Source organism: Vipera berus (assembly GCF_964194415.1).
Source record: "Vipera berus genome assembly, chromosome: 1".
NCBI classification, from domain to species: Eukaryota; Metazoa; Chordata; class Lepidosauria; order Squamata; family Viperidae; genus Vipera; species Vipera berus.
The window spans coordinates 85,057,737-85,171,327 of record NC_138202.1 but is presented as its reverse complement, the minus strand read 5'-3'; the positions used below and the strand labels follow the sequence as shown (position 1 = coordinate 85,171,327).

At 38.3% G+C, this 113,591-nt stretch overlaps 2 protein-coding genes across 2 annotated transcripts; one reads left to right on the top strand and one right to left on the bottom strand.

Moving 5' to 3' along the window:
- Nucleotides 1-36,534: 36,534 nt before the first annotated feature.
- On the bottom strand, nt 36,535-60,651 carry APIP (APAF1 interacting protein). The gene is made up of 7 exons (XM_081334126.1): nt 60,535-60,651; nt 54,909-55,009; nt 49,828-49,876; nt 46,704-46,821; nt 44,112-44,247; nt 38,978-39,145; nt 36,535-38,293 (listed from the first exon to the last, which is right to left on the bottom strand). Exons 1-7 carry the CDS (start codon nt 60,592-60,594, stop codon nt 38,191-38,193), a joined length of 735 nt encoding a protein of 244 aa, XP_081190252.1. The 5' UTR covers nt 60,595-60,651; the 3' UTR covers nt 36,535-38,190.
- A 1,273-nt stretch (nt 60,652-61,924) lies between these two features.
- On the top strand, nt 61,925-103,876 carry PDHX (pyruvate dehydrogenase complex component X). Its single transcript, XM_081314768.1, has 11 exons — nt 61,925-62,084; nt 67,408-67,491; nt 70,440-70,540; nt 77,529-77,731; nt 80,215-80,313; nt 86,934-87,117; nt 87,534-87,681; nt 93,292-93,350; nt 95,613-95,771; nt 99,235-99,299; nt 103,455-103,876. Exons 1-11 carry the CDS (start codon nt 61,943-61,945, stop codon nt 103,717-103,719), a joined length of 1,509 nt encoding a protein of 502 aa, XP_081170894.1. The 5' UTR covers nt 61,925-61,942; the 3' UTR covers nt 103,720-103,876.
- The last annotated feature ends 9,715 nt before the right edge of the window (nt 103,877-113,591 follow it).

Below are 113,591 nucleotides of genomic sequence, written 5' to 3'. Positions count from 1 at the left end.
AAAATATTGCTGCTTCTTAGGGATTAAGATCATTATTTCAATATGAACCCTGTGGACATAAAAGGCCAGAGGTAAAGACAATCTATTCATGGCACCCTGGAGATTTAGAAATGAACACAACTATTACTCCAATTCTCTACTTTTTTCATTCTACTTGATGTAAAGAAGCAAAGAAAGGTGAATAAAAGGTTATGCTTCACCTGAGCAAAACATATCCACTGTGAACACTTTCAACAAAAATAGCAAAGTTACTGAGCCACAGAAACACCTAATTCCTAATTCCTGCTAACATACACCTGAGGCAGAAGGGCTGGTAGCAGAAGAATACTTCCTGCTGGTTTGAGGAAAAGGGATCAGCACAGTGACAGCCTCTAGCCCACCTTGACCGCACAGTTGACCTCAAGGGATCAAACAGGGCCCATATCTGCTTAATATCTGGATGAAGGAAATTCTAAGGCTGTATTTAAATAAGACAAGTTAGAAAACATTTCAGAAGGCAGTGGCCAACATTCCATATTGTGGCCAAGAAAATTATATGGACATGTCCATGAAATTACTAGAAGACAAATTCAGCTTAGAAGAGATTTTGACTTCGTGAAAAATGTGCAGTCAATTAATTGATACACCCAGTTAAATTTATGATCTGCATTCATCTACATATATACATATAGCCTGCTTTATTTTGCTATATTGAAACTACTGCCTCCTGGGGTAAAAACAGATGCCAAAATTCTTCATCAGAGATTTGAAAAATCAGTTTTTTAAACATTTGCCTGGGCTTCCTTACACTAAGTCTATTTCTATTTTATAAATAGAAAAGTATTTACATAGAAGTGCTTACAAGAAACGGCAATATTTTAATACCTCTTTCGTTGGATCCAATAAGTTCAAAATTATATTAATTCTATAGCTTAGAGCGGATCTCTCTGTCTTTTTCTCTGTTTTTATTTATTTATTTTATTTTATTTTAATTGCATTTATATCCCGCCCTTCTCCGAAGACTCAGGGTGGCTTACAAGCTTAGCAGTAGCCTTCATTCTATGTATATGCCTGCTTATTAGGGCTTTCACACACACCCCAAGCAGCATTATTACAAAGTCAGCTTATTGCCCCCAACAATCTGGGTCCTCATTTTACCTACCTCGGAAGGATGGAAGGCTGAGTCAACCTTGAGCCTGGTGGGACTCGAACCTGCACTAATTGCAGGCAGCTGGTGTTACTTAAGGAGGCATTAGCCCACTGCTCCACCAAGGCTCATCATTTTAACCATAGAAAACCAGATGTAGCTGTAAATCTGCCTTGAATTGACTAATAAATTATGATTTTATTTATCTGGGAGTATTTTTATAACAAAACAGTTCATGCAAATGAAAATCAAACAAGCAAGTGATCATTCATCTTGTCATAAAGCAGGTTTGTAATAATCACCCATTATAATTTCTTTAAAAAAACCATTTTGTATTCATTTTCCTATTTCCTAACTTTTGACAACCTGGGAAACCTCTGAATATTTATTGATCTAATCTAATTTATGTCATGCATATTCATAGTCTAACATAGAAGAGACCATCCTGAACAGCACTGGAAGATTTTTCACAACAGAATCTTTCTCAGGAGAAAAAGTTCACTTGAGGAGTGATTTGTCTGCCTGTGTGAACCAATTCTAGCAACTCTAGTTGAAGAAGCAATTTGACACCATGACTGTCTTTCCTGCCATATCCTCAGGCACTTTGGGTTTATTCCATTTTCTCATTATGAAAATCTATGTGACAAAAAAACAACAACTATTGTCAAAAGTTTCATTTACGAAGATCTGACAAGGGCAACACTTGGATGTTTATTTTACCAGTATGAATAGGGATAGTTGGCATTTCTACAAAAAATGTAGAAAAAATATCACTCTATCTTAGAGGAATACAAACACACACACACACACACACACACACACACACACACACAGACACACAAATTCTTGGCTTGCTAAGCAGTTGGTGTGTGTGTTCCTTCTCCAGTTTTTTTCCTATTTATTTTCAGCCTGAAAACTCCCAAAGCAGTGCTGAAAAATGAAAATAAATCAACATTTTCATTTAATCGAAATTAAAATGGAGCAATGAAACCTGCGCAGTTGAAAATGCAGACTAAAACTTCAACAACTCAAAAACAAACAGATAAAAAAAATTGAACTGGAATTGTCAAATGACCACCTGAATGCATGGATGAACTTTAGAGAACAGGAGTCTGGTTAATGTAAACTATATCACAATGTCTGCAACATAAAATTTATTCCCAGGCAAGCTCGGTGACCCTTTGTGGTTACCCTTTCACTTATTCGATTATTATTTATCTCTCTCTCAAATCAAAGTGATTGAAGCAAGACCTTCTGTTCTATGTACCAAGTGTACCAATGGGTGTTACCCCAAAACAATCAGTACTTTTCTTAAATGTCGTTTTCCTGGCATTTGGAGAAGATTGCTTTATGCCTCCTTTTGGGGCTAGAATGAGTTCCTGCATGAATTAATCAGCTGCTTGAGTACATTGAATTATATGTGTTCATATTGAGGTTGTATACTTTCAAATGATTGTATGTTACACATACACATACAGAGAGAGAGGGAGAAAGAGGGAGAAAGAGAGGGAAAGTGGAAACCTCTATACAATGGTCTTTTTAGGTATGGTACAGTGAGATAACTCATAATTTCATAGGTACCACCAATTAATGAATTACTGGAGCGGTACCATGCAAAGTACCCCTTGTCTCCCATCAAACTCCACATCCCACCAGATTTTATTTCATTATTTTTGGATGACGATGATGATGATGAAACATCTAACCTAGAGCAAAGCAAAGTGCCAGTCCTCTAGCATAATTTGTATTCCCAGAGCATCTACCCACAGTGGGAACTTCTTTAATGCCGAAAGGAAAGGAGAGAGGCACAAATCGCTGTCTGTACCATTGCATGTTTGTCACAAGTGGGAGTGTTGAGCACAAGGTCTGAAAAGATGAAGCCGCATTTCCTCAGATCTCAGTCCTGGTGGGAGAGCAGGGAGATCCAACCTTTTTCCCAACCCAAGGACAATGGAAAGTGAGGACATGGCTCTCTTTTAATTTTAAAATCTTATTTAAAATGTAAAAATGGAAGTAAATTCAAATGGCAGGATGTAGCATTTAGTGGTCTTTTGGAGTGTATGAAAAATGCTCTCCCTCTCCCTCTCTCTCTCTCTCTCTCTCTCTCTCTCTCTCTCTCTGTCTGTGTGCGTGCCTTTGACTCCTGGCAATGGCCTAGACATGTCCCTGCAGTTTTCTTGATTTTAAAAGATTTTAAAAACCATCCAGTCAGAACTAAAGAAGCTTCTTGGATGAGAAGCGAAATGCCTTCAAAGAAAAACAAGTCCAGCTGCTGCTTGAAAAAGCACCTTTGGGAAAACCATGACCTGGATGGCTGATAATCTCCATAGACATCTAGCTATGTACTTTGGGATGAACACCCTTCGAATGGTGCAGGAATATGAATGGATCTCCAGAAAGATTGCAAACTACAGGAATCCTTCGGACTTCAGTTTGAGATGCAAACAACACAGACTCATCCCCAACAGCCTGTGCCTGTGTTCAACAGCAAAGGGACCCAGGGCAGAAAACAGCCTTCAGAAAGCACAGCTCCACAACACAATCCTTTCAGCAGTTCCAAGAAGGCTCCACACCCAATTACACTACCCAGGGGAGTGTTGTGTATGTAGGATGCTTAGCTGGCACAGCCAACCTAACATCACTGACATCACTCAGGTGATGTGATTGGTAAACCTGTCTGGCGGGAAACACACTACACTGGGTTGGGTGTTACGTGGCCGGCGGGAAAATAGAGCAATCGGGTTGGTCAGCTGGTCGGGCATCAGTAGTATATAAGGGATTGACGAAGGTAGGACTGGGCTTCCATTATGTGATCAATAAAAGGAACAGTTCGTATACCCTGTCTCATTCTTGTGTCTACGTGGTCGCCCACGCTACAACAGCGGTGACGAAGGTGGGATTCCGTGAAGCGCTGTGAGCCAAATGCCAGGAAAGCGGCTGAAGTGAAATCCGCAAAGAGTAGAGAGGGTGCAAAGAGCGGAGGAGCAGCAGCGCAAAGCGGGAGATTTTTAAAAAAACAGCAAAGAAGACAACAGAATGGCGAATCTTGGCGTGGTGAGAGAATTCGACATGCATCACCCAGAAGAGTGGGAAGCCCATGTGGGACAAGTGGAGGGATACTTGATGGTCAATAACATCACGGAGGACCAAAAGAAAGCGGCTGCATTACTATCCCTCAGCGGACCGGCAGTCTATAAGGTAGCCCGATCATTGTGTCACCCGACTGCAGTTGCATCCATCGCTTACGCTGACTTAACAAAAAAATTGAGCCAGCATTTTACACCTAATTGTTCTGAATTATACTGGAGAAGGAAATTTGTGTGATGGAATCAACTACTGGGCAAATCCCTGACAGATTTCGTAGCAGCTGTGCGAGAAGCCGCTTGCAGATGTACATTCCCAGACCTGGAGAACAGGATCCGAGACAGAATAGTCTTCGGACTTAGGGATGAGCATTTACAAAACAGAGTAATCGCGAAGCCTACCAGAACTCTGCTGCAGATCATGGAGGAATTAATGACGCACGAGGACACCGAGTTGCGAGAACCCCCCCCCCCGGAATAGCAATGCTGAGAGAGGTTCAATACATCAACAAAGCATTGTGGAAGGCAGGGTGGGAGAGCTGGATTTTGAAGCTGAGATCGATGAAATAACACAGAAGTTCGAGAGGACACCGATTCGTAATGATCTCCGTGACAACGCAGGAAGACAAAGGAGACCATCAACAACAATAGCGAGACCACCGAGGGACGGAAACAACAGTCACCGAGACGCGAGCAAAACTGCGGAAGCTGCGGGGGACCCCACTCTAGACCGTCGTACAAATTCTGCAGTGCCAAGTGTTGCACATGTGGCAAGATGGGTCACATCCAGTCCATCTGCCAGAGCCGAGTCCGTGACAGCCTCCACGACTTAGAAGCATGGGCCCCAGGTAACTCAAAAACTCTGCGTCGCGGCACCGAGCCCCTTAGACCCCAGGCACTAACTTTTAACCGGGAAAGAAGGGTAGCATCTGGGGTCCGCTATTCCATTCATCAATTATTAGGCCCAAAAATCAGAATCGAGGTCCTCTTGCAGGGAATTACCTGCAAGATGGAGATCGACTCGGGGGCTGCAGTCTCCATAATTTCTTGGGAGACATTATCTGCAATTGTAAAAAAAAGCGGCCACCGGATCCACCTTAAACCCACTCCCATTCAGTTAACAGATTTCCAACGGGCACCGATCAAATTAATGGGCACAGCCACAATAGAAGTGTGTTATAAAAATTTTAAAGGCCCGTTGAAACTACTGGTAACTGAGGGTAGAAGAGCTAGTTTAATTGAGCTTAACTGGTTTGGGGCACTAGGAATTTGGTTAGGAGGAATAAATTCAATTTAGTCTAGGGATCTCGAATCAGTCTGCAAAAAATTTGCAGACGTATTCGATGGGACATTGGGAAAATACACGGGGGGCCCCATTAAATTTAATTTAAATCCTGCGGTCTTACCCATTAGGATTAAGGCCAGGAGAGTTCCATTTGCTCTCAAACACAAAATTGAGAGCGAACTGGAAAAGTTAGTAGGCCAAGGGGTGTTAGAACCGGTGGAGGGAGGGCCCTGGAAAACCCCCATTGTCACCCTCCTCAAGCCCAACGGGGAGATAAGGATTTGCGCAGACTATAAAGCAACTCTAAATAAAGCTTTAAATCCGCATGCTTACCCGGTTCCGACGGTGAAGCATGTTCTCTCTGCTGTGCAGTCCGGTGCCATCTTTGCTAAGTTAGATCTAACGCAAGTCTACCAGCAGTTGCCGGTGACTATGGAAACTGAGCACGCTCAAACTATTGTTACCCACAAGGGGGCATTCAAGGTGAACAGACTGCAATTTGGCATCTCAGCAGCCCCAGGCATCTTTCAAGAAGTGATGGAGAGAACATTAAAAGGTATTCCTGGGGTGTGCCCCTATTTTGATTATGTATTAATTGCTGGGGAGGATGAGGAAAATTTAGCTAGCAGGTTAGGAGCTGTCTTGGAGAGATTTAGAGCAGCTGGCCTTAAACTTAAAAGGGAGAAATGTTCTATAGGGGTAACATCCACGGAGTTCTTGGGCTACAAGATTGATGCTCAAGGCATACACCCTACTGAATCAAAAATTAAGGCAATCAAAATGGCTCCTGCTTCAAAGAATAAGGCAGAGTTACAAGCCTTCTTGGGATTAATTATTTTTTATCACACATTCCTACCACATAAGGCTGCTATCGCCGAACCCCTACACAGGCTTTTAGACAAAAAAAAAACACCTTGAACGTGGAATAAGGTTCACAACAATAGTTTTGAGAACCTTAAACAGTTACTATCCAGTAGTTCCACAGTAACACATTTCATTGAAAACAAACCCATCTGCCTAGCCTATGATGCATCCCCATATGGGGTGGGAGCTGTAATAAGCCATATGGAAGCAAATGGGACACAGAAACCCATTGCTTATTATTCCAGAATGTTGTCTAGGGCAGAGAGGAACTATGCCCAAATTAATAAAGAGGCCTTAGCAATAGTTGCGGGCGTTAAAAAATTCCATGATTATTTGCATGGAAGAGAGTTTACCATTTTCATGGACCACAAACCCTTGCTGGGACTTTTCACAACAGACAGACAAACACCTCAAATCATGTCCCCAAGGATGCTAAGATGGTCAATATTCCTTTCTGCCTATACATTCAAAATGATTTACAGGCCAGGGAAGGAGATGGGACATGCTGACGCATTAAGTAGGCTGCCTTTACCTTCAAATGACCCGGATCCTGCCCCAGCCAGTCAAGTCTTAGCCATACAAGAACTCCCTGAATGTCCTCTCACGGCAAGGGACATTGCAGCGGGCACAGTGAGGGATGCAGTGCTCAGCAGAGTGGCACTGTGGGTACAATCTGGCTGGCAAGGAAAAAACCGAGGCCCACAGTTTCAGCCTTACTTTGTGAGGAGGAACGAGATGTCCTCCCACAAAGGATATCTGTTATGGGGAAATAGAGTGGTAATACCAGAAAAATTCAGAAACAAGGTCTTGAGGGACTTACATGAAGATCACCCAGGAATTGTGCGTATGAAAGCATTGGCAAGGAGTTACCAATGGTGGCCAGGTCTGGATAAAGCTATTGAGGAACAAGTGGCGGGTTGCTACCAATGCCAAAGATCCAGACCTGAACAACCGCATGCTCCTGTGCACAGGTGGGAGACAACTCACAACCCGTGGTCTAGGGTTCATATAGATTATGCGGGACCCTTCCAGGGACAAATATTCTTAGTAGTTGTGGACAGCTATTCTAGATGGTTAGAGATAGTGCCTGTAAAAAGTATGACGTCTGCAAAGACCATACAGGTGCTGAGGGGGCTCTTTGCCACACATGGGTTACCTGATGTAATTGTTTCTGATAATGGCCCTCAATTCACATCTACTGAATTCCAGGATTTTATCAGGGCCAACTCGATTAGACACGCAACATCGGCACCTTTTCATGGATTGGCAGAGAGAATGGTAAGATCAACGAAAAACGCACTGCAACGAATTATAGCGGGCGACTGGCATCAGAGACTGGCACAATTTCCATTGGCCCAATACACAACACTGAGGACACAGACAAACCCCCAATTCGCCTCAACAACTCTCTAAAATAATCCAAATGACCAACTGTCTGCAACGAATATAAATCTTTCCATTCCCCACCATCCAGTCAGAGATGAAGAAGCTTCTTGGATGAGAAGCAAAACATCTTCAAAGAAAAAAAACAAGATAGTCCACTTGCTTCTTGAAAAAGCACCTTGGGGACATTTTAAAAGTGGTTTGCCCTTGCCTTCTTCTTTAGCCTAGGTGAGAATGACTGGCCCAAAGTCACCCAGCTGGCTTCCTGCCTTGGTTGGGATTAGAACTCATGATTTCCTATACCTTAACCACTACATCAACCTGTCTCTCATACCTGTCTACAACTCTGTAAATAAAATACATCTTTCCCCAGCTGCAGCTGCAAAGGGTAGCCATGCAACTATGGGGAAGTACACAGTTGATTTAAGGAACTGTAAGTGTTATTCGAGTGTTTAAGGGACTACACAGCCCTGGTAAAGTGTGTCCGGGAAGTTTAGCGTGAGTAAAGGGGAGTGACTTCACCAGTCTGCTTGTGAATAAACAAATATTTTGTAACTATCTGTTTCAGAGTTCCAAGTGGGCCTAATGCCCCTGAAAGATGAAATACTATTTGTCTGAAGCTCTTACTTACCTTGTCTTTCTCGCTATGATGATGACTTAATTTGTAACCGTCCACTTTTGCATTAACTGACTTACTAAGTTGCTGAATGAACCATACAATACCTTTAAGTAGAACATAGTGGATGGACCTTAGGCAGCCTTCAAAAGCTAAAGCTTAATGTGGCAATTGCTTCACTAGCTCACTTTTGCAATGTCATTCTAAGACAAAGCAAATGAGAGAGCAATTTGCCATTAATTCATCTTTTGGTCTTCAACAAAGCAGTGGGCTTTTGCTTTCCCATAATCAGTGAAATAAAGGAGACAAGCAAAGGAGGATGGCAACCAGTCTTATGTGATAATAATCAGGCAGGAAAAAAGAATTTTGTGATCTTATCCAGTAAGGTATGAGTTTGGTAAGAGTCTGAGAAAGTTCACTACCAAAGTTAACTATGTGCATTGTTCTTAATCCTGATGTTAGCCAACCAGTTGCATTTGCAATTTATGCAGGCAGTTATATAAATAGAATAAATAATAAATTAATAAGTTAGCTGGCTAATGGTTTAGCATGGTGCTGCATTTCACATTGTATTAATCAATTGAGTGAACTAAAGTTTTGTGGTAAATTATAATGTAGTTCATTTATTGGGGCATATCATACTACGGTATATAAATGCTGCAGTTACATCTTAATAGCCTGCATGTATTGTGTTGTGTAAACAGTGTGTATATTGGCTTTCTGTCTAGTGTTCAGAAACTTTAGATGGTATAGAATGCCACAGATTCCTGTGGGAATATGTTGCAAGGGAGTTCCTAAGCTGTGATTGCAATGGAGCTGCTTACAAGTAATTAGTTTTACTTTAATCTGAGATTCACTTTTAATGGCTAATCTTTCTCTGATGAACACCGAAACTTTGAGGAGCATAGTTTCCCAGCATAACTAATACAGATCCTACAATATGGCCACATCTCTTTATTCTGTTTTTCTTATTGCAACTTGTCAGTCACATTCATTGCTATCGTTAAGAAACACAGCAACTTGTTTTGAACCAGGAAGAATACTGGATGATTACACACCTATATGCATGGCCAAATTCTTACTTTCAGAGAAGATTTTGTGGCTTGTTATATTATCAGAATGACTAGGAGGGCTGACTATCATAATTCATAAAATATTTTAAGACCTCTAGAGATGCTAAAATGGAAAGCTCTACTTAGTATAAAAGTGTCTCTCTATATATTCTATATTACAATAGATACTAAATCAACCTAAACCATCAATTTGCTCCCTAACACAAGAAAAATAGAAATGTGTATAGATTGCGAATAACCTCTAACACCAACTCTAACTTTCTAAGGCCCCATCCTCCTGTTTAGAACAGAAAGTCTGAAGACACTTTATGTTTGTTTAAGCATGATACTGAGGAAAGGTAGGGTCTATGACAATTCACCATGGCCAACTTGCCATGGCCAACTCACCATGTCCAACTCGCCATGGCCAACCTGCCATGGCCAACTCGCCATGGCCAACTTGTCACAGGACAACTTACTGAGAGACAAGAGTTACATTAATATCAAAGAAACGGTGGAATAGAATCATTAAAGAAAGGATGCAAAAGGAGGGACAGAATAAAATGTGAATGGCAAAATTATTTTTTATTTAGTTTAAAATAATTTGATAGAATTGTTAAATTGCCCTGCAGCGAGTTGACATTCACATGCCATTCTGTCCTTCCTTGTCCTGTGGTGAGTTGACTGTGCCAAGTTGTCCAGCGGCAAGTTGGCCATGATAAGTTGGCTGCGGTGAATTAGCCGTGGCAAGTTGGCCACGGTGAGTTGGTTGTAGCAAATTGGTTATGGCAAGTTGTCCCATTCTGGGAAAAGTAAGATGGATTTCCAAAGCATCATTTGGCCCTGGATAACTTTACTGTTCCACATAGTATTTTGTTGATGCTTGTGATATTTTAAAACAAGATAATTTTCATTAGTACAGAGAGTTTTAAGGAGGCAGATAGGATTGGGTGAAAGCTGCTGAAAGCAACCAGATGGACTACAAGAGGCATGAGGAAGAGAACGTTCTCCTGCTATATAGTATTTGTGGCATGATAGAAGGGTGGGGATATCTTTGGGGGAATAAAGAGCAATTGGAAAATTGAATCTTGCAGGTAGGAATTTTGATAAGAAAGAGAAAGTTTTAAAGTTACTTCTAATTGAAGGAAAAAAATTATGTTGTTTTCACATTCAAGCCATAGACTCATTCATTTCTCCTCTTCATTCTGGTTCTTAGACCAATTACTTATTTCATAATGTTTCCTCATTGCTTGAAAATTTCTAGAAGGCTAACTACACTATGCTTACATAGGTCTCTTGTTCACACTTGAAACTATCATAAGGGGTTCAAAAGGTTGTAGTTAAGGTAATAAAAAGTTTTTTATTTTTATTTTTATTTTTTTATTTTTATTTTTTTATTTTTTATATATATATATATATATTATTTTTATTTTTTATTATTATGAAAAGCTATGGGGAAAAATTCAAAAAGAATTGGAGAGTTGGGAAAAATTGCAATTGTCTTTACTGGGAAGAATTGCAGCAGTGAAAATGAATGTCTTGCCTAAATTTCTATTTTTATTTCAAATGATACCTATTCTTAAAAAAGATTCAAATTTGGAGGAATGGCAACGGGGTATCAATAAATTTGTATGGGCAGGGAAAAGGCCACGAGTTAAACTTAAGATTATGCAGGATACGCGTGAAAGAGGTGGTCTTAAAATGCCCAACTTTAAATTATATTATGAAGCTGCTGCGTTGTCAGTGATAAGTGATTGGATTAATTTGACACAAGGGAGATTATTAAATCTTGAGGGCCACGACTTGTTATTTGGCTGGCATGCATATTTATTGTATGATAAGAAGGTAGATAATGTGTTTAAAGTGCATATTTTAAGACAGGCATTGCTGAGAGTTTGGAAAAAGTATAGACATAAGTTAAACTACAAGATACCTTTGTGGGCAATTCCAAAACATGCAATAGAAAACATAAATGTTGGCTTCAAACATGATGTGACTACGTACAAGGAGATCTTAAGTTTGGAGAGGAACATATGGTGTTTGAAGCCGTATAATCTTTTACGAGATGAGAAGATTGTTCAAACTTGGTTTCAATATGGTCAATTACGGGCCAGGTGGAAAGAAGACCAGAAAATTGGTTTCTCAATGACTGATGAAAATTTGGTAAAGCAAATTAGAAATCAGGGTCCAGCACATATCAAACGGATATATCTTGCATTGATAGAAATTGACTCAGAAACAGAACTTGTTAAAGATTGTATGATAAAGTGGGCTCAGAATATTCAAGAAGTTATCACAATGGACACTTGGGAAAAGATTTGGGTGAGGAACGTAAAATTTACACAAGCTCAAAACTTAAGAGAGAACTTTTACAAAATGTTTTATAGGTGGCATTTAGATCCTAAAAAGCTTGCAAGTATGTATCCGAACTACCAGCCTAAATGTTGGAGGTGTGGTGGTGAAGATGCAACGTATTTTCATATATGGTGGACCTGTAAAAAGGTTAAGGCTTTTTGGATTAAAATCTGGTGGAATATGCAGAAGATATTTAAGCAAAGGATAAAGTTCTGTCCGCAATTGTTCTTATTGGGCATAATTACAGATACTACTGTTGTGGACACCAAGTTGATGTTGAACTTAATTACAGCAGCAAGACTTTTAGTAGGTCAATATTGGAAGAAGGAGGAACTCTGGACTATAGAAGAATGGACTTTAAAAGTTTCTGACCTGGCGGAAATGGCAAAGATTTCGGCTTATTTGAAAGATCATTCGCAACAACGTTATATTATGGAGTGGAAAAAGTGGATTAATTATATCCAGAACAAATATGGGACTAAAAAGTTTCACTTAGCATTTGAATAAGTTTTTTTCTTTTTTTTATGTGATATTAGTATTGCTTGTAGTCATTTCATATGAGCTAGAGTGCGATAGACTTAATAGTTTATTGTTGTTAGCATATGGTTGTTTATGATTGTTTTTTGCTTTTATACCTTGTATTTAGCTCTGGGAAGTCAGGGAGGGGGGAGGGTGGAAGGGGGGGGAGGGTTAGGGAGGGTTAGGAAGGGGTGGGCGGAGGGAGGGGGGGAGGGATTGTTAAAGATAAAATGTATTGTAAAACTTTTCAATAAAAAAAGGTAATACAAAGTTTACAATTAACAAGCATGGTGTGTAAAAAGTCGGTCCTGGCATCTCCTGGTAGACCCAGAAAGAGCCACTCAGATAAATGGTAGTAGGATATAGGTCAATAATCTGATTCTGCTATGAAAGCTTCTTAGGTCACAGAGTCACAGAGCTAGGAAGCATTTTAGTAAAAAAATAGATTTTGTATGAGACAGAATATGAAGCAGGAATAAAGGGGATAAGAGAAATGGACAAAATGTCAGTGGCCAAGCAAGTAGATGTAAGCACTCATAAAAGTATTGTTAAATCAACAAAACACTTTAGTGAGGAAGGCCAGAATAATCATCATCAAAAGAGAGAAATAAATTAAAGCTTGGTGCTTTGGGCCACATTATTATTATTGTCTTTCGCAAAGGATTGTACCCAGATGGGTGGAGAATTTAATATACTTGTCAATTACATTTGACAGGCAATTATATAATCTTCCTAATCTTATGCTTGTTTGTCCCCATGTCTGGCCTATTTATTTCAAGGAACTTCATTTGCAAATATGTTTGGTAGATGGGAATAAGGCTTGACTGACAAGCATGGTGGGAAAAGAAAAAAAGAATAACCAAGTTCAATTATCTCAAATAAAAAGGCAATAGAACCAGTATTTATCCTCTTAAAGTATTTTGCATTTCTGTTGAAGTAGCATCCAGGAACCAAAATCAGACATAAGGTTTATTGCAAAAAGCAGGCTTTATTAATCTTCAGGCTTCCACAAATAAATAGACATACATTCTGGATTTACTTTCACTCCTTTGGTTGCCAAGGAAGATCAGTAGAGTGGAAGATTCTACATTTTGGTCTAAGAGGCCTTGGTTTGTATAGTAAGAAGAAAGAAATTCTAGAAATATAACTGGCAGTGAGGAAACATGATCACATATCAGTCAATGTAGAATAGTGTGGAGGAAGACCATGGAAAGCCATGATTCATGATTATAAAAGGAATGTCTTGTTTGTGATGAAGATCAAAAAGGTAAGCTAAACATTTAAAAGTGTATCACGTTCAAAATAAGACTCACTATTTTTAAAATGCCATTTACTAAATATATTGAGAATATATGTCTTCAGCTGATTTTGCTTTCCAGTTGTTAAGAAAATAACGAGCATGGGAGAAAACAAAACAAACATTCCAGATTAGTTAATTAGTTAATTAACAGTGCTTGGAATAAAGAAAGGCACAGAAACACAAATTCCTATTTGCACTGTTCCATGCTTGTGAAATCAGAATCAGAATCAGAATCAAGCTGGAAGGGACCTTGGAGGTCTTCTAGTCCATCCCCGTTAAGCAGATCCTATACCATTTCAGACAAGTGGCTGTCCAGTCTCTTCTTAAAAACCTTCAGTGATGAAGCACCCACAATGTCTGAAGGCAAGCTATTTCACTGGTTGATTGTCCTCACTGTTAGGAAGTTTCTCCTTAATTCCAGGTTGCTTCTCTCCTTGATTAGTCTCCATACATTTATACCAGTGTTTGGGGGGAAAGATGTGGAAAATTGAATATGCTATTTCCTCTGTCAATCATGCTGGAAGCAAGGAAACTACTTATGATAAACAGATCTCTCCTTTTCCAATATATGAACAATGGAAACAGGATATGGCATGCATTTGATTGTTTGTTTAGCATGCAATTTAAAATGTAAAAATCCAATGTGTAGTTCTATTTTAAAATTCATACGGCTAGTCACAAATTTAATAATACCTAGAATAATTATTTAAATTAATGGCACTGCATTTGATTATCTCTAGATCAGGGGTGTCAAACTCAATTTCACTGAGGGCCGCATCAGCATTGCGGTTGCCCTCAGGGGGCCGGGTGAGTGTGGCCAGGGTGGGTGTGGCCTACTGGGTGGGCGTGGCTGGAGTGGGTGTGGCCTACGGAATGGGCATGGCCAGCTCTACGTAGTTCATGTCAAGGGTGCCTATGGGGGCCTGGGCAGGAGTGGGACAGATCTGAGGGTCTCTGGCAGAAGGGGGTGGGACCAGGGTAAGTGCCAAGGCATGGTCCACTGGAAGAGCCTCAGTGTTCCTTTCAGGCCATGCAGGGGGGAGGCTGGACGGTGGCGTGGAGGTCAAACACCTAGCCTGACCCTCAAGCACCCACGGCACTAAGCCCAGCCCCACTTCCCCAAGGGGGTGCCCAGCTGTACTTACCTCCTCCTCAAGGCTGCTGTTGCTGTGCTTGTTCTCCTTAGCCAGGTTGCTCATGAGGGGTATGATGTCAAAGTCAGAGGGAGGCCCACTCCCTCTCCGTGTGAGGAGACCTGGCTTTGTATCCAAAGCTTCCTTAGCAATAGGATGGGAGACCCCCACCAGGATAGGCCAAGAGCAGGGGGCAAGGGGATGGTGAAAGAGCAGCAGGGCAGGACTAAGGCAGTACTTCCCTCAGACCGTCCCTCCTTCCTTCGTTCCTTCATTCCTTCCTTCCTTCCTAAGAGTGGTGGGAAAATATTTGAGATGAGGGAGGGAGAAAAACAAGCAAGAAATGCAGCTGGGGAAGTGTCATCCTTCGTGAAGAATGAAAAAATGCACCATCGCCTGGAAGTGGCCAGCACATGGCCCTCACCTACTTCACATATCTGGCTTGGTGGGGGAGGGGATGCCATGAGCAGCATGAGTCAATGTTACCTGCACAACACTGCCCAGCCCCTAGCCTGCCTGAAGTAGCCAGGGCCATGTGCTGGCCACTTCCAGGCAATGGTGCATTTCTTCATTCCTCACAAAGGGTGATACCTCCCCAGTGTGCACCCAGGGGGCGGTGCCGATGCAGCAGGGGCTGGTCCCTTGCTGCTTCCAGACGGCCTTGTGGAGCTAAGACTGAATGCGTTTCAGCATAGATGGCCACCATGAAATTGTACATTGGCTCCCGGCTGGCCTGGGGCTGGGGTCAAGGCAGCGGGGGCCGTTCCCTCACTGTTTCCAGGATGGCTTCGCGGGCCACATGAAACCACTTTGCGGGCCGGATCTGGCCCCCGGGCCTTGTGTTTGACATGTCTGCTCTAGATAGTAATGAGAGGCCAGCTGGTGCAGTGGTTAAAGTCACTGGAATAGAAGCTGGAAAACTAATGGTTCTAACCCTGCCTTAGACCTAAAAGTTGAATGACTTTGGGCTAGTCATACTTTTTCAGGTCTAAGAAGAAAGCCGTGGCAAATGACTTCTGAAAACATTGCCAACAAAATTGTATGGACGTGTTCATATAGTTGCCAGAAGACTTGAAACACACACACATATCCATGTAAATATGAATGAGCTCTCACCCCTTGGAGGTAGTTCACACAAGAATCCCAAAGCATGAATACTAACCTTACTGTTATTATAACAGAATCTAGCAAGTCTGAAATCACATCTTTCCTTGTTGGCCTTTACTTTCCAGGGAACTAGGGGCATTCCCTTCTGAGATGCTTTCTGTGGGCTGAGATCTCTGTTATCTGACCATTACCCTGGCTGTGGTTCCTCCACCTCATGTCCTCAAAGGTTATTGGGAGACCATTATATGAACATACTGAGTCATCCATCTACACATGCCCTTCTATCCATTGATTGCGTGCTTCAGTTCCTAGCAAAAATCACTAGAATTTCACTCTTGCCATAGTAGTTCATTCAAGAAAGAGTTTCTTTCCTGGGAAATTATCCATGTAGCTGAGCTATATAAGAAGATGAAGTCTTCCAGGTAATGTTCAGTCAGGATGGGCATATGCCCTGTTTTCAGTTTGGGAAAGGTTTCCCTAAACCAGGGGTAGGTAACCTTGGCTCTTTTATGACTCGTGGACTTCAACTCCCAGAATTCCTTTTTTCCTCCAAGTTTTTTATTGATTTTCCAATATTACATTTACATATTTGAAAAGCAACGTGGTGACTGGGTACAGCAATTCTATTACATTTAAATATCATCAATACAAATCTCAGTGTATTACAACAACTAATTCGCTCTCTTTACTGGCTCAGGAATTCTGGGAGTTGAAGTCCATGAGTCATAAAAGAGCCAAGGTTGCCTACCCCTGCCCTAAACAATTATCAGAAGGACATTTCTAGTGCAAAAATTCCTAAGAAGTAGTTTATCGTTTTCTATGTACGTAAAAAGAACATTTTGTCTTGAGTAATTGACTTTTAAACTAATAAGTATCTGCAGTGTAGATGTTTCATCTTTTTGTAGCTATATTATGCTAGTGATTTTTTTAACTGCTCCCCCCAGCATCCAGAATAAAAGTTTTGCTGTTCGATTCATGAGTCTTAACAATCGAGCAATTAGATACCAATGAACTGTACAGTTTTGATACTAAAACAGTTCCACTTTGAATCACAATTCAAAAATTAGTACTTGATCATAGTGAAGGTCAAACTGACTTCCTGAAATTTACATAGTATGAGTCACTGTTCCCACAGTTGTGATTTCAAAGTAAGTCTGGTTTAATATATCATGCCAAAAATGTTTCCTATTGTATATTATTTCTATTTATATTGAAATGTCAGCATCCTAGCTAAAGAAACCACTTCATTCACATTTTTTTCCTGTTATGAAAAAAAATCATGAATGAAGTGGTTTCTTTCTTCTTTCTTTTCTTTCTTTTTTTTCTTTTAGGAAAAAAATCCCTCAGCTGTGTGATATCAGTTCTATAAAGTTACTAAATTATCTGTAATGTGTTTTGAAAAAGAATTTTGCTAAATCACTAAAGATAATGTCTTCTGAAGTGGCCAACTAGATGAAGATAAGGAGGAGGATATATATCCTGCCTTAATTATCTGTCATTTCCTTTCATAGTCTTAGTTGTAGGATCCCTTGAGGTGAGTAGTAGCAATAATGATCAGTAATGGTACTGAAAAAGTTATGATATGGATGTCATAAATGTAGCAGGGTGGAAACACAATTTCAATCTTTCTGTTGCTAAGAATGTAAGAAACCACAAACATAGACTACAAATCCTCCATAGACATAGACTACAGAAGTGGAATAAAGAGATCATTGATGCTACCTGGTAGAAAGATGGTGAATTTTGAGCAGGCTGTCCCCATCTGGTTCATTTTTTCCAGGCAGTAGAATTTGATTTACAGTCTGTAGTGTAGATGTACAGACTTCCTTGAATTTGAAATTGCAAATGGGGGTGTGTGATATCTTGATTTTGATTGCATCTCCAGTACATTTCACATTGTAAAAGGGTGAAATCTGAGTATCCTTTTCAGCAGGAGTATAATCTAAACTTAATATACAATGTGTGTTTATTTTTTAACAAATCAGATGAACTTTCTACACAGAAAATTGGCAAGCCAGAGAAACAGCTGTTCTCCTTATCATTGATTTGCTAGCTTTTTGTGCTCATGAGGATTTTCCCATGTAGGGGAGGGGAAGCAATCATTTATTTCATCAGTTCAACATGATGGATAGTTTCATAGACTGTTATGATTGGATACTAGACAAACCTTTTATTCTGCAAATTTCTCACTATGTCAATCACATCCTACCATGGAACCTTTGAGCAACATGGGATAAAACATAGGACTTTTTTAAAAAAAATTTCGTTTTAACTTGAAATTCACTTTATTCAATCTTGGATGAGATCAGACAGTAAAAGACAATTCAGCTACAGCTTCTATGGTTTATCTTTTTCTAAAAGTTCCTTTGCCAAAATTAGATATAGTAAACAAAGACATACAGGATGATGAGAACAGGCTGCCTCTGGGGACCTGTGTGCAAATCACCAACTGGTTGTGCAAGTTTTGAACTGAATATATTCTGTTAAAAGCACAGCAAGAGACAGGCCACACTCCACTATCTCGTCACAATAAATGACACTTGGAGTTAATTATTACTTTGTAATTCTTTATTTAAACTTTGTACCAAAATTCATTTGCAATCTATCCTTTCATGCAGAACATGAAAAGGTTTTTATTGTGTGCAGTCTGGGTGTGGCAGGATCCCAGTCAAGTAAGGAATAATTTTGTTTACATGCTTGAGTTGTTCTGTGAATATTGTACACGTTGCATGGATATTCTCTTTATTTATACAACTGATTATTTACATTAGCTTGCTTGCACAAAGATGTTTTTTTAAATGTAGCTGGATTCTCTGGGTCAGTTCTATCCTCAAAGGATTATTTGCCCAATGCTTAAGTAATTGCACTCACTCTACCAGAAAAAGAAAATATATTCTGAAGCTCTTGTGCTTGTTCCTCACTGAATTGCAGAATACTCTCCCCAACACAAAACAAGTCTACATTAAGGATGGACTATAAAGTCTACATCTTTGAGTTTCCATTTTTTTCCCTCCTAAGCAACTCTACTTTATCAAATGTCTGCAATAGGGGAGAGAGGGACCTCAGGTTGAAACCAAAATAACAGAAGAGTTAGAGCACTGAAATATGCCTAGTATCCTGCTTCTGTAAATCTGCCCAATATCCTGAAGATCAGGGGTGTCAAACTGCCGGCCCACGGGCCATGTGCCTTATGTCGAAACCACGCCCACACCATTGCCAGCAATGGAAAAAAAGTCATGATACGTCACAACACATCATGTGACTTTGCTAGTTGGACACCCCTACTGAAGATGCAATCATTTCCAGCAATGGCTAGTCTTGCCACCAGGAAGCATCTGATTCTAAAGACATAGAAACTGACTTATCAATTCTAATTATTGTTGACTTTTATGAACTTAACGAATTGCCCTTCAAAGATACCAAGGTTAATGCCCTCAACATATAAGCAAGATGGCAGTAATGTACAGTTATGTTTATGAATGGTCCGGTGGAAGGATGAAGAGAGACAGCAGGCTCAGTTCTTGATAGCACTGGACAGCTGACAGCGGGGAGGAATCCTCCTTTTATACAGGAGCTGTCAAACTGCTGCCCAATCCGAACAGAGCGTTCTCCCGCCGCGTTTAAGGCGGCCAATCGGCTTCCGGCAGATTTTGACAGCTTTTGTGTTACTGCACCTGCGCGACTCGGCCGGTGATTCTGACAGCTGTCACAGTCAGCCGGCCGTTGCGCAGGCGGGTTTGGCTGCTGGCGGCTTTTAACAGCTGTTAGCTGTCAGCCGGCCGCCATGCATGTGTGATTGGCTTGCGGCAGCCTTTTGACAGCTGTCAACTGTCAATGGCTGCCGCGGTGCCTGAACCTTGCGGAATTACCTCATGGTTCAGAGTGCTTAACGTTGTAACAGTGAACAATATATAACACCCCTTCCCCCCCGTAACGGAGTGAACTTAACAAGTGTAACTAGACAGAGTTTTTGTCCATCAGTTTGTTTCCAGCCCATTCAAAGTCTGCAAGGTAGGTGGGGGCCCTTTTGGTCCTGTTGGATCGGCGGAGGGAGGCCCCCCCCTGGACCTGTTCCCCCGACTTTCCTCCAGTAGGGAGTGGTTGTGGTGGCGAGCTAGGTGGGGGTGTTGCCAGGGTCTGGATGTTGGGTGCTTGTATAGCGAAGGGGGGAGGGATGCGACTTAAAGGCCTGGGGGATTCTGAAATGGCGGTTGTGTCACGGGGGTGGTTTTGGATCCCCCTGGATCAGAGCTGGTCTATGTGCCTTCTGATGAGGCTCCCGCCCCCTATGTCCACTGTATAGGATAAGGGGCCAGTTTGGTCCAGGATGACTCCCTGGATCCATTTGTCCCTTCCCCCATAGTTCCTTGTCCAGACTAGTTGGCCTGTGGCAAATGTTCTGGGGGGGGCTGGTGTGCTCCTCTTCAGCCGCTGGCCTGTCTGGGTGTAGTCTGTCCAGTTTTGTTACTAGCCAGCGGCCCCAGCGCAGCTCAGCAGGAGACTTCCCAGTGGTTGAGCAGGGCGTGGAATGGTGAACCAGAAGGAACTGTGCCAGGTGGCAGTGCCAGTCTCCTGTGATGATTTTGCGGAGGGCATCTTTGGTGGTCTTTACCATGACCTCTGCAAGGCTGTTCGACGAAGGGTGGAAGGGGGCCGACGTAACGTGTCTAATACAGTTGTTCTTGGTAAAGATCTAGAAATCATGAGAGGTAAATTGTGGGCCGTTGTCAGAGACCAGGACATCCAGAAGGCCATGTGTTGCAAAAATTCCTCTCAACCCCTGTATGGTCGCAGCTGAAGTCATGCTGGTAACCAGAATGATCTCTAGCCATTTAGAGAAACTATCTACAACTATGAGGAATACTTGTCCCTGAAAGGGTCCAGCGTAATCTATGTGGACCCTGGGCCAGGGGTTCCGAGTCACTTCCCACTTGTGTACAGGAGCCTGAGGGTGAGAGGGTTGGGTTTGTTGGCATCCTACCTGACGGGGATGCCTCTAATTTGTGGAGGGTCTCCCGGTTCTGGCTGCGACAAATGGTGCAGATGTGTCTGGTCTTCCCGCATCCGTGGCACATGGCGTTTCTGAAATGGCAGGTGGCTCTGGCATGAGCCCCGCCGCAGCTGGTGCACCTTGACCTCACACCAGAGGTGTTGAGGTTTTTGTTTGCGGCCCATGGTCTCTCCGGTGTTCGGTTTCCATCGCGGCATGTTTGGAGCCTGTTGAACCTTGGAAGGATGGCGTCGACTCCGGTGTCGTCCTCAGGTTCTGCGTCGTCGTATTCTCTGATACTATCTTGGTGGACCAACCCGTTGGGGCCGCTGCCAGGCGAGGACGAGTCTTCCCGGTGACTGTCCTCATATGCCATAATCTCCAGAGTGACTTCAGCAAGGTCCGTTGTTGGTTTGGCCACAATCTTCCATTGCAGCCGTTCGCTCTGCAGCCCGGCTATTATTTGGTCATGTACCGGGTCCTCTAGGTCAGGGAACTGGCATCTGCAAGTGGTGTGTTGAACCCCTGCGATGAAGGCTGTAGCTGATTCACCCGGTTGCTGACAACGGCGGGCGAAGTTTAGCCACCAGTATAACTCTGACCGCCTAGGCATGAAGTGTTTGCTGAGGCGATCTGTCAGTTCCGCGTAAGGGATGGTAGCAACTGGGTCCAGGCTACAGAGTCCCACAGCAATATCGTAGACGGCCGGCCCGCTGAGGCATAGTATTGCCGCAGCCTTGAGACGGTCCTCTGTGATTTTGTTCACCAGGAGGTACCCCTCGACCTGCCCCCAGTGCAACTCCCAGCCTTCCGGGTGCCTGACGGCAAACTCTCAAATGTCACCGAGGTTGGCCATGCTGTCTGGGTCTGCAGTTCTGCTGGGAGAGAGGGAAGGGTTTCTTTTCCTCAGCCAGTGACTTCAGCAAGTGACTACAGTGGCTGGAGGAATCGGTACTCCTTCCTCGTTTCGTGACTTAGCTCAGTGACTAGCTCTGAAGACCGCGGATCTCATCCTCGTCGCCAGGTGAATGGTCCAGTGGAAGGATGACAAGAGACAGCAGGCTCAGTTCTTGAACGTTTATTCAGCGATAGCACCGGACAGCTGACAGTGGGGAGGAATCCTCCTTTTATACAGGAGCTGTCAAACCTCTGCCCAATCCGAATGGCGCATTCTCCCGCCACGTTTAAGGCGGCCAATCAGCTTCCAGCAGATTATGACAGCTCTCATGTTACTGCACCTGCGCGACTCAGCCGGTGATTCTGACAGCTGTCACAGTCAGCCGGCCATTGCGCAGGTGTGTTTGGCTGCCGGCAGCTTTTGACAGCTGTCAGCTGTCAGCCGGCCGCCACGCATGCGTGATTGGCTTGCGGCAGCCTTTTGACAGCTGTCAACTGTCAATGGCTGCCGCGGCGCCTGAACCTTGCGGAATTACCTCATGGTTCAGAGTGCTTAACGTTGTAACAGTGAACAATATATAACAGTTTAACCTTTTGTCAACAGTACATCTTATCCCAATGGAGTTTCTATTGTTTAGCTCAATGATGGAGAGATAAATATATATCTGTATTATTTGTACTTTTTCACCAAGATCCTGTCCAAGTTTTAGGGAACTTTGTACAAAGGTTCTCTTGTGGGACTTCTTCTCATCTATTGATTGACCTGGGTGATCTACTATGTAGTAACCAAGTCTATTAACAAGACTTCAAGCGTTGTTGGATGACTAGGTCCTCCACATTTAAATATTCTGCAGTGCCTAGTTGTAACATCATTCTGAGGCATTAGCAAGAATTAAAATGCTAAATGGATCCAATATGGTCCAGCATTGCTTGGGTACACCGCCAGATGAATAAGAATAAGAATAAGAATAACAATAATAATAATAATATAAAGTTGGCAGGTACCTTGGAGGTCATCTAGTCCAACCCCCTGCTCAGGCAGCAAAATCTATACCATTTCAGACAAATGGTTGTCCAATCTCTTCTTAAAAATTTCCAGTGTTGGAGCATTCACAACTTCTGGAGGCAGGTTGTTCCACTGGTTAATTGTTCTAACTGTCTATTTTCTTCCACTTTTTCCAGCATTATGTACTAGTTGATTGTCTTTGCATCATGTGTCCAGAATATGATAGTTAGAGCCTGGTCATTTTTACCTCAAGTTAGAATTCTGTGTTTATTTCTTCTAAGAACAATTTTTTATTTGCTTACCACTGTGAGGTAGACTGGCGGTTTTAAAAATTTGATTAAATAAACAAACAGAATTTGTTTTTGTTAACCACAGTATTCTGAAGAGGTTCTTCCAATGCCAAAGTTCAAAAGTGTTGATACTCTTTCTATCCTGTTTCTTCAAAGTCCAACTTTTGCATTTATAGAGTATCAGAGGGAAAATTGAAATCTGCATGATTCATATTTTTATATGGTATTCTATCTATCTGTCTATCTGTCTATCTGTCTATCTGTCTATCTATCATCTATCTATCTATCTATCTATCTATCTATCTATCTATCTATCTATCTATCTATCTATCCCTTCCATCCTTCCGAGGTAGGTAAAATGAGGACCCAGATTGTTGGGGGCAATTAAGCTGACTTTGTAATAATGCCGCTTGGGGGGTGTATGAAAGCCCTAATAAGCAGGCATATACATAGAATGAAGGCTACTGCTAAGCTTGTAAGCCGCCCTGAGTCTTCGGAGAAGGGCGGGATATAAATGGAATTAAAATAAAAATAAATAAATAAATGTAGCCACAAGAGAACTAAGTGCATCACCCCTGGAGTACCATTGACCCTTATCTAACTCTAAGCAGATTCCAATCATTAGTTGAGAAATTCCTGTGCATAGGCTTTTAGCAATAAATCAGTTTAATTGAACCTTCATGTGTAAGTTTGGCATTTCATACCTGACAGCATCTTTGACAGGACAGCATCTTTGACAGGATTCTAGGCTGATTCCCCTTTTCACTCTGCCCCCAGATTCTGCCATCCCTTCTCCTACAGATGCAGATCTCATGAACACTAAAAAAAACCTAGGTAATATACAAACCATGAATACTTTCTTAGTTGCTTTGATAAATTAGTCATCTTGTCTGTACAGGCAAAATTATGTTCTGTATGGCAAAGCACATTATCTCCTATCTAGTTCTGCCATTCCCAGTTGGAATTTCTGACAAAAACTCATATTCACCAGGTTTCTACAAAGTGTAAAGCTTTAATACTTTTGTCAGATGATTACTGTTTTGTTATCCCATTGATTTTAGTGAAATTAGTGTACAGATATATCAGTATTACATATTTAACGCCTGCACTATCTATCCACAGCAAATATTTGGCTCATCACATCTATATTGGCATGACTAAAACAATGTTGGAAATGGAACATATGGTACAAAGGAGTGACATAATAGTATTCCACTAGGGTTATGCTGTTTTGCCTGATTTATTATTTTACTGTATGTAACAATTTACTGTCACATACCAGTTGGCAATGATTTGCAAACCAGACATTAATAAAATGTTTTAAATAAATAACCTTCCCAAAGATCAATGAGAAAATAACAGCTTTGTTATCACTTTTCAAAATATTGAATGACTTTCTGTTCATCAATTTTACTTTCCTATAGAACTCTGATAGAAACCTTATACAGTGATACCTTGGTACTCATCGTTAATTGGTTCTGGGAAGCGTGATGAGTAACAAAAAACAATGAGTGCTAAACAATTTTTCTCCATAAGAAATAACGTAGTGAGTCATAGGGCAACCCACACTTACAAGTTCCAGCTTGTGTGTTGAGTACCAAACAAAAAATAAGTTGTGGTACAAATTTTTTGTGTCAAAATGTGTCGAGTACCAAATTTGATGAGTTTCAAAGGAATTGAGTACCAAAGAACCACTGTAGTTTATCTTACAAAAAGTACTGGGCATTTTTAAGTGCAAAAAGAACGATGTGGTATTAAAGCAAAAATACAATTACAAAATTCACATAATAGGAAAAAATAAAATTTCTATCAATGGAATAAAATTATGCCTTTACTTTCAGAATTATTATATTTCCCATATTCTTATGATCCTGATCATTTATTGCTGTATATATTATCTTCTAGGAATAAAAATGATGGTTAAACTATATTAATTGACTTGCCAATATTATCTATTGTTTACTCCCTCACTAAAAGTATCATACTTTTGTGATCAACACCAGCTTATTCGTGCAGGTAAAACATGTATACATGCAGACTGTATGTCTTCCATATTATAGGTATCCTTGTGTATTAAAGGGATTTTTTTGCAACCTTGCACAAAACAATAACCAACTGAGATGGTCTTCAGTGAAACAGTCATCCTATTTCTCTCCAATGCAAAGAGTCTCCATTTCTCATTGTCCAATTTGCACTGATTTAATTCTAAAGATGCACAGCCAGTCTTATAATCTAACAGCACAATTGTAGGCCTGTTGACCTGACAATAAGCCTGATTGAATTCAATCGAGCTTATTTTCTGTGCATAGGAATGCAATCTAAAAGCCATTCCTTCATCTTGTACATATCCTTGTATAATTTCTGGTCTCCTGAATTACACACAGCCTATATACCATCTGTTTTGGTTTGACAGCTTTTTGATTGCTTTTGCAATCATAAGCAGGCAGTTAAATCAGGAAGAGTGTCTTAAAGATTACAAATGGATTGCATTTATTTTACAGATGGATTCCCTTCAATTTAGCAGAGGCTTGCAGCAGTTTTAATGTACCAGTTCCCATTCTACAAACCTCTTAGAATTTTATCATACTAGTTCTTCTGAAAACTATATTGTCTAATCTTGTAATCCTCAAATTTCATGTTCCAGAGGTGCTTCTTTCAAGAGGCAACTGGACCTTCTTGTTATTCTTTGAAGAAGTTTTGCTTCTCATCCAAGAAGCTTCAGCTCTGACTGGATGATGAGGAAATGGAAGGATTTATATTCTTTGTTAGACAGCTGGTCATTTGCGTTCTTTTAGAGAGTCATTGAGGGCAATTGGACGTTTATCTGTGTCCTCAGGGTAAATATAAACTTCCAAGTGGCCTCAATGACTCTCTTAAAATGCAAATGACCAGCTGTCTACAAGGAGTATAAATCCTTCCATTCCCCCACCATCCAGTCAGAGCTGAAGAAGCTTCTTGGATGAGAAGTGAAACGTCTTCAAAGAAAAACAAGAAAGTCCAGTTGCCTCTTGAAAAAGCACATTTGGGACAACCTGGATGACTGACAATCTCCATAGACCTCAAATTTCATATCACCCATATTGATTGTTTTAGATAGGAGCCTTTTTTCATTGTTTAAATTGTATACTTGCAAATTTTAAAGTTGTTGAATATATGTTTTTAAATTTAAATTCTTATTGCTGTCTTGTGCCACATGGTTCATGGATCTTCCCAATCTTCTCAAGAATGTCATTACCTGGACAATTATTCCTTAGCTTCTAATTATTCATGCATAATTATAGCTATATTCCTCATGCATATATATTGGATTTTTCATCTGCCATTATTTATTATTAGTGTAAACACCCCACCTGTTTTCATTCCCACAATGCATTTTGAATGTTTTGGTTTCTTTCTCTTTTACATCATCGGTAGAAATTGCAAAATGTAAATTCTGATTCCGCCCCCCTCCATCAAAATGGCGAAGGTTAACTTATACTAAGCTTTGCTTGTTCTGGATCCAGTTCCCCTTTTAAGGCAATGTTTTATTTGCTGCGTGTTTTACTTTGTGTAGGCACCTTTACTTCAGTTACCTTATGGCATTTCCTGTTCCATTGCCAACAACTCCTGGGCCATTATTTCTCCACAACCTGTATCATGCTACATTGTAAAAGGAACTGGTATTTTATTTCTCCACAACCTTTATCATGCTACATTGTACATTAGTGCAGGTTCGCATCCCACCAGGCTCAAGGTTGACTCAGCCTTCCATCCTTCCAAGGTAGGTAAAATGAGGACCCAGATTGTTGGGGGCAATTAAGCTGACTTTGTAATAATGCCACTTGGGGGGTGTATGAAAGCCCTAATAAGCAGGCATATACATAGAATGAAGGCTACTGCTAAGCTTGTAAGCCGCCCTGAGTCTTCGGAGAAGGGCGGGATATAAATGGAATTAAAATAAAAATAAAATAAAATTGCAAAAGGAATGGGTATCTTACTAAGGACTCTACGGAAAAAATTATTGAGGCTATTTTTTCCTATTGCTTCCTCTAGTGATCAGAATCTGCATATATTTTTATTAATGAACAGCTTCTACAAGATGCTTCTATTCCAAAATCACATTTAAGTTTTGTTCTATCTCCTTGCTTTGCTATTTCTTCACTGCCCTTATCCCTCCTTTCATACACCTTTAATTTATTCTGTATGCCAAATATTCATTATTGCTGAGATGGCTAATCAAAGCGCCTTCCTGTCTACCTTCAGTTTTGCAATCCTTCTGAAATGCACAATGTTAGCACGAGGTGTTACATAACCCGGCATGGCATACCACGCAGGGCCTTTTAAAAATAATGCTGGATTATGAATTAATTGTATAGCTATTGAGAAATAATATAAATTATGACTTCAGTGATCAGTAATACCGTTTGGAATTGTATTCATTAGAAATCTGCTTATGTCATGTTATTTATGTTTTTAAAGAAGCATCATTTACAGTCTGTCTATGTACGTGCTTTCAAGACAGTGTTGATTCCTGGCGACTGACTGGATTAGTCCCTGCAGTTTTCTTGACACGGTTTTTGAGAAGTGGTTTACCATTGCCTCCTTCCCAGGGATGGGAATGGTTCAAGGTCACCCAGTTGTCTTTATGTCTAAGCAGGACTAAAACTCAGGGCCTACCAGTTTCTAGGCTGATATCTTGCCTTCTACCTCAAACTGATTCTCCTGTTTATCCATTTATTACCTGACCTTAAAATGAAGATGAAAACCTTTGGATATATTGAATAGATATACAACTTGTGCAATAGATTCTATATTCAACTGGTGGAAAATATGGCTGAAAACTTTGGACAAATATATGAATAAGTCTACGAATACTTATATTTGAGGATTAGTTACTTCTGACTAAAAGAACTTGGCTATATAAGATAACTGTTAAAACTTTAAAAATAATCTACAGGAGGTTGATGGAGGAAACAGATTAAATGAGTCAAAAACTAAGATGTTAAGAAACATGGTTCTCCTTTAGAAATTCTCAGTTTAAATTTAAATCCGCATGTAAGATTGAAGGTGAAACATGTAGTTTGAGTAGTAAATAATGAGACAGATAATTCTTAGGCCATATCAGTTCTCTTTACAGATATAAGCACAGCTATCACATGCTACTGGGGAGCACACAGCATATATGTATATATTAAGCCTTTGTATATGATTGAGGCAAATTTTGGATTCTTGAGGCCAATTTGTACATTCATTCACACTGCTAGATCAGTTACATTTCAGAGGAAATGATGCCATAGAAACGACTCCCTTGACAAAAAAAAGAACAGTTTTTGAAATGCCCCAGGTTGTTAGCCTTGTGATGGCTCATTTTTGCCTAAAAATCATTTATTTCTATTGCATTTATTGAAAAATACACCTGCATGAGATTAGTTAGCTTTTAAAATATGCCTAAAGCGGACAAGAGGCAGATTTGTAGATAGCAAAAATGTTTCCCAGAAGCCATGAGTAATAATTAATTTTAAATCAAATTCTGTTGAAGTAAAACTCATGCCAAGGTAAAAAAGGGGGGGGGATTTTTATGTCCTTTGGGGGAGGGAGAGGGAGAAATCTTGCATTTGCCCTGCCTCTAAGCAATCAAAAAGCCGTTGTTGATGATTAATAATATAATTTAAACCATGCATCAGGAAGTGTATAACAGGAATTTAGTACTGAAATTTCATTCATTGCAATAGCACTTTTATTATAAATTCTAAGCAGAGGAGAAACACTCTAAAACAGGGGTACCCAACCTCCGGTCTGTAGACCGGTACCGGGCCGTGGCATGCCACAACCGGGCCATACAAACAAGCAAATGCCCATCCACAGGATATAGGCAGCACACAAAACCACACACCCTCCGGTCCGCAGAAAAACCTCTTTCCACGTAACCGGTCCCTGGTGCCCAAAAGGTTGGAGACCTCTGCTCTAAAAGACAGTGGTCCTCAACCTTTGCAGCTGGGGGGGAGGGGAACACACAGACTGGTTTCTAGTCCAGCACCTTAACTATTAGACCAACTAATTCTCTTATATATGAAATGTAATTATCTCTTTGAGACAAATACAGATATAGCTATTCTTCGGACATTTTCCAGGTTTGGGGTAGAGGGTTCCCCCAAGATTACAAACAGCGAATTGCAGAAAGCTACCAAGTTGAGTAGCATGCTGCTTACCCCTTCCATGTCTTAATGCATCAGGCATTAGGAACAATGAAAGGAACAATGAAATCTATCTAGTACTGGGTCAAATTGTCGCCCTGCCCAATATACTACTATCTTTTGGAGTTGGTTGCTTCAAAATCAACGCTCAGTGTGACAGTATCATATTCAGTTTCTAAATGAGTCTTTAAGGATTTATGTGAAGTCGTTAATTACTAATGTACTTTTTTCTGAGTTGTTCTTTGTTACACTCCTACTCTGGCACTCCTGTCTTTATAGACAAACTGAATAAAACACACCTAGTCATATTGTGAAATTTTATTGTTTGATTTTTGGCTAGATCTCTCCTAGGTGTAGACTGGAATTCTTTATTTTTGTAATGTGATAGGCGTATCAAAAGTCAAGGTAACCTGGTGACTGATATACATAATAGAGCTTTGGCCCAAGAAAATATGTCAGCACAAATTATGGCATTTGAGATAAGTAACACCCCAAAGGATTGAATTTATACTACGTTGGCTTAATTAAAACATATCCATTGTGAAAGCAAAGTCATAATCTTCCAAGTTGTCTTTGTGGACAGTGACCTACCTGAGTATGTGACCCTATGTTACTAGAATAGTTCAAAATTCTGAGTAATAAAAAGCTTCCACAGAAATACATTATATTTTGGGTTTGGCAATCAAATCATCTTTCAGGTTTTCCCTTGCTCTTCCCTGGTAAGCTTATGCAAATCTTTAACTGGAAATTACACTTGAGTTGTTGCAATAAAATATGTGTGAGCAGTAAAAGTCTCATGATTTGTTGCAAACATGTCTTTGGCTAGTAAAATAGCAATGTCTGGTGGCATTAGTAAGGCAGTCCCTTGCCTTCAGTGAGTTATAATAATCACTTCTTTTTTCATAACAATCACTCTGTTGACTTGGCTTCTAAATTAGCAACAGCTAGTCATTTTGATGTGGTGGTTAAAGGTGGTTGACTAGAAGTTGGAAAATCTGAGTTCTAATTCTCCAATAGACACAGAAACCAGGTGACTGATTTGGGACCAGTTTTCACCTAGCAAAGAGGTGACTGGCAGACAACTGAAAATGTTGCCAATACAACTATATTAACCTGTCAATGTGGTCACCAGGAATCTCGATCGACTCAAAGGACCATAACAGCTCTTCCTTAGACAATCTAATTGCCTTTAAGAGTCTACTTGTTGATCTCTCTTCTAAAGTATAAATTGTGCAAGGGACAGATTGTAGAAACTATCCTAGACAGCTTAGCTCATGATTCACCGCCATGGCACCTGCAGGCACCAACATCCATACAGAAAACAACCCTTGGTGTTCACCAGGTTCTTAGCATCCATGATTTTTAATTGCCCAGCATGCAATTTAATTGCCCAGCATGCACCCCAACATGCAATTAAACAAAATGTTCATCCCAGACATGATTTTAAAAATATATATGGAAAGGAAGGGAAGGGAAGTGAAGGGAAGGGAAGAAGGAAGATTCCCAATGCATTCCAGATTCCAAGGAAATTCATGGGGGAAGCCAGAAGGAAATCAGAAATTGCTGCTCCTGCTCCTCCTACTTTTTTGCCCACCTTTCGCAATTCTGTTTCTTCTTTTGGTAAAGAAATAGCTCAATACCAAAACAGAAACAGAATCGCCAAGGGTGAGCAAAAATTGCTAGAATGAATGGAGATCAGTTAGCCTTTGAGTTTATATTGGTGGCCCCCAGGGGGAGATCCTTCTCTGTGGGTGCTCCGGAACTATGGAATCAGTTACCGGTAGAGCTCCAGATGGCGCCCGATCTTCGCTCCTTTCGCCGCAATCTGAAGACGTTTTTGTTTGCACAAGCCGGCCTGGCCTGATGGGGGGATTGGTGGGGTTTTTATTCTTGTATTTTTATTGTTGTATTTTTGGGGTTTTATAAATGTAGCATATTAATTGTTTTAAAATCGGGCAACTATTTAATCTCCTTTTAAGATTTGTAACTTTGTATTTTATTCTTGCCCTGTGAACCGCCCTGGGTCCTTCGGGAGAAGGGCGGTATAGAAATATTAATAAAATAAATAAATAAATAAATAAATAAATAAATAAATAAATAAATAAATAAATAAATAAATAAATAAATAAATAAATATCAGCGATCTTGTTTGCCCAAAATCCTGCAGTTAGAGATCCTGGAATTATCATTAAAATGTCCTCTTCCTTCTCCTCTGATCAAAGGACATAAGTTCATCATAAACTACTTTACAGTGAATCAGAATGCTTAGCATGTCTAGCTCAGTATCACCCTGATTAACACCAGGATTTCAGGTAGAGGCTTTATGTAGATCAGGGATGTCAAACTGTTGGCCCGTGGGCTGGACGTGTCACCAGGAAACCACATCCACACCATTGCTGGTAATGGGGAAAAAGCTCCGATACACTGCATGATGTCACGTGATGTCGCGAGTTTGACATGGCTGATGTAGATCTAAGGATTACCCCTGGCTGGGACTTTAGCTGCACAAAACATGCTATCTCTGAACCTGGGTAGCCTTTTTTTTGTATAGTAGAATGCAAATTGCTGGGGCTTTCTACCTTTCCCTTCTATATTTTCACGACATCACCATCTTAGAGCTGCTAGCAAATGATTCATTGAAATCTGAGCTTACCAGAAAACCCACATTGACAATGTGTGTACAGTACATGCTGATGCAAGATGACCTAACCCAGCCCTATTTACTGTACAGTATTGACATGCTGATTACAAGGAAGTTAATTGAAAATAACCATAAAAGTTCAAAATAGAGGTTACCTCTGATAGTTTATTTGACATCATGTTATAAATGCTGAAAAACAAACAGTTGTCTCCAAAAGCTATCTACCCCAACCCTTGAAATGAGGGGTAACTAGTTTCTGATCAAGGAACTAATGGTAGCCTGGATGAATTGTGAATTGTACTGGGTTTACAAATTGAACTATGTATTGGTTTGGTATTAAATTTATGTTTATTTTGATCACAAACTTCACTCTTCACTGAAATAGGCTTTATTTTTAATTAACTGAGTACCTTGCTGTAGTCTAAAAAGCCTACATATTCAATAGAAGTAATTCATTTTATGGACTACATTCTTGTTGAGCAGGTTTCTGAAGATTAAAAGCTTTACCCTTATATTTCGATGTCTGCTCCTAAAAATTTCTCAGAAGAGAAAAACAATGAGATTGTCTATAGTTCTTCCTAGTTTTCAAAGGTGCCATTCACTTATCATCTCTCTAATGGACAGAGACATAAAGACTTAATAAGGGATAAATACATCTTCCTCTTATACAATGCCTCTATGTAAGATTCACCATGGCAATTAAGGTCTACCATGTTTGACCAAGTTAACTCTGATATAACTCACTACCTATTGCATCCCACCAATGGGAAATTTTGTGTATATTCTTATAAGTGTTAAAATACAAAGTCTTTTCCATAAGTATGATCATTGTCCTAACCATAACTGTTACTGTACTGTGGATAAGTTGTAAAATATTTATTAACAATAGTTTGCAGGATGAAATACTGGTTTAAATAGGGTAATACTCTCTAAAGGTTTAAGGCACCAGTCTACAAACCAGAAGATTTTGAGTTCTATTCTTTCTTAGCTCTGAAAGCCAGCTGGGTGACTTGAAGCATCTGTCTCTCAGCCCAACTTACCTCACAGGCTTGCTGTTCTGGGGAAAATAGGAGGAGAAAGGAGTGGTAGATATGTTTGCTGCCTTGAGTTATTTATAAAAAATAATAAAGGTGGGATTAAAAAAGCTTTTAAAAAGACTTAAGTTTTTAGATTTCATAAAGAATCATGAAACAAAGAAACCATTTTATAATTTTCTCCTAACTACATGAGAATATTTTTGATTATACTGTTGTTCCCAGGGTTTCACAACTAATAAAGAAATTTAGTGTTACAAGAAATATAAGTTACATCCAAAGCTATGTGAGCTTTCCAGCTATAATTTGTGATGCTTCTTCCAGATGCTTTGCTCTGGATACCTCTTCCAGCTTATGAAGCAGATTTGGGTAAGTACTGTATGTTCTCACTCATACAGTAGTTGAATGCCAAATGGAACATGGATGGGAAACATGTAAGTAGGAAGTGGAAAGAAGCCAGGGTGTCAAAATCTGGAATAGTATAGAACAGACATGTCAAACACAAGGCCCAGGGGCCGGATCCGGCCCACGACGTGGTTTCATGTGGCCCACGAAGCCATCCTGGAAACAGTGAGGGAACAGCCCCCACTGCCTTGGCCCTGGCCCAGAGACCGTCCTCCTGCCAGAGACCCTCAGATCTGTCCCACTCCTGCCCAGGCCCCCATAGGGCCCCTTGATGCGAACGAAGTAGAGCTGGCCGTGCCCACCCAGTAGGCCATACACACTCTAGCCACGCCCACCCAGTAGGCCACACCCACCCAGGCCATACCCACCCGGCCCCCTGAGGGCAACCGCAATGCTGATGCGGCCTTCAATGAAATTGAGTTTGACACCCCTGGTATAGAACAAAAAATCTTCAAAATCATTTTGATCAATTGTAAATTCTCTACAACTTGTTATATTAATTCATTACATTAGCTATGATCAAAGGTTTTGCTTTAGCTATGAATGGCTTTTTCTTCCCAACTGCAGTTACATAACAATTTTGAGAAATGATCCCAAAAGAGCCATATATCCAAGGAAAATGGAAGTATTTAGATACATATTATATAACATTACTTCCCCCCCCCAACAGAATTAGGATATTCTATTTTATTAATTGACTGGCCATGCACCATCAAGATGGTGTTGACTCTTAGCTATATAGATTTTCTCCCAGATGACCTGTCCTCAACCTGGTTTTCCAAGTCTTTCAGTGATGGACTCATCACTGTTAAGTGAACCCATGCACCAGATTTGCTCTATTATGGAGCAATCTGAAATCAACTATTGACAATAGATTTGTATTCTACAATTGGAAGGTAACCTATACCTTTAATACATCAGCAGCTTCAGTGTGGAAAGATTCATGGAAGATGCCGCCAGAGGCCATCATTTTAGAGCAGGGGTCTTCAAACTTGGCCCTTTTATGACTTGTGGACCTCAACTCCGAGAATTCCTCAGCCAGCCAAGTTTGAAGACCCCTGCTTTAGAGAAATGTCAGTGTAGAATACAGCTGTTTTGGCTGCTGTAGCATTTCCCACTATCAAAACTAGATTGCCATAAATATCAGCATTAGGATTCATAATGGAAAAGAACGGTCACGTTCCTCCAGCTTCTCAACTGTCTTTACTTGAACATTATGTAACAGAACACTGGACCCGATAGATCTTTGCCTTGATAGTAGAGCTATTATGACCAGAAACTATAATGTTCCAATTTGCTCTTCCAAAAGGAGTTTAAAGAGCTAGAACATTTTGTGATGCCCTTCTGTTCCGAAGTTAAAATCAAATGTTGTGTTTTGAAGTGGAAATCTTCTTTTAATGGAGGGAAGCCTTTGTGTCGGAGTCATATTTCATGTAGAATATAAAAAGGAGATATTTTCATATTTCTGCTATCACTTTGCCTTTGGAAACTAAGAGCCAGTTTAGATACTAAGCTAGTGCCACACATCTGGAAGATCCTCAAAGAGATGCCTCTCACAGCTCGTGCTAGGAACGCTTTAGAAAGATATTTCAGCCTCAATTCCACTGACTCCTTTAACTATTAAAAATTTCGAAGCAGATTTCTAGTTTCCAAAGAATCAGGATATCCTGTGCTTCCATTAAGCTTATGAAATGGTTTTGGTCTAGTGGAAACCTTTTTCCTCCCTACTTTAGGTGAACTAAACTTCACCTTACCATGGCTTATCACCTTTCATGCGGTTCGCCAATTTTTTTTTTACTATGGCTCACTGTGGCTGCAGCAGAAAAGGGGAAGAACTGAAAATTGCCTGCCTTTTGATATTAGCAGAAATGCCTGCTTGATGAAAAACCATTGTGCAAGCAGATTGGCAGCACCTGATTTCCATTCATAGATTGCCATTGTGATCTACAGTATTGCTATGGTACAACAAGTACAATACTGTTCAGCTGGCCAGGGGTAGGCAACCTTGGCTCTTTTGACTCGTGGACTTCAACTCCCAGAATTCCTGAACCAGCCATGCTAGCTCAGGAATTCTGGGAGTTGAAGTCCACGAGTCATAAAAGAGCCAAGGTTGCCTACCCCTGAGCTAGGCATACTAAAAGCTTAATTATTCTTACCAAAATCTTTTATGTGCAGTAAATATGTGCACGTACGCATATGTGTATGTCTGTATGCATGTATGTGTCATAGAATAAAATCTGACACTGGAATTCAAAGAAGCCAGAGAATTCAACCTCTTCCTTAACGCAGGAATCCAAGTTAGATAACTCCAAGAGACGACTGTTTAACTTTTCACTGAACATATCAAAGAAAGGAAGCCTACCACATCTCTAGGTAATTGGTCGCCTTGCTGATTTGATTTTCCTAACAGGAACATATATATTTTCCCCCCCAAACAGTCAGTCAGAATCTGCCTTTCTGTAACTTAAATCCATTAGTCCGTATTGTGCGCTGTGAGAAAACAGGACCTGACCTTCTACTCTAACATCCTTTCAGGTATTTGGAGAGCGCTAATAAGATATTTCCCTGTAGCACTTTTTGCAGGCTAAACATACTCAGGGGCTGCCACAAAGAAGAGGGAGTCAAGCTATTCTCCAATGCGCCTGAAAGCAGGACAAGAAGCAACAGATGGAAACTAGTCAAGGAGAGAAGCAACCTAGAACTAAGGAGAAACTTCCTGACAGTTAGAACAATTAACCAGTGGAACAACCTGCCTCCAGAAGTGGTGAATGCTCCAACACTGGAAGTTTTTAAGAAGAGACTGGCCAGCCATTTGTCTGAAATGGTATAGGGTTTCCTGCCTGAGCAGGGGGTTGGACTAGATGACCTCCAAGGTCCCTTCCAACTTCTTCTTATTATTATCATCTCTTTTAAACCCTCTTCATGGAATTTAGTTTCTAGTCCCCTGATCACTTTTAAATTTTCCTAAATCCACTTTCTCTTGACTCTTTCAAATTCAGTGTCGAGAGCTGGGCACACTAATTGGGGTGGGGTCTGGTCAAAGCAGAATAAGATCGCGTGATCGCTCCCTTTGAAGTGTCATTAACTTCCATTCATGTATCCTGAAATGACATGTGCCCATTTTGTAGACAATCCACCCTTGTTAACTCACGGTAGTTTCCAATCAATTACTTTTCCAAAATCATTTTCACAACGTCCATTACGAAACCAGCAATGCCCCATTCTGTATCTGTGCAGATGATCTTTATTTTTCATGGTATAGTAAAATCTGAACATTGCTCTATTGGAGGCTTCACGCAGCTTTCCCTCTACTTCCTTTTTAGTAATTATAGAACTGTGTTGAAGTTAATGTCAGTAACTAAAGTCAACATAAAATCATCTCTGTGTATCAAATGTCTATCCAATTGGAACGTTCAGTTCTCTTTTTAGCATTACTGGTTTTTATTTCTGTAAGAGATTATATATGTAATAGACAAATAAATATTCAGTTAATACTAGGCCGTGTTTGCATTTAGCGTCACCAGGACCAAAGAGGTCTTCCGTTCTTTCTATTGCGCATAGTATTACGTATTTTAATGAGAGGGATAAGTGGCTCATATCATTTTGCATTTAAATAGTATTTTAATATTTGTCTGGGGGTCATTTTAATAAATAATTTTGATAGCATTTCATCTATGGCAAAAATCAACTCTTTAGTTACTAGTCATCTTCACAAAACGTCTGCCTTTCAAACTTTGTACTTGGCATCCATCTCATCCCCACAGAGCAAGTAACACTGAAGTGCAAATTACAGCAATATATTCCCATTTTACTTCTTGTTATGACATATGTAACTTTTATAATGTTATTAAATACACTGGCACCTTCTAAAACATGTTGATAAAATAAACATTTCTGCATACTATTTTTTTTTCAGGCTGCTTTCACTATTTTTCCAAATACTAAAATTTTGGAATGATTTCTGCGCTGACATGTATTGTGAATTATCCAAAGAAAACAGCATGTAGGAGAAATCTGCTCACTTTCTTAAAGTCATTTTTCAAAAGTAAAAAAATAATGTATTATTTTGGCATACTTTTATTCATGGTAGTCTTTCAAAACATATATGAAATAGTTTTGAACATTTCCCCTGTTGGATATCATGATGTGTTTCTTCTTTAAAAAAAGAAGAAGAAGAAGAAGAAGAAATCCTAAATTTAAAAGTAATAAGGCCACCATGTTTTAATGATGTAAAGTTAAACGCTAGAATATGAAATATAAAGAAGATCCTAAAACAAAAAGTTATTACATAACTTGAGAGGTAAAGGAGTGTTGTATAATTCAATAATTTATTTATTTATTTATTTATTTATTTATTTATTTATTTATTTGATTTGATTTGATTTGTATACCGCCCTTCTCCCTAAGGACTCAGGGCGGTGAACAGTGACATAAATAATAGAATGTACAAATATAGATATTGAAAATAAATTAAACCCTAATTTAGCCCAAATGTAGAAGATAGTTACCTTAAGATAATAATTACAAAAGAACCCATCAGACCAGACCGGATTGCTTAAACAGATGTGTTTTTAAGGTCGCGTCGGAAGGAGTGAAGGTCGGGAGCCATCCGGAGCTCAACCGGTAAACAGTTCCATAGGTCAGGCGCGCCCACAGAGAACGCCCTCCCCCTGGGAGCCACCAGACGGCATTCTCCGAACGGCGGCACCCTGAGGAGGCCCTCTCTGTGGGAGCGCACTGGACGGAGGGACGTTGACGCTGGCAGCAGGTGATTCCTAAGGTACTCCGGACCCATGCCATGAGGAATAGAAATTAAGGTGGGTATCCTTCAGACTCTTAATAAACAATGTTGAATGGTTAGTGTTTAATAATCAGACACGTCCTAGAAATCCAATAATACTGTACTGAAAGGTAGTTTTTAGGGAAAACTGTTACTGAGCAATTCCATTTTCTCCTTTGGGAATTATACAAGGATCAATTCCATGTTGTTTCATTTGAACTGCAATGTCAAAAAGGTAGTCGTAACATTCACACCTGAAGAATACATAAAGGGAAAAATAAATAAATTAAGGTGGTCTGTAAATATAAATCAACTAATTTACTATTACAGCAGAAATAAAACTGAATGAAAGTTTTCACAATGTACAATACTGCATTCACAGAAAATGAAAACAATTCTGAATTTAAGATACAGACCGGAAAAAACCCCCACCATGTGTATCTCAAATACCCTACTCTCAATTAAACTAAGACAACCTTCCCCGTGTAAAATAATGTCCTTGAGGGGGGGAAAATCCTAACGTTTTGTTAAGGTGAATATAGTATTATCTTGGTAATAATAACAATTTAAAAATATTTCTCACTATGAAGGAACAGAATTTTGAGGTACCAGTATTTTCCTTACATAATTGGTAAACATATATACTGTATTACCCTTACCACCATTCAAAAATCTTTTTAAAACTTTGCTGTTGTTATAACAATAGAAGCTCTGCAAATATGTATAAAACAACTGTAAACATAGAATGGTATAGTGGAGAACATTTTTACACTTGGTAAATTGGAATAATTCCCAATTCTCAAAAATAAAAACAGAAAAATCAGGTGAAATAGAAGCAAACACAATCCAGCTATACTTATATCTTAAGAAGTTATATTAACAAGTTCTGGAAGAGATAGGCCCACCAATATATTGGTTTACTTCCTCGTTCTACTCACATTGTCTTGGCTTTTTCCCAAGTTTCACCCCAAACATAAACACCATGACGCCTAACCAGCACGGCACAAGTGTCTGGATATGTGTTCATTGCATGTGCCATTCTCTCTTTCAAGTCCTTCTCTTCAGGTGTATTCTCAACAATAGGGACTACTAACATGTCATCATATCTGAAAAAAATGAGGTTGCATTGACATGAATATGGTCATGTATCACTTTAGCCTCTCATGCCTGGCTATCATTGCATTGCTTGTTCAATTTGTTTAAAACATTTATCTCCATGTTTTCTCTTTAAAGAAGAGGGAGTCAAGCTATTCTCCAAAGCACCTGAGGGCAGGACAAGAAGCAACGGATGGAAACTTATCAAGGAGAGAAGCAACCTAGAAGTAAGAAGAAATTTCCTGACAGTTAGAGCAATTAATCAGTGGAACAACCTACCTCCAGAAGTTGTGAATGCTCCAACACTGGAAGTTTAAAGAAGAGATTGGACAACCATTTGTCTGAAATGGTATAGGGTTTCCTGTCTGAGCAGGGGGTTGGACTAGAAAATCTCCAAGGTCCCTTCCAACTCTGCTATTCTATTCTATTCTATTCTATTCTATTCTATTCTATTCTATTCTATTCTATTCTATTCTATTCTATTCTATTCTATTCTATTCTATTCTATTCTATTCTATTCTATTCTATTCTATTCTATTCTATTCCTATTCTAATTTCATTCTGTTCTGTTCTATATCCAATGTGGCCAACAATTCAAGCAATAACATCCCCCCCATTTCAAAACTAAGAATCTATGAAATCATTACAACAAAGATAATTGCAGTACCATGCTATCATAATAGACCATAATCAAGTATACAACTGCCTATTTAATTCTGACAAATGAAGTAAATGAGCAAAAATATAATAAGCATTACAGCTTATTCACAATGAGAATCTTTAAAGACTTATTTTAAAGCATTGTTTTCTCACCTATTTCAAGATGTTGATCACCACATAGGGGAAAGGTAATTGGGAACATACATTCAGTGGGCATAATCCAATCAAGGATTAAGATAGCAGTGACAAAATTACGTAGAAAGAAATCTGATTGAACTCAGTGGTGCTTGCTTGGATCTTGATTGAAAAAAACCAGATTATACCATTAATGTTTTTTTAATTTATTTTTTATTTTAATTCCATTTATATCCCGCCCTTCTCCGAAGACTCAGGGCGGCTTACAAGCTTAGCAGTAGCCTTCATTCTATGTATATGCCTGCTTATTAGGGCTTTCACACACACCCCAAGCAGCATTATTACAAAGTCAGCTTAATTGCCCCCAACAATCTGGGTCCTCATTTTACCTACCTCGGAAGGATGGAAGCTTTTAAAGATATTGACAGTCTAATTTTGACTGGATAATGCCAACTATAAGATTATGTGTAATTTATCTTAGATATAACAATGAAAGATATTGCACTTTTCTTACCAGCAGTCGATTGCATTCTTGTTTTTAAAAAGTAGCAAAATGTGCTGAATCAATTGTTACTACTTATAATTAATTACCCAAAACAAGGATGAGCTTACATGTAAAAAGTAAGTCTTCTTTTACATTTTACAAGATACAACATACACATTATTATCTTTCTTGCATAAAAGAAACAGCTCTACCAATTCAGGAAAAGCATCAGGTAGAGATGGGATATAGGAAGGAAATTAAAGTAAATATATAAGAGTGGGCTGTTTTCAGGAAGTGGTAGAAAGCAATTTGTGCTAGTTTGAGCAAACCCATCCATGTTTACACTGCATTCAACTCTTCCAACTTCAGACTGAATGGCTCTTATTCTCAGAAAAGTATTTGCAGACCATGGCTTTACTGAGAATAGAACTCTTTAATATGGCTTACTCCACGTGATAGTTGGAGGATATCCTTGGGGCCTGGAGAAAACTAGTTTGGGGATGGCTTCTTTCTTTGGGAAATAAAGAAACATATGAACAGAAATTTGTCCTGGGTTGCAAAGCAAATGACGGTTAATACATGTTTACTTGGTAGCAAGCTGTATTGAGTTCAGTGGCTCTTCCTAGGTAGGTATGCTTAGTCCTATTCAACTGTTATGAAATCCAGCAATAGCTTAATTATGTTCAAGGAATGTAAATAAATATTCTAGCCCTGATCTCCTCTTATTACCCTTCCTATGGAAAGGCTGAACATCAGTAATGGCATATTTATCTGGTGCCTATCTGAATGACTAAGGATTCTGAACTTTAAACATTTTAACCCAAGCCTGGTATTCTGCTAAATAGAAATAACAGTAGCAATTGTTTAGTATTTCTGCCTCTATTCCAGGCTTCTGCGTTATCTCCTTGCTTTCAACAGTGTTGACCAGTACCCAGAAGATAATAATAATCAGAATAGAGCTGGAAGGGACCTTGGAGGTCTTCTAGTCCAGCCCCCTGCTCAAGCAAGAGACCCTATATCATTTCAGACGTGGCTGTCCAGTTTCTTCTTAAAAACCTCAAGTGATGAAGCATCCACAACATCTGAAGGCAAGCTGTTCCACTGATCAATTGTGCTTACTGTTAGGAAGTTTCTCCTTAATTCTAGATTGCTTCTCTCCTTGATTAGTTTCCATCCATTGTTTCTTGTCTTGCCTTCTGGTGCTTTGGAAAATAAATTGACCCCCTCTTCTTTGTGCAGCCTCTCAAATAGTGGAATACTGCTATCATGTTCCCCCCTAGTCTTTCTTTTCTCTAGACTGGCCATTCCCAAATCCTGCAACCGTTCTTCATATGTTTTAGTCTCCAGGCCTTTAATCATCTTAGTTGCTCTTTACATTTTTCCCAAGGTCTCAACATCTTTTTTGTAATGTGGTGACCAAAACTGGATGCAATATTCCAGATGTGGCCTTCTAAGGCTTCATAAAGTACTAATACTTCACATGATTTTGATTCTACGCCTCTGTTTATACAACAAAAGATTGTATTAGCTTTTCTGACTGCTGCCGCACAATGCTGACTCATGTTTAAGTGATCGTCCACTAAGACTCCAAGGTCCATCTCACAGCCAGCTTTCGCCAAATCTGTACTTGTACCTTTGGTTTTTCCTGCCCAGGTGTAAAACTTTGCTTTTCTCCACATTAAATATTATTTTGTAGGACATAGCCCATTGTTCAAGTCATTGTTCAAGATCTTTCTGGATTCCGAACTTGTCTTTGGGGGTGTTGGCTATTCCTGCCAGTTTAGTGTCATCTGCAAATTTGATGAGATTCTTCCTCTATTCCCTCATCTAAGTCATTTATGAAGATATTAAAGAGTACTGGGCCTAAGACAGAATCTTGTAGTACCCCACTGCTTACTTCCCTCCATGTAGATGTAGTACCATTAAGGACTCCTCGCTGAGTACGATTTGTCAGCCAATTACAAATCCATCTGGTAGTGATACTGTCTATCCCACATTTTTCTAATTTACCAAGAAGTTGTGGTCTACTTTGTCAAATGCTATGCTGAAGTCTGAATATACTATGTCCACAGCATTTTGCTGGTCTACTAATTTAGTCACTTTGTCTATATCTGGGGTTCTAAAAGCCTAGTATTATTATTCATTGGAAAAGCAGCAGAGAGAACATTGATCAGAAGTCAGATTCATATTATCAATTTACATATCTATCTGCATATTACTAGAAAAAAAAACTTTGGGGTCCTGCATTAAGAGCACCCTCTGTAAACTTGGTAGCTAGTTTTTAAGTAGAAGTAATAATGATGATACATGTTTACAGCATTACCCAATTGGTAGTTGTTATAACACATCCCGAGTTTCATGGAAGACATGTGGAAACATCTCCTTTCATACTGCTGTATTTTTCAGGGTGTCTACAATTCTATGTTCCAGACTTAAGCTTTCTAGGTAAAACGTTAGCATATCCCAGTGTAAGAGAAGCTGCAACATTTTTTATTTATGGTCATGATATATTATCCTACAGTCAAATAAGTATGGAGTATATAGGTAGTAGTCTGCCAATTTGAATTAAATTGGTTTGAACAGTGCCAGGATAACTTAATCCCACTTTATTATTCATTGTGCAAATTCCAGTGAGTAATGTGCTGAATCTTGTTCATAGCTGAGATTTTTAGAATATTATGTTGATAATATCAATCCACTGAAATGTCTAAGCCATTTTTACTTAGGGACTTGAGATAGGTTTCACTGAAGTCAGACACTTGTTTTCTTTCTCAAATTCACCATGCAAAAACGCAGGTTCATTACTGGAATTGTTAGGTGGCATAATCTTCACAAAATTAAAACTTGCTTTATAATGAATGGCTAAAGTACAACAGTGACTGCTAGACTAAATAATATTTTATAATGGGTGACATTGCTAGGTAGTTTAACCCTCCTGCTGATAAAATATTTTTCCCCTTCTCATTTTATCCCTCATACCTTCTCCAAGTTTCCCAAGAACTGAGTGGTTTTTTTTATGATACACAGAATAAAGGAGATTTGTTGTCATCTTAAAAGCTATTTCTTTTGTTGGCTAGCTATTCCAATAGAGGGGGGGATGGGATTTTAAGCCTATGGTATTGTAAATATAAACAATTCTTGTATCTATCAAGATAAATTAATGAAGAACAGGAGAACAAGCTTGTCTTAACATTTCTGGAAAAGGTTTCTGGGTATTCCCATAATTAGGGGTACATGATTGCAATGGATTCATTTTAGATCAGAGGTCCCCAAACCTTTGGGCACTAGGGACCAGTTCCGTGGAGAGGTTTTTCCGCGGACCAGAGGGTGCGTGGTTTTGTGTGTTGCCTACATCTCGCAGATGGGCTTTGCTTGTTTGTGCGGACCGTTTGCTGGCATGTTGTGGCCTGGTACTGGTTGACCAGACTGGGGATTGAGCACCCATTTTAGATTCTGGCAGTTTGAAATAAAAGTTGAACATAAAAATTATAAAAGTTTTTCTAGCACATCAAAGACTAGCAATTATCGCAGAAGCTTTGGTGGGTCATAGACCCCTTCATCCAATGCATAATGTGATAATGTTTTTAAGGATTCTACAGTATTGTTTTGTTACAAAAGACAAAAACTGACTTGAAAAAACTGCATGTATGAGGGAGTACCCAATATCACTCCAAATGTTATTTATTAATGTAAATTACCTGAAATATCCCCCTGTAGTACATTTCTTGATTCCTTTTATCATTTCCTGATGAGTGATTTTAAACTCTTTTCCTGGATACAAAAGTGTGGCCATTACTGCAGCTTTGGAATGAGTGTGAATCACTGCTCCTGCTCCTAAAACAATATTTTTAAAGAGGATATGATTCAAAAATTCAGTATTTGTCCTCAAATTTGGCCCATTTTAGGTACTTTGATTCAAAAATTGCTTTCCTATGACACACTATTTTGCCCAGTTAATGGTTAGTAGTATACAGGTAATCCTCGACTTACGATCACAATTGAGCTCAAAATTTCAATTGCTAACACGGGAAACCTCACCCGGCCCGGAAAGGATTGACAGATCGATAGCTCTTTCTCGATTCTGTGGGTGGTGGTGCATGGCCGTTCTTAGTTGGTGGAGCGATTTGTCTGGTTAATTCCGATAACGAACGAGACTCTGGCATGCTAACTAGTTATGCGACCCCCGAGCTTGATGTTGAATTTAATTACGGCAGCAAGACTTTTAGTAGGGCAATATTGGAAGAAGGAAGAACTGCCGACTATAGAAGAATGGACTTTAAAAGTTTCCAACCTGGCGGAAATGGCAAAGATTTCAGCGTATTTGAAAGACCATTCGCAACAGAGATATATTGTGGAGTGGAAAAAATGGATTGATTACATCCAGAATAAATATGGGACTAAAAAGTTTCATTTAGCATTTGAATAAGTATTGATGTGATATTTATAGTGCTTGTAGTTATTTTATAAGAGTTAAAGTGCGATAGATTTAATAGTTTATTGTTGTTTGCATATGGTAGATTATGATTGTTTTTACTTTTATACCTTGTATTTAGCTCTGGGAAGTCGGGGAGGGGGGAGGGGGAGGGAGGGAGGTGTTGGGGAGGGTTGGGAAGAAGGGAGGGGGTGGGAGGGGTTTTGTTTTGTTTTGTTAAAAATAAAATGTACTGTAAAACTTTTCAATAAAAAAAAATTTCAATTGCTAAGCAAGACAGTTGTTAGGTGAGTTTTGTCCCATTTTACCTTTCTTGCAATATATATTGCAAGACAACCCACCTCGAGGCCTACCAAAACATCTGTAATACAGTAAGTACTGTAATACTCACTGGACATTATGGAAGTTACTGATCTCAATGCATCTTTACAGAAGGCTTAAGAAAAGATGCAAGACAGTACTTATTGTCAGATCTATTAGAATCATGACTATTCAAGGAAATTATGTCTGCATCACTAGTGCCTATCATAATAGTCTTAAACTAATTTCTTCCCAAACACTTTTAACACTGGGATGCTGCCACCAACAGACTAGAAGTAGAATTGTTTCAATTTCAATATTCAATAATTTCCTGTCTTTAAAACTTGAATGTCTGAGAATACAAGGATGGGTGTAATTTTCTCTTATTATAATTCTCTGTAATTTATCTTGATGTGGGAAGATTGGAAGACTCACTGACTTCTCAAAGATGACATCTTAAAAAAAAATCAAAATCTCCTTCTATTTGGATTTTTTTTTAATTTAGCCTCATCCTCTATTTCAGGAGGGATATTTTATTCAAGCCCATCCTCTATTCCAGGGTAAACATTTAAAACCTACCTATTCTGAATATAAGGCATGAATTACAAGAAGCATAGGAACACCTTTCTTTGTGCATCTTTCCAACTTTTATTTTCCTCCTGTTTCTTTTTTACTCCAATTAACAGGGGGACTTATAGATCAGCTGCTAACTTACAAGGCATACACATTAATTGGTTATTTTTTAAATTTATTACATAAGACAAAAGTAATGACTACAGTAAAAATTCCATTAGAACCGTAAACACCCTACTTATAAAATAGAGCTATTGTCAATGAATTTGCTGTAGTTTTGCAATCTGGGATCTGTCAAGGATGCTCAGGCCTACAGACTAGACTGGGAGGTAAAAAAAAAACCTCAGGAACTAACTGCATCCTTCAATTATATAAACTGGCTTAAGGCTCCTTCTCTACATCAGCTCAATAATTCTAAAAAAAAAATGAATGGAAGGGGACCAAATTTGGTCTGGAGTGAGAAAGTGGTAAAAGAAAATAAGAGTTAAAAAATGGGGTGAATCAAGCCGGAGGTTGCGGAGGAAAACAAAAATCCAGGGGGGAAAATGGGAGGGGCCAATGACTCACGAGTATTGCCAGTTTTTGGGGTTCCCTCCCTCCTGGTCACGTTTTCTATTATTAAAGGGTTGCAAATAATTCCAGAAGCCACACTTCATGCCTTTTCCTAATTTTTCTTTTTGAAAAAAAGAAGAAGAAAGGATTGCAATGTATCTTCACCCAGGACTTGGCTGAGGATGAATGAAACATCCTTTTAACCTAGGTTGTTTTGTTTCTACCCAATTTGTTATTCCTGTCATTGCTATCCTTCCTTTTGTTTCCTGTTTTCACTGTCGTTTTTCATGTTTGCAATCATTTGTAAATCATCCAGAATTGCTGGGAGTCTGGTGGCCTCTAAATCATCATCATCATCCGCCTTCCAGTCACACTGCGGACAAAATCGCTATATTATCAATGGCATCGACCTCCAAGGATATTTAGGCCCTACCTCTCATGATATAAGCATTCATGAACAGAGGTGTACATTGGCTTTTCTTGAGTTTCTTGTAGGACGGAGGGCCACTGATGTCTTTTTCTTCGATATCACACACAAACATGTCTTCAGGCTATAATGAAAGAACAGCCAGCTGGGATAATCGTCACTTTTCAACAACAACAACAACAACAACAAAAATACTTCAGAAAAGTCTGACAAATCGTGGAAATCTAATTTTGGACAAGGTATTTCAAATGGAGAAACTACTAGAACAAAGGCACGTTGATACAATCGGTTCAATTTACTGGGATTCTGAGCACATCTACCTCAGTGAGGCAGCCAAGCACCTATGCAAGGACACACTATGTTACAGGCAGTCCAAAAATACCCTCTGCAGGATCAAGCTGAATAGGAACTGGTTTTTCTACTGTGAGGAGAAGCTGGCTATAAGCAGCACTGACTGGCTAATGCTTGTGCTGTCAGAATCTCTGCTCTTCCTATATCTGCAGCATTTTACAGGTCTTTAAAAATGTATTTTCCCTTCAAAGGCAAAATGAAGGGAAAACCTTCTGAACCAAGAACCTAGCATGTTATTTTTGTACATTGTGTAACGTTTTATGGTTTTAGAACTATTTTTTCACATAGTACAATGTTTTATGGCTTTAGAACTTTTGATAACACTTAGAAGATTGCTTGTCCCCACTTCAGTACAATACAGATGCAACACTGATACACATCACAGTATAATGGGAAGTAGCACTGACATCACTAAGACTACATTGAAGTAAGAGAGCTGAGTGTAAATTTATTTATTCTACTTTATACCCAACGAACTTGCTTGATTTTAATGGGCTGAAGTTATTAAGCACCAGTATTTGCAATCATCACAGCCTTGGTGATCAGTTTTCAAACATTTCTCCTTGAAAAGATTAAACAAACAAATGAAAACTGAGACTGCAATTACCCACAATCCATCTTCTAAATCTGGCACATTCAGATGAATAAATAAACACAGCTCTATTTAAACATGCACAATGTAATCAAATCCATTTAATTCAGTGGAACGTACACCCAAATAAATTGGGATAAGATTCAAGGTCTTAAATCAGAAAATGTGCATTAATGTTGATGAAGATTGATGCAATCTTAGAGGCCGTAAGTTAGCTCTAACTAATAATGCTGCTTTTTATAATAGTATCATAAAATTTGTGAAATATAACTTTTCATATTTGCAAAGCACTTAATTTAAATTCCAGTGATTCATTGCAGTATAATGCTTTAAAGTGTTTCTCATACGGGACTAGTATTTTTCATTGTTTAAAAAATGTTAGCAGAATTAATCTAGAATTATAAAAGGGAAACCTGAATTGAGAGGAAGCGTTTGCCGATAGTGAACACTTTGGTTTCCCCCCAAAGCCAAAAACTAAAATAAATAATCTGTGTTGGCTCTTGCCCAGCAAGACTCAGATGGAGGAAAGTTGGAAACTGCTACCCTGAATGTGGTCCTTTTGTCATACCTGGAAAGAAGAAGTCACTTTAGTGGAGGAGCAAAGAGTAGGAGAGAAAACTCTTCCCCTTTTGTGTTGCCTGCCACTCTCCCCCGCCCAGATACTGCTTGGGGGAAGGAGAAGCAGAGGAATGGTAGAGTACATTCTTCACTCCTATTGACTAGCTGACCTTGCCCCAATAAGGGCTGGCAGTGGTCCTCTCCAGCAAGCCCAGAAGTCATGGCAGAAGTCATGGACAGACGAAGCCGGGGATCTCCACTTGGGCTGGATGGGCAGGGGAGAGGCAGACCTACAGCCCCATGGCTGAATGGAGCAGGAGGGTATGAGAATGGGCCAACAGGAGTTGTGCAGGTACCCAACCTGCCTTAGGGTTCTCCCCATGCAAATGTTTACACAGAGGAACTTGTACAGCATTTCTACTGGAAAACACTCCTTCCTCACTCAGTGGGTTAGGACGCTGAGCTTGTCGATCAGAAGGTCGACAGTTTGGCAGGTCGAATCCCGAGTGCCGCGTAGCAGAGTGAGCGCCTGTTACTCGTCCCAGCTTCTGCCAACCTAGCAGTTCGAAAGCACGTAAAAATGCAAGTAGAAAAATAGGGACCACTACGGTGGGAAGGTAACAGCGCTCCGTGCGCCTTTGGCATCTAGTCATGCCGGCCACATGACCACGGAGACGTCCTCAGACAAGCGCTGGCTCTTCAGCTTTGAAATGGAGATGAGCACCGGCCCCTAGAGTTGGAAACGACTAGCACACATGTGTGGGGGAACCTTTACCTTTACCTTTAAGCCCCAGTGGAAGGCTGATGCAGAGAAGGAGGTTCTTGTATTATTGTTACCCTCGATAACGTAAGAGCAGGGCATCTGTAGAGAGCCCAGGGAATCCCTCGAAGGACAGGAGGAAGAGCCAGTATCAAGGCAATTGTTAGATAAAAGGGGCCTGAGCCCAGGTCAAGAAAGGAAGGAAAGTAAATGTCTCAGATGAGCCCCTCCCTAGTTTACTGGAAGATAAAGGGAAGGAGAAGGAAGCACACTGAGACTTGCAAGATTATGTTTCTATAGATTTACAATACAAATAGAAGTGACCTACGGTATACGGCATTGGTTTTCTAGTCCAGTCTAGCTCGAAAGGATGATATCATCTAAGCCAATCCATACATTTCTTCACTGGTAATTGCTAAATAACTATAATTATAAAGGCAGACTTAGCTAGTCTCTGATTTTTCACATAGGAATATAAAATAATAAAAGATATAAGAATGTGACTTCCTTTTATGACTTCTAAGAAGCTTCCTACCATGGCCTGTCAAAGTGATTGTCTTTGGACCATCTTAAAGGAAGGGACTTCCTTCTACTTATTAATAAAATGTCTAGATTAGACAGTATGCAAAAAAAAAAGATTACTATAGCATACTTCACTTTTGCTGCCCCTCTCATTCATAATGCCTCCTGGAATTTGACTTTAAAAATCTCACACAGTCCAGAGGAAGCAAATATCAAAAATGAAAATTATTTTTTAAAATTCATGCGGTAACAATCCTATATGTGTTCCTCTAAAAAGGACTCAAGAAAACTTTCTCATGAATAAGTATGGATGGGCTGTGGATTTATTTTCAAGGCTACATACTTACCTGTATTCTTTCTTTTTGGACACCAGACGGAGCAATATATATTTCATTGCTGGCAGGGAAAGAGAAATCAGAACTGTAATTTCAGGCAAAAGGCAACAGGAAAACAAAACATCATTTACAGACAAAACAGAATATACAGGTAGTCAGTCCTTCACTTACCATAGTTCATTTAGTGACCGTTCAAAGTTACAACGGCATTGGAAAAAGTGACTTATGACCATTTTTCACACGACCACTTCAGCATCCCCATGGTCACATGATCAAAATTCAGATGCTTGGAATCTGACTCAGATTTATGACAGTTGTGGTGTCCCAGGGTCATGTGATCACTTTTTGCAACTTTCTGACAAGCAAAGTCAATAGGGAAGCCAGATCCACTTAAAAACTGCAGTGATTCACTTAACAACTGTGGCAAGAAAGGTCGTAAAACGGGGCAAAAATCATTTAACAAATGTATCACCTAACAACAGAAATTTTGGGCTCAATTGTGGTCGTAAGTCGAGAACTACCGTCCTATACAATACAGTACTTGCTTCTGCTACTACATTTTGGCAACTGTACTTAACAAACTATCATAGGTTTGGCTAATTTGAGAACAATCAGCATTAATGCAATGAAGCTACATGTATAATTCCTGACATTTTGTCTCACCAGTACAATCAATGCGATTATATAGAACAAGCTTCATAAATATTTCTCACTTTAAACTGTACCAATGAAAAATACATGCGGTTATTGCAGAGGCACAAATCAACTTAATTAAAAGAAGCTACACAGTCCTGCAAACAAAGCTTCATGGCTAGTAATTATGGCTAAAAGGGAAAAACATTTCACACATCTCTATATAAAATCTGTGGGACAGGATAAAATGAACTGGTTTAAGAACTACTATTTTAATCATCATTACTTTTGGAACCATGCAGAACAGGGACACCTAGTGGTTAGTCAGGTAAAACCAGATTTTCTGCTATTTGAAGGCAAAGTTAGCATTATTTTTACATCAGAAAGAAGTGGCAGAGATTCTATCTTCATGAGCCAGATCTCATTGGATCACTAAACTGTAAAATATTTGCAGACAGCAAAAGAAGCCTGCAGCACAGCTATTGGGAATGTTAAGAAATTAACCATTTGTTTGTAAACGCTAACAATTTCTCCAAGTGACTTATGGCAATATGCTTGTTCTAACCCTTTTTTTTTTGCTTTGGTACGTATAACATCTGGATATAATGACAGATAACAGTTGAAAAAAGTATTTCTCTTCCTTGGACAAAAAGTGATTTTATAATTTTCCTGCCTCCCCTAAGACAGATTATAAAAACAGTTTCATCAGATATATACTGATACAAACATAACTATAATAATAGTTCTAAAACCCCTTATAACTAGAAAGGACAGTATATTGTATTCTAAGATGTAAACCTGCAAATGCACAAAAATATTATTTTCCATCTACTTTTGAAATTATTGAGAAAAATAAATCCATGAATTTATTATGTAACTAAATTTTTTTTACTCTGAAGTGGAACGTGTATATAGCTATTTTTGCTCAGCAGAAAACATCTTAAAAAGAGTAAAAACATTTCTATTAGGCATACTTGTAAGAGCTGTGGTGGCGCTGAGGTTAGAATGCAGTATTGCAGGCTAATTCTGCCAATTGCCAACAGTTCGATTTTCACCGGCTCAGGGTTGACTCAGCCTTTATTCCTTCTGAGGTCGATAAAATGAGCACCCAAATTGTTGGGGGACAATATGCTCACTATAAACCACTTAGGGCTGTAAAGCACTGTGAAGCGGTATATAAGTCTAAATGCTATTGCTATTGCTAATACCCAAAATCTAACAATTAAGTTATCTGAAAAGTTTCTTTGTACAAAACTGATCATTATTCCCAGTCAGGATTTCTTTAAGTCTTGTGCTTCTACAAGTTCAACCTTAGTGGTCTGGACCCACGATTGGCATCGCTCTTTAGATTCAAAGAGTGCTTGATAGGATCCTGACTGGAATCCGGGGATACAGGAATATCAGTAGCGGAAAACTGTGGATTCTTCCCTGCTTTTTCTGATACATTCCAGCTCCTAGCCCTCAACAGTCGGCAAGGCCACTCCTCGGAGAGGATCATGTCAGAGAGTCTTTACTATCATTTGAAGCAGAGTTCAGTATTCACTTAATTAACAAAACATTATTTTCCTGTGACTTTTTCATTAAAAAAAATCCATGATGAGGTTTGTTTTGAGTATGTGAATCAAAGATCTTGGGTAAAAAGAGGCACGACAGGGTTTATATCCCCTAAGGTGTTTTTACCTAAGGACTCTCTTTCAGTATATGAATAAAAATTTCCTTTATCGTGAAACAATAAACCTTTCTTGTTCCTAAGACTGAGATTGAAAACACATTGGAATAAACAGCTTAGAACAATTTCATTTGAAGGAGCAGAACTTGCAATTAGGAAGTTATTTTATATAGACAGATTACATGATTTTCCTTTTATTACCACTACGTGGAGCTAATAACCCACAAATTAAAGCGTTGAAATGGTTTCTTTCAACTAAAAATGATTTCCTGGAAAATTTCCAAGCTACCAATAAAGCAGTTTCAGATTGATAACATTTGGGAGAGTATACCTATCTAATTAGACAATCCACGCGTTGTTGGATCATCATTTCAGAAATATTTTCTTACCTAAACGGAGAAAAAAGAATGAGAATAGGTGGGCCAAAAAAGCAGTGGGAGTAGGAACGACTTCCAACTTCTTGCCAGCTTCCCTATTGAATATTTTGTTTTATTTTATTATTTATAAAATTTACTGGCTGCCCGTCTTATCACAAAGAAACTCCTTCTCAGAATTTCCTTCTGGGAACGTGGCAGGGAGCATTGAAAACCTTCAATCTTCCCTCCCTCTCCTTTCTTCCCTCCCTCCCTTTTTTCCTTCCTTACTCTTCATTCCTTTCTTCCTCCTTCGCTCCCTCCCTCCTTCCTTCTCTAGAATTCCTGCCGTCTTTCCCATGCGGGAAGCTTGCAGGGAGAAAATCAGTGGGGAAGACACTAGTAAGTTACAAGTCCAAAGACAGCAGGTAGATAAGTAACTGCTACTAAATGGAAGAGGGAGCAAGAAAGTGCCGGGGTGGTGGTGGTATTATGGGTCAGGAAGGATGTGTGAGGTTACACAACAGGTGCCTTGCTGGTCAGGAAAGGTGTAAGAGGTGGTGTGGATCATGATGGGCGCATGGGGATGCATAAGAGGTACTGTGTGGGTCAGGGAAGGTGCCGGGTTTATGTGTGGCATGGGGGTTGAAAAGGTGCTGTGCATATTAGAGCTGACACCCAGGATGGTGGTTTGAGAGGCAAATGCGGGGCGGGGGTAGAATGGGTCAGGAAGAGTGTATGGGGTTCCTTCTACTCCTCTCCCTTCCCTTCCTAGCTGGCAGGTGAGTGTGGCTGGTGCAGGATGCAGAAGGGACTAAATCAGCGCCCCCCCACACACACACATTTTTGGCAGCAGGGACCAGTTTCATGGAAAGCATTTTTGCCATGGGGTTCGCTTGCTCACCCATTGTGTGGTTCCTAATAACTCAAGGTTAGGGACCCTGGGACTATAGGATTTTGAGAGTGGCTGGTAAACTGTAACAGAACACTGAAAATGGTCATGTGACTGCTGCAGCAAAACTGCAGCTCTAAAGCAGTCACAACTTTCCCACATTTCATTCCCTTAGGAGTCAGGGGTTCTGGAATTTGGACACATTCTGTAAATCAGCCTATTTGAGAAATCCTTGGTTCAAAATTATTGTTCTATGATGCACTGTTTTGACAAGTTAAAGATGATGACAATTGAAGATTCAGTAATATATAGACAGACTTATTTGTGATCTAGTAAATATCACTGCAGGTATTTTATTTCTTTAGTGATTTTGTAATAATAATGTGTGTCTTCATTGCATCAAAAATGTGCATTTTCATTGCAAACAATTCATATGTACATTTTTTAAAAATATTAAAGAGATGTACCTACTCAGTATTGTCTATTCTGTGTTCTACAGTCAATCAATAGATTTGTGCTAAAAGAATTATTTAAGCATCACAAGTACTGTAAAATCTTTATCATATTCCACAACATTGTTGAGTTATTAAACTGTATATAGTTTTCTCCTACATCAGGAGATAAATAATATCTTAGTTTTGAGTTGCCTGAAGAGTGTCATGTATCTTAATAAAGGGCTTTTCAATCTTTTCACCCATTGTACCACTTTTAGGATATGGCAACATCCGAGTACCACCAGTCGCCTAGCAAGGTGTCAAAAACCTGATGACTAAAAAAAAAAGGGAAAAAAGGTGATGAAGTACAGGTAGTCCTCGACTTACAATATTTTGCTTAGTGACTGTTTGAAGTTACAATGGCACTGAAAAAAGTGCACCCCAAGCCATAGCTGAGCAATACACCTGCCTGCCTGCCCGCCCGGTGGCGCTCTTCCTCCTATCTGAGGTTTTCACTGTTGTGAGCATTTTTGTTGAGGATTGGCAGCGGGGGTGGGGGGGTGTTTGGTTTTTATTCCCCCCATCTACTGGGTGGTTGCAGCAGGTTTTGGTCACTTCACATGACCCTGGGACACTGTGACCGTCATAAATATGAATCAGTTGCCAAGCATCTGAATGTAAATCACAAGACCCTGGAGATGCTGCAACATTCCAGCTGATTGGCGCTTCTTCTGAGCTCAGAAGTGCCAGGATCAGTGCTGAGCTCCAGCTGGAGCCTGGCGCTGATCCTGGCGCTTCCACTGAGCCCTGACAGCCCCGAAGAAGTGTTGATCCACGCGCTTTCGCTGAGCCCTGACAGCCCTGCAGTTCCAGCCATCTCTCGCTCAGGCTTGTGTGATGCTGCCACCGGTTTAGCTCATTTCCCTCCCCCACTACCACTTTTCTAGGATGGTTGCGTACCACCTGCCAGGTGCCAATGTACCACAGGTGGTACCCGTACCACTGGTTGAAAAGCACTGCCTTAATATGTGTTGTGTTTTATTTTTCAAAAACTGTCATTTGTCAAAATTGGCATGAGTTAAAACAATTTTAAAACTTCTCATATTATTTACCCATGTTTCATGCTGATTCCACCACCAGTTCCTGTAACCCATCCTAAATGATAAAATTGCTGACAAAGTTCTGGAATCAAATTCCTTGGGTGCATATTTTCCTATAGGAGAAACAAAAAATATCTGATCATTTAGTATATTTTTTAAAATACATCTGCAGTGGTTAGTTGATTATTTGGATTAAAGATATGCATTACAGTATTTATATATGCTGTAGAAAATCTCCGAGTACCCTCAGAATCATGAAATTGAAATGAGCAGCTATATAAATCAAATAAATTAATAAATGGTTATTGAGAGGCAACACTGACTCTACAAGGGACAATATTTGCCCTGTAAAGTATATCATATTAAGAATCCACTGCTATAGTATAGATCAATTACTACTTTTATTGTAAATCTATAGCAGACATGTCAAACACAAGACCCAGGAGCCAGAGCCGGCCCACGAAGTGGTTTCATGTGGCCCGCGAAGCCATCCTGGAAACAGTGAGGGAACGGCCCCCACAGCCTTGGCCCTGGCCCAGAGACCCTTCTTCTGCCAGAGACACTCAGATCTGTCCCACTCCTGCCCAGGCCCCCATAGGCACCCTTGATGCGAATGATGTAGAGCTGGCCACGCCCACCCAGTAGGCCATACACACTCTAGCCACGCCCACCCAATAGGCCACACCCACCCAGGCCATACCCACCTGGCCCCGAGGGCAACCGCAACGCTGATGCGGCCCTCAATAAAATTGAGTTTGACACCCCTGATCTATAGTAACAGAAACTTGCAAATTTGAACATCCCTCTTCTCTCCCTCCCTTTATCTTTGGGAGAACTAGGTCTTCTCTGGGAAGTTTATTCAAATTACATTCCTGCAGCTCTTTCTCTTGTCCCTCAACATCATCTCTTTTTCCCCTCTACTGACAGCGATATTGGCATGAGTTACTCTAGCTAGATCCCCCTACCTGATAAGTTTGCAACTTAATGCACCAAGTAAAACTGGTTATAGGTCTCTCTGACTTGCTACCTGCTATTACAGATGATGCCATGAATCCAGGAGGACCTCCAAGTTGTGAGCCTGTTCTCTGATGGCTACTGCTTACTCCTCAAACAACAACTCTACTGATGACTGAGAACCTTAACGAATCTACAATAGCCCATACTTACTAGGATGCAATTTCAGAGTATTCTCTTGTATCCAGACCCTGATAGCTTCCAAGGCTCCAGGAAAAGACATTGACAGTATCTCCCTCATAACTCACGTAGCAATTTACAATTGGGTATCATCCACATATTGGTGACATGGCAACCAAAACTGTGGGATGAGCTCTCCCAGCAGCTTCGTTAGCATCTAGCTAATGGTATTAAAAGCCACTGAGAGGTCCATAAGACCAGGGTGCACTATCTTCTTCAGGTCTTGACAAGTTATTTAGGAGATGTTTTGAATATACCTTCTTAAGATGCAAACAGATGTTTGCTTTAAATATTTCATTATGATTGGATAGCCGTAAATTTTCTTAGAAAAGAAACACTTTCTTTTTCAGATTAAAAAAACAAATTACGTTTCTCAAACTCAGTTCATTTGTTTGAGTAAAACTATCAGCATAAACTTTAAAAATGGCTTTTAAATGGAGTTTTCCCTACAATTATCACTAACATCTGCAGTTTGACATCTTTCACTTACAACATTTCAACAGATAAAAAATTAACAATCCCAGAACAATTAATGCGAAAGGGCGTTGACAGAATGCAGCATTGTACAAGCTCTTCATCACTAATATGGATCTTTTATTTCTATGGTTATAGAAATAAAATGTGCTTTGTAATTGATCATATTGCTACAAATAATCTAGCCTTTATACATGTACTGTTGCAAAATATTAAACCTACTTCCATAAGCTGAAAGGTTTTTCTCATTCAGTATCTTTCAAGATAAGCTGCAGCTTATGTTACATATGGAAGTAATGCCAGACATTTGTGAAAGGATTCACCAAGGATTTATAAAATTTCTATTAAGCCATAGGGCTAAAAATACATTGCGAAAAAACATTCCCAACTTTCTTTAACTGCATTTCTAAGAAAGGTTAGATATTTATTGTGTTTCCTATTAAATTAAAACAAAGGGCTGAGAACTAAATCTTTTTTTAAAAAGAATGCAGGTAAATCTGAGTTGTAGTTCATGAACTTCTCTTGTAGACTCTTTTTCCCCCTCATTCAATTCTGATTAATTATTGGAAACTGCTTGGGAAAGACCCTGTAGTTTTCTTGGCAAAGGTTTGTCTTTGCCACTTGCTTAGGCCTGAAAATGACTGGTCCAAGATCACTCAGTTGGTTTTGCGATTAGGGTGGGACTTCAACTTACAATCTTCCAGTTTCTAGTCTGATGCCTTAATCACTACACCAAATTGACTCACATAATCTTTCTAATCTCGCACTAAATAGTGGATGTCTTGTATATGAAAGATAGCTTTCTCTAGGTAAGTTGAATTCTCTCCTAAATTATAAAAGAATCTTGGATCAGACATGTTATCAATAGATAATTCGCTTATGTAAGTAAAACAATGCTTTCTGGAATATTTGTGCAGTATCTTTTTTTAAAAAAAATTCTGTTGCTTTCCATAGTCTCACTAATATTCAAACAATTTATGTCTCTGACAAGATACATTTTATGGTCTTTCCTGTGTGTACGTTTCTCTGATATGGTCACCAGATTTCCCAGATTCAAAGTTAAGAGTAAAGAATGCAAGCGGTTTTCTATTAAATTGTTTATTAGTTTTTTTCCCCAGAATTCTTTTCTTTTCACTGATTTGTAATCAAATGTTTTTTCTTGGAGATTTTTAATAGCTCACTCACAAAAATTAAACTGTACAAGTATAGTTACTCCTCTGGGAACACCAAGCAAATGTTATCCCAAACAGCAAGTAGCCAATACTTATTCTACTTTTAAAATACATATTTTCTTATCTTTAAAGCTGCACTTGTGTGATAGTGAGTTCATATAAAAATCTTCCCAAAAGTGTTAAGCCCAGCTGACAGCCACTAAAATTGGCCCTCTTTAATTTAGTGTTCCATGAATATTGAGCATATGTTCTCATTCTTCCTCTACACTGGCTATTAATTTTTCATTCACGTGAAACTAATAATTTCCTAGCATAGTTGGATTGACCTTTGCTTTAACAGTTTTCTCCTTGTGCAGCAAATTATAGAAAGTCCTAACCAGGTCAATCTGATCAAAGCTTGCAATTCTAGTTTGGATGTAAATTGACAAATTACAGTTCAGACCAATAGCAAACTATGTTTTGGCACAGAAAGGAGGGAACTGAGAGTTATATTCTCATGATTTCCATGTTACATAATTAAAATTTATATGCCACCCATCTCACTCTGTAAAGCGACTGTATAAGAGGATTATGAAAAATTCTTCTTTACAAATTGATAATTCCTGCTAAGCAAGTCTTGTAAACAAGAAAAACCAAACTGGGTTTTTCTATGCCTTGTTTAGTGCAAAGGGCAAACCAAGGACTTTTCATTGGAGTAATTTATAGACTTGAAAATCAGGAATAAAACAAGTTTTCATTCTCTAGCCTGTTAAAAACCAGACCTGCTTCATTATAATGCCACAAAGTTGAGATTTCTTTTGGTTTCTTGGTTTTATTGAATAGACTTCAAACCAGAAGTTTTAAAACAAAATGGCTATGTTTACAGGTATTTCTGCCATTATTTTATAAACCAGTTTGTTGAGTAAAGCAACATGGACTAGTTTCATACAAATCAAACAAGCACAGAATGGTTTAGTATAACACACATATACCAGCCAAACCTGGGTACTATTAAGATTGTTGAATTCCATGTCACAAGATTCTTCTCCTTCCCCACAAGCATAGATGTGAAATTTGGGAGTAAGTGTTGCATATAGAAATGGTCAAACTGGAAAAGATTGAGCGGGCATCATGTAGGAACCTAGACAATTATTGAATTTGTCATGGGAATGGCTGCAGTGGGTCAGAGTGAAGATGTGAAGTTGATATAGACAGACTTGGGATTTTCTGTTGTCGACCCCTTCCCCCATTGCTTTGGTAGGTCCTTTTTTAAAAAATTGTGTTAAATTCATTTTAGAACTTATACTGCAGTTTGGTACACTACCTATCTTAACATGTGGCATCATCTGGCCAATCTTGTCTGGCTTTGAAACTAAACAGAGTTAGACATGATTAGTACTTTAATAGGAGACAAGGAATATTTGGGCTATAAGTTAAGAGTGGAAACTTGAAAAATATCCTGAAGAAGGCAATGGTTACCAAGAAAACTGCATGAATGATCCAAAGTTGAGCCTGAGGTCATATTTTTTTTAATTTTTATATATACATACATACATACATACATACACACACACACACACACACACACACACATATAACGTCAACTATATGCTAGTTTTTGGTCTGACTGCTCTGTGGATTCAGGAGTTGTCCATGCTTGCTTTATTTATTAGATTTATATCTGGCTTTTCATTAATGACCTCAAGGTAGCATACAAAATGCTCTTTCTTCCTATTTCCCCCCCCCCCAATTACTACAATCCTACAAGGTAGTTTGGCCTGAAAGACAATGATTGGGAAAGTATTATCTACAGTACATGCTCAAAAGTGGAAAGGTTTGACACTACACACAATGGAGTAATGGCTAATGAAAATGGAGTTTGTAGGGTTGGTAAAATTAATTTCTTTCCTTGGAGAAAAAACATTTACATTCATGGTTGACTGGAAACCAATTATAGACTTTTTGCAAGAAACTAGAAAAAACTGCACTTTGATTTGTGGACTGATGATTAGGAAAAAAACCTGGATAATAGAAAATGTGAGCTTTTTTCCTTTGTAATCATAGAATAAGAGTTAATTTTATAAATGTACTTTTGCTGCAGAAGAAATTGAAAGGTTTTTCTCAGGCTCAACCTCTGATCTTCTTTTATACTTTTTTTAGTTTGTGTTAATTTTTATGTGCTTTGTAAAAAATCTTTTAATAAAAATTATTTTTTTAAAAAGGGAAATGGCTTGATCAAACTTTGCACTTGGTAGAATACTATCAGGCTCATGATTAACATTAGACATCCCATGACTCTACTATATCTACTGCATTAATCTTACCTAATAGCAAATCCAAAAATTGGATGTCACATCAGAAAAGTCAACTTCACAGTCCTCAGTTCAGTACGGTATCCAAGCACCAATGTGGCATCTTCCCTGCCTAGAGTTACTAACAAAGCGCATTAATTCTGCCTGACACATTAAATTTAAATAAAGGTGTCTATAGGCAGAAACTCAACCAGCAAAAAATGCTTCCCTGTTAGGTTTTTGGCTTTTAACTGATGTTAGTCCTACTATAAATAAAGGGAAGCTCTTTTGTAGCAATGTCGAATTTTTATTGTTTATGTGCCATCAAGTCATTTTTCGTCTCATAGCGATCATTTTTGCCTGGCCATACCTTCATCAGACTGGCGTGCAAGTCTCAAACTCGACCTGGACACCCAAGCCAGCAATGACACATGCTCACAACCTTAGGTTACAAGCGCGTTCTTCCTCTCACTCGCCTCCTGTGGGTGAGAACTGAATCGGGTGATGCTGCTGAGCGCACCCTATTACCTTTGCTTCCTCGAAGCCGTTCCTGTACGGAGAAGCGCAGTCCCCAAAGGGCTCCGCCATAGCGCTACAACCGCTAGAGTCTTCTTAGGGCCGGAGCTGCTCCTTTCGGAGAAAGACCCGAGCCCTTCCTATTCCGGCGCGGGGAGGAGCCTCCTCGCGTATCTCGAAAAGTGGCGGCGCAAAGAGTAATGGAGGGCGGGGAGGGAAGTTTCAACTTTGGGTCACCGTCCGGGAATGAGATCCTTTGGTTGAGGGTTCATGGATTTGATGCGTTGCACCGTTACTTACTGAGTCAATGAAAAGGAGCGCACAGCCAAGAAGAGACGCACAGTTGCAAACATGATCCAAATGCTGTGGTGCAAGGATAGCATTTTCTAGCACCCATGCCTACCTAGCCCATGACTGTGCCTTAATTTTCCAGGTCGCTCTTTGATTTGGTTAGTTTGTGTGGAGGTAGATGAGGCTTTTACAACCGGGTTACATGCTAGGTAACTGGAGGATATACACAGAGGTAGAGTCATAAAATACTACCCCTGTCTATCCTTTCCTCCCCTTCAGCTATCTGACTAGATAATAATAGTCTGTTTTATAAGTGGCTGGGTCGCTTGTGTTTTCCTCCTGAACATATCAAATGATCTTTCCTTTTATTTATCTCAAAATTGTTTTACTTCCTTTCCTCAGACCAAAGCATGTTAAAACGTAAGATTACTGGTGCCAGACTGCATTAAACACGGGTAAATTACTGTTGTCGTTAGTAGTGTGTTCTGAATGGACTTCTAAAGGAAATTGTATTCTGCAACAAGTGTTTAGATCGAACCTATCAGGCAAGAAACATTTGAAGTTCTTCATAATTTCCTTCAGTGTTTGCTATTCTGTTGATATCTAGTATAGAAATCAATGCAAGAGATGATATTACAGTACATTCCATTTATATACCATTTGTGAACTGGCAATAAAGAAATGAGGCTAGGCTTGGGCATATGTATGTGTCTCACAAATACAGGGTTTTATTTTACTGGGAGGAGCTGAACTGTGGCCCGATGCACCTACAAAAGAAATTGGTTGGGGTTGTGCTCATATCGCATATTTTAAAAAAAACCCCTTGAAATATAAAAGATGCATTGAAAGAAATCGACTAAAGTCAGAATGGTTTCTTCCTCATTTTTTTCTTAACAATCACCGTAAACAAATGGAATCGGCTTCCTGTTTAGAGCAAATTGCGCTTTAAAAGTACAAATTACGCTTTCACAAATGTTTATTTTCCCTCTTCGGAAAACTCGCGGCTGGTGTACGAGGATCGAGTTCGTGCGCGAATTCAGGCAGAATAGACACCTTGACGTCGTGGGAATACTTTTTTCAGGCAGTGCAACAGACAGCCTGGCCTCGGAAGGGGAGGGAAAGGGGGAAGATGGCAGCCTCCTTGTGGCTGATCCACCGCTGCAGAGGGACGATCAATCGCTTGCTGGGCAGGAATTTAATGCGAGCCCCCCTCGGTTCCTTGTCCCAGGCGGTGGGCTGCAAATTCCTACACACGACCCCGGAAACCTTGGGTGAGCACCTGACTATTCCCAGGGAAATTGCTCTTTTAATCATTTGTTGTTAAACCTGAGGTTCGGCTTGGTAAACCGGTGAAGGCAGCAGGGATGGGGCTGTGCTTCTATGGGGTAGCGGTTTCAAGAAAATGGCAAAAATAGGTTTGTTGTTGTTAGTTGCGAAGTCGTGTTCGAGCCATCGCGACCCCATGGACAACGTTCCTCCAGGCCTTCCTGTCCTCTACCATCTTGATTGATCTATATTTAAAATATTTGTATTCCTCAGTCTAAAAAGATAAAGTGGCAGATAATTAACAAAAAGTATATCTGACTATGATGATTGAGGTTTATTTCCAGATACATTCTAAAGTGAGGATTTAATAATCTTACATATGTGAGCCAATCTCTCTGTACATGCAAATATATTTAAATAGTATATCACTTTTTAATAAATTCACATACAGATTTTGTTTTAAAGTGAACCATAGGTAATGCTCAACGTACAATCACTTTTTAAACAACCATTCAGTTACAACAGCTTTGAAAATGACTTGCAGCCATTGTAAAACATCCTCCTCCTTCACTGTCCTCATATGATGGCTTTTGGGCTGGTTGGCAGCTGGCTCACATTTATAACGTAGTTACCAACTGCCTTGCAATCATATGATTGCCATTTGTAATCTCTGCAACTTTCCCCAGAAAGTCAGTGAGGAAGCTTGCAGGGAAAGTTGTAAGCAGACGAAATGGGAAGCTACAGATTTTAATCAGTATTGAGTCTCATTGATGATAGTCTAAGCCAGGGGTCTCCAAACTTGGCTGTTTTATGACTTGTGGACTTCAACTCCCAGAATTCCTCAGCCAGGCATGCTGGCTGAGGAATTCTGGGAGTTGAAGTCCACAAGTTATAAAAGGGCCAAGTTTGAAGACCCCTGGTCTAAGCAGTTAATCATTGAATCAAAGGATCAATGTAAACATCTAAATTACCTGTCCTAATTTGGTTCCAGGGAAAAATGTGTTGTTTTGCAATTATCAGGTTTTGCTCCTTAAGATTCCTCGGTATTCATTCATTCAGTGGAATGATGTTGTATAGTGTGCATAAAGGCTAAAATAGGTGTATCCAACCAACGGCCCTGGACAACTAATAATGCAATCCCACAAGATCATAAATGTTTAACATTGTTATATTATGTATATCAGTGCTTTTTTTCTAAAAAAAAAAGGTGCTGGAACTCAGAGGTGCTATCAATGGGAGCGATGCTGGTGTCTTGCTACAGCGTCGCCGCTCGTCCTTTGCACCCCTGCCCCTGTGGCTCGGAGCCACATGCCGCGGGGATTCCCCTCCCCACAGCCGCCATGGGGATTCCCCTCCCCGCAGTTGCCACGCTGCGGCCCGTGCTGAGCCCCCATCCGGAGCTGTTCTGAACCCCGACCAAGAGCTGTGTTCCTCGTGGCAGTGGTCTCCGGCGCCAAACAGCCTCTTTCCAACCACATCCAGAAAAAATTGTAACAAACATTGGAATTCTCAAGGACATGTTTGGTATTTCCCAGCAATCTGTTACTGGAAGGAAAAAGCAATCCCTACTGCGTTACTGATCCCAGAGAAGCATTTGCATCTATGCAGGTATCCTTAGGGTGCCATAGTTATAGATGAAAAATATTGGTTGCAAAGTTGGCTTTTCTGGTTGTAATACAGATATTTTGGACTTATTTTTGTTTCTTTCCATGTTTGATATTTTTAAAAAGGCATATGCTACACTTATGCACATATGTAACATCTTTTGCTAGGATAGATGACCACTGCTTGTCCAGAATGTGAAAAGTGAAAGATTGTGACTAAACAAAATTTTAATGCACAGATAATACCACCAGAAAATATTTTAGCCTTTTAAATAAATGTTGTTATTGATGTTAAGCTCACCATGGAAAACATCATATATTGTTATGTATATTAACATACATAATATACTAGGTTAATTATTTAGACTGAAGTGCAACATAACTAGATTCTAAATAATCTATTTTTCAAAACACACAACCGTCCAAACAGTAAAAGTAAAGTCCAAATTAAGAATATTTCATTCTTAAGAATTGTTTAATTTAAAGTGGTTTAGTTGTAATAGATGGTTATAGATTCAAAATAGTTTTCAAGAGTGTACAAAAGATACTATTTTTTTCTAGCATCAACTAAATTAGACATATTACATTGAGAAAAATGTTTCTCATTTCTTTCCTGTTACCTTTATTGATTTCATTGCAGAGATGTTAACATAAGAAACAGATTATTTTGTTATCTAATTTTACCTTCCAAAAGACAGAAGCAGATGAAAAATGTGAGGTTCTTTCCTGTTAGCTTTTTTGAATTAGCTGCTTTAGATTTTAAAAGGTTAGTTCCTAAAGAAGTAACCTTGTAAATAATTTTAATGTCCTCCTCTAGTGCAGGGTAGGCAAACTTGGCTCTTTTATGACTCAAGGACTTCAACTCCCAGAATTCCTGAGCCAGCATAGCTCAGCTTGGAAACCTCTCTCTTTCCCCTCAGTGTGGCTGGCTCAGGATTTCAGGGAGTTGAAGTCCACGAGTCATAAAAAAGAGCCAAGATTGCCTACTCCTAAAGCCAATAGAGGGAGCTTTTTTTTGCAAAAAAAAAAGGTGCCGGAACACCGTTCTGAGTGTTCTATGAGGAAAAAAAGCCCTGATGCATATCACACACACACACACACACTCTACATGTATATATTATATATTTTATATGCTTCCCAAGGCATTTCCTCTTCAGTCAGTGCGGCCGAGGCAAGCCGAAAGATTGAACACCCCAGGGCTAAAGTGTCATTGAATTGCTGAATCTAGCTTGTCAATCATGCAGCATTCTTGGCAGCATCACATTTTTCTGAAATGTTTTTAGTGTTCTTCAGTCTGTTGTTATGGAGTTTCTCAATGGTCTCTTTTTTTAAGCTTTAACAAGTCTGACTCTCACAGCTATATCTCTGTTATGAGAGATTAAGGGAAGGTGAACTATAATGCACCATTCTGATATTACTTCAGGTAAAAGGTTGCCTTTAAATCAAAGCCCATGCCTCAAAAAACGTAAGGAACTCCTTTAAAGAATAAAGTATTTACTTCAGTTAAAAGTTATTCAGATTGCAGTAGGCCAGGGGTGTCAAACTGCCAGCCCGCGGGTTGGACGTGTCATCCGGAAGCCGTGCCCACCCCATCGCCAGCAATGGCGAAAAGGCTGTGATACGTTGCACAACGTCACATGACGTCGCGAGTTTGACATGTCTGCAGTAGGCTATGAAAAATTCCATGCAGATTGATGAATATATTTGAAGAGAATGATTTACATGGTTGCAAAAGAAGAGATATTTCTTCTTCAAACCTTTCCTTTCCCTGTCAATCCATAAGCAGAGGTGGGCTTTTTGTGGAGGGCATTCTAGGTGAGGAGGAGTGGTTTTCTGACCCTCTTCTGCTGGCATAGAATTGCAAGCTAATAATTTGGGGTGGGTGGGTGGGAATGTAGCTGAATCATTTAAATCTCTTCTTATATCTGTAAATAAAGCCCTTGGCAGGTAAGTAACTCTCTGTAGATGCTGTCCACTTACAGTCTGATTATCCATCTAAAATGAGATCACATGTCACAATATGGTCTGCTTTTGCAACATCGTGTCAAACTACCGGTCTTGCTTAATCCACTCTTACAATTTCTTTGCTACTTGTAACACTACTAAATAATGTCATGGGTCAGTTATAGGTAGTCCTTGACTTATTATTGATTGCTTAGTGACCACTTGAAGTTTTGAGGCTCTCCCTGGGGTACTTAAGAGCCAGATTCAAGTTCTGATGGCCGTTCCCCTCCTCCAGCAAGAACATGACCGCACTTTGGGTGCCCAGCAACTGGCCCACATTTATGGTCATTTGCATCACCCCCTGTAAAATTGAGTCACGTGGGTCACCCAATTTACAACCATCGTGACTTACAATTGTGATGTCCAGGCTCCATAACAGTCATAACACAAGGACTACTAACTTTTTCTTTACAGATTGGTATAATTTGGATTTGTTATGCATTGCTTAAGCCTAATGTGGGATCAAAATACAAGATAGTGTAATACAAGAGTCCTGGTGGACAATCACTTAAATATGAGCAAGCAGTGTGCTGCAGCTGCCAAAAAAGCCAACACAGTGCTAGGCTGCATTAACAGAGGGATAGAATCAAGATCACGTGAAGTACTAATACCACTTTACAATACCTTGGTAAGGCCACACCTGGAATACTGCATCCAGTTTTGGTCACCACGATGTAAAAAAGATGTTGAGACTCTAGAAAGAATACAGAGAAGAGCAACAAAGATGATTGGGGGACTGGAGGCTAAAACATAAAGGGAACGGTTGCTGGAATTGGGTATGTGTAGTTTAACAAAGAGAAGGGTGAGGGGTGACATGACAGCAGTGTTCCAATATCTCAGGGGCTGCCACAAAGAAGAGGGAGTCAAGCTATTCTCCAAAGCACCTGAAAGCAGGACAAGAAGCAATGGATGAAAACTAGTCAAGGAGAGAAGCAACCTAGAACTAAGGAGAAACTTCCTGACAGTTAGAACAATTAACCAGTGGAACAACCTGCCTCCAGAAGTGGTGAATGCTCCAACACTGGACGTTTTTAAGAAGAGACTGGCCAGCCATTTGTCTGAAATGGTATAGGGTTTCCTGTCTGAGCAGGGGGTTGGACTAGATGACCTCCAAGGTCCCTTCCAACTTATTATTATTATTAAGATTACACTAAAAACGAATGTCCTCCACACTCCCCAGTCAATTATACCATCAAGAGGGTTCTTGGAAACACCAGAGACAGACAGAATGCTTCGCTTTCCTTTTTCACGTCAGATATGACATCAATAAAAGTAGTTTTTGAACACCGTCGAAATAGATTTTGTTTTTTTTTTTCAGAATTCAGCTTTGTATTTCTGTACTCCACTTTTTAATACATTCCACCCAATCTGCCTTTTCCATTGTCAATGAGTAGCTATTAAGTTAAGGATATGATATGATTAGGTCAAACTCAGCTTATGGCACAACTTTTTTCACAGCCCATAGTTACTCTTCCTTCACTTAAGATTGTCCTCATAGCAGCTCTTTGTAGAACCACTACACCATGAATTACATTTAGCACACATGGTTCTGGGAATTTGGTACAGCTTGTGGAAGCATCACTTCTCTAGTTGTTTATATAGTGGCTGATAAAAGTTGTTTGCATAAATTTACAGATTAGGATTTACTGTGTTGGCTCTTCTCATGAAACTGAAACAACAAGATGATGATGATGGTGATGATACTTTTTCCCCCTCCCAGGTATCCCCGCTATTAAAATCATTATGCCTGCTTTATCACCTACAATGGAAGAAGGAAATATAGTGAAATGGCTGAAAAAAGAAGGTAAGTATGAGCTATTAAAATACTGTCTTGAATATTGAAATATATCTTTTACAATATAATCTTCTCCTGATTCTTTTTTCCATAAAAAATATATTATTATAATGCTGCTACTCCATTAGTCTTGATATGTGTTGTGGATTTAGCATGTATAATTTTATCAGTTTTACAGAGTATTGAAGATGTCATTAATCCATATATTTATTAAATTTGCACCATTATAGTTTTGGTTGGATGTACGGATTAAACAATGTATGATTATTGTATAAATGAAGGTAATTAAATTATGTAAGAGAAACTTACTAATCAATTTTCTATTTATACATAAGCAGTTTTCTAAGGAAAACTTGAAAAGTATTTATGGTTGCTGATGTAACTAAAATCTCATGAAGGGTTTGGTTATAGCAAATGGAACAAATTGCATTGTTGAATTTATTGAATAGGTAAGTAGCTCACTTCCTTGTGATCCTTTTCCTTTCCCCCCCCCCCAGTTTTAAATTTATTTATTTATTTATTTATTTATTTATTTATTTATTTATTTATTTATTTATTTATTTATTTTTCTATACCTCCCTATTCCTGAAGGACTCAGGGCGGTTTACAGGGCAATATTTAAAAGACAATATAAATTAAGATAAAAATAGAATTAAAAAGAATTAAATTAATAATAGCCCAACAATAAAACAATGTTAAAACTTAAAACTAAAAACCCCCTCAGTCCAGGCCAGATAGATCGAAAAGCCAGGTTTTCAGGTCCCAGCGAAACGAGCGCAGGTCGGGGGCGGTCCGGAGTTCCACAGGTAAATCATTCCAAAGGGCAGGCGCGCCCACAGAGAATGCCCTCCCTCTGGGGATCACCCGCCGGCATTCCCTGACCGGCGGCACCAATGAAATGTCTGCAGAAATCTAATGCTGATTTTGAAACATTTCCTAGTGGCTGTTGTTTACAATTGCCATTTCAAAGGAACATGATCTACCTACATCATTACCCTTCTATATTCCCTGCATTTTGTTTTTACTAAATATAGCAGAGGAAGTAGAACTCAAAATTGTACATGTCATTTCAGTGACTTGGCTGTTAACATACTTAACATAATTGTGCAATCTTTAAGTCTTTGATGTGGAAAATTATGAGAAATCAAATTTAGGGCTTAGGCAGGTCAGTTTGCTTTCTTTCAGTAAGACAATTAAATGACCTTTTCCCTTTTTTAATAAAATCATCATTTTACACAATGTCGGTCAAATGGCAGAGAATCAAACCTTTGTTGCTTCAATTTACTAGAGAGGAAGTACTGAATATGCTACACGTTTTGACTTCAGAACCATTCAGGAACCTATCCAGTTTAGTTCATTTTAAATGGAAGGTGTCTAACCAACTTTTAGTTGACAAAGAATTCTGGATCGATTAACTCATTAATATATAGAAATCCAAAGGTGTGTGTTACTGAATTTAGGAAAAAAATGCATTTCAAAGATAGTATTTTATATAGAAATTCATCTTTTTTTAACTTCTGAAATTAAATACAGATTTCTAATAGGATTTTTCTTCCCTTTAGGAACTTCCAAAGCAATTTCAAATTACTGCTTCAATTTGTTTTGTGTGAGTGTATGGGGGGGAAAAAGGGAGAAATGGGACAGTACTGTGCTGCTTATTTAGAGAGATTTTTAATACTAAAATATCAGATTGCATGAAATTTCTGTTTGCAAGCTTATTGTAATTTATTACTTAGGCCAATTTTGCTTATTCTTAACTACCTGGCATCCTTTATTGACACAAGGCTGTTTTTTCTCTACTCTTGGATAAATTTGGTTTCCTTCTCTTCCTGGGAACATTGCCTTATAGTTGCCCAGTTAGTCCTTTTTCCTTTTAATCCTGGGTATTGCTATGAAATTCATTCTGTAAACTTCTTTTGACTCAGGCTCTCATCCTTCGTTTCTGTTGCTGATTTATATAGTTCCCATAATTCCTAGTTAGCCTTTTATCAGTGGTTAGGAATGCAGTACTGCAGGCTATTTGTGCTGATTGCCAGCTGCCAGCAATTCAGTTCTCACCCGCTCAAGGTTGACTCAGCCTTCCATCCTTCCGAGGTTGGTGAAATGAGGAGCCAGATTGTTGAAGGCAATAGGCTGACTCTGTAAACCGCTTAGAGAGGGCTGTAAAAGGACTGTGAAGTGGTATATAAATCTAAGTGCTATTGCTTTTGCTACTGCCGTCTTAACAGGTATGGAAAGAAATACATTGAACAAGGGCTTATGCAAATCAATTAATCTCTGTTATTCTTTCTATACTGAATTAGATTTGAAAACAATTCTAATACAGCTGGCTGTACATCAACCAGCCGTTAGTATCACTTTTCCTTCTACTATGTTTTACATATGGGCACAAACAATAAAAGTAAGGACGCCATATTAATTTCATCCTTAATTCCACCTTATTGACACAGTTCTAACTTGACCAGACATTAATTTTTAGCTTTTGAATCTATTCTTTGTCCTTGTTCCTCATATGACAACTTGGTATTTAACTTTCTTCTCTTCTAGGTGAATAAAGCTGAACACTGGCAATTACCAATGTTGGAGATATCTAGATTTTGAACATTTAGTACACAAAGATGTTGTACATTCCTGCTAGAATCAGGAAGTTATAGTAATAGAATTGTATTTAGTTTAAAAATAATGATAAGTAATAAGGATATGATAATACTTACAATGCCCATTATATGATCATATCCTTTGTAAATGTCCAATTATGTATTGAAATGCACTTTTTTATGTAAAAACAAATTATTTAGTATCTGTTCATTGCAGTTTTTAACAAAACTCATTGTTTTAAGTTAATTGATTTTACTTTTAAATTGCAAACTATAATTTAGTTCATAAACGTAATATAAGCTATGAATTAAAATTTATGAAATTTGTTGAAAAGATTGAATTTTATTTTCATTTTACAGGAGAAGTGGTGAACGTTGGAGATGCCCTGTGTGAAATTGAAACAGATAAAGCAGTGGTTACCATGGAATCAAGTGATGATGGCATATTAGCTAAAATAATGGTAGGTGTAATTTAAGTATTATTAAGTTTCACTAAACGTAGATTTATTTTTCCTGGTTTTTAGTATTTTATTAGAATTCCTTGACCTGGTACTCCAGATTAGGATACAAATCCCAGAATTTTAAACCACAATGACTGAAAATTATTTTTATTGCAATTTCTGCAAGTAGGAACAATGCTAAATTGGTGGGGCACATAAATAAATGTGTTTGGTTGATGTTACATTACCTTTTGTGAAACTACTGAATTATTAGTATTCACTTGAATGAATATTTAGATCTTTCATCACATTTATTTGTTTATTAAAATTGATATGGGTACCAACTCACTCTCAGTGACTCCAGGTGGATTAAAAAGCCCAATATTTTTTCTGTCTTCTTTTATATGACATCAAAAATTGCTTTATGAATATTTGCTATTTTAAAACCATAATTGGCAGAATTTAAAAAAAATGCTATATTGAAATAGGTTTACAGATTTCTGCAACAGTGATACAACTACAGTCCCACAAGTCTGCTCAGCTAGACTCCTAGAACATTAGAAAGCATCTTTCTTTGCTTTCAAGTTATGTTTATTAAATTTTTATTTATGATCAGTTCATTTTAGGATGACTTATTCTAAAATGGGGGATATGAGGAATCATAAAAAGCATAAATCACATGGTTAGAAATCTAAACTAGGAACTGGGTAAGCTGTGAAGAAATCAAAAACATTATCCTAAGAATGAGAATGTGAATAAAGCCATTTTGAATTGAAAATATTGTCCGGGGAAAATTGTCAAATCAATAAGGAAATAAACTTTTAATGTGGACGAACATGATCGCAGTTAGCAGGCATATATTATTTGGCTAGTATATATTATTTAGTCTGTGGGTATACTACCAAATCAGTACAGATTTATAGCAATTTACAAAACAGCTAACAGAAAGTTTAGTCCTTCTCTTCTACAATACTATTGACTTGTTAACAATACATTTTCATTGAAAATGTAACCTTTTTCAGATGCTAACTTTTTTATTAGCTTGAACATAAAATATATTTTGGTAAATGTATTTATTATTCATATGACTAGGCTTGTTTTGGTTTCAGAAAATGATTGCTAGGTGAATCTGACAAACACCTGCTTTTGAAATCATGTGATTATACAATATTGCCTAACACCATGTTTTGGTTTGAGAGAAATATGTCGCACGTTACATAATTCTTAGGTTGAGTAAATATCTTTTTGCAATGCCAATATGATGAGTAGTTGTAAATAGTAGGGACTCAAATATTTGTAAATTAAAAATACTGCCAATGAAGGAGATAGACAGAAAAGATCGCTAACCATTGAAAGCCTTGTGCAAAAGCACTTTTGTCAGCATATCTTGTACAAAGTTTTTATTGTATACACTATTATGTCCATGTTAAAACCCTATTATAGCAATATCATACTGTTCGTGATATGAAACATGCAGTTGAAACGTTCTGCTTAACTATGCTTTGCAAATGAGTATCAAAGACAGCTTGATATATGAATGGATTATAAAATATCTTTCTGGGCAGTTAAGAAGAAATCAAGCAAGAAAATTCCTGTCTGGAGTTTAAGATAATGGGGCTGCATCTAAGATGATGGGACCTATCTTCCACAATATAAGATTCATATGTTGGCAGTTTCTTGTGAAACCATAATGAGTGGATTCTGTCAGTCCTCCAGAGATACATCATCAATGCAGTCAAGACTTTCATCTTCTGTAGAATATCAGTGAACCCATTTCCTGCATAAATCTTATTAGAACAGTTGAGACACTTAAGAAACAAAAATCAGTAAATGCTTCTTAATAAATGAAAAAAGTATAGATCATATGGAAAATAAGGTCTTGTGTTGGCATTCATTTGATTTTAATGGATTAGTTAATGTAGTTTCCCCCTTCATGGATTACTGCCTTGTCGTGGCGAAGGGGCTTGCGTAATTCAATGAAGCTATGAGCTATGCCGTGCAGGGCCACCCAAGACGGACAGGTCATAGCAGAGAGTTCTGACAAAACGTGATCCACTGGAGAAGGAAATGGCAACCCACTCCAGTATCTTTGCCATGAAAACCCTATGGACAGTACCAAAAGGCAAAACGATATGACGCTGGAAGATGAGCCCCTCAGGTCGGAAGGCGTCCAATATGCTACTGGGGAAGAGCAGAGGGCTAGTACTAGTAGCGCCAGAAAGAATGAAGCGACTGGGCCAAAGCCGAAAGGACGCTCAGCTGTGGATATGTCTGGTGGTGAAAGGAAAGTCCGATGCTGTAAAGATTTTTTCTCCATAGGAACCTGGAATGTAAGATCCATGAATCAAGGCAAGCTGGACGTGGTCAAACAAGAGATGACAAGACTGAACATCGACATCTTAGGTATCAGCGAACTAAAATGGACAGGAATGGGTGAATTTAATTCAGATGACCATCAGGTATACTACTGCGGACAAGAATCCCTCAGAAGAAATGGAGTAGCCTTCATAGTCAATAAAATAGTAGGAAAAGCAATACTGGGATACAATCCTCAAAATGACAGAATGATCTCAGTTCGAATCCAAGGCAAACCATTCAATATCACAGTAGTCCAAGTCTATGCCCCAACCACCGGTGCTGAAGAGGATGAAATTGACCGGTTCTATGAAGCCCTACAGCACCTTATAGAACTAACACCAAAAAATGATGTCCTTATCATCATGGGGGATTGGAATGCTAAAGTAGGAAGCCAAAAGATAACCGGAATAACAGGCAAGTTTGGCCTTGGAGTACAAAATGAAGCAGGGCACAGGCTGATAGAATTTTGTCAAGAGAATACGATGGTCATAGCAAACACCCTTTTCCAACAACCCAAGAGACGGCTCTACACATGGACATCACCAGACGGTCAACACAGAAATCAGATTGACTATGTACTCTGCAGCCAAAGATGGAGAAGCTCTATACAGTCAATAAAAACAAGACCAGGAGCTGACTGTGGCTCAGACCATGAGCTTCTTGTTGCAAAGTTTAGGCTTAAACTGAAGAAAGTAGGGAAAAGCACTAGGCCAGTCAGGTATGAATTAAATCATATCCCTGTTGAATATACAGTAGAGGTGACAAATAGATTTAAGGAATTAGATCTGATAGACAGAGTGCCTGAAGAACTATGGACAGAGGTTCGCAACATTGTACAAGAGGTAGCAACCAAAACCATCCCAAAGAAAAAGAAATGCAAGAAAGCAAAATGGCTGTCTGAGGAAGCTTTGCAAATAGCTGAGGAAAGGAGGGAAGCAAAAGGCAAGGGAGAAAAAGAAAGATACGCCCAATTGAATGCAGAATTCCAGAGAATAGCTAGAAGAGATAAGAATGACTTCTTAAATGAACAGTGCAAAGAAATAGAAGAAAACAATAGAATAGGGAGGACCAGAGATCTTTTCAAGAAAATTGGAGAGATGAAGGGAACGTTCAATGCAAAAATGGGCATGATAAAGGACCAAAATGGCAGGGACCTAACAGAGGCAGAAGAGATTAAGAAGAGATGGCAAAATTACACAGAAGAACTATACAAGAATGAGCTTAACGTCCCTGATAATCACAATGAGGTGGTCACTGACCTCGAGCCAGACATCCTAGAATGTGAAGTGAAGTGGGCCTTAGAAAAGCTGAGCAACAACAAAGCTAGTGGAGGTGACAGTATTCCAGCTGAGCTATTCAAAATCTTAAAAGACGATGCAGTAAAAGTGCTACACTCAATTTGCCAGCAAATTTGGAAAACTCAACAGTGGCCACAGGATTGGAAAAGATCAGTTTACATTCCAATTCCAAAGAAAGGCAGTGCCAAAGAATGTTCAAACTATCGCACCATTGCACTCATTTCTCATGCTAGTAAAGTTATGCTTAAAATCCTACAAGCTAGACTCCAGCAGTATGTGGATCGAGAACTACCAGAAGTACAGGCAGGATTTCGAAGAGGCAGAGGAACTAGAGATCAAATTGCCAACATACGCTGGATCATGGAAAAAGCTAGAGAGTTCCAGAAAAACATCTACTTCTGCTTCATTGACTATGCTAAAGCCTTTGATTGTGTGGATCATAACAAACTGTGGCAAGTTCTTAAAGAGATGGGAGTACCAGAACATCTTATTTGTCTCTTGAGAAACCTATATGCGGGCCAAGAAGCAACAGTGAGAACTGGACACGGAACCACTGATTGGTTCCAAATTGGGAAAGGAGTCCGGCAAGGCTGTATACTGTCGCCTTGCCTATTTAACTTATATGCAGAGCACATCATGAGAAAGGCAGGGCTAGATGAATCAAAAGTTGGAATTAAGATTGCTGGAAGAAATATCAACAACCTAAGATATGCAGATGATACCACTCTAATGGCAGAAAGTGAAGAGGAACTGAAGAGTCTCTTGTTGCGAGTGAAGAAGGAGAGTGCAAAAGTTGGGTTGAAACTAAACATTAAGAAAACTAAGATCATGGCATCCGGCCCTCTTAATTCCTGGCAAATAGATGGGGAAGAAATGGAGGTAGTGACAGATTTTATTTTCCTGGGCTCCAAGATCACTGCAGATGGGGACTGTAGTCAAGAAATTAAAAGACGCTTGCTCCTAGGGAGGAAAGCCATGGCAAATCTAGACAGCACACTAAAAAGCAGAGACATCACCCTGTCAACAAAAGTGCGTATAGTCAAGGCTATGGTCTTCCCAGTTGCAATGTATGGCAGTGAAAGTTGGACCATAAGAAAGGCTGAGCGCCAAAGAATTGAGGCCTTTGAACTCTGGTGCTGGAGAAGACTCCTGCGAGTCCCTTGGACTGCAAGGCGATCAAACCGGTCAGTCCTAGAGGAGATCAACCCTGACTGCTCTTTAGAAGGCCAGATCCTGAAGCTAAAACTCAAATACTTTGGCCACCTAATGAGGAGGAAGGACTCACTGGAGAAGAGCCTAATGCTGGGAAAGATTGAGGGCAATAGAAGAAGGGGACGACAGAGAATGAGGTGGCTGGATGGAGTCACTGAAGCAGTAGGCGTGAGCTTAACTGGACTCCAGAAGATGGTAGAGGACAGGAAGGCCTGGAGGAACATTGTCCATAGGGTCGCGATGGGTCGGACACGACTTCGCAACTAACAACAAAAATAATGTAGTTTCATCACAATTAGTTTTAGATCTTTTTCTTGAAAGATCTTTTATTCTACTTTTTTGTAATTTCAACTTTTTTTAGAAGCAGCTTATGTTTAATATAGTAGTAAGCTTGCAACTTCCCCAATTTTAATAGTGTGCAGCAGAGTGTACAGAAAGAGTACAAGGTGGGGCAAGTGATAAAATACGGGTTGTTTGGGGTATTGTACTGGTAGGTAGCAACGTAATGAAACTAAAAGGTGTGAAGCTTGTACTGTGACATCATAGCAGAGGCCTCAACAATTTGGGTAGCTGTAGACTCCTATCACACCCTTCATCCAATAGTTAAACATTTTAATGTGGTTAGTTTTTCAAATCCAGTTATTCCTATCTTAATGGCATATGGTAAGTCCCAATATTTTTAATTGATTTGAGCGCACATTTCATTGAAACAATAATATGTTGACGATTTTTAGAATGGGCCAGTCATTTTTTTTCTGGAAATCAAGGAAAAATTGGTATATTTAATTATAACTATCTCATCTGTTGTATCTTCCTATTTAGTTTCAGATAGACAAAGGTGAACATTTCTTAACTATATTTACAAATTTGTTCTAGTAAAGATCATTAACAGTATTTGAAAAATGAAGTATATCATCTATTTCACTTAAAATCAAAGGAACCTCTCAAAACTTTTATTAATGACTCCTCAGCTTTGGAATTCTTTACGTTTCAAATGAAACATAGAAAAGAAAGAAGAAACAAAACTGGATGGTAATGAGAGGAACTGATAACTGGACAGGGGAGGAAAAGGAGAAAAAGGAAGTCAACCAGGTGCCAACAAGGACTAAATTTATTAGGCAGTCTCTCTGAAGCAGTAACTAATATTGAGGCTAGTCTTGAAAGACATTTAAATATTCCAGAGGTTTGCAACTAGTTGTAGTTCCTGTTCCTTAGCTGTCAGTTTTCTATTTAATAGCAGATGTAAGGATCCCCAAAAACCTCAATCACATGCAGTTACTGTGAAGGACTCTGTTTTTCATCAAGTAAATATAATATAAGGTATATAATGTGACTAGCATAAAATTATTAGTATCTTACAAATGAAGGCAAATATACGTGTCCCAGGATAATATTGCAGATGCAATCTGGGTCAGTCACTGGAACCAGAGGTTTTATCTTCCGAGCTTTTGGACTTGTGCTGGAGCCCATCTTCAGAGAACTTCTTTCTAACAGAATGTGTGCTGTTCTGTGTATGGTATTTATACGCCTGTTGTAAGTGGCTTTTTAGATGTTCACTGGGGTGTGTTGATGGGTGGCTTTTAAGTCATTAGCTGTCGTTTGCTTGTGCTGCTCAGCCCTCGCCTTCTAAGTACTTGATAGGCTGGTGATAAATCAGCAGTCCTGTTGACTGACGAGAGGCCTGCTTCCCAGACATCAATCACTTCCCTGGCTGTTTTTGTGTCTGCTCGTTCAACAATCTTAGTCGCTGCAAAGTTGAATGTGTGTCCTTGTTCATTGCAGTGTGAAGCTACCAATGAATTCAGGTCTCCTCATCTGACTGCTCGCTTGTGTTCTTGCAATCTGGTGGTTAATTAATCCAATAACTTAAAAGTCACCCTTCAATACACCCCAATCAACATCTAAAAAAGCCACTTACAACAGGCACTATAAGATGGGCTCCAGCAGGAATCTGACAGCTCAGAAGACAAAATCCCTGGTCCCAGTGACCGACCCAGATTGGATCCTGTTAGCATATTAGTTTGATTGTATGTTTGCAGACTGGGATTGATTTAATTTTTAAAAGTGGTTGTTCAGTAAATGATGCAAAAAAACAGGTTAACTTCATAAGTCTGCAGTATTATTCTGTGTTTCTATTTCAGAAGGAAGAGGGGAGCAAAAATGTGCACTTGGGTGTACTAATTGGTTTGCTAGTAGAAGAAGGACAAGACTGGAAGCAAGTTGATATACCAAGTGATGCACCTTCTGAGTCTGTGACATCATCAGCATCAACAGCCTCTTCCCCAGCTCTTTCTGCTACCCTCCCATTAGCACATAAAATAGACAAGCACCCTGGAAAAGTACAGTAAGTCTCTGCGTACCTCATGCACTGATCTATTTCAGTACATATTTCTATTCAGTCCTCTATAGAATTTTGTATTTTTTGTGTGAGAAACTAGATTGTTGCTGATTCATAAAAATCCCATAACAATATCCTATTCTAAAAGTTGCAGAATAATCAGAAAATAAGCAAAGTTTATATTTTAGCCTATCTTCTCACACCAATTTGTACTTTGTACTCTTATTAATAGAGTTTATTGAATTCCCAACAATTCTAATTTCAGTCCATTTATTCTTAGTGATACTACTGGCAGCAGTGTTATAGTAGTAACGAGCTCTAAAAATGATGCTTCTCTCTGCACTATCAATGGTATAGAAATAGGAAATGAAATAAGTGGAAGGAGAAGCCTTTATATCAGTACATTTTTGGATGGAAAACCTTATTTATTTACAGTGTTTATAGAACACTGACTCCAAGAAACTAACCGCCAAAACAACCAATACATCAGTAGTCAATTTGATGCATCCATACAAATCCATACAGTCCACAAAACAACAATAAAAGTATTCCAGCAGCTCAAGTCCAACCCCTAATGTCAGTATTATTATTGTGTGTTAGATATCAAAGGACTCATAAAATGTTCAGTTGTGACTGCCATACAAAATTCAGCAAAATTCATCATTTTCATCTCCAGAGGCAAGGTGTTCATTTTCATCTCCAGAGGCAAGGGACATAGATGCAATAAATCTTTTCCTATAAAATTTACTGTTGATGTATTGGTTGTCTTAACATTTCAGTGAATTTAAGAATAGAGATTTTTTTAAAACTAAATAGACCAGGCTGTGGACAAGGTATCTTAAAACATGACTAAAAGAAGTACCGTATTTTTCAGACCATAAGACGCACTTTTCCCCTCCCAAAAGTGGGTGAAAAGCGAGGTGCGTCTTATGGTCGGAAGGTAAGCGAAAACACTTGTCTCCCGTTCAGTCAACGCAGTCCATCAGCTCCATTGGAGAGACGTGATTGAATGAAGACATGGAATTCTCCACCCCGCCCCTGTGATTGGTCGGCAGGGGAGGAAATACGGACGTGCCTGCCATGCCTTCTGACTGCCTCCCCCTCCCTGCGCGCGCACATTTTCTTTCTTTCACCTCGCTGCTAAAGAAATAGTTTTTGCTAAACTAAACCTCATAGGCGACTTGCCCCAGCAAAGCCGTGAGGAGTTGTCCCTGCAGGTTTCTCTGCGAAGTTTATTGGAAGTGATTTCCCATTTGCAAGATAATACTGCTAATTGTTTGAAATTGCTTCGGCATCTTAGAAAACCTATACAGGGAAAAGAAACTACCGGTACCTACCTTTCTTTCTTTCTTTCTTCCTCCCTCCCTCCCTCCTTTCTTTCTTTCTTCCTTCCTTCTCTTCCTTCCTTCCTTCTCCCTTCCTTCCTTCTTTCTTTCTCTCTCTCTCTCTTCCTTGCTCCCTCCATCCTCCCTCCTTTCTTCCTTCCTTCCTTCCTTCTTCCTTCCTTCCTTCCTTCCTTCCTTCCTTCTTTCTCTCCTTTCTTTCTTTCTTTCTTTCTTTCTTTCTTTCTTTCTTTCTTTCTTTCTTTCTTTCTTTCTTTCTTTCTTTCTTTCTTTCTTTCTTTCTTTCTTTCTCTCTATCTCTCTCTTTCTTCATCCCTCCCTCCTTCCTTCCTTCTCTCTCTCTCCCCTCCTTCCTTCCTAGTATACCGGTACTATTTGGTTCAGAATATTTTTTTCTTGTTTTCCTGCTCTAAAAACTGGGTGCGTCTTATGGTCAGGTGCGTCTTATGGTCCAAAAAATATGGTACCTGATATTTTATCCTACACACTTCTGATCCACATTGATTAATTCTTTCTTAATTTTAACTCATAGGATGTCTCTAATATATCCCAATATGATATTTTCCATTTGGTTAAAATTGTTAATAGGTTTCAGCTTTTGGCTATAGTTGTATCTTTTTTTAAGTTGTCATATAACATTATAATTTATTAAAGGGCAAAATGGATGGGGTATTTTTTCATTTGTAGGTAATTCCTTTTGTATCTGTAAAGAAGAAAAGCATTAATATTTGGGGCAAACTTTTATCAGTTCAGGAATCATCACTTTAAAAGCAAATATAATATACTTGCAGCAAAGCAGTATTTCTTTCAAGATGGGTTAAACTATGTCCTATCATCCTGGTAATTATCACGTTCACTAGAGCTAATTGAATTGTATACCAACACATCTGGAAAGTTTGTGTCGGCAAAATATTCTTAAATATGGTTGTTTTTGGTTATTGTTTCCATAGATAAATTATTTTTAATTTTTAAAGATTATTGTGTAAGATTTCAGCATCACTTTAATAATCAGATAGAATTGTTTTGACATTTAAATTTGAGAATAAACTTATCAAAATATGAACTGTGTGGTGTATATATTTATTTAATAAATGATGCGTTACTTTTTTTATGTCTCATTGATACAGTTGAACCATTGCCTTTTAGGTTTCGCTTAAGTCCTGCTGCCCGTAATATTTTGGAGACACATGGAGTTGATGCAAGTCATTGCACACCCACAGGACCTCGAGGAATTTTCACAAAAGAGTATGCGAAATGTGAACGTTTTCTTAATGTATCAAATTCTATAAAATATGTTCCTTCTAATTTTTGTAAGAACCAACAATATCAGTTGGTATCTTAACTTTCCTAGCAAATGGAACTCTCTATCAGTTGTAGTAAGTCAAAAACAGAAAAGGGGATGGGGATGAGGGAATTTGTCAATTAAAACTGTGACGGTGGTGGTGTAGAAGTGCCATGAGAGTATTTTAAGTTGCATACTGAGTAAAAACCTATGGTGAATCAATCACACAGGTACAGAAATAATAAAATTTAGGTGGGAAAGTAAGAGGAAGAAAGAGAAAGGGTGAACCAGTATTTTTCAAACTTGACAGCTTTAAGATGTCAGACTTAAACAGTTTACAGAGCAAATACTGCACCATGCCAATATTAAGTTTAACATTGGCTTGGCAGCATTGGGGGAAATTGGAAGATCATCAAAGAGATGGATGAATGGGATCAAGTGGACTGTTGCGGTTTATAATGGAAGAGCAACAGTTATCACCAGGGACAAGCAGGCATCTTCCCATACAGTCATCAAAGGTTAGGCTGAGTCACTGATACCAGACCAAAGTCATGTAGAATAAAGAAATTACGCAAACATTTAAAGCAGCTGATTTTTGTTGGAAAATGGATACTTCAAGATTGAGTCATACAGACTCCTCTTTCACAAGCAACATCAGGTTTTCTTCCATCCAGCTCCTCGCTGGCTGCCACAATTGCGAAAATGCTATGCTCTGAAAGAATTAAAGCAGTTACAGTAGTAGTTTCTGATTCTATTTGTAGAATGGCGGGCCCATTTGCACAATCTAGCAATCCTACCAGGGCTGCACTGCCTCTATTTGCACTGAAATTAATTGAAAGACACTTTGGAATGATGGAGCTGTGTATCATACAGACTCCTTGGTAATAAAAGATTTTAGAGCTTACACAAGAATCCTTATCTGGCATTTTCTAAATCAGTTATAGTAGTTGAAATTATTATGCTTAGATTTATGAGTGATAGTTTCATAACTCTGGGCTTTTTATTTCTTTTAATAAACGATCTGTCTTTCGTAACAGGGCGCTTAAATATTGCTACCTTCTCAGAGATAATGGGAAGCCATCTGCTAAGTGCCGATACTAAAATGGCATAGTAGATTTTTGTATTAAAAACAGTGCTTTTTTGTAAAAGAAAAAGGTGCCGGAACTCACACATGTCATACAACCCGCCTTGCCTACCCTACAAGGTTCCATCTAAAAAAGGTGCCGGAACTCCATTCTGAGCTTTCTATGAGAAAAAAAGCCCTGATTAAAAATGAATAAATACAACCTCTATTTTGTTCCTGTTGTGACCCGATTTAGACAGAAGAGTAAGCTGAATACATAATACCTCACATGTAACAGTAACTAATTATCAGGAATCTTTAGTAATTGTAAAAATGTAAATGTAATTTATAGTATATAATTAGTTCATGGCAAATGGGAAACCTCTTGGTCACTGAAATAAAGTAATTAATTTTCCCTGGTGGCCATGGACATGTAACACCGGTTTTGTACAAGGACAAAAGTTAATGCTTTTTACCCTTAGACATGTCTTTTAACACTCATCCACCTTATGAGCAGAAGGCTGGCTGGAACCTGTGTATGTTCTAGTTAAAATAAGAGCAAGTTATATTTTCATTATCTTACCAGATGATGGAGGTATCATATGCCAAATAATTCTCCCTATCTACCCTCAATTGTTTATTATAGCCAATAATGCTAACTAAAATAAGCAATGGACTACTTGATGTTGTAGATTTCCACCACCACCACCACCCTGAGTCTGAGAACTGCAGGTGGCAGCAAAACACAATTTTTAGCAAAACTTGATTACAGTAAAAGGCATATTACAGTGAATGGCTAGATACATAGTGCTGAATCTCACAACGTACAATTTTTCATAGAAGTATTTATATTTCCTACAGAGCACATATTTCAAGAAATCTTGATATTTGATTATATATATTTATCAATTCTAGTGTTTTGTTTTGGGGGAGATATCTCTGCCTGTAAAATAGTGTTTTAAAAAGCCCCTTAGAAGCAAAATTGGGTAATAGGTTTGCATTTATTCTGTTCATCATAGTGAACCTTACCTATGGCATGCCCTGAGAGCATAGAAGACTCTGCATTTTGTATTTTTCAGAATTGGCAAAATGAATTGAGTGATTATTTATGGTGAAATTCATACTTAATTGATGTCATTGGCAAAACTCTCATTGATTTCAATAGTCCAGTTGTGTTACTGTAATTGGTAGCTAAAGTCCTAGACATCACAAAAAGATTCATTCATAATAGATAGATTAGCTATGTGCTAGCAAATCAATGTTGACTCTTAGTTACTACATAGAGCTTTTCATAGATGATCTATCACCAACCTGATCCTTCAGGTCTTCCAGTGGTTCACCCTTCAGCTCTGTAATTGAATCTATCTTATCTTGCAGCTAGTTGTCCTGTTTCTCTCCACCTTTCCCATCATAATAATAAAAAAATTGTATTATACTTTATATAATGTGTCCAAAGTTTGATTCGAGCTTGTTATTTATACTTAAGTGAGAACTCTGGATTGATTTGTTCTATAATCCATTTTTTTTGTTTCTTGACTATCCATGGTATTCTGAGGAACCATCTTTCAAAATCATGAATATTCCTTCTAGCCTTCTTCTTCAAAGTATAACTCTCAGTTCCATAGAGTATCAAAAAAGAAAGTATTGCCCACAATACAGGTATTTGTAGGTATCTTGACATTTAAATATCTTTCCTAAGGCTTTCAGTGCTGTCCTACCAAATGCCAGTCTGAGGTCTATTTCTTGACTGCTGGTTCCTGACCATTGAAAGTTAATCCTACAAGGCAGAAACTATCCACTAATTAAATTTATATTTCCTATTTCCAAATATATTTTGATTAAAGGGTTGTCATTAGCTTGGTTCTCTTTATATCCAGTCCTCCCATTTTTCCCTGTGATCCTTGAGTTTTCATTACTAAAGCTTACAAATAATTTGTATTTTCTGCTGACAGAGTAGATTCATAAACTAGCACAAGTTAATGCTTCTTCCTCCAATTTAAAACCACACTCCTCTCCCTCCAATTAGCCAGCCTAAATATGCATTCTGCAAATAGTTTGAATAAATAAGAAAATAACATACAGCCTTAGCTTCCTCTTTACTGATCTGGAGCCAGACTTTTTTTTTTCTGTCCAGATTGGAGCTTCCTGACCTATATATATATATAGGTTTTGCTGAAGTTGTTCATAAAAAGCAGCTGTATATAATCTACAAAAGTCATAAATGAAGCAATTGCATTTTATGGGGGACTGGGTTTTACAAGAAGACGTGTAATATTTGGTAATTTAAAGATTTCTATAAGTAATAAATTACTTTTTAAAACTAATTGTAGTTACTAAGTTTTCATCTTTTTTGAATATACTAATTATTCTGCAGTAGCATGAAAAAATAATAGTGTTTTGCAGATTAAAAATTTGGATGAAAATGTCAACTTTCAAATCTTGTATAAATTAAAACAAATAACAAAAGAAGTTTATGGGATAAACTTTCTAAAAGATACTTAAAATTGCTCATTATTTCTGATTATCTCTGCACATAATAGTAATTGCTTTTTCAGTTAAGAAAATTGTTTTCCATAAAATGTAACTTGCTTTATTAAATAAGCAATTAAAATAGCAATTGTTCCATAATATGGATGTTCTTATAATCACTTTGAGTTATACATATATATATATATATATATATATATACATATATATATATATATATATATATATATATATATATATATATATATATATATATATATATATATATATATATATATATATATATAGTTTAAAACAAATATATCAGGCACACATGCTTGCATTACCAGTGATGTCTAAGTGTAGTGTAATTAAAAAAGCTTTATTTACCATTTTTTCTTAAACATATTTCAAAATAGTGCATGTAGTTAGAAGAACATAATTAAACAAATAGGGTAGACATGACAAAATAGTGGAGTTATTTATCACTGTTTTGGAGTCAGTGCGACAGGTGTGTTTAGGGTTGCTGGACTGAGACAGTTCAAGTCTACACTCAGCAGTGGAATCTTAAAAGGATGACTTCACACCACTTTTTTTCAGCCAAATTCAGGCTGAGAAACAAATAGGAGGGCTTGGTGGATATACAGAGTTGAGTTCCTAGAGAAGGGGTCTTCAAACTTGGCCCTTTTATGACTTGTGGACTTCAGCTCTCAGTATTCCTCAGCCAGCATGCCTGGCTGAGGAATTCTGGGAGTTGAAGTCCACAAGTCATCAAAAGGCCAGGTTTGAAGACCCCTGTCCTAGAGGAAAGGCAAGATAAAATTCTGTCAAATAAATAAAACACCATTAGATCAGACTCAAGATCCTCCCATCTTGAGAAGGGCTTCCAGCTGTACTTTATGCCTCTTTGCCTTGAGGATGTACCATTGAGATATGATCACTGACCATTGATGTCCCATTTAATTGGCTTTTCCAATGGCTGCTAATAGGCATATTGTCCATGAAACTGTAGATGCCATTAAGCCATCAAAGCTAGCAGTCATCACCACATCTGTGGATGAATGTCTTCTGCATATTCATTAGTAGTAACAAGTTCAAAATAAGGGTTATCTATGAAAACAATGTAATTTCTTAATTATTATTATCACATTTAAGAAAACAGAATCCAAAGTCAGGAATGGGGTGGGGGAGATTTTTTTTCCCCTCCTATGAGCGAAAGTGCCATGTCTGAATACTTAACTAGCATTAGTCATTGTTAGGCAGATTCTGATGTTTGCTTAAAGCATATGGTAGCAGATAAGGCACTTCACTGTAAGAGAGGATGGGAGAACCTGATTTCTGAAGAAATCAGCAAAGCATCTCCAAAGCATTTTCAACATTGGAAAGCAATTGCTTTTATTGTTTCCAACGTGCTTAAATAAATTGGCGTAATGGTATGAAGAGATGCAATCCATTAGATCAAAGAGAGGGAGAAGAAATGAGGACACATATCTTGGCAGACTAGATGATGTGAATGAATGAACTCTTAACAAAGAAAACCCCATTTCTGCATAGAGCAGCTTTCTTTTTATATATATAGCTGTGTTGAAAATGCAAGACAGAGAATGCAGAAGAATAAATTATGATAATCTCCAAAGTGAAACAAAAATTAAAGTGACTGGAAAAAAATATTCCTCATCTCTTTTCTTTCCTTCTTTCTTATGAGAAATGTGGTTGTAAACTGAGATTTTGCTCAGTGGGTTCCACATTTGAAGTGTTTGTAGAGGAATTGACTATTATGCCAGAGTATTAGATAGATTGGTTATAGATAACCTTTATTGTCATTTTTTCCTGTGGGCACAATGGCACACATTAAAAATGAAATTTAGTTGCTTCCTCTCAACTTACTTTGATCTCTTCTTTTTCCTCCTCATGATTAGCTGAGTGGCAGAAGGAGATTACAATACTGTCAGTACTACTTTTCCCCAAATAATTTATGGCAGTTGTTGCGCTCAAACCAAATACTTAGGAGGAAATTGATTCACTTCCTCAAAAGTTAAGAGCTTGACCTGTGTCCATTACCAATGTCAGAATTTGGAAGCATACAATAGCTCCCTTTTTTTAGTAGTTTTTGGAATTTCACCAACTCCATCCCACACATTTTTGTGGCAGAAGTAGATAGAGAAATGATAGACTTCCTACCAGCATGCCTGCATTCCTGCCTTACTTTGTAGCAGTACAGACTTCCAAATGCATCAGTCAAATTATTGAATATCCAGTTCTAGAAACTAGAATGGGATTTTCATATCATGCTAATAAATAAAAAGTCTACCCTCATTATACCCCAGTGTAGAGTTCTGGCTTTGCAAACTAACGGGAGGGGAACGGGATGATTCCAACAAGGGCATGCAGCTCCATTTGCACCAGCAGCAGGCACACGCACCCATCGCTCGTGCAAATGAAGCGCACGTGCATGTGCTCACTCACTGCTCGGTGCAAGTGGGGATACACCTGCTCACCCGCTGCTTCCACGGCCTGGTTCCAGATGGTTGCTTCTGGGACTGCCTGTCTTCCATAGTATCTGCCTAGCTAATTTGATATGCAAGAATTGGCGCAATCCAGGTTTGCTCAATTATTACAATTGGTTATTAATACAATTTGTCTGGCACCCCTGAAGAATGCCTTTTCTGGTAGTGCCTGCTCTCTCTGAAACAAACAGGTACAAAGATCCTTTTGAGATGGCCCACACTCTGCTGCTGTTTTAGAAGAGCTCCAAAGATCCCCGCTCTTCACCTTAGTGAGGGAGAATGAGACTCTTGTTTTGTTCCCTCCAGTCTGTTGTTCTTGCCCTCTTTTATTGTTGTCATCTTTTATTGTGTTATTCTAATTTCTTTGATTGTTGTGCTTTGTTATTATTGTTGTTCAGTCGCTAAGTTGTGTCCAACTTCACGACCCCATGGACCATAACGCCGTAGGCCTTTGTGCTTTGCAGCGATTGTTTTATAGATTTAATTGTACTTCATTAGAATTGAAATGGGTCTTAAACCTTTTCCGCGTGTGCCTTTGAATTGACAGGGATGCCCTCAAGCTTATAGAACAGAAGCTGAAGCAAAAGCCTGTAGAAGCAAAATCCGTGGTTTCTTCACTTCCCCTACACCAAGCTGGAATGCCTTTATCTGCACCATCAGCAAGCGTGCCTATTAGTGCTTCATGTCCTCCAGTTGCCCCTGTCTCTGTTCCTGGTCGGCTGGCTCCCATGGTATTCACTTTCTCAGATTTATAGATAGGCTAAGATCACTGCATCACATTGTATAAAAATAAATGATAAGAGTTATACCAGTAGGGTTTTAGAATTCAATTTAGAGTTTTATTTACTTATGCAACTTAAGAACACACCAATCTGTTACGATTCTGGGTGGACTTCAGTGGGAATTGTAATGAATATTTATACATGCCTTGCAGTTTATATGCCCATGTAGATTAGAATATTCATTTTGATTTAAGAAAGCTACAATTGGCAACATAGTTATTTAGAAAACATTGTATATTAAAACCCAGTTTTTCCACCACTTAAATGTTATGGTTTAAAGGATGTCTTTTATTGTCATGATCCTATTTCATTGAAATCATCTTTCTTCCTTTAATTCAATATGTAAAATGTGTTTTTATTGCAAGAGCCCATTCACTGAAATCCCTGCTAGCGACACAAGAAGAGTTATTGCTAAGAAACTAACAGAATCAAAGACCACTGTACCTCATGCATATGCATCGGCTGATTGTGACCTTGGCGCTATACTAAATCTAAGGCAAGAGCTGGCAAAAGGTAAAGCTCTTTCCTGTTTTATAAAACCATCTATTAAATTCTGATCTGTCTACTCAGCTAGGCTGCATTTACCGTATGGGCTTCTTGAGCTTTTCTGAAAAGAAACAAAATGCCTGTCAAAATTCAGCCTTTGATCTTATATGTAGATGAGTGTTTTTGTTTGCATGGGTGACATCTCTTGCAATTTCAACATTTAGCATGGATATTTGCTAATTGGGTTTGATGACAACTGTCCTGGTGGTGTTGTCACATGCAGAGGATTTCTATTTATTTTATTATTATTATTTTTGCTTCAGAGTTAAGCAATTGTACACCTACCCACAAAAAGAATCTGAAAATTCCAACTATAAACCTATTCACTTGAACGGTTTTATATTTTGAATGAAGCATTTCAAGGTTACCACTTAATTAGCAGCCTTAGGAGATGCAGAGGGCAAATTCTTTCATTAGTATTCTAAACAGGTACGATTATTTAAATGATGATGTTTTTCACTTCAGCCAGCCCTGGTGAGTTTTATGTTTGTTTTTTGAATACTTTTTACTCAGTAACACTGCAAGTGATAGTGGAGGTGGGGAAGACAGAATTCCAGCTTTTATTTTTTTTATTTTTTTTAATCCCATTTATATCCCGCCCTTCTCCGAAGACTCAGGGCGGCTTACAATCTAAGCACAAATCAATGTGCTTAGCAATAGCCTTCATTCTATGTATATGCCTGCTTATTAGGGCTTTCGGGGGCCCCCAAGCGGCATTATTACAAAGTCAGCTTAATTGCCCCCAACAATCTGGGTCCTCATTTTACCTACCTCGGAAGGATGGAAGGCTGAGTCAACCTTGAGCCTGGTGGGATGCGAAACTGCACTAATTGCAGGCAGCTGGTGTTACTTAAGGAGGCATTAGCCCACTGCTCCACCAAGGCTGTTGCTGCTTATTGCTTTGCAGAGTTTGAATATGTGTGCCATATTTTTTCTTAATTCTGGTAAGCTGTACTCATTACAGCAATTAGAAAGGGAAGGAGGGAAGAAAAGAAAGAAAAAGAAAGAAAGAAGAAAGAAAGAAAGAAAGAAAGAAAGAAAGAAAGAAAGAAAGAAAGAAAGAAAGAAAGAAAGAAAGAAAGAGAAAGAAAGAGAAAGATTCAGTATTAATTGTTGGCTATATTTTTCTAGAATTTAGCTTTTTTCTTAAACTTGTATGGAAAGGTTCATGCATAATGAAAAGTCACTGTTCTAGGTCAGAGGTCCCCAACCTTTTGGACACCAGGGACTGGTTCCATGGAAAAAGGTTTTTCCACAGATTGGACAGTGTGTGGTTTTGTGTGCTGCCTGCATCCCACGGATGGGGCTTTGCTTGTTTATGTGGACCGGTTGCTGGCATGCCACGGACCAGTACTGGTCCACGGACCAGGGGTTGGGGACCCCTGTTCTAGGTTGAATAATTGATTTGAAGGAATTTTAACTGGTTTCAAAATATTATTGATTTAAATTTAGTACAAGAGAAACCGCAGACTATCCACTGTTTTCACAACAGTTAGCTCTGCTTCCATGTCAGTATTCTTTGCCTAAGTGTGATAGGCCTGCATAAAAAAGATGATAATCATTAAGATATACTACAAATATTGCCATGTATATTTATTTTTAAAAATATATTTTTCTTTGCATTAGTGATATGGTATTGTGTTCTAAAATAAAATTTTCCCTTAGTTTCAAAAGTATTTTACCATGATGATGTGACATTTTTTTAAAAAAATGTTTATTTAAACCTGCTTTCTTATATTGGATTAATTAACAACAAAAGCAGAATAAAAACAGTATTAACAATGTAATATAATAAGGCAAAAGAAAAATAGAAGGCTAAGTGATTAAGTTACAAAGAGAACATTCAGAATGTTTGCTATATTGCTCAAAAATTTCCTTGCCTCTTTCAAAGGCAGACAACCAACAATTTATGTAAACATTTCAAATGTTAATATTATAGCATTGTATAATTCTTTTATCCAGCCCCTATGGCCCAAATATTTACTGTACATCTTCAAAATTTTGATACTTTTCAAGCGCTGGGGAAAAGCCAAGAAGAATATATGCCTCTTCAATGCACAGATGTCGTCCAAAGTTATATTCACAACTGAATTGGTTTAAATTCAAAATATGACAGTCATGGGATAGTCCAAACACTACTAGTTAATATTCCAACTCATGAGTTTCATCTTAGCAAGGCAGTTGCTATGTTATTTATTATTTTCTGAGGTTTGAAGAATATTTTTATTGTTGTAATGACCTTATTTAAGATCACAGTGAATTGAATATCATATTATTTAAAGCAACCTAACACTTGTTTCAGTGGAAAGGAAATTCACCTCATTTTATGAAATGAACTGTGACTCACAAAAGTGCTTTTTAATAAAAAATTTCTTTGTTGTACTGCCAGCCTCCTCTTTATAGGTTGCATTGGTAACTAGTAAATTGCGCAGGGTCAGTTTGGAGTCAGGTGGGACTGAAATCAAATCAAATAATTCATTCATCAATTTCCTATTAAAAGATTGATTGATTCTTCCATAACTTCCATCCATTATGGAAGTAGCAATAACAACTGGACCACATAGACTGCATAACAAAGGCTTGAGCTGAATATTATGCCAAGAAGCACTCTAAAGGAAAATTGATTTATTTTTTTCATTCTGCAGAAGTTGTTTAAAGGCCCACTAATCTAATAATCTAAAATAATAGTACTATGAAAGGTCCAGTTTAACCAAAAGATAGATTTGCCTGCATTTTCAAAACTGGGAAAATCCCATAATATCATATTTGAGTGATTATTAAGGCTAGGCTGTTTCTTAGGATTTCACCATGGCCAAATAATTCTTTTGCTAAGCTCAAAGAATAGGTGAATACTTAAGTTCTTGATTCCATTTAGTGACCAAAGCTGGGATAACTGCCTAGTGATAAGCTTGAAAGTGTGAGAAGTTAAAGCCACTTTCTATACTTGTTTATAAAGCATAACATATTATCAGCATGTGGTAGAATATAATTCTTCAATTCATTTATAGTTTCTCTTTTCAGTTTTTCAAACAGTAACAAGCAAAAGAGAAAACAGGAAAAAAAAATCTGAACAAACTAAGCATATCAACTATTTATCAAGTATTAATATATGAAACTTTCAAATTAAAAAAGCTAGTGTTAATATAAGATAAGGTAAAATAAGATAAGATAATCTTTATTGTCATTAATTGGGTGTCAGTTCCATTTTGGTTGGCATGCCTTATCTGTTTGTTGTATATAGTTTGGATCATGTGCTTGACTGGGTGGTAGATCATATCCAGATCCATTGATCTGTTAAAGAGACTGTTAATGTTTGAAGTCACTAAAAAGTTGATTGATCATTGGAGACCTTCAGGCACCAACCAACTCCTGCGTTCAAAAGTTATGCAGACTACAAATACAGTCAGTCAGTTCCTCTTCTGAATTTTGCACTGAAGAAGGCTTGATGGGACATGGGGTCAAATATCTGCAAAAAAAATCCTGATCAATATATTGGCATTGATCTCCCAAAGCCCAGAAAATCCAACCAATAAGATATGTACTATTTTAATTGAATCGACGAATTTCTGGTATTTAAAACAGAAATAACATTCACCCAGTCTTGTAAAGTACTGATTTATTTGAACCCAGCTGTTATATTGAATTGTTGACTTTTGTTCATTCAGATTCAGACCCCCTATATTTGTGGTTGCGGCATCATTTTAGATGAACAGAGTTGCTATAATGAAGAAGTGTGTTAACAATAAAAGAATGCTACATGCTGTAAAATGTAATATAGAAAAATGGATCAGAGATTGATCTCTTTCAGCTGAAGAAATAAGAAGAAATTTATTACTTCTCAAAATTTAGAACTACCAAGAATCAGTGTGCATCATCAAGCTAACTATTAACCGAGAAGGAATGGTTTTATGATAGTTAAATCTTTTAGACTTTGCAGCTTGCAGTAAACTTCCTCTCTGTTACCGTTAAACCGATTTTAGGATTAGTCAATGACTTCATGTCATTTAAATAGCAGTAGCCTCAAAGGCATCACAGACTGAGATGTCACCTACTTATGACTGAACAGATATAAAACAATCATTTTGATTTTTCCACTTCATGCATGACAGGATTTATAGTGCCTCTTTTGGAGCTTATTTTAAGATTTAAGAATAGATTTGAAAATAATGGTAGATTGATGCATGAAAGTTACAAATTATAAAAAATATAATGCACTTTTTTCATTCACTGATTACTTGGCTTTGCTTCTCTTATTAAAATTATGAATTACAACAATAATTTATGAATGAGTATGTGAATTATATCCTAATGATACTAAAATAATGACTTCAGCTTCATTATGCAGATCTGTACACAATGTAGTTCTATTAATTTCTGTTCAATTAAGTGTAATTATTCCGAAGTTTCAATCTTCTGCGCTCACAAAATTGTGTTTGCACATCAGCTGTGTTTTAGTACCTAACATTAAAAGGGATTTTATGTTCTATTTTGGTTGAATTCTTTGCTTCTATTATATTTTGTTCAAATTCATTTTATTTCATTTATATTCTGCCATGCTCTGTATTTAAAATGTGAAAAACAATAAAAACGAAGTATCTGTTATATTTTTAAAAAGTAACACACAACACAGACACATACATATGTACGCATGTATGCATATAGATTTTCATTTTTTTTTATTCCATCCTTACAGGAGTGATATTCAAAACAAACATGAGTTTAAACCGGGGTTGCTTGCATGAAAATAGATGTTAAGATTGATTCTTGGAGGCTTGACATGTTAAGCCATGGCATGAAAAAACATTATTTGAAATGAAATTGATAATCTATAAATTCCACAAAAATGTACATTGACATTAATGTGATTTTGCATTTAATAGACATTTTGGGAAGGTTGGATCCCCCTGTCTTGGTTGGTCTATTAATTCAAGGTTTTACTTTATGTTATTTAATTCTGTAATAAAATTTTCTACAGTATGCTTGGACAATCTCATAGAGATTGCTTGCTCCTTGCATGGGAAAATACCAGGTATTAAGTAAAGTGAAAAGTTTTTTTTTTAAATTGAAGCAGGTAATGACAGGCTTTTTTGCATTGTTCATAGGTGTAGGATATAGAGAGGATGGCCTTGTTAGAGGGAAGATCTTTACAAGGCAATGAACAGATAAGCAGGCTTAAAGCCATATAAAGGTACAGATTTACAAAAAATCTGTAAGGGAATTACCTCCCTAATTCAAATGAAAATAAAAGAAGGAAGAGGGAAGGTATATTCAGATGTGCAAAACTGTTACTATAGTCATTCTGATAAAAGTATTTTTAGGCCTTCATGATGCCTGTTTCCTGATCCAGTCTACCTTGTAGAGCTGCACTAGCAAAGTTCAAGAAATCATGATGAGTGAGGCTTAGCCCCAAAGGAAACTTGTGTTACAGCACAAATAAATTCTGAATTTCAAATGTGTGGTACTGTGAAAATGCTGCTGTGAAGATAAATAATTGTAGTGTTTTAACCATATGATGTTCCATGTTTAGAATTCTACTTTTTCTATTAAACTTTGCCTTATAACGTCTCTTTCACACAGATGATGTTAAAGTATCTATAAATGACTTTATTATCAAGGCAACTGCAGTTACCCTTAAGGTAAGTAATCAGTCCTGCAAAATATACACACCTGTTTCCTTTTACCTTAATGATTTCCTAAACCTATATTTTTCTGGGATTGTGTTCCAGACAAATGCAGTGAATGCTTCCAAGCCAAATACAAAGCATCTTTAAACAATTCCTGCTTTGAAGAAAAGTTGCAAAAAAATATGTTAAGCAAATACATCTATAAAACTTTGTGTGTGTGTGCATTTACCATTACATTAGGTTTGAAACATCCTGTTTTCAACAATCTTTTATAAAATATCATGAGATTTATTGTAATTCCTCATTAAATATTATGGATCTTGGACACTGATATTGGTGATAGCTGGCACCATACATTTTCTACAATCTCCTTCAAGTACTGGCAAATTTAAGCTAAATATATTTTCTATTTTATTGTTTTCCAATTATTGTACTGTATAATATATAGCTATATAGCTTTATACCCTTTGTTTCAGTGAATGTTGTTTGTATTGATAAGGGATCTCTAGCTTCTTAGAGAAAGAAACAAGAATTCTTCCAAAACTTCATTTTAATTTTAGTTAATATTCTAGGATTTCCAAGCCATTACATGTATATTAGTATTTAGTATATATGTTTGATATTCAGGTATATCTAAGCTCAGCTCAAGATATAATGTGTTTAGTTTGCCTTTATGGAGAAAATAGGCAAAATCCTTAAATAAAAGTATAATATAAGTATAATAAAGTATACTTAAATATAAGTATAACAAAGAAAACCTAATACTGATTTTCCACCAATTCCTTCTATTGCTATTTTTTTTCTAACCCATCATTCACATTGAGTCTAATAGTATATTTTAGAATTCCTTAATCCATAAGGATCTTTCACTAGTGTGCCATTTGTGTTTAATCTTTTACGTGGATAGTAGATAGTAGAGCCTTGGTGGAGCAGTAGGCTAATGCCTCCTTAAGTAACACCAGCTGCCTGCAATTAGTGCAGGTTCGCATCCCACCAGGCTCAAGGTTGACTCAGCCTTCCATCCTTCCGAGGTAGGTAAAATGAGGACCCAGATTGTTGGGGGCAATTAAGCTGACTTTGTAATAATGCCGCTTGGGGTGTGTGTGAAAGCCCTAATAAGCAGGCATATACTGCTAAGCTTGTAAGCCGCCCTGAGTCTTCGGAGAAGAGCGGGATATAAATGGAATTAAAATAAATAAAAATAAATAAAAATAAAAAATATACATAGAATGAAGGCTACTGCTAAGCTTGTAAGCCGCCCTGAGTCTTCGGAGAAGGGCGGGATATAAATGGAATTAAAATAAAAAAAATAAAAATAAAATGCTTTCTTAAAGTGGTAAGATACAAGATATAATCATAAGATAAGATATAATGTTTCAGCTTCAAATGTGTGCTTTTTCCACTCAACTACTCTTAGACTGTGAAAATCAATTCTGAATATTGTGGGAGACTTCTATGCCACATACATTATGTGGTGTGAAAAATTGCAGCTGAAAAGAGAAATTGGCAGTGACAGTTTGTCAGTGCATACATTGGTGTGATTAAGGAGGCCTGTGTGGTTCTCCTTGAATCAGTGTGGGCTAATGCTTATTAGAAGAATGCTACAAATTGAACTGAAGAGTCAAATATGCTATCTTTAAAATTAGCTGTCTGCTTCTAGTGAAAACTCAGAATATTAAAGGGGAAAACCTTTAAAAAAAACCAACTGAATTTTAAAATGTTAAGAGTTGACTTGTGAAATTAAAGATTCAAATTCAAATTCAAACAATCTAATTGGTTCTCCTTTCAATATCGTTATGTGACTCCGCCCAATCCTTTTTATTTTTTAATTTTTAGCTCTTTTCTCCTCCTGATTTAAATGGGAACAGAAATTCTATAAATATTCTGTTATGTTTGGGGCAGAATGTCATAGTTCTTTACTAGCAAGAAACAAAATGAGGGTTGCTCTCCAACAAGTTTAAATTCTGTTAATAATGTAACCCAGAAACTGCATAAGCCAATATATCGTGTGGTGGCCTGCAGATATAAATTGCCCGTGACTATAATTTGCATTAATATTTTGTGACAAAATTGATATACACTAATAGGATAAGTCTATTTTTAGAGTCATTTGGCCTTTTTTTGCTATTATTAACTTGATCTTGCTTAAGGCAAATCATCTCTCATTTGCTATTGCTTTTATTGCCACAATTCTAAAAGGCTTTTTAAAACTTCACAATTGGTTTCACTGCTATTTTTAACATCTGTTCCTCCCTCTGTTTCTATTTCTTCTAGCAAATGCCAGATGTGAACGTGACCTGGAACGGAGAAGGCCCCCAACAATTGCAATCTATAGACATTTCTATAGTTACAGCAACAGACCAAGGTTTCATTACACCTATCATAAAGGATGCCGCATCCAAGGGAATTCAGGAAATTGCTGCTTCTGCAGAGGTGTGTCTTCAAATACCCAGGTCTCTTTTAGACCAAAAATTGAATTATATGTCCCTGAGGAAACATCAGCTGTTTCTTTGATTGTGTCTTTTTGGCTGGCCATAAGGCACAAGATAAGATTGATTTACAAAGATCACAAACCTTGAATAGAAGGCAAGAACCGCTGTATACTGTTGTGGCACAGTAACCTGTCAACTCTTTTATGATCAAGAGGCACTGATCCAGTGCATTTTAGTAAATGGATATTAGACACCATTAATAGCCCAATCATCTATAAACCTGTCCACTTCTTTTTAAAAACCATCTAAACCTTTCTCCCTGATTGTTATCTGTGCCATCCGTTTCAATATTTTTTCTTAGCATTACCTAGACATCCTATATTTTTAGATATTAGCATAAGTTCATTAGCACTGTGTTTAACCTTGCTAAGATTAATTTTCTGAACATGGGTAAGAATATTCCTTTTAATACTCTGTGAATAAATATAGGTTATGTCAATAACACTGTCTGCTAATTAATGTACATTTCTAGGGTAGGCATGATATGCTTTGGCAGAGTAGACCACTTAAGTATAAGCAAATGGTCTATTCAAAGAATAGAGTAGTATACATTTATGTTAATGTACTGTAGTTTTCACCAACGAATATTCATCAGTTTACAGATCTTTATATTTGGCAATGGGCTGCCAAGCCCCAGGTATCTTACTTGAAAGTTCAGAAGCTATTTTGTGAGAAACGGATTTCTAATTCTGTAATTAATGAAATTCCCACTTGTAAAAAATCTGTTTCATATCCCCAGCTATATGAACTGTTCAAACCCTTTGAAAATCTTGAAAAGACGAATTTAGACAAGCCCTTTAGTTGGAGCTGCGCAGCTGTGAACTCTATGAGACATTCTGGAAGAAGTTATCCAAGCTTAAGATGGCAATTTTCCACTGATGGAATGTGGCCATCAGTTTTTTTAAAAATAAGTATGTCAAGTTTGAATCAGGAAATTTTCCTAAAACTTATAATCAAGGAATATAACCTAGGAAAACTGGGCTTTGTTGTTTTTTTTTGTTTGTTTGTTTTCAAAGCACCCATTTGGGGTTTTTCTAGGTTGAAGAGCATTTGTAATATTATGGAATTAAAAATTACAGTGGGTACTCTTTGAAAGCATAGTTTGTGGGGTTTGGGGAAACTTCTGTAAACTTCCGGATTCCACAAAAGAACTTTAATTTTTAATTTTAATTTATTAATATTTCTATACCGCCCTTCTCCCGAAGGACTCAGGGCGGTGTACAGGGCAAGAATAAAACACAGAGTTACAAAAATTAAAAGATAATTAAATACATGCCCATAAAAACAGTTGGTACATTAATAAAAACCCCAATAAAATGATAGTAAAAAACCCCACCAATCCCCCCTCAGGCCAGGCCGGCTTGTTCGAACAGGTATGTTTTCAGATCGCGGCGAAAGGAGCGAAGATCGGGCGCCGTCCGGAGCTCAACCGGTAACTGGTTCCATAGCTCCGGGGCGCCCACAGAGAAAGACCTCCCCCTGGGGGCCACCAATCTACATTCTCTGACCGGTGGCACCCTGAGGAGTCCCTCTCTGTGGGAACGCACAGGGCGGAGGGAAGTTGACGCCGGCAGCAGGTGTTCCCTAAGGTACTCCAGACCCCTGCCATGTAGGGCTTTAAACACCATTACTAGTACCTTGAATCTCACCCGGAAGACTTAATATTGAAAAATGGAGCAATCATGGTAATTTCCTCCTTTTGAAATGAAACATTGTGAATTGTGGCATTGCATCTTCATACCTCTAATTTCATGAGGCAAAGGTGATGAGACTTATTTGTTTGTGACAGATGATCATCAGTCTTTCTTGAGATGAACATCGAAACATCATGGCTCCATAAAGCATCTACCTCTTTCGTAACTTCTGAATGGCTTGCAGAGAAGGGGTTGAAAAGAGATCAATATTTGTCATGCTGCCTTTGCAGAAACTGCAAAGAGAGACTTACTTAGTCTGCTTCCCACATAGACCTTCAAAGCAAAATATGTCTGTTTTATCAAATTAAAAAACACTGCTCCAAGAAAACCAGATTATTATATAATGTATGATAATAACAGTACAATTTTATATCAGAAGTAAGGTGTATTAAATACATTTTAGCTGCTTGTGCTCAGTTGATTAGGACTTTCTTTGAGTACAAGTTCATTGCTGTGCTATTAAATATGTTCTTCAGAAGGCACATTTTAAGAAATTGGCAAAAATGTAATTCAGTTGGCTATTAATTCACATATACAGCTTCTGTATTTTGAACAGAATGCAATGCTTTGTTCAAAATATCCCAGAAATCAAAACTTGTTTTCTCACGTGATTGATCGATCTTTCACTTTAATTGATATTCAAAAACTACACAGTGCATAATTTTTTTCTTCTCTCTGTTGTGGCACTAAGTTGATCTTGGAACAGACCCAGTAAAAGCATACCAGTACAATTTGGATAAAATTGTAAGTTCACAATAATGCCCATATCACAAACATTTGGATCAGTGTTTCTTCAAGTATGGCCCTAGGATCCCTGGGGATTTGCTAAGACCCTTCCAGAGGTCCCCAAATTCAAAATAATTTGCCAGCCTATATTGAAAACTACTACAATATTAAAATTCCATCAAACAATCGTAAGAAGTAGTGCTGCAGCGAATGTAGTAAAAAATTTAATATAGCAAATATTGATGAATATACACACAAAAGCTCTTTAGCAGCCCTCCATATTTTTTTTAAAGTGGGAAAGGGTCCCAAGAGAAAAAAGTTCAAGAAACACTTGTCTAGATAATTCTTAATTGCCATTCATTTTTAAACATTCAAAAAGCAATTCTATTGTTTAATTCTAAAGTATCTAAATATGGAATATAAAATCACAACATGTCATGATTTTTCATGAGTTTTATTGCCTCCTGGGAGAAATGAATTAACACTGAATTATTCTCACCTGTCTGTTCTGAAGGCTGCTGCAAGGCTTACATTTTTCTATGACATTTGGTCTGATTTCTGTTGACATTTGGTGGGATTTCCTGTTAATATAAAAATGTTAATTTATAGGTTTGCTTTTTAATTTCTAGATCCTGTAAACAAAACAATGATGGATTTTGGATAACTACGAGTGGTCTCCATAAGGCAACATATGTGGAATTTTAAAAAGCAATTTAAGAAGTCTCCGTGAGATTTCTCCTTCTCTCTGTTTTACTCACTGTTTTACTTTTTCCATATGTGAAACCTGTTCCCAGGATATCCAAATTTATGACTTCTTCAAAGTACCTCTCATAGATTGTAGCAACTGTCTGAATCCATTCAGACGTTTCTCATAAAATTAGCAACCCAATCAAATGTGCCTCTCTATTCATTACATAAAAGCATGTACTTTGTTGAAAGTCTTGATTATTTAAAATAATTTATATTTGGATCTTATTTTCGTAGGCTTTAACAAAAAAAGCAAGAGATGGGAAGTTACTTCCAGAAGAATACCAGGGAGGATCTTTGAGGTAATTTAAATATATTTCAGAACAGAATGGCAGGGGTTTTCTTTTTTTTTTTTTTTGGGGGGGGGGAGACATGTTTGAGATAATCTTTGTAAATCTCTTAATTCTATGTTTTATAATCCAACCTCCATTATAAGGTCTGTGAACTGAAAAAAGAATATACTGCTATATTCTCTTCTGTTTTTCCTGCTTTATTTTGAGGCTATCATTATGATTATTACAATTTGCCTTATTATTTTACTTTATATATGAATTTTATTTATATAAAGTTGGTTCTTGAATTTAACTTTCAATTTGACATTCTGCAAAATGAGGACCCAGATTGTTGGGGGCAATAAGCTGACTTTGCAATAATGCCGCTTGGGGGGGGGCGGGCGAAAGCCCTAATAATAAGCAGGCATTTACATAGAATGAAGGCTATTGCTAAGCACATTGATTTGTGCTTAGATTGTAAGCCGCCCTGAGTCTTCGGAGAAGGGCGGGATATAAATGGGATTTTTAAAAAAAAACTTTAATAATGGACTCCTTACTGGCACTCCTTACTAGCACTGATGATATTACTACTACTACTACTTATTATTATTATTATTATTATTATTATTATTATTATTATTATTATTATTATTATTATTTATTGAACTTATATACTGCCCTTCTCCCGTAGGACCCGGGGCGGTTCACAAGGCAATTAAAACAACATTACAATACAAAAAGTTAATAATTAAAATAGATTAAATTATCCTTGATTAAAAATCTAAAACCCCAGTAACTCTGATTAAAAACCCAATTACAATAAGTTAAAAATTAAAAATTCTCAGTCCTGGCCGGAAAGCTCAAAGAGCCAAGTCTTCAGGTCCCAGCGGAACGAACGAAAATCGGGGGCAGTCCTGAGCTCTACGGGTAACTGGTTCCAAAGGGCAGGCGCGCCCACAGAGAGGGCCCTCCCCCTGGGTGTTGCCCGCCAGCAATCCTTTGCCGGCAGCACCCTGAGAAGGCCCTCCCTGTGGGAGCGCACAGGACAAAGGGAACCTGATGCCGGCAGCAGGTGTTCTCTCAGATATCCCGGACCCAAGCCATTTAGTTAGAGCAGGGGTCAGCAACCTGAAACAGTGAAAGAGCCACTCGGAACCGGTTCCCTCACAAAAGGATAAACTGGGAGCCGCAAAAAATGTGCGCGCATGCACGTACATACACACATGCGCAGAACAGGGTTTGACTGAAGAGTGGGGCCAAGGCGAGATATGCACCTACCCTGCATATTTGAATTGATTGGTTGAACTTTTTTAGTCCCACTTTTTTTTTTGGACTGCACATGGCAGAGGACTGGGAGCCGCATGCGGCTCCGGAGCCGCGGGTTGCAGACCTGTGAGTTAGAGTAATGAAACATCTGCAAGAAAAAAAACAAACTCAGAAAGCAGCAAGGACCCCATATGTTAATAATGCTCTATCTAGATATATTATGAAATCATAATGTTTGCTATTCTATAAAACTTGGAATCTGTTACTGTATTTGGAGTATAGCATTGGATTTATTAGGATAATTACATTCATGAAAATGATTCACTAATAGTAAGCAAGCAAGTCAAAACACTTTTAAGGCGGATAGAAACCTAGTAAATAAAAAAAAATAACTCATTTTTCAGCACAAAAGCTTCATACAAAAAAAAATACTGTTAGCTCATTATGAAGAAAAATTGTGACATATAGTAGATTTACAGTGTTTAATGTTAAACTGGATAGAGGTGAAAAGACTTGGCATTTTCATTTATCAGTCCCATGAATCTGAAATAACACTATGTAGAACTAGAATAACTTGGAGGAATGATATTTATGCCAGATCACTGAATTAGAAACAGGTTAGCTTCAAACTGGAGATATTTTGAGTAAATTTAATGAATTTAATTAACCCTTAATGTTCCAGTGCCTGTATACAGGACGTATAATTGAAGTGGTAAAGGGAAATATATTTTTACGTATCTCATATTGCAAGAGTGGAAAACTGCATCCAGCCCACACTTTCATTACCTCTCAGGCTTGGTAGATTTGTTGAGCTGACATCTACCCTGTTTGCCCTTCAACTGTTATTTTCTTGAATAAGGTAGTAGCTCCAAACTTTCAAATGACCAGGAGAAACAGGAAGCACTGCTTTGAAGTACAAGGAAAATAACAAGCCCCTCTATCGTCAGCATCAATCACATCTTAGCTTTGCCAAAGAGATAAATTGTGTTGGACTGTTAAAGTGAAATAAGGTGCATGTGGGAGTTTTCTGCCCTTTAGAAAGGAAGGCAGCCTTTTCTAATGGCGTCTGATTTCTTTTCCAAGTTGACTCAAAATCAGAAATTAGTGTGAGTGTAGTGTTAAGAAGAAAAATGTTGCTCCAACGGAGATCTTCTGTGCATAGGGACTTTTAGGGAAATGCTGTTTTGTTTCATATCTTCAAATGCTCTAAACCTTGATAGCAGGAATCTTGCAGATTTGGAAAAATGTCAAAAAAAACACCAAATCAGTATTTTATTAGAGTTGCCATGTTCAGTTTATAGAGGAGAAGATGGACTTTACCTGGCAATGGGAAGATCAGATTTCCAGAATGCTTACATAAAAATAATGAAACATATTTCATTGGCTCCCTATATTTTAGTGCCAATACCATTTTACTAGATTTCCTAGTAGTGATTATGCTGCAGTGAGTGGAAGAAGGAAAGGTGCTTCCAATCACCTTGAAATCCTCCTGATGGATATTTTTCCTCACTCATTAGACACGAGTTTTATAAAACCACAATATGACATTATATCCTTATAAACAAAAGAGCTATTTAAGGGACTGTGGGAGTTGATTGCTTTGCTTGCATTCTGGTGTTAGTACTCATGGGCTACTTTTTCAAGTGAATATTTTGTATTGAATCATTTGATCAGTAGTTCCCAATCTACTATGTGGAAGCATGTTTAGGATTTAGGCATAGTTAATTGCAAAACATCTATTTCCTAGAAGATATACTAGTGAGTGTTTGCCATTATCCCTTCAGTTATGCTTTCTACCACCTTGGCTTATCTAAGCTGCAGTTACCATTTTATTTTCCAGGAAAGACTATTTTTATGTGGACCTGTGATATTGTTGAAAATAAACTGTTGTTTTCTGTTTAAGTGTGGCCAGTTGCCACGTTTTCATTAAAATAATCTCTAAAAATCAGCAGAGCACCTGTGGACCCATTGATGTTCATGGGTCCCATATTGAGCAGCCAAAAACAATAGGTGTGAGCCTTTGCCAGTAAAGATTTGGCACTTTAACAGCTTTAATCTGTTCATCGTCAGCCAAATATGTCTCTTGTAGCGTTATAACATCTATTGTTTTATCTATCGCCAGTCTCCTTAGGTATTTTTTACTTAGGCCTTCTATCTTTAGTTGCAAAATCTGGATCTGGGGTCCAATATCTTTTGTCACTGAGTCCTTAAAAGAAGTGCTGTAATCTAATTGCTACGACCATAATTTTGGACCATGAGGGATGCAATATCCAGTTTGGTCGCTGTGTGTATAGACTTTTTAGCTGCTGTGTTAAGACAGAACGTTGCCTAGGGTATACCATTATGGAAGTAGTCAACACTTCATACCCCTGGGATGATCTCATTGCAGCCACACCAGAAGCAGTTAGATCAGACATGTCAAACTCGCGACGTCGCACAACGTATCGGAGCTTTTTCACCGTTGCCGGCAATGGGGTGGGCATGGCCTCCCGATGATCAAATTATAATATCTATGCCATTGCAATTCTATGCTCCATATTATGGTGTTCTTCTTATGATTTTGTCTTAATTTAATATTTTAACTGTATTATGCACATTCTTTCTCTCTCTCTCTCTGTATGTATGTATGTATGTATGCATGTGTGTGTGTGTGTGTGTGTGTATGTTGATACTTTATTTAAACTAAAATCATTGTATATCAATGATGCATGACTTCTGTAAATGGAATTTTGAACCAGTTCTTATCCCAAGGTACCCTTACTCTCAGGTTGATGAAGAGTGAGACTACTTGACTGTACTGTTCAGAACCAAATTCAAAATCACAACGTATTTATTTCTACCTACCTGCACTAAACAGTTTCTGAATTATTTTTCCAGAGTGTCTTATTTTTCTGTTTCTCATCCCTTTTCCAACAAAAGCATCTCAGACCTTGGAATGTTTGGTGTCAACAGTTTCATTGGTCTCATAATGCCTCCTCAAGCCTGCATCTTGGCTGTGGGAGGATCTCGGACAGAACTCACTGTTGTGGAGGACGAAGATGGGAATGAAAAGCTTCAGCAACACCAGCTGCTAACGATAACTATGTCAAGCGATGGTCGAGTGATCGATGATGAACTAGCTTCTAAATTTTTAGACACGCTCAAGGCAAACCTGGAGAATCCGGCGCGTCTTGCTTTGTGTTAAGAGATCAAGATTTCATCCTGTGTTTGGCGAAATATTTAAACTGAATTCCAAATGAAGCTAAAAGGCAACTGGGCACAGAAGCTCGGAAAATATGTATAATGTGACATGGACAACCTAGACTGCTTATTTATTTAAATAAACTTTAAAAGGTGTTTAATGATTTCTATCTCTTGGCTTCTATATCTTGAAGTACTATTATGCACGTTACATCTACCAAACAGGTTCAGAGTAAGTTTAGAGTGCATTCTAATATAAATGGGTATTGCCTATATACCACGTAGAACCCTTGGGTAAGATTGAACAGATGTATAAAAATGCTAAAAGGAAAGAAGGCCATTTTTCCTTCAAGCTAAACATTTATCTAGGCTGAATACAAACCGTGTTTTAAGTCTAACCAGACTGAGATGGCAAAATGTAATTGGTCTGAGTCATCAGTGCTGCTGTTTAATTAAAAAAAAGCAATTAGAATAGGATTCAACTATAAGAATCCAGCTATGTAAAGAATTCTCTGCATACTAAATACAGTGACTCTAATAATGATAAATATACTGCTCAAAAAAATAAAGGGAACAGAAAGTAAGACATCCTACTATTAAATACAGTACATTGTGTTGTTTAAGTGTTCCCTTTATTTTTTTGAGCAGTATAGTTATGAGAAGAAAATATAGGGTGCAAGATTCACTTACATAACAATATTAGTCATTAGACTTAAAGTACATTCTACACTTCATTCCTGTTGAACACGTTTTCCACCTACAGTTCATGGTGGTATGTCTTGTTGTGAGCTTTTTAAAACAATGGTTTCAGAATAAAATCTGAACATAGATGTTTGCAGCGGAACTGGTGTCATTGGATTTTCCTCTTGGCAGTGCTTCCAGTTTGCCAAAATTTTGTGGACCCATTCTTTTTAGGTCTATATATAGTAGGTATAACTTTCAGGCTAAAGGAATTGCTGCTGCTTGTATATAAATCTGATTTTATCTCTTATATTTTCAAGTGCAAAAGTAATATAATTGTAAGAGTGACAATTAGTGTGCATAATACTTAATCCATCTTTTGATTGTATTTGGATATTTAAATATAAGTGATTATTATTATGTTTTGTTTGACTACACAGAATTAAATTTCAGCTAGTCAGTTCAGTATGGAAAATACTTTTGTTGTCCAAATATAACTTGTCAGAATGTTCACTTGTGTCCATATTTCAAAAGGTGTATTTATTCTTGATGTTCAAGGCACTGTATATGGAATTCAAAAATTAATTAAACTATGACTTTTAACTCTCACCCCCACCTTCAGTCCAGTATGAAGTATCTACCACTCAACTTCTGTATCTGCTGAATTTGGAATTAAGACCCATTGACCTTAATGGGAGTCTCTTCTGGATAAGTATATATAAGCTTGCTTTGCTATTCACAACTGCTAAATTTACTGAAACAATTTCCTCATAAATCTTTTCAGTGAATAGCCATAAGGGGTTTTTAGCTTTATAATTACATAGTTACTAATGAAGTATGATATGTTCTTGCACATTCACTGCTAAATTTAAACATTCGAGCTCTAATTGAAGTAGCTTCATCTTGGCTACCTAACTACTTTGAGATAATATAGGACCTTCTGCCTTAAAACTGCTCTTGTTAAAATTCATCTTGGCAAGATTTCTGATTCATGGTAGAATAAAAGAATCTTCACATTACAATAGTTTTTTATGGGCTTAATTAGTTGGCACTCTACAGTTACCTCTAGGAGTATTCAGTGCTCCTAGCAAGATTTCATCTAGCATAGTTATGGTTTGAAGATAGGCTCCCAAAGGAGAGAGACTCATCCCTGTTTGGGAGAAAAATGATCAAGCTTAATATAACTGTTGAGTAAAGGAGCTTTGCTTTGCCTCAGTTAAACATTTTTAATGTTTCAAAAATCATTTACAACATTTATTTTTAATAGATGTATCCTCTTTTCTCTTTATCGTTTGAAAAAGACTTTCTGCGAAAGCAGAATAACTGGGCATATGCAAAATTTCTTTTTGACCAAGGCAAATCCTTTGAACAATCAAGTTTAAAACTCTGCTCACTAGTTGATACAGCATACAGCCTCAGCTTATACAGATTTGTCCTGACTATAAAGCTAACAAACTACTTTTAGAAGTACAATTTATACATTTATAGACGTGCGTATACATATCTTCTCTTTACTAGCCCATTTATAGGAATGTTGGGAATTTCAGATAGATCTCTGGTGTCTTTCTTTTTACATGAAACAATTGCCCGGCTTATAAAATGTACGTAAGATATATTGTGGTTAGATTGAATGTGTTATTAATAGTAGGCACATGGGCAAGATTGCAGTCAAGTGAGAGAGCTGCAGTTTGCAATCAGATCTTCCTCAAGGACCATCAGGACTCTTGTGACCTCTCCTTTAGATTATTTGGATTAATGGCTAGTATAGTTGAGCAGCCATCAAAAGAACAATGAAGGATGCTAGAATTTTGTAAAACTCTCTGGTTCATGGGCTTTCTTTATTCCTGACCCAAAAGGGAGTGAACAGGAGAAGGATTAGCCTACCCATTTGCAGTTCCTTTCATTCCAAATATCCTATATTATTTAAAACCAAATGGGAAAGAAACCCTGAAGCTTATCTGAACTATAGTCCAGTTGTAAGCCACATATTGCATGGAAAATACCTTTGGTTTGCTATTGAGTTGGGGTCAGTTCTTAGCAGCCACATAGATTTTTCTCCGGGAGGATCTTCCACAACCTGTTCTTCAGGTCTTCTATATTTCTACCCAAATATGTATCTTTTGATACATATGAACTTGATTAGTCATGCAGTTCCTATACCAATTGAAAAAATGTGGAAGCCTTAGAAGGAGTAAATAAAACTCTGAAATTGATAGGTTACTTTCAAATGACTTGTTTACTGAAAATAAATGTGTAGAATTTAAACAAAGGCATTTGGTTATGAAAGCCTCTTGTATGTGGCTTTTTAATTTAATTTAAAAATTGAATTAATTTCTAATTACTATTCTGACCACTATAGATATGCATGCATACATACAAACATACATAATCAAATTGCTTTGATTAGTAGAAGTTGGGAAGTTTAATTTCTGCTATTCACCTTTAATTATTGTAGCACTTATGTCACCTGTAGCTTTATAAGATTTTTTACAGCAAAAATCTCAGTACCATTTTCTTTCAGTTGTGCAAAGCCATCATTGGATATTATCCCTCTTAATACTAAATCTTAAGTTTCAAAAGCTTCTGAGAGACAAAGTGAGTATTTGTTGTTTTGCTTTGTTTTGCTTACTGCAAGGAGATTGAGGGGTTGGTGAACTGGTGTAAGGAAAACAGCCTAGTTTTAAATACTGGAAAAACCAAAGAGATCATTGTCAATTTCAGAAAAGGCAGGCAGTCACACTTCTCTGTGCATTAATGATTCACCTGTGGAGATGGTTACCAGTATCAAATTCCTGGGTGTGCAGTTAACTAGTAGGCTGGCTTGGTCACTCAACAGTGAGACACTGATAAAGCAGGCACAGCAGCGCCTGCATTTTCTGCATCACATGAGAAAAGCACATCTTCCTTCCCCTATCCTTACCACTTTCTACAGGGGGATGATTGAGAGCATCCTGTCATACAGCATCACAGTCTGGTTTGGAAGCATCACTGCTTCAGACAGGAAGGCAGTGCAGAGAGTGGTGAGGATGGATGAAAAGATCATTGGCAGTTCCCTCCCTCCCATCCAAGACATAGCACAGAAGTGTTGCTTGAGCAGGGTCTGTAAGATTGTCTGGGACACTACACATCCTCTTCACGACCTGTTTTTCTTGTTATCTTCTGGGAGGAGACTTCGTGGTATCCGTTGCAGAACATCCAGATTCAGCCATAGTTTCATTCCATACAGCATTAACCTTGTGAACTCTCAAGCTTCCTCCTTCCGTTATATATTCAAGATGGACAGCATTTAATATTTTATTTGTTACAGTATGTAATGCAGGAGTGTGAGTCTATACATATGTTGTATATAGTATGGTTAGGTGTGTGTCATGTATGTGTTTCACTTTGAGAGTGGACAACTAAATTTCATTTTTGATGTGTGCCGTTGTGCCCACAGTAAAAAAAAAAGATAATAAAGGTTATCTTTTCAGGTCCTGTTAATGGTACAATGAAGGCTACAACATCACTTGTACTGTGCTATTTACTTAATAGAAGAATTTGTTTTATGTAATTTTATTTGAAAAATCTCAGGTTTGCAATACGATAAAAAATATGCACAGAGAAGATAAATAATTTTAAAAACAGCTATATACATTTAATTACAGTTGAAAGACTTTCCTCAGTCTTAAAAGCAGCGCCGTGTTTATGAACTAATTACTTGTCTAGATGTACATAATGCACAGAAGCTAAGAAGTGCTTGCTTTGCTTTGCTACTCTGTTACAGGCTTACGATAGGTCCCGTCCTATTTCCAGAAGCAAGATCTGACCAGTGATCAGAAGAAACATGGATTCCTATTTTGTGTTACTCTTTTCTTGACCTTTACAGCTTGGAATGCAAGTCACTCTTATTTTACAGTGGCCTGTGGTTAAGCCACTTGTCTCCCTTGAAAGTATTTGAAATTTGGAGACAAGAAACATTATGAATATACTGTAGTTCTGAAAGATAGAGCAGAAGAGTGTGACTTATGCCACTAATATCTGATTGAATGGATTTGATATGGAGGTACAGATTTTTCATCTATTTTAAGTATTCTACTATGGGTGGTGGGTTGCAAGCAAATAAGTAAAGCTGTTGCCTGCCAATTTAAAGACTTCTTTTTTTCCTTTCAATAGTATTTTCTTTGGCTCCACATTATGGATTGTTATCCAGCCCTTCCATGATTTATTTATATATATTTTTTGGTAGGTGGGATAAAATTACATACCTTACAAATAATAGCCAATTTGGTTTGTGTGTGCATGTACCACATAAAGTAGCCTTTGTTTTTGCTGTAGTAGATTGCAAGCACCAGATATTCTTAAAGCTTAGTACACAAGAGTCAAGAAGGTATTTGGGGGTAATTATTTGGCTTGTAGGACAGAAAAAATCCCCTTGCAAGTAAAATGGATGAACTGAAAATGGTACCATTTCAAATCTAGTAACTATGTATGTTAGTTTATAAGTAAAAATATGAACTTCAGGAGAAAAGGCGTTTGTTTTTGTCTTCCATTCTTCTAGAATTTTTGTCATTCTTAGGTCATCTTGTTTATCTACGTGGGCATTTTCCTGAAACCTGCTTATTAATACTTTTCTTGAAAGATTCATGTTCACGGTCCCTGGCTTCAGGGCAATTGGTTTGGTTTCCTTTTGTTCTCAAATCCTGTTTAATCAGACAGTAGTTTCTTCATTCTTCCATTATCTGCCCTTTTGGGTAGAAAATGAATCATTACAATCATTGTTGTGTCTACTTCCAGTCATGGACTCATCTGGTTTTCTAGACTCAGTTGCTAGTCATTCTCTGTTTACGTTACCAAGAGCCAAGATCTTACAACATAATGCTGGGGTTTCTCTCTTATCCTCCAGCTCTTGGGAAAATTGATAACGAGTGCCTACTGTGATAATAATTTAAAAGTCTCTCACAACCTTATTACAATTAAAATCTTTCTCATTTCTGTTCCCTGTTTTGTCACTCTGTTTTGAATAGAATTTAACACAGAATTTCCAGTTACTTTTTTAAACTGAGAAACAACCTTTTCTGTGTAATTAAATATACTTTCCCAATACAAGCAAAAAAAAAGATCTTTGAAAATAGCAGGTCAATAGTTGAAAACATCCTAGAAATTCTCTGCAGTGTCAAAATCAAGATACCGTATTTTTCCGTGTATAAGATGCACCCTTGTATAAGATTCTCCGGCATGCGAGTTCCAAGCTTACAGCAAACAAAGTCAGCACTGGGAGCAACCGCCACCCAGCACTCTTAAATAGATGCCTCCCGGCCAGCCCCATCCCTCACCCACCTAACCAGCATCTGACATGATGAGCATGCATAGTCAGTTCACAGCAGCGGCCTTCCGACCCTGGTAAACAAACCGGCATGAGCACCAGCATGACAGCAAGGGAAGGGAAGTAAAGGCAGGTTTTAAACTCCCCACCATTTCTCCGTGCCAATCAGCTGTTCGACGGAGTGCCGAACAGCTTAGCCAGCAAATCTGGAAGTTTGGCCGGCCGCTATTATCGAGCAGGATGGCCTCATAACTGCATTCCACAGGGTCCCCAGTCAACATACAGGTACGAGGGAGGGAAAGGGCTGTTGCTGTTGCTGCCATCCATGCTGCTGGTCCCATCCGCTGCCATCCGATGATCTTGCCCCCTCCCCCCACAGGGGCTTGACACCTGTACCAGGCGACATGGCAGCGGCATGTAAAGAACCCACACAGGCATGCCCTGGGCTGCAGAGGTTACCATTATTTCTTCGTGTACAAGACACTGCACTTGTATAAGATGCACCTGATTTTTGAACAGGGTGTTTGCAGGAAAAAATAACATCTTATACACAGAAAAATAGGGTAAATTATTCTTTACTATTGTAGGTTAATGAGACTACCTAAAAATTGGACACCATATTTTAAGAAGGATATAGACAAATGAGAGCAAGTAACTGTTTCTTTATCGTTGCCTTCAAGCAAAGTCTCTCAAGTTACACAAGTACAAGGAGCAGTGGAAGAGAGCCCACCAAAGATGCGTGCAAAAGCTCGGATATGTAAGAGCTGTGCAGAGATTAGCCTGGGCATGTATGTAGCACCTGTCGGGAGCTCTTTGGAGCAGCTGTAGCAACTAATGTGCAATCCTGGGAAAAATTGATTTTCTTTGAGCTGTTTCCAAGAGGTGCCATTTGCATATCCCCATGGCCTTCCAATCTGAATCTCTGCCCACAGGGCTCTACTGCCATTTTATTAACAAGGCGCTGTCTATGGCAAATGTGGGAGTGGTGAGGTTATGGCTGGAAGCAGTAGTGTAGCTGCTTGGGTGAACTGATAAGGGTTTGCTCACACTGAGCTGGCTCCTCTGGTAAAAGGAGGCTGTGGAGCAAGAGTGATGGAACTACTTTGGAAAGTGCCCGGTGGGAGAAATGAAGGTTATCTTCCATTGCAGTTTCATAAGAAGCTTGAGTTGCAAGTATGAGCTGGCATTATGTCGAAACCAAGCAACAAGTTTGATTGGTCAGACTTACTCAAAAGAAATTGGCATCCAAACAAATCAAGAGGGTGGGAGGTAGCCTCGGCATGAGAAGAACTAATTAGCAAAGATTTAAATAAGGTCCTGCTCCCAATTAACAAGAATTTCCATGTCTCATGACCACACCCCTGTCTGCACAGCCTTAATGTATGCCTAGTCTTTCACTGTGATATGTCATGTTTTGTTTCAGTAATGGAGGGACTAACCCTGATCCTTTGAAAATGGAATCTCTTCATTTCAGTCTAACAAAACATAGAAGTTTTCTAACAGATCAGAGGTCTTCAAACTTGGCCCTTTTAGGACTTGTGGACTTCAACTCCCAGAATTTCTCAGCCAGGCACGGTGGCTGAGGGATTCTGGGAGTTGAAGTCCACAAGTCCTAAAAGGGCAAGTTTGAAGACCCTTGTAATAGATGCAGAATGATCTGTACAAGAAAACATGATGGTAAGGTGGAAGGCTCCCGAGGTATTAGGGCTAGCTTCTATTTTAAACAGGTTGTTGATCATAGTTTTGAACGATTTCTGTATTTTAAAAATGTCTTGCTTTCCTTAAGAGGATGAGAAATAAGACTAGAATAAGAACTATTTGTATTTCATCTTGTTGATTTGCAAGCAGTGTAGTCCATATGAAACCAATCTAGTAAAATGAAGCTACTCTCCTGGAATTTGGAGTTGGGTTTTTCACATTCATTCAAGAATTTACCATTCTGTTCTCCCTGTTTTGGCCAGGCATAAATGACAATTAACAATGTGATTTCTTGTGTTAACTAGGGAAATTTCCTACATAATGGTTGTATTGTTTCAGGGAAGCCAGTAGGTTTTGATGCAACCAGGTAATCATCAATTCCTATATTTCAGCTTAATTTACACTTTACATTTATTGTAACCTTGAAAATGGTTATGAGTTGCAGACATATTGCAGTTCCAACAATATATCAACAGAAATTGTATTACTGAATAATGGAAAGTCTTTTGTGAAAAACAGAAATGAAAGAAGGTGTATTTTAAATTTGAGAGTCTAATGTTTGAATGTTCCATATTCTTTTTAATCATGCCAAATTCTAGCACATGGTGCTCATGAACAAAGGTGCATATATTTTATTCCCATTTTGGTGATTGCAAGAGCTATTCAGAAAAAGCATCGTGTAATTGCAACTAATACAACAGTATTAGTAATCAGTATTAGTATTAGTAACAGTAATACAACTGATAGAACAGTAGTGGGCCTTATTCATGAGAGACAAAGTGAGTATTTGCTGTTTTGCTTTGTTTTGCTTACCAGAAGGAGGTTGAGGGTTTGGTGAACTGGTGTAAGGAAAACAGCCTAGTTTTAAATACTGGAAAAACCAAAGAGATCATTGTCAATTTCAGAAAAGGCAAGCACAGCCACACTTCTCTGTGCATTAATGATTCACCTGTGGAGGTGGTTACCAATATCAAATTCCTGGGTGTGCAGTTAACAGACTGGCTTGGTCACTCAACAGTGAGACACTGGTGAAGTGGGCACAGCAGCACCTGCATTTTCTGCGTTGCATGAGAAAAGCACATCTTCCTTCCCCTATCCTGACCACTTCTACAGAGGGACGATCGAGACCATCCTGTCATACAGTATCACAGTCTGGTTTGGAAGCATCACTGCTTCATACAGGAAGGCAGTGCAGAGAGTGGTGAGGATGGATGAAAAGATCATTGGCAGTTCCCTCCCTTCTATCCAGGACATAGAATATAAGTGTTGCTTGAGCAGGGTCCATTAGATTGTGTGGGACACTCTTCACGACCTGTTTTCCTTGTTACCTTCTGGGAAGAGGCTCCGTAGTATCCGAAGCAAAACATCCAGATTTCAGTCACAGCTTTGTTCCATACAGTATTAAGCTTGTGAACTCTAAAGCTTCCTCCTTCCATTATGTATTCAAGATGGACAGTGATTAATATTTCTATGTTACTTGTAAGTAAGGGTTTGGGTCTATACATATGTTGTATATAATATGTTTTAAATGTGTGTTATGTATGTGTACAGTTTGAGAGCAAGCAACTAAATTTCATTTTTAATGTGTGCCATTGTGCCCACAGAAAAAATGATAATGAGGCTATCTAATCTAATCTAAGGGACGCGGTGGCTCAGTGGGTTAGGACACTGTTTGTCGATCAGATGGGCGGCTGTTTGGCGGGTCGAATCCCGAGTGCCACATAACAGAGTGAGCACCTGTTACTCATCCCAGCTTCTGCCAACCTAGCAGTTCAAAAGCACGTAAAAATGCAAGTAGAAAAATAGGGACCACTATGGTGGGAAGATAACAGCATTCCGTGCACCTTTGGTGTCTAGTCATGCCATCCACATGACCACGGAGACATCCTCGGACAAGCGCTGGCTCTTTGGCTTTGAAACGGAGATGAGCACCGGCCCCTAGAGTTGGAAACGGCTAGCACGCATGTGCGGGGGAACCTTTACCTTTTACCTTTAATCTAATCTAATAAATAAGATAATTATCCCAGTATCTTCCAGACTCTCAGAGAGAAAAGCACCTCAGCAGTATTGAAGGCAGTTTCTTTTAAAACCTGCTAATGAACAGAACATTTTTTGTTGACTGATTCTAAATAATTGAATTTAATGTCCAGCAAACATTGAAGTTATACATTGCAATATTCTAATAACATGATTAC

What these genes read in the sequence shown, in the direction of transcription:
- APIP (XM_081334126.1), bottom strand. Translation starts at nt 60,594, where the DNA reads ATGGCGGAGCCCTTTGGGGACTGCGCTTCTCCGTACAGGAACGGCTTC. An exon ending in GAATGCTTATATCATGAGAG is followed by an intron (nt 44,248 to 46,703) that starts GTAGGGCCTAAA and finishes ATATTGTTTTAG; the next exon opens with GAGCAGGAGCAGTGATTCAC. An exon ending in TGGGAAAAAGCCAAGACAAT is followed by an intron (nt 38,294 to 38,977) that starts GTGAGTAGAACG and finishes TGTATTCTTCAG; the next exon opens with GTGTGAATGTTACGACTACC.
- PDHX (XM_081314768.1), top strand. Translation starts at nt 61,943, where the DNA reads ATGGCAGCCTCCTTGTGGCTGATCCACCGCTGCAGAGGGACGATCAAT. An exon ending in AAGCACCCTGGAAAAGTACA is followed by an intron (nt 77,732 to 80,214) that starts GTAAGTCTCTGC and finishes ATTGCCTTTTAG; the next exon opens with GTTTCGCTTAAGTCCTGCTG. An exon ending in CTGGTCGGCTGGCTCCCATG is followed by an intron (nt 87,118 to 87,533) that starts GTATTCACTTTC and finishes TTTTATTGCAAG; the next exon opens with AGCCCATTCACTGAAATCCC.